This window comes from Salvelinus namaycush, chromosome 10 (assembly GCF_016432855.1).
Source record: "Salvelinus namaycush isolate Seneca chromosome 10, SaNama_1.0, whole genome shotgun sequence".
NCBI classification, from domain to species: domain Eukaryota; kingdom Metazoa; phylum Chordata; class Actinopteri; order Salmoniformes; family Salmonidae; genus Salvelinus; species Salvelinus namaycush.
In genome coordinates, this window is record NC_052316.1 from 11,908,402 (window position 1) to 12,016,767 (window position 108,366).

At 42.4% G+C, this 108,366-nt stretch overlaps 3 protein-coding genes, 1 long non-coding RNA gene and 1 pseudogene across 9 annotated transcripts; 2 read left to right on the plus strand and 3 right to left on the minus strand.

The window, feature by feature from the left end:
* Positions 1-27,843: 27,843 nt before the first annotated feature.
* On the minus strand, positions 27,844-36,558 carry LOC120054678 (arrestin domain-containing protein 2-like). 2 transcript variants are annotated; one of them, XM_039002211.1, is made up of 8 exons: positions 36,384-36,558; positions 35,920-36,179; positions 30,794-30,863; positions 30,389-30,639; positions 30,021-30,277; positions 29,680-29,842; positions 29,399-29,553; positions 27,844-29,292 (listed from the first exon to the last, which is right to left on the minus strand). In XM_039002211.1, the coding sequence occupies exons 2-8, from the start codon at positions 36,176-36,178 to the stop codon at positions 29,239-29,241; spliced, it is 1,209 nt and encodes a 402-aa protein (XP_038858139.1). In that variant the 5' UTR covers position 36,179; positions 36,384-36,558; the 3' UTR covers positions 27,844-29,238. The 2 variants fall into 2 exon arrangements, with proteins under 2 accessions (XP_038858139.1, XP_038858138.1); XM_039002210.1 differs by lacking the exons at positions 35,920-36,179; positions 36,384-36,558 and adding an exon at positions 31,521-31,956.
* A 274-nt stretch (positions 36,559-36,832) lies between these two features.
* Positions 36,833-45,781, minus strand: LOC120054422. The gene is made up of 3 exons (XR_005477609.1): positions 45,483-45,781; positions 38,603-38,923; positions 36,833-38,443 (listed from the first exon to the last, which is right to left on the minus strand). It is a non-coding gene; the product is annotated as an uncharacterized LOC120054422 (long non-coding RNA).
* Positions 45,782-48,565: 2,784 nt separating this feature from the next.
* On the plus strand, positions 48,566-51,246 carry LOC120054679 (ubiquitin-60S ribosomal protein L40-like). 2 transcript variants are annotated; one of them, XM_039002212.1, is made up of 5 exons: positions 48,566-48,660; positions 49,755-49,866; positions 50,009-50,095; positions 50,565-50,667; positions 51,081-51,246. In XM_039002212.1, exons 1-5 carry the CDS (start codon positions 48,628-48,630, stop codon positions 51,172-51,174), a joined length of 429 nt encoding a protein of 142 aa, XP_038858140.1. In that variant the 5' UTR covers positions 48,566-48,627; the 3' UTR covers positions 51,175-51,246. The 2 variants fall into 2 exon arrangements, with proteins under 2 accessions (XP_038858140.1, XP_038858142.1); XM_039002214.1 differs by lacking the exon at positions 48,566-48,660 and adding an exon at positions 49,163-49,293.
* A 3,465-nt stretch (positions 51,247-54,711) lies between these two features.
* homer3b (homer scaffold protein 3b) lies at positions 54,712-98,812 on the minus strand. 4 transcript variants are annotated; one of them, XM_039002216.1, is made up of 12 exons: positions 98,355-98,812; positions 97,361-97,393; positions 96,686-96,735; positions 80,773-80,929; positions 80,028-80,159; positions 79,815-79,922; positions 74,575-74,583; positions 69,525-69,661; positions 67,910-68,066; positions 59,193-59,306; positions 56,903-56,983; positions 54,712-56,530 (listed from the first exon to the last, which is right to left on the minus strand). In XM_039002216.1, exons 3-12 carry the CDS (start codon positions 96,706-96,708, stop codon positions 56,345-56,347), a joined length of 1,104 nt encoding a protein of 367 aa, XP_038858144.1. In that variant the 5' UTR covers positions 96,709-96,735; positions 97,361-97,393; positions 98,355-98,812; the 3' UTR covers positions 54,712-56,344. The 4 variants fall into 4 exon arrangements, with proteins under 4 accessions (XP_038858144.1, XP_038858143.1, XP_038858146.1 ...); XM_039002215.1 differs by lacking the exon at positions 97,361-97,393; XM_039002218.1 differs by lacking the exons at positions 96,686-96,735; positions 97,361-97,393.
* Positions 98,813-102,467: 3,655 nt separating this feature from the next.
* LOC120055167 lies at positions 102,468-103,695 on the plus strand (annotated as a pseudogene).
* Positions 103,696-108,366: the final 4,671 nt, after the last annotated feature.

Consider the following 108,366-nt stretch of genomic DNA (forward strand, 5'->3'; position numbering starts at 1 on the left):
GCGCAAACCAGGGACCCTCTGCACACATCAACAACAGTCACCCACAAAGCATCGTTACCCATTGCTCCACAAAAGCCGCGGCCTTTGCAGAGCAAGGGGAACCACTACTTCAAGGTCTCAGAGCAAGTGACGTCACCGATTGAAAGGCTATTAGCGCGCACCACCGCTAACTAGCTAGCCATTTCACATCCGTTACACTCACTCCCCTTTCGACCTCCTCCTTTTCCGCAGCAACCAGTGATCCGGGTCAACAGCATCAATGTAACAGTTCAACTATACGTCCGTCCCCTCGCCCCGACCCGGGCGCGAACCAGGGACCCTCTGCACACATCAACAACAGTCACCCACGATGCATCGTTACCCATCGCTCCACAAAAGCCGCGGCCCTTGCAGAGCAAGGGGAACCACTACTTCAAGGTCTCAGAGCAAGAGACGTCACCGATTGAAAGGCTATTAGCGCGCACCACCGCTAACTAGCTAGCCATTTCACATCCGTTACACTCACCCCCCTTTCGACCTCCTCCTTTTCCGCAGCAACCAGTGATCCGGGTCACGGCATCAATGTAACAGTATAACTTTACGTCCGTCCCCTCGCCCATACCCGGGCTCGAACCAGGGACCCTCTGCACACATCAACAACAGTCACCCACGAAGCATCGTTACCCATCGCTCCACAAAAGCCACAGCCCTTGCAGAGTAAGGGGAACCACTACTTCAAGGTCTCAGAGCAAGTGACGTCACCGATTGAAAGGCTATTAGCGCGCACCACCGCTAACTAGATAGCCATTTCACATCCGTTACAGCAGCATCATGTTGTGTCGGTGCTTTGCTGCAGGAGGGACTGGTGCACTTCACAAAATAGATCGCATCATGAGGAGGAAAATTATGTGGATATATTGAAGCAACATCTCAAGACATCAGTTAGGAAGTTAAAGCTTGGTCGCAAATGCGTCTTCCAAATGGACAATGACCCAAAGCATACTTCCAAAGTTGTGGCAAAATGGCTTAAGGACAACAAAGTCATGGTATTGGAGTGGCCATCACAAAGCCCTGACCTCAGTCCTATAGAAAATTTGTGTGGCAGAACAGAAAAAGCGTGTGCGAGAAAGGAGGCCTACAAACCTCACTCAGTTACACCAGCTCTATCAGGAGGAATAGGCCAAAATTCACCCAACTTATTGTGGGAAGCTTGTGGAAGGCTACTCGGAATGTTTGACCCAAGTTAAACAATTTAAAGGCAATGCTACCAAATACTAACTGAGTGTATGTAAACTTCTGACCCACTGGGATTGTGATGAAAGAAATAAAGCTTAAATAAATCATTCTCTCTACTATTATTCTGACATTTCACATTCTTAAAATAAAGTGGTGATCCTAACTGACCTAAGACAGGGGATTTTTACTAGGATTAAATGTCAGGAATTGTGAAAAACTGAGTTTAAATGTATTTGGCTAAGGTGTATGTAAACTTCCGACTTCAACTGTAGGTATTATTTTTGTCCAGAAGGGATAGGGCAGTATGCAGTGTGATGGCAATTGCATCATCTGTGGACCTGTTGGAGCGGTATGCAAACTGAAGTAGGTCTAGGTTGGCCGGTAAGGTGGAGGTGATATGATCCTTGACTAGCCTCTCAAAGCACTTCATGATGACAGAAGTGAGTGCTACGTGGCGGTAGTCACTTAGTTCTGTTATCTTTGCCTTCTTGGGTACAGGAAAATTGGTGGCCATCTTGAAGCATGTGGAAACAGTAGACTGGGATAGGGAGCGATTGAATATTTCCGTAAACACACCAGCCAGCTCGTCTGCGAATGCCCTGAGGTAGCGGCTAGGGATGCCGCCTGGACCAGCAGCCTTGCGAGGGTTAACAAGTTTTAACGTTTTACTCACGTCAGCCACCGGAGAAGGGGGGGGGGGGTGCAGTCTTTGTTAGCGAGCCATGACGGTGGCACTGTATTATCCTCAAAGCGGGCAAAGAAGGTGTTTATATCTGACCTAGTTTGGGGCCTTTCAGAAATAGACAACAAAAAGGCATTTACAGTATTTCCCAGGAGACCTATATTCTACTATCCATGAACTTTGCTAGCCTTATCTCTTTAAGTGGACATTTTAAGTATTTTATTACTTTGATGACTGGAAATGACTGTTTAAGTGGACCTCACTTTTCCTTACATCTCACTTCACACAGCTGCCATTCACAAAAATTCACCAAAAGGTTTTGGGGGAGGCAAACTGGGGAGTGGTTCACTTTCTCAGGTGACCTTTCACCTTGAATGCACCAGAAACAATCAGTGATGATTAATTGATATAGATCCATGTCCATTTACAATAATGCATCTCATCCCTGATTGATTGTTCCTTCAATTTGAATGTACTGAAATAACTCTCTGTTTCTGAAGATGTCAACGGTGTTTATTGAGAATATTGTAAATGTTCAACTAATTAGACTATGAGGACACTGAACATTGAAAATGTTCATCTTATTAGATGGGTGTTTACGAGGACACTGGCGACTGAACAACATGGCTTAGAAGTGCGTGTTGGGGATGGGAAGCTTTCGGGTAAGGAACATCATAACATCACTCCACTCAGACTGCAAACTGAATACCACCACTCCTCAATCCATGCCATAGACTACTAACAAAGTCTTCAAATAGTGGAGCGAACACCAGCACACATCTGATAAACCCAGTGCCCCTTGCTGATAATTAAACCACATTACACATTAAAAGTGAAGCTAAATTCATTCCACAGATGAGAAGTGAAAACCTGAAAATGAATGACAGAATTCAAGTTGTGAAAAAAAGTATATTTACATTGGAGCTAGGTTTACTGTTGCTTTAAAATAACAGACGTTTTCACATTCCTCCATAACTCCCATCATATACTACCATATATTTGTGTGCTCTGTTGTGAATATTATATACTATGTAGGTGATATTTTGATAGTTGTAGATGAAAAATCACAATTTGGCATATTGGTTATATTGGTGGTTGGGGTGGGATTAAATCAGATCCGTGTTAGATCCGAGTTATGCAATCTCTACGAATGTCGGGCAAAATGCCTTGAAGAGCAGCAGTGTTGGCTGTCTAGCACACTGCGCTATGAATTGAATCCTGGCCTAGAGGTATTCAGGTCAATGGTAAATGGCAAACTCTTGACATTATGATTAACTTTATGGCCCACTGGAGGAATACTCTGTCACTGGGTGAAAGTTCAGTGTTCGCCAGAGTCCAAGGGAAATTAATAGGGTGGAGTTCCTGGAGTTAAGGCCATTTTCCCTGTCACTTAGCCTGCTTGTTCACCCTCAGCAACAGTTATGAGGAACTTAACAATTGTCCACACTGGCAATCAGTTAGGAAAGGGAGGACTGACAACTTCCTCTTGACCCCAACCCCAACATATGTGCGTGAGCACGCACGCACGCACACACACACACACACACACACACACACACACACACACACACACACACACACACACACACACACACACACACTGTGAGAAGGGAAAAGTGTTTTCCTGTGTCCTTTAGCATTGGACTCATGTGACAGTTGAACTATGATAAAAACAGTAGACCTTTCCCACCTTCTCTGCCTTTCAGTTACAGGATGGATGGGGGAAAAAACAATTCTGCAATGTTGCATAAATAGAACAGCTGCAACGTTATCTGAAGAGTTAAATGAAGTAGTTGATAATTGCTCACCCTAATTAGACAATGTACAAAAACCATAATATCAATCCACATACTGTAAATGATGAGACTGCTCTTATGGATTTAAAGAGCTGTTTGTATTCCCATAGGAGAGAAGACCAACTTCCAAGGAAACAAATAGTTGCTCGATATAGGCACTGCTCTTACATATTGATTGATTTAAGCACTCCTTTTGATATTTGTACATTTTTGGAACACACTCCAAAAAGAAAAGGTTCCTGGAGTATCCTATAGAGGTTCTTCAAATTGAAACTGTGGGGGAACCCCTATAAGTTCTTTGAAGAACCCCTTTTAATGGATCCTCAAATGACCTTTTGAAGAACCTTTTGGGTTCATTTTTTTATCTACCCCCCCCTCCCTCCAATATTATTATTATTCATAATATGCATAACATTAACAACAATAACACAATATTTTAGTTGTCAGTTTTTTTAATTATTTAAATGGCAAAGCAGAATTTAAAAAACTAAATATGATGGCAACTCCCAGCAGAGCCCCAAGTCCAATGGGTTTATCCTCTGGTGTGTTGCTGTTAATGTGTTGATGTTCTCCGTATCCACAACCAGAATGATTTTGCAGTGCATGGTGATCAAACAGGTTTCCTATTATATTCATCAGAGGTGTACGGGGTGAAGTCTGTGAATTCAACATGTTCTCATAGCATACAGTACATATTCTTACCTCTTTGTTGGTTGATATCCACTGAATTGTGTCCATTTTCTGTTTTAGAAAGATTTGCACAAATATGAAAAGATAGATGGTATCCTCATAAAACAATATCAATTTAGATCATACAAGGGACAAACCTTACCTTAAATTGAGGAGATCTTTACATTTTTCAGTTAAGTGCCGGATCCTTGCTGTCCCTGAAATTCAAAATATTTTAGTTGGGCAGTTAGGTTCCTACAAGAACCCCCACCAATTAAGGAGGTTCCACGATGAACCCCACCTACTACGGGGTTCTTGGAAGAACCTTTTGGGGGCAATTTTCAGTGCCTAGAACTCTCTTAGAAGAACCCTTGTTGAACCCCTAATTTTTAGAGTGCATGTATTGTTATTTGGCATGGTATGAACATTTCTGTGAAAACATTGGTCGTTCCACCGGAGAGAATTAAGCAAAGATTTTTTTTAAGCTTGTTCGTTGAGCAAATAATGAAGAACATGATTTGATTAATGTGGACTATTCAAAGTAATACTCACATGATATTTCTTGTTGTATTTTAAATGGCATTTGCAATCTATTTCTTGAAATAGGAATTAGACATGACATTTCACAGTAAATTGCAGAAAACGCTTGCAACAGTCTTATGTCCAAAAATGGGTTTGATCATTATAGACAAATCAAATCTCTTTGTACTACTAGGGTTGTGGCGGTCACTACATTTTGTCAGCCGGTGATTGTCAAGCAAATAACTGTCGGTCTCACGGTAATTGACCTTTAATCTCCAGGCTTCCACATATAGCCTCAAGCCACTGATGCAGACCTTTGGAACATCTATATTTTAAAAAGTATAATAAATCCATGTAATATAGCCTACACCTTCACAATAAATTCATTATTTATTTTAGACAGGTCTAAAGAAGCATGCTATGAAGAAAATGTAGTCTATTTCAGAAGAACAGAATAGCATACTCTGAGTTGTCCTTATGTTAGGTCCTGATCAGGCTAAGCAAAATGGCTGTGGGTGTTTTATTAGGATCCCCATTAGCTGTTGCAAAAGCAGCAGCTACTCTTCCTGGGGTCCACATAAAACATGAAACATAATACAGAATGACATAATACAGAACATCATTAGACAAGAACAGAACTACATACATTTTTTAAAAGGCGCACGTAGCCTACCTATCAATGCATACACACAAACTATCTAGGTCAAATAGGGGAGAGGCGTTGTGCCACAAGGTGTTGCTTTATCTGTTTTTTTAAACCAGGTTTGCTGTTTATTTGAGCAATATGAGATGGAAGGAAGTTCCAGGCAATAAGGGCTCTATATAATACTGTACGTTTTCTTGAATTTGTTCTGGATTTGGGGACTATGAAAAGACCCCTGGTGGCATGTCTGGTGGAATAAGTGTGCGTGTCAGAGCTGTGTGTAAGTTGACTATGCAAACAATTTGGGATTTTCAACACATTAATGTTTCTTATAAAAAGAAGAAGTGATGCAGTCAGTCTTTCCTCAACTCTTAGCCAAGAGAGACTGGCATGCAGAGTATTTATATCAGCCCTCTGATTACAATTAAGAGCAAAACGTGCTGCTCTGTTCTGGGCCAGCTGCAGCTTAACTAGGTCTTTCCTTGCAATAATAATCAAGATTAGACAAAACTAGAGCCTGCAAAACTTGCTTTTTGGAGTATGGTGTCAAAAAATCTGAGCATCTCTTTACTACGGCTCGACCTCTCCCCATCTTTGTAACCATTGAATCTATGTTTTGACCATGACAGTTTACAATCTAAGGTAACGCCAAGTAATTTAGTCTCCTCAACTTGTTCAACAGCCACACCATTCATAACCAGATTCAGCTAAGGTCTAGCACTTAAGGAATTATTTGTACCAAATACAATGCTCTTAGTTTTAGAGATGTTCAGGACCAGTTTATTACTGGCCACCCATTCCAAAACAGACTGTAACTCTTTGTTCAGGGTTTCAGTGACTTCATTAGCTGTGGTTGCTGATGCGTATATGGTTGAATCATCAGCATACATGGACACACATGCTTTGTTGAATGCCAGTGGCAGGTCATTGGTAAAAATAGAAAAGAGTAGAGGGCCTAGAGAGCTGCCCTGCAGTACACCACACTTTACATGTTTGACATTAGAGACGCTTCCATTAAAGAAAACGCTTTGAGTTCTATTAGATAGATAGCTCTGAATCCACGATATGGAAGAGGTTGAAAAGCCATAGCACTTAAGATTTTTCAACAACAGGTTATGGTCAATAACATCAAAGGCTGCACTGAAATCTAACAGTATAGCTCCCACAATCTTCGTAATATACATTTCTTTCAACCAATCATCAGTCATTTGTGTCAGTGCAGTACATGTTGAGTGCCCTTCTCCATAAGCATTCTAAAAGTCCTGAGGACAAAGACTTTCCTCTAGGCTCAGATTAAAAATATGACAGATAGGAGTGGCTATAGCGTCAGCTTCCATCCTCAGTAGCTTTCCATCTAAGTTGTCAATGCCAGGAGGTTTGTCATTATTGATCGTTAACAATCATTTTTCCACCTCTCCCACACTAACTTTACAAAACTTGCACTGCTTTTCTTTCATTATTTGTTTTTTATGCATTGCTCACTGTTTGTCATAGGCATTTCCTGCCTAAGTTTGCGCACTTTGCCAATGAAAATAATTGGCAACATCAAATGGTTTTGTGATTAATAACCCATATGATTCGATGAAAGATGGAGTTGAATTTGTTTTTCTGCCCATAATTTCATTTAAAGTACTCCAAGGTTTTTTTCCACTTTATATCATTGATCTTGCTTTCATAATAAAGTTTATTCTTCTTTTTGTTGAGTTTAGTCACATAATTTCTCAATTTGCAGTAAGTAAGCCAGTCAGATGTACAGCCAGACTTATTAGCCACTCCGTTTGCCCCATCTCTTTCAAATATATACTATTTCAATTCCTCATCCATCCATGGAGCCTTAACAGTTCTAACAGTCAGTTTCTTAACAGGTGCATGTTTATCAATAATTGGAAGAAGCAATTTCATAAATTCATCAAGTGCAGCGTCTGGATGCTCCTCAATCACATTAGACCAGGAAATATTTTTAACATCATCCACATAAGAGTCACAGCAAAATCTTTTGTATGATCTCTTATACACTATTTTAGGCCCAGCTGGATATAGCCACTATATTGTGATCGCTGCATCCAATGGGTACGGATATAGCTTTAGAACAAAGATTTACAGCATTAGTAAAAATGTGATCGATACATGTGGATGATCTTGTTCCTGTAGTGTTTGTAAACACCCTGGTAGGTTGATTAATAACCTGAACCAGTTTACAGGCACTGGTTACAGTAAGAAGCTTCCTCTTGAGTGGACAGCTTGATGAAAACCAGTCAATATTCAGGTCCCCAAGAAAGTAGACCTCTTTTTACATCACATACACTATCAAGCATTTCACACATATTATTTAGATACTGACTGTTAGTACTTGGTGGCCTACAGCAATACCCCAAAAGAAAAGGCTTTAGATGTACCAAGTGAACCTGCAACCACAACACTTCAATAACACTTGACATAAGATCTTCTCTAAGCATTACAGGGATATGGCTCTGAATATATACAGCAACTCCTCCCCCATAAGCATTTCTGTCTCTTCTATAAATGTTATATCCTTGTATTGCTACTGATGTATCATCAAACAAATTATCTAAGTGAGTCTCAGAAATGGCTAATATATGAATGTTATCTGATATTAGCAAGTTAATGAAGGCTACATATATTTATATGGGCTATTTTCAGCCCTTTCCTGGATAGCTTATCAGAGATAGACATAATATTGGAAAGAGCAGACTAAGCAAGAGAAAAAAATATACATTCAGTAGTCCATTAATCAATTGGTGTGTGTGTGTGTGTGCTGTGGGGTTGAGGCTACACACCCATAGCCTTGGCTCTCTCATCCCTTCCAGGCTTCTGGGAGGGAGGGTGGATAATGAGCCTGTCGTAGCGGATGTACGTAATGTCCCCACGCACTCTGGCAGCTTTCATGGCTGGGATCAGTTCTTTCCTCTTCTGAAGCATAGCTTCAGGATAGTCCTCGTTGAGGAAGATATATACGTTTCTCTCAAGTTATTGGTTCTTTCCAGAACAGCTACCTTGTCCTTGAACCTCAGGAACTTGACCACTATTGGCCTGGGCCTATCACCTGGGCCGGTGGTGGGTTTTACAGTCCTGTGGGCGCGCTCCACCTCAATCTTCCTGTGGTCCATCTTCAATTTCTCAAAGATAATTTCCCTCACTTTGTCCTCAGACTCCATCCAGGTCTCATGTGGAGATTCTACAATTCCGTCCACAACCATGTTGTTTCGCCTTGATTGTCCCTCAAGATTTATCTGTCATTGTTATCATGGATTCACACACAGAACTGATGTCCTCTCTCAATGACTTACAGATTACTGTCATCAACTCGTCGAGCTGACCCTGGGAGAACTGCAAATTGTTCTTCAGGTCCTGGACCTCTCGGGTCAGGTCGTCCATTCTTTTATTAGTAGAATCCACAAGTATTTGGACAAAACACTTAAACTATTTTCTTGTTGTTGTAACAACTGCTTATACGTCTATTTTTGTTTGTTTAAAATATCCTTCACCTGTGATAGAGACACCACTGGCACTGTCCTCAATGGTACTCCCGCCGGCTTTGGTCTTTGTCATGGTAGCTAGCAACGTATGTTAGGCTGTTACTCCTCACAGTTCCAGACAGGGCAGGTCACGGGGAAAATTGGAAACAACAAACAGCAGGGATCTAGACAGCCACAAACCCTGGCCAATCCGTGGTCCCAGCCACAATGGCTAACTGTGTCGCGGGCTGTGTTCAAGAACCCTCGCTAGCTTGATGTCCAGCTAGCTAGCAGCTAGGCTAGCTGCGACGCCAAATAGCTCCTCAGACCCGTTCTTTGTCGGCAGCATTACTGGAAAGATACAAGTAGTCCCAGCAACTGATGCCAACTGCGTCGCGGGATCCAACATAAGAAGCTAGGTAGCTACCAAGAACTTTCTAATATACTTTTAAACAACACTAGTTAATTTAGCAGATTTGCTTAGAATTCCGTGGCATTATTATTTTATAGTTATTTTATAGTAGAAGAATACAATTGAACAAAGCTGAATAAAATATAAATATTTTCTGAGGGAGTGAAAACATGCGGATCATTCTGTGTTGAGCAGTTTAGTACTCTTATATGCTTAATTTAGATTTATTAATGTAACTTTAGTTGTTCTACAAATGTTGGGCTATATGTTTAGATTTTTAATACACTGTAAGGCTGCATGATGTGACTCCAATGATGATTTGAAAAAAGACGCTAGAAAGGCATGAGCTCTGCTTTGTTTTTTTGCGCAGGCTGTACACACTTCATTAGTCTCTCATTCACAATTTGACAAGCACTTAATAATGCCTCGATTTTCACGGCGGCATCCCCTTTGTGGCCGTAATGCACCCTAAAAAAATCCATGCCTTTTGTGGCCAGTGGCCATAGTGCCCTTGGCCCTGAGTGCTGCATTGTGTCTTTCTCCCTGAATGCTGTGCGCTCCTAAGCAACTCTCACTCACATGGCTCTCCATCACCTTATCTGGGTCTTTCTCACAGGCTACAAGTGAAGACGGACATATTAAGGGGAGAAACTGCGCTCGTCCTTATCCAATTCTGAGGTGCATATTGAAGATATTGGAGGAACTGTCTACATTTACTTTCGTCAGCCAACAAGTTGAGTAGGCCTAAAGAAACAGCAAAAGCACTAGCCTATGTCAGTCTACTATCCCCTATAGCACAAAAGTCAACATATTCTATTCTGTGCGAGAAATAAATATTCCATACATAGTCTGGGACAGCTGTGGGATGCAATCCCAAATTAATACAACCACTGGCATCAATAAAACTATTTTACGCAACGTGGCTGACGCAACAGATCAGAACATTTAGCTTAAATTGTTGATAAACTATTAGGCTATTTCTTCACATTATAAGCGTAGCAATGTGCACATGGCAGTAGGCCATAAGCGCCAATGTTCCATTAGCTGGAGAACACCATTATCAAAAGTGACCGCAAATGCGATTATGCATGTAATGCTTTTATTACAAAGGTGCATTTTTATAGGGGGAATTATCTTCCCCAAACTTGAAACTCAGGCAATGCTTATGTATGCCAGTTAGGCTCTAAACCCATTGGAAAGCGGATTAATGTGCTTAATTTTAAGAAGTTATTTGGCCACTTAAGTTGTGATACAAACCTTATCAAAACATATAGGCCTATGGGCTAGGCTACATGAGGTGCGCGACTACGATAAAAAAAAAAGGCTGTTTCTTATGCTGGGCATCATTCACAAGTGGTAATATATAATTCACAAGTTATAGACTAATATTGTCACCCATCAGACTATTCATGATTTATCTTGTCTTTACATACAGTGCCTTCGGAAAGTATTCAGACCACATTTTTTCCTCACAGTACCCCATAATGACAAAGCAAAAACAGGTTTTTAGAAATATCACAAAAATAGAAATATCACATTTACATAAATACGTATTCAGACCCTTTACTCAGTACTTTGTTGAAGCACCTTTGGCAGCAATTACAGCATTGAGACTTCTTACTTATGACGCTACACGCTTGGCACACATGTATTTGGGGAGTTTCTCCCATTCTTCTCTGCAGATCCTCTCAGGCTCTGTTAGGTTGGATGGGGAGCTTCCCTACACAGCTATTTTCCGGTCTCTCCAGAGTTTTGATCGCATTCGTTCATCTTTGCCTCAATCCTGACTAGTCTCCCAGTCCCTGCCACTGAAAAACATCCCCACAGCATTATGCTGCCACCACCATGCTTCACCGTAGGGATGGTGCCAGACATGGCACTTGGCATTCAGGCCAAAGAGTTCAATCTTGGTTTCATCAGACCAGAGAATCTTGTTTCTCATGGTCTGAGAGTCTTTAGGTGCCTTTTGGCAAACTCTAAGCGGGCTGTCATGTACCTTTTACTGAGGAGTGGCTTCCGTCTGGCCACTCTACCATAAATGCCTGATTGGTGTAGTGCTGCAGAGATGGTTGTCCTTCTGGAAGTTTCTCCCATCTCAACAGAGGAGCTCTAGAGCTCTGTCAGAGCGATCAAGGCCGTTCTCCTCTGATTGCTCAGTTTGGCCGGGCGGCCAGCTCTAGGAAGAGTCTTCGTGGGTTACAAACTTCTTCCATTTAAGAATGATGGAGACCACTGTGTTCTTGGGGACCTTCAATGCTGCAGGCATTTTTTGGTACCCTTCCCCAGATATGTGCTTCGACACAATCCTGTCTACGGACAATTCCTTCGACCTAAAGGCTTGGTTTTACTCTGACATGTATTGTCAACTGTGGGACCTTATCAAAGTCACAACTGTCTTGGTGTGTTTGGACCATATTAGTTTGTTGGTGATGTGGACGCCAAGGAACTTGAAGCTCTCAACCTGCTCCACTACAGCCCCATCGATGAGAATAGGGATGTGCTCGGTCCTCCTTTTCCTGTAGTCCACAATCAACTAATTTGTCTTGATCACATTGAGGGAGATGTTGTCCTTGAACCACACGGTCAGCACTCTGACCTCCTCCCTATAGGCTGTCTCATCATTGTCGGTGATCAGGCCTACCACTAAACTTAATGATGGTGCTGGAGTCGTGCCTGGCCATGCAGTCATGAGTGAACAGGGAGTACAGGAGGGGACTGAGCATGCACCCCTGAGGGGCCCCCGTGTTGAGGATCAGCGTGGCGGATGTGTTGTTACCTACCCTTACCACCTGGGGGCTGCCCATCAGGAAGTCCAGGGTCCAGTTGCAGAGGGAGGTGTTTAGTCCCAGGGTCCTTAGCTAAGTGATGAGCTTTTAGGGCACTATGATGTTGAATGCTGAGCTGTAGTCAATGAATAGCATTCTCACATAGGTGTTCCTTTTGTCCCGGTTTGAAATTATATATGCATCTGGACAAGCCTCTTTATACAGTGCGTGATTATTTTCAGTTAGTCTGCAAAAATATGAACATGCCTGTACGTTTGTGAGCAGTACTATACGTGTGGGTACATGGATATGTTTTTTGATACGTTCTCTGTATTGCCCTGATATCCCAGCACAATGGAAACTTGTTGAGTACTTTGGCCATGCTAGTCATTAATTGAAGTAACAATGTAAAGACATAAAAGTATGAGCCATCAAAGGTTGTTGAGTATGGAGTAATATCTTGCCCTTAGAAGTGAATGAGTCATAAGTGGCTACAGTGTGATGGATCTTTGTTATTTATCTATACAATTAAATGAAATTACGGATTGCCTCTTATCTGCTCGTCGTTCCCTTATGCCATAGTTTGTATAAAGGCACAGGGCGAGACCCAGATGCAGACACGGGGGCAGATGGTTTGAGTCTCTGATATTTATTATAATCCAAGGGGCAAGCAAGAGAATGGTCATGGACAGGCAAAAGATCATAACAAGGTCAGAGTCCAGGAGGTACAGAGTGGCAGGCAGGCTCGAGGTCAGGGCAGGCAGTATGGGCAGGCAGGTGGGTTCAGAGTCAAGGCAGGCAAGTGTCAAAACTGTGAGGACTAGCAAAAACAGAGAAAAGGGGGAAGAAAAAAAGAAAAAAACAGGAGCACGGAATAACACGCTAGTTGACTTGACAAAACAAGCCGAACTGGCAACAGATAAGCAGGGAACACAGGAATAAGTACTCAGGGACTAATGAGGAAAACAGGTGACACCTGGAGGTGGGTGGAAACAATCACAAAGACAGGTGAAACAGATCAGGGTGTGACAAGTTTGTACGTCTCAATTGTCAGTAAAAAACACATTTGTTTAAGCAAGTCAGCCATATCAGCTTTGTTTCAAAAAAAGGCAGTAAATGAGGCTGAATGAACTGTTTCGCTGCCAGACAAGGCTTCGCTGATAGCCAGGTGTAGCGGTGGTAAGGATTCACTCCATGGTGCTGAAAAGAAAGCTCTGCTGTTAGGACAGCTTTATGTAGACCCTAACAGTTTGTGGGCACATAGTAATAGAACTTAGAGAGATATAACACCACACCCCACATAAAAACAAAACATAGTCTAGATACGCCTTAAAACCTTGGTTCATAGTCAAATTAAACCAATTGGAATGCCAAGAGGCTGTTGATGTTTTGCTGATGAAATTTTAAATTAATATCAGTGTGTTTACATAAATGGCCTAAAGTAGCCTCCACTGATATAACTGTTTGAGTGTGCAGGTCTAACATCTGTTGGATTCCTGAGATGCTTCCCTGGGGAAAGCTACACCTCCCAATGCCCAGAGATGGTGGAATCGTTTATTCAGAGGCCGGGCATTAAACAAGGCTCCTGTTGCACAGGAGAGCAGTCACAGCCAGCCAGAGGGATCAGATTATATCTGGTTCCAGTCCGACACAATAGTGAGAGAACAATTAAGCTGTTCATGTCATTAGTATGTTTATTCACTGACACAAAACTGTATATTATAGTAGCTCTGATCGTTCAATATATTTGCTTGAATGGATATTCTCTACTGATCATTCTCCAGGCCTATATTTGCTTGGGTGGAAGCCAGCTTGCTTGACCCTACAGATATTTATGTGAATTTGCTTAATTGGATATCATTGGTTTTATTATATGTATGGTGGGCCAATGTGAACATGCAGCAATTGAGAACAAATGTCAAAGGATGTATTCAAAGCCGCAGGGCTACTTTTGAATTGCCTGTAATCTCATTATTAATCCCTTCACTTACATTTCAACGACATAACATTTCAGCATATGTTATGGTACAGTACACAATAGGATAAGAATCACGAGAATGTGTTGACGTTGTGGACTGGGTTTCATCTGGCTTGTTTTCATGGAACATGGTGTTCCTTTTCCTTGGAAGCATGTCTATTGAGCAATACATTTAAGTCAAAACTAACTTGTCTCATCAGCTTACCCGCCATTGTTTTCATTTTCCAGCGTGAGAAAACTATGTGCTAATCTTACTTTCATCCGAAGAAAATACATTCCTCTCTGCACTCCTTTCATGTGTTCGTCACATTATGTATTGAGCTTTGCAGTTCCCCTCTAGACCTGGCGTGCGGCGGAAAATAAACTTAGAGGAAAATAAACTTGAATATGCCTTTGAAATACAGTATATGGCTAAAATACATTGAAGCATTGACACATTGACATTGACTGATATATTTCATTATTGAAAGAAGCATTGCAAAATCATCTTACAATAACTGATACATTATGTAGTATGTAATATTATATAGTAGGCTAAAATGGTGCAATTTGGTACAGATGACCTGTACCTATACTCTTCAGCTGCTGTTAGAAATTAGAATTCATCATCTGACATCATCCTTCTGTTTGGAGGCTGTTTGTGGACCTTTCAGTGTCATGTAGAGCTGTGAACAAAGAGAACCGTAGTCACAGAAAACAATGGAAGACAGCAAGGGCAATAAACAACAAGCCTAATATGAGCAAATGCGCTGACATCTGTTGGGGGAGAGATGACCCCCTCAAAATACGCCAAGGGAAGAGAGCAAATATTGGCATAAACAAGGGTCCTAAAGGTGGTCCTGAATGTTGTTTTGCTGTACCCCCAGAGAATATTCTAGAAGACAGTTCAAAGAGTTGTGCACAGAACAGCACAGCACTGCAGCTATAATGAACTGCTTAGGACTCGCCCTCCTCTGAAGTTACATTGATATCCATGAAGCCCTTTGGGGGCACCCGGCGGAGTCAACAAAACACACACACTCCACGCACCTCATCCCTGGACATCACGCCGCCTTTGCTGAACAAAACCCGATGTCACGCCCTGACCATCGAGATATTTTTATTCTCTATGTTTGGTTGGTCAGGGTGTGACTCGGGTGGGACACTCTAGGTTCTTTGTTTCTATGTTTTGGCTGGGTATGGTTCTCAATCAGGGACAGCTGACTATCGTTGTCTCTGATTGGGAATCATACTTAGGCAGCCTTTTTTCCTATGGTATTTGTGGGTAGTTGTCTTTGTTAGTGGCATTATAGCCTAAGTAAGCTTCACGTTCGTTTCCTTGTTCTTTGTTTTGTTGGCGACATTTATCAATAAAATAAATGTATGCTCACCATGCTGCACCTTGGTCCGGTCATTTCCACGACGACAGCGATCATGACACCCGAGTGGCACCGGAGTGTCATACGGCGTGCTATCAGGGAGCTGCTTAAAACGTGTCTCTGGCAGGGTTGGGCACAATTCAGAATTTTGGAATTGACTCCTATTCCACTCAGTCATAGAAAATGAGAGTTTCATTGAATCTGATACCAGATACCAAAGAATGTATCACTTTTCTCTGGAAACAATGTTCATACTCTTTTAACCTTAGTGCTTAGCATAGCCAATTATATTTCCACCAATCATTTCATTTGTTTGGCTTCTTTTTGAAGGCCTCAACTTTAGGCTTAAACTAATGCATTCTGGGAAATGTAACATTTCCGCCATATTGAAAAAAAGTTAAGTGATTAATAACTTAGAATATTCGCATACAGGTTTTGTTTTCCTTGATCATTTATTTTAAGAGTTTGTCCTGAAAAACAATTATTTCAACAATATTTTATATGCATCTTTATAACAACATGTTCGATATTTTATGTTTATATTTGTATAGACTACACCTAATATAGAATAGAAGTATCACGGCTCAGGCTAATACCCAGATGCAGACACAGGAGGCGGATAGTACGAGTCTCAGAGTTTATTATAGTACAAGGGGCAGGCAAAAGGTAAGTCAAAGCAGGCAAAGAGTCGTAATCCAAATCAGAGTCAGGAAACAGGAGACAAAGGGCAGTGGGACAGGGGTTTAATTCTAGATACATGGAAAGTGGGATGTATGCGGAGGGTGCGCGGCAACAGAAGGCGGACAGCAGAGGGGCTAAGAACCTTAGAGATGGGGAATGGGGCCAAGAAAATGGGGGGGGGGAAGTTTGCGAGGCTCCACCCGTAGGGCCAGATCCCGAGTGGAATGCCATACCCTCTAAGACGGTAGTGGGGAGCAGGGGTCCAGTGGTGGTACGCTTGTCGTCTATACCTGGAAGTAATCTTGAGAAGAGCGACCCGGGCTCTCTTCCAGGTATGGTGGCAGCGACGGACAAACATATGGGCAGAAGGAATGCTGACCTCTTGCTCCGAGAAGAGCGGGGGCTGATATCACAGGAAACACTAAAAAGGCGAGAGACTCGTAGCAGAACAGGGAAAGGTGTTGCGGGCATATTACACCCACACGAGTTGCTGGCTCCAGGTGGTGGGATTGGTGGAGACGAGGCAACGAAGAGTCATCTCCAGGTCCTGATTGGCTCGCTCCGACTGGCCGTTAGACTAGGGATGAAAACCAGAGGACAGGCTGGCCGACGACTCAGTTAGGATGCAGAACACCTGCCAAAACCGGGATGAGAACTGAGGACCGCGATCGGAGACCATGTCAACCGGAAGTCCATGGATCTGGAAGATGTGCTGCACCATGAGCTGGGCCGTCTCCTTAGCTGAGGGCAACTTAGGAATGGGGATAAAATGGGTGGCTTTTCCGTAAGGGTGGTGGTGTGGATACCCGTGACGAAGTCCAAGGATATATGGGACCAGGGGCGATGAGAAACAGGGAGTGGTTGAAGGAGGCCAGCTGGAGCTTGCCGCTGAGTCTTGTTCTGTGCACACACAGTGCAGGCGGCAACAAACGCAGAGACATCAGGAACCATGGTGGGTCGCCAAAAACGTTGTCGGACAAAAGCCGAGGTCAGGATGACATGTGAGCCTCAAGGAATGTGCCCATTCCAGAACCAGTACACGGGCAGAGTTCAGGACTAACATCCGGTTGGTCTTGGGGTCCAATGGTGTAGTAGCGGGGCTGTACAGACGTGAGAGTGCATCAAGCTTCCCCTTCTTGGACCCCGGGCAGTAGGAGATAGTGAAATGGAAATGAGTGAATTACAGGGCCCATCTTGCCGGCCTGGAGTTGAGCCGCTTTGCAATGCAGAGATATTCCAGGTTCTTATGGTCCATCCACACCAAGAATGAATGTTCCGCCCCTTCTAACCAATGCCTCCACTCCTCCAACACCATCTTAACAGTGAGTAATTCTTGATTTCCCACATCATAGTTCCTCTCAGTAGAGGTTAAGACGATGGGAAAGGAAGGCGCAGGGATGCAGCTTCTGGTCCTGGGCGGAATGCTGGGACAGCCCCCACTCCGACGTCTGAGGCATCGACCTCCACCATGAACTGACGGGAACGGACAGATGGATTAAGATGGGAATGTAGTGATTTGCTGCTTGAGGTCTGAGAATGCCCAGTCAGCTGCTGGAGACCATATGAATGGAACCTTGGGAGAGGTGAGTGCAGAGAGTGGGGAAGCAAGGTTCCTGTAGTCGAAACAACGGTAGAAATGAGCAAAGCCCAGGAAGCGTTGCAGCTGCAGTCTGGATGTGGGTTGAGGTCAACCCACCACCGCTCTCACCTTGTCAGGGTTCATCTGAAGATCCCTGTAGCAATGACGTATCCTAGGAAGTAGATGGTGGAGCTCACATTTCTCCACCTTCACGAAAAGCTGGTTCTCCAGGAGACACTGGAGGACATGGAGGACGTGCTCTTGAGCTGACCGGGAATAAATGAGGATGTCGTCCAGGTCGACAAACAAAAATCGGTTCAACATGTCACGTAGCACATCATTGACCAGGTCCTGGAACACAGTCCGAACGGCATCACCAGGTACTCATAGAGCCCGTTAGCCGTGTTAAAGGCTGATTTCCACTCGTCACCTTCCCGTATCTGAACCAGATGGTAAGCGTTCCAAAGGTCCAACTTGGAGAAGATGACCGCCCTCTGGAGAAGCTCAAAAGCTGAGGATATGAGTGGTAGCGGGTAACGGTTTTTAAACATAATGTCATTAAGACCCCGGTAGTCGATACACGGACGCAGGGTCTTGTCCTTCTTCTCTGCAAAGAAGAACCCTGTGCCGGCGGGGGAGGAAGATGGACGCATAATCCCTGCAGCAAGAAAGTCCTCAAAATACCCTTCCATCGCTTTGGTCTCCGGACCCGACAGGGAATAAAGTCGCCCCCGAGGTGGTGCGATGCCCGGGAGAAGGTCGATAGCACAGTCGTAGGGCCGATGCTGAGGAAGAGATGTGGCGTGGGCAGAGTTGAAAACCTCCCGTAAATCATGGTACTCTGCGAATAGATCCAAGGCTTTACCCAAGCCAGCAGACATCACGGGGCAGGCTGTGCCTACTTCAGACAATGTGCATGGCAAAACTGACTCCAACCAAGGATGGAACCCGTAGCCAAGTCGATTAGGGGATTGTGCCTCTGGAGCCATGAAACCCCCAAAACCATGGGCACATAAGGAGACTCCAGGAGCAGAAACTCCATAGACTGATGCCTGACACTCACAGATGTATAGGAACCGTATTGTGGGTGACTCTGCCAAAATGGCGCCCATCCAGCGCTCTGACGTCCATCGGGATGGAAAGGAGTTGAGTGGAGATACCCAGTTCCGACACCAGGGTACTGTCCATAAAGCTCTCGTCGGCCCCAGAGTCAATGATGGATTTGGACTCCCCACATCAGGGTAGCATAGAAGGGGTTACAATTGAAAACTCTCCGTACGGCTCACCAGTGTACTCATACTTACTGATGAGCCTGGTTTTTTAATGTACAGGTAGATAAGAAATGTCCCATAGCTCCACAATACAGATAGCTCTTGGTGTTTAGTCTGCACTCAGCAGGAGACAATCTAGTCCTAACCAGTTGCATGTGCTCCGGAGGAGACGAGTTGACAGCCCTCTGTGATTTCCGAGAGAACTCCGGTGACATCGGATTCACTCAGAAATGTAGACTCCTGGGATTTCCGGGATTCCTCAGAGGCGAGGTGGAAATCGAGGACAAGCGAGGGCAATAGAGACTCCCTGTCCCTCCTACATTCCCATAGCCGCCCATTGATCCGGATGGTCAAGGCTGTGAGGGAGTTGAGGTCCATGGGCAACTCCCGGGCTGCGAGCTCGCCTTTAATCACCTACGATAATCCGTGATGGAACGTGTCAGACAGGGCTGACGGGTTCCAGGCACTCTCAGTCGTCAACGTGTGAAAATACATTGCATAGTCTGCCACACTATGGGAGTCTTGACGTAGTTTGAGCAGCTTACGAGCAGCCTCTCTCCCGGACAACGGAGAATCGAACACTTCACGTACCTCTGCCACAAACTCCTCCAGACTGAGGAAAACGTTGGACTGTTGCTGTCACACCGCCGTAGCCCAGGCAAGTGCCCTCCTATCAAATACGCTATCTACGAGTGGTCCGAGGGGAACATAAAAGGCTGCAGCTCGAAGATGAGGGAGCACTGGGAGAGAAACGCCCGGCTGGTTCCAGAATCTCCAGCGGAATGCTCCGGAGGAGTTAAGCGAGGTTCTCAGGACACTGGGGTAGACTGGGAAGAAGCGTCGCTGGTGGCGGGGTTCTGAGAGTCTGGGAGATTACTGTTGTGGCTTGCTGCCTAGTTGGGAATCCGCGGTATTGCACTATAGATAAAGGGGACAAATGGGAGTTGCCTGGTTAAATAAAAAAATGTATAAAATGATGACAAAGCAAAAACAGGAATTTATAAACAGGAATGTTTATAAAAAATTAACTGAAAGATCACATTTACGTTAGTATTCAGACCCTTTACAGTGATTACAGCCTCGAGTCTTCTTGGGTATGACGCTACAAGCTTGGCACACCTGCATTTTGGGACTTTCTCCCATTCTTCTCTGCAGATCCTCTCAAGCTCTGTCAGTTAGGATGGGGAGCGTCGTAGCACAGCTATTTTCAGGTCTCTCCAGAGATGTTCAATCGGGATCAAGTTCGGGCTCTGGCTGGGCCACACAAGGACATTCAGAGACTTGTTCCGAAGCCACTCCTGCGTTGTCTTGGCTGTGTGCTTAGGGTCGCTGTACTGATAAAAGGTGAAACTTCGCCCCAGTCTGAGGTCCTGAGCGCTCTGGATCAGGTTTTCATTAAGGATCTCTCTGTTCTTTGCTCCGTTCATCTTTCCCTCAATTCTGACTAGTCTCACAGTCCCTGCTGCTGATAAACATCCCCACAGCATAATGCTCCAAGCAAGCTGTCATGTACCTTTTACTGAGTGGCTTCCGTCTGTTCACTCTACCATAAAGGCCTGATTGGTGGAGTGCTGCAGAGATGGTTGTCCTTCTGAAAGGTTCTCCCATCTCCACAGAGGAACACTGAAGCTCTGTCAGAGTGACCATCGGGTTCTTGTTCACCTCCCTGACCATGGCCCTTCTCCCCCGATTGCTCAGTTTGTCCGGGCGGTTCTTGGTGGTTTCAAACTTCTTCCATTTCAGAATGATGGAGGCCACTGTGTTATTGGGGACCTTCAATGTAGCAGAAATGTTTTGGTACCCTTTCCCAGATCTGTGCCTCGACACAATTCTGTCTCGAAGTTCTACGGAGCTCAATTCCTTTTACCTCAAGTCTTGGTTTTTGCTCTGACAACCGTGAGACCTTAAATACACAGGTGGGTTAACCCTCACAAGGCTGCCGGCCCAGACTGCATCCCTAGCCGTGTCCTCAGAGTATGCGCAGACCAGTGTTTTCGGACATATTCAATCTTTCCCTATCCCAGTCAGCTGTCCCCACATGCTTCAAGATGGCCACCATTGTTCCTGTACCCAAAAAAGAAAAGGTAACTGAACTAAATAACTATCTCTGCACAGCACTCACTTCTGTCATCATGAAGTGCTTTGAGAGACTAGTCAAGGGTCATATCACCTCTACCTTACCCGACACCCTAGACCCACTTCAATTTGCTTACCGCCCCAATAGATCCACAGACGATGCAATTGCCATTGCACCGCACACTGCCCTATCCCATCTGGGCAAGAGGAATACCTATGTAAGAATGCTGTTCATTGACTACAGCTCAGCATTCAACACCATAGCACCTTCTAAGCTCATCATTAAGCTTGAGGCCCTGGGTCTGAACCCCGCCTTGTGCAACTGGGTCCTGGACTTCCTGACGGGCTGCCCCAGGTGGTGAAGGTAGGAAACAACACCTCCATCCTCAACACTGAGGCCCCACAAGAGTGTGTGCTCAGCCCCATCCTGTACTCCATGTTCACCCACGATTGCATGGCCACACACGCCTCCAACTCAATCATCAAGTTTGCAGACGACACAACGGCAGTAGGCCTAATTACCAACAATGACGAGACAGCCTACAGGGGGGAAGTGAGGGCCATGGGAGTGTGGTGCCAGGAAAATAACCTCTCACTCAATGTCAACAAAACAAAGGAGCTGATCATGGACTTCAGGAAAACAGCAGAGGGAGCACCCCCCTATCCAAATCGATGGGATCGCAGTGGAGAAGGTGGAAAGCTTCAAGTTCCTCGGCGTACAGATCAATGACAAACTGAAATGGTTCAGCCACGCAGACAGTGTGGTAAACAAGGCGCAACGGCGCCTCTTCAACCTCAGGACGCTGAAGAAATTTGGCTTGGCACCTAAAACCCTCAGAAACGTTTACAGATGCACAATTGAGAGCATCCTGTCGGTCTGTATCGCCACCTGGTACTGCAACTGCACCCCCCGCAACCGCAGGGATCTCCAGAGGGTGGTCTGCCCAACGCATCACCGGGGGCAAACTACCTGCCCTCCAGGACACCTACAGCACCCAATATCACAGGAAGGCCAAAAAGATCATCAAGGACAACAATCACCTGAGCCACTGCCTGTTCACCCCGCTATCATCCAGAAGGCGAGGTCAGTACAGGTGCATCAAAGCTGGGACAGAGAAACTGAAAACAGCTTTTATCTCAAGGCCATCAGACTATTAAATAGCCATCACTAGAACATTAGAGGCTGCTGGCCTATATACTTGAAATCATTGGCCACTTTATTAATGGAAAACTAATCACTTTAATAATATTGAAATATTTTGCATTCCTCATCTCATATTTAATGGAAAACGAATCACTTTAATAATATTTAAATATTTTGCATTCCTCATCTCATATGTATACACTGTATTCTATTCTATTCTACTGTATCTTAGTCTATGCCGCTCTGACATTGCTCGTCCAAATATTTATATATTCTTAATACCATTCCTTTACTTAGATTTGTGTGTATTGTTGTGAAATTGTTAGATATTTCTTGTAAGATATTACTGCACTGTTGGAGCTAGAAACACAAGCATGTCGCTCCACCCACAATAGCATCTGCTGAACATGTGTATGTGACAAATAAAATGTGATTTGATTTGATTTGTGTGCCTTTCCAAATCTTGTTGTAGAAAAATAACATAACAAAATGTGGAAAATGTCAAGGGGTCTGAATACTTTCTGAATGCACTGTATATTAAGGACATTGAGAAAATGAAAAGCTTGATATTTTGATATTGTCAGTTCCCTATTTTGAGTCTATAGTCCAATTGAAAGTCCTTCAACAGTCTTTTCTCTTTGTTACAATACTGAATAAGTCTCCATTACTGCCTTATGTACGTCTAATGAAGACAGCTAGTCTGCTATGTACTGTGCATTCGGAAAGTATTCAGACCCCTTGACTTTTTCCACATTTTGTTACGTTACAGCCTTATTCTAAAATGTATTACGTTTTTAGTTTTTTAGCAAATGTATTCAAAAAATGGAAATTGAAATATCACATTTACACGAGTATTCAGACCCTTTACTCAGTACTTTGTTGAAGCACATTTGGCAGCCTTGAGGCTTCTTGGGTATGACCCTTCTGTCTCTGAGCTCTATGTACAATTCCTTCAACCTTGAGGCTTGGCTTTTGCTCTGACATGCACTGTCAACTGTGGGACCTTATATAGACAGGTGTGTGTTTTTCCAAATCATGTCCAATCAATTGAATTTACCACAGGTGGACTCCAATCAAGTTGTAGAAAAATCTTGAGGATGATCAATGAAAAAAGGATGCACCTCAGCTCAATTTTGAGTCTCATAGAAAAGGGTCTGAATACTTATGTAAATAAGATATTTATATTTTAAATTTTTAGTACATTTGCAAAAATGTCTAAAATAAAATATTTTATCCATTTTAGAATAAGGCTGTAACATGACAGAATGTGGAAAAAGTGAAGGGGTCTGAATAATTTCTGAATGCACTGCATGTCATCCTGTGTGTGGTTACAATTGAGAACATAATTTGCTACAAAATACAGGCTTTGCATGTCTGCTGAACTGCCCCAGTGCCCTTTAAATGTAAAAGTCATTCATTCATACTTCTTTGTATCCAGTAGGCTACATATTGCTCTCTTGCATACAACGCAAATGTTGAGATGCACACAAACACACTAAGCAGATACAGATACTCCGTATTGGAAAGGAATGTCAAGCTCTCTTGCTTGAGACAAAACATTTCGCGACCGTGGACGTTTCTATCTGCACACAAATTGCCTGACATTCCCAATGAGGTACAACGACAACAACAATGGCGATGCTATGTCTTCCAATGCCACTGTCGAACTTCCAGAGACAAATGTTTTGCAACCTGGCAGTCTACAATTCTGAGATGTTGTTGTGATCGCCTGGAAGCCAGCCAACGTGGAATATGATAGGTTAAATACACAACACAGGGAAAGCAACTTCCTCCCGGCAACCTTGACAACCTGGCCTGGCGACATCTCTCATGTGTACGTGCCACTCTGCTACGTTTCCTGATTGGCCCTGTTGGCTTCCTGTCTCTCATGTAGAGCAGATAAAGACAGAGGGCAGGGAAGTAATAACACTTTGTTACTTCATTTTGACGCTACAGTGTACCAACACAATGCTACATTGGATGCCTGAAAGGTGTTTATTTGGACCAAAACCTTGACCATGAGGTTGAGTTTGTTTGTCTGTCTGTGTCTGCCGTGCATAATCAGCCATGACTTTGGGCTTGTTGGCTGGTTGTTTACAATATCCCTGGCAGTTACATGAAATCCACATGATAATTAAAGCAATACACACACACACTCACACAGAATGCTGTCAGGCTGCCACTACACTATGACTAGCCAATATAACAGTTGAGAAAACACACTCGGACAGACACTATAGAAAACCCCAGGACAGTGACGAGAAGAAAAGTCCGTCTTTACAGGAAGCCCCAACATGTTCCTTTAATGGGAAATGAAAGACTCCTGCTGTACATTCCCCTCTTCCTCTTTGTTCTGCTAAACACTCATTGCAGATCCCATTATGTGAGGATGAGCTGACATGAAGACACACAAGGCAGTCCAGTGTGCTGCCAATGTTCCGAATCCCAGGCTCCATTCCTAATTGCTCCATGAGGAATTTGTCTAACAGCATCATTCCAATGGGAGAATCCCCCTTCTCTTCTCTTGACACACTGGTCAGACAGACACCAAGTAAGAGGAGTCAATGCCCTGTTTGTTGATGATACAGTTGAAGTCGGAAGTTTACATACACCTTAGCCAAATACATTTAAACTCAGTTTTTCACAATTCTTGACATTTAATCCTAGTACAAATTCCCTGTCTTAGGTCAGTTAGGATCACCACTTCAGTTTAAGAATGTGAAATGTCAGAATAATAGTAGAGAAAATTATTTATTTCAGCTTTATTTCTTTCATCACATTCCCAGTGGGTCAGAAGTTCACATACACTCAATTAGTATTTGGTAGCATTGCATATAAATTGTTTAACTTGGGTCAAACGTTTCGGGTAGCCTTCCACAAGATTCCCACAATAAGTTGGGTGAATTTTGGTCCATTCCTACTGACAGAGCTGGTGTAACTGAGTCAGGTTTGTAGGCCTCCTTGCTCGCACACGCTTTTTCAGTTCTGCCCACACATTTTCTATAGGATTGAGGTCAGGGCTTTGTGATGACTTTGTTGCCCTTAAGCCATTTTGCCACGACTTTGGAAGTATGCTTGGGGTCACTGCCCATTTGGAAGACCCATTTGCAACCAAGCTTTAACTTCCTGACTGATGTCTTGAGATGTTGCTTCAATATTTCCACATACTTGTCCTGCCTCATGATGCCATCTATTTTGTGAAGTTCACCAGTCCCTCCTGCAGCAAAGCACCCCTGTGCTTCACGGTTGGGATGGTGTTCTTTAGCTTGCAAGCCTCCCCCTTTTTCCTCCAAACATAATGATGGTCATTATGGCCAAACATTTCTATTTTTGTTTCATCAGACATGAGACATTTCTCCAAAAAGTACAATCTTTGTCCCCATGTGCAGTTACAAACCGTAGTCTGACTTTTTATGGCGGTTTTGAAGCAGTGGCTTCTTCCATTGTCACGGCCGTCAAAAGGAGGAGACCAAGGTGCAGCGTTGTATGCGTACACTCTTCTTTATTTGAAGAATGAACACTGAACAAAACAACAAAACGTGAAGCTATACAAATGAGTGCGAACAGGCAACTACACATAGAAAAGAACACACAAATACTCAAGGGAAAATGGCTACCTAAATATGGTCCCCAATCAGAGACAACGATAAACAGCTGCCTCTGATTGGGAACCATATCAGGCCACCATAGACATATATATACCTAGACCTACAAAACCCCTAGATATACAAAAGCCCTAGACAAGACAAAACTAGCATACCCACCCTAGTCACACCCTGACCTAACCAAAATAATAAAGAAAACATAGATAACTAAGGTCAGGGCGTGACATCCATGCTGAGCGGCCTTTCAGGTTATGTCGATATAGGACTCGTTTTACTGTGGATATAGATACTTTTGTACCCGTTTCATCCAGCATATTCACAAGGTCCTTTTCTGTTGTTCTGGGATTGATTGACACTTTTCGCACCAAAGTACGTTCATCTCTAGTAGACAGGACGCGTCTCCTTCCTGAGAGGTATGACGGCTGCATGGTCCCATGGTGTTTATACTTGCGTACTATTGTTTGTACAGATGAACGTGGTACCTTCAGGCATTTGGAAATTGCTCCCAAGGATGAACCAGACTTGTGGAGGTTGGCTGATTTATTTTGATTTTCCCATGATGTCAAGCAAAGAGGCACTGAGTTTGAAGGTAGGCCTTCAAATACATCCACAGGTACACCTCCAATTGACTCAAATGATATAAATTAGCCTATCAGAAGCTTCTAAAGCTATGACATAATTTTCTGGAATTTTCCAAGCTGTTTAAAGGCACAGTCAACTTAGTGTATGTAAACTTCTGACCCACTGGAATTGTGATACAGTGAATTATAAGGGAAAGAATCTGTCTGTAAACAATTGTTGGAAAAATTACTTGTGTCATGCACAAAGTAGATGTCCTAATCGACTTGCCAAAACTATAGTTTGTTAACAAGAAATTTGTGGAGTGGTTGAAACAAGTTTTAATGACTCCAAACTAAGTGTATGTAAACTTTCGACTTCAACTGTATGTGCCATAACCGCCTATTGCAATTTGTCAAGACAACATATATCAAATGTTTTGCCTTGCGTGCCAAGCCACCAACTCACCACCGGCACCAGCCAAGGCCTGTCCCAATAGGTTTGGTGAGAGATGGAAACGTCTATTTTGGTCAGGTTTTGAAACTGACTGTTTTTTATGAATTTGTTATCCTTGATGGCCTGTCTAATTAATAACACCATCTTAGTATTCTGTTTCCTCTTTCACTGCAGATTGCAGGCCTACTAGGTCACATATGCTCTGTTTCCTGTGAAGGAGTTTATAATGCATCTACCACACAGCCACCTCACACAAGATATTGAAGGTTTGGTTACGTAAACCAGTCACAGATGGAGTTTTGATAAGACAAAAAATGACAAGAAATCAAGTCAGAAACTCTGTAACAGGCCACTGTTATCCTTTCATCCTGTTCTTGTATGTATTAAACAATTGTAAGACCCCAACATCTGCCAAAGGCTGCAGGAATAGCCGGAAAAGCAAAATTATGTAACTGTACAATGTAAAAAATATACACCCACTACCACTTCACAATTATTGTTTTCATGGCCTGCTGCCTCTGAGTAAGAGAAGTGTTCTTCAGATGAACCATGCCCGCAGTGCTGCCTCGGCTCACATTAAAACTGCTGTACATGATGTTCCAAAAAAAGACAGTAGAATGTAGCAGAACAAAAAAATAATGAGGTTTCAGGTTACATGAACCTAAGTTTGGTCAAAGAAATTCAATTCCCATTATGGTTCAAATGTGTGGATGTTAAAAAAAAGTTAAACGTGACAATTACTTTTCACCAGAATTCCCCTGCCCAGTCATGTTTCTTAAGCATGTCAACGAGTAGCTGTTGAAAAGGAAGCTGTAATATCCTCTTCTTTGAGATGGCACTCAATCATCTATTCAAGGAGAACAAGTTGTATTGAACCTCTAGTCAAATCTAACCAACGAAACTTTCTGGGAAATAGAATGAGGTAAATTAAGAAAAGAATTGACAGAAAACACAAAAATCTGTCAGTGTTTTTATTACAAACAAGAATTACAAAAACTTTGGCTAGTCATGTGAATCAACAATGGCATTTGTATAAAATACATTCCGTTTAAGGTGTGCTGCACTGAGCATGACACCAAAGCTGCGTTGCTGACCTGAAGCCACAATTCTCGCCACTATTTGGAAATGAGGTAAAAGTCCTCAGTAATTTCTTGGAATGTTCTTCAGTACACTTCAAAGTGACATCTCCAACGTAAGGCTTAATGTGACGCTGAACAAATGTTCTGCAGACATTTCTAAACTGTTCAGAAACATCAAGGCACAGGCATCTGGTGTGAGACAAACGCACAAACCACATGGCTCAGACATTTCCTCTTTAGCTGCTTCTAAAACTAATCATTTGAGCCTGAAGCAGCTTCAAAACAGACTCACACGTTTCTTCCTCTTATCATTGTTGTGAACGGTCATAATAAATCAGTACTAGTCTCTATTTGAGGAGACACTATGCATAGGTTTGTGCTAAAGAACTAGCTTTTACGCAACCCCAATTCCTCTTGAATTCATCCACATACCAAGAAATTCACTTAGTTTCTTCATCCAGTACTGTTACATTAACATTCAGAATACATTGAACAGCTCCAGAGGATAGCTGCTGCATCAGAATCGCTCAGGCAATCGTTTCAGTTCATTTGCAGATACTGCAGGCTTTCCCTTTTGCATAGCATTACCTGTGTACATCGGCTTAATATCTAAACCTGCTGACTCAACTCCTCTTCACCAAACCATGACTTCTCAGAAAAAAGTGCTTACTTGAAACTCATTTACTTGACTATTAGTAGAAATAGTCATGGGAACATCATGATTGAGTCATAATACATAACGCAGGTTGACATTTAGGCTATATGTTACAAGGCAAAGGGGAGTTGGGTATTACAGATGCCTCAGCATTAAGCCAGCTGATAACTTCTTCATATCACATCGCATTCTTTAAGGCTTAGGTATCATCTGCAACTCCAACTCTCCCCCTTACAAAAATCAAGTGATTCTCCCCCAATATTTCCCCAAATTCAGTAAATAACACAAAACATTTATTGTGTGGGAATCATTGATTGGCAGGAGGGGCTCCGTTTCCTCATCCAGAGCCAAAATCACTTTGGAGGACAGGAACCATGGGACAAGTTATTTCCTTTCCTTGCGCAACGTAACATGTCCATTTTTCTTTTAAAAAAAGGGCTTCCTCCACAACCAGGTCCTGTCGTCTCCATCTCCTCTTCTCAGCGGTACTCTTAGTCCCTACCAACAACAGAGGCCACATCTTGGGACTGGGTAGCCAGTTTCGGATAGTAATCCAGGAGAAGACAAATCACTTTGCGTAATTAAGTCGGGTCATCGCGTGACGCTCAAGTGGTTGGTTCAACATGTCATGCAGCGACGTCTCATGTTGAGGGGCTGAGGGTTTGGGTCGACCTGCAGGCGCAAAACACAAAGGTATACGTTTCAATAAGGCACATTGGGCCATGAAGTGTAGAGAGTTCTGTTAAATCACAGAGTATTCTAAGTGGTGCTAGCTCACCTCGCAGTACACCGGAGGGGGTCGGAAGCGGAACTCCTGGACAAAGGCCCTAAGTGGGTGCTCCATGATCCCACTGAGGTCCTCCTCAGGACGGTGGGCCATAGTGTTCTGCTCAGCCTCCTCATCAGTCACCACAGAGCTGTAGTCAGGAGGAGCTGTATGGGGGAGGGAAAGAGGGGACAGATGAGTAAACCATTTTTCAGGTTGGAGATTTTCAGGGGGTTTGGCTTTTAGCTTTGGGGAACATGTTATGTCTTGTTTACAATGAGACAGACACTTACGCTCAGGCTGCTCAGGGATGGCCATGCGGAGCCATTCCAGGTTGACACTGTACTGGCTGCTGACGCTAGAGGTGCGGCTGCCGAAGGGATGCAGGGGGATGGTGCCCATCACCAGCGGCAGCTCTAGGCACAACTTAGAGGTCCCAGGAACATCCACACATACCTAAGTGGTGGAGTGGGGAGAAAGCTTTTAGAACTACAGTAACATGGACTCTTCAGTAGGGGTAAAACCACTAACCTCTAATTAGCTTTTCATTATCAATAAGACATATACTCAACAAGGAAAACCTAGTAAACGTGCATTAAGTGCTTTCCATTCTCTGTCTAGGGAGTGAACTCACCCTGAGCATGTATTCCACTTTGATGATGCGGCACTGCAGGATGGAGGGCCCGACGGGTGGGATCTTGATGGCGCGGCCATGCCAGGTCTCCCTACGCTGGGCCCCCACCACGTCGCCACTAAGCGTGGCCACCACCGCCTGCTTCTGCTTCATGGTGCCCCGAGCGAGGAACGTCTGCGTCTGTGTGATGTAGGCCTTGGGCACCACACAGCGTGACGTGGCATTGTCAAACTCAGCAAAGACAGGAATCACCTCACCTGGAAGATGGAGAATAGAGGCTGTGACATTACATTTGGTTTAGCTAAAAACAGTTATAACTATTTGTTAAGTTCAGGCCACTAGGGTTAAAGGATATGGTTGGTTCTTACCTGGTGTGTAACCTTTACGGTCGATCTTGGCAGTTATCGACACCTGTCCAAAGTTGTGGTACCAAACCCGTGCCATCTTGTCTTTACTGCCAGCTTGGGGGGCCAATAAGGCTGGTGTGTTGATGTCAATGGCCTCAATGACTGTGAACTCCTTCTTGATCTTCCTCACTGTAGCCCAGGGCCTATGCAGCTTCACCTTCACCCAGTAGCGGACGCTGCCATGCTTGCCTTCGAAAGATGTTACCAGTGTCCTGTTGGAGTAAAACACATCAATTGATTAGACCTTCGTTGTTCTTTAATAAGATGTGATGATATCATAGGCCCAAATCAAATGCAATCAACACAGGTGCATTACTGTATGCTAATACTGAACCGAAACCATTCATGCCAGAAAGGGATACTTACTCGTCAGGCAACTGGAAACTAAATGGAAATTCATGTCTTCCAGCAGGGAGGAGGGTGAGCTCGCCATTATCTGAAAAGAAATGAATAAAACAAGCATTAATGTTTTGTGACAATTTCTGATACATTCATTGATTACTGAAAGAGTGCATTTTGCTTTCCAATGCTATGTACTACCTAAAATAAATATTGGATAAGTCACCGAGTTCAATTTTTCATTACAATGAACTGCAACTGAAGTTACTCTTTTCTCATCAAACAAGAGCACCATATTTATCCAATATTAAAACGTTAGACGTGATATGTAGCACCTTTCTCTATACTACTTGCAAGGGGTGGTTCCTTCTCACTGTCCCGAGAACAGATATTTGTCAAACCTGGTGCTCTTGAATGGGTATTTTCAGGCCCTTGATTTGTGGGTTATTTTGTTCAATTTTATATTATTTATGGCAGCACTTGACAGAGTCCCCTTTTATAGTTATTGCTTTAAGAATTAATCTAACTTGCATTGACAACACTTGAACCTTTAAAAAAAAAAAAGACAGAATAATTCAAAGCTAATAAATTATAACAAAATGCAACCTCATGAGATAAACCCCCCACAAAACGCAGTTGTGTACAATAAAAAAAAATTCTCTTGAGTGAAATTTGCTCGAGATGGTTTGTCCGGAGAGTGTCATAACATGGAACATGATTGCTTACATTCACCGAGAAAGAGTGAATGACTAACCTGCTTGCAAAAGCACTTCTCTTCGGTTGAGATATTCCACTTCGTCGCTGTAGTTTTGAGTATAAGCAGTACTAGACCCAGCCGAACGTGACTCGGTCCAATACACTTTAGCAAAACCTTCGGCGTGCAACTTCAACGACTCCACTTTACATTCCCCTGCAAGGTCCAAAACAACTTTTCCAGACACCACGTCCCCACTGCTGAAGACTGGAGGAGAGTCGATTTCTGGAGAGTCAAAGACGATGTCAAACTTTTTCAATTTGCCGAAAATCATCTTGAGGCGTGTTAATTCCAAAGGGAATACTTTTGCTAAAATGTTCTTGCGCTCTTATTCAAGTTGTCAAAAAACGTAGAACGTTTCAGTTATCTCTCTGGCTTGTCGCTACACAAAACTGATGCAGCAGAGACGGCCACAGTTCCTTTTTGCACGATGTGAAAGGGGGCGGGATCTCCGAATATATTACATAAGGTGCCATGCATAGATTGTAGCAGGCTAATAAACATCTTCCCTGGGCGTGGTGTTCAGAGCGAACGGAGAAAACAGTGCCTGGTGATTGATGGTTACAGGTTCTTAGACAAAAACAGACTTAACTGAGCATGCCTGAAGACTGCAAAGATCCTCCCATTTGACAAAATAGTTTCACATTGTACTATTGTGCAAAGGTATTTATTTTCGCTTTAGCTCGTGTCCATTTTTAACATTCTGTACATGCGGTCTATGCATTAGTTCCAAGAAACAGAACATGCACAGTTTGCAAAATTGATTTTCTTAGAGAGCAAACATGATGATGATTAGAAAAGTCTCTAAAGCCCTGTATGAACTATCATGAAACAGTTTTTTTACTATTTCATATAGGCTACCACTTCAATAAAAAGCAATAATGATAAAGGGAATGCGCATAAACATGAAAAGTACATTTAAGTACATCTGCTTGCAATACAAATACATCGATCATATCTTACAGAACATTTAGTTCCAGGCCCTCTAGATTGCAAAATCAGGGGTGAAATGTTGTCCCAAAAAACAAAGTTGTTTACTTATTTGTTTCCTGAAAGTATGTGAGGGTTATATACTGCCTCCTGTGGTGTGAACGACACATGCAACAGCTGGGCTTTGTCATGGAATACAGTACGGTGCAAATTTATGATATCAACCGCCTCCTGGTGGCTATTTGAGAACTTAAAAAGTGTGTAATCGACTTCAGTGAGCTCTGACCTTAGACATCCTGTAATTGCTGGGCCGATGAGATAAAAACCATGTATGCCTGCACGAAGAATGATTTTGGACTTATACACCCATGTTGTATCAAATAATGAATGGTCTGCAGACTCATCACACTAACAAAGTTAATAACATGTACATATGTGTTCAGAACAGATGATATTCAAAACAAAGACCTATCTTAGTAGAGTGCCAAGTTATGTATAGAAGGCTATAGCTATGTTTTTCGGGGGTCCGGCTTAAGGCACACAAACAGCAGGACTTAAGCCAGAGTGTATTCACACAAAGAATACATGAAAAACACAGTCTAGTTTATTGCAATGAACATGGACGGCATCATTACACATGTATCAGACGACCAAAGACAGCTGCAGTATCAGTATCAACATGAAATGTCTCAAAACCAAATCAACCAAACTAATGTCATGAAGGGAGTAAAACTAATCTGCAATTCTATCAGACCATGGGAAAAAGGCTACGTTTATATGACATATGAAATGAGATAAGAGGTCCACAGAATATGTTTGCTCACATTGCTTTTATAATGAAATAGGACTGCACTCCATAAGCTATTTCCCAACTGACTTACCATGATTAAAGATTTATTTGACAAGTGCCTGCACCCTGAAGTCCCAGCCATTTAGCAATTATTAGTCAGACTCGAGGCAAATAACAAAGGACTGTTGGAGTGTATTTCAACATCTTCCTGTAGAGGTTGTTAATCTAGTTGCTCCCACATGTTTTTCCCTTGTTACCTGAGAGACAGAGGCAGCATTTTTTTAAACCCCCCACACCTTTTCAGGCCAGCAGCCGTCTTCGGCCTCTGCCTCTTCTTGGGCTTCTCCACTCACTCTTTCTTTCACTTTAGTTTATACATTCCAAAACCACTATTTACAGTCTAACAGTCATAATGAAAGAGAAAGTGTCAAAAACCCAAGAGCGAGACTCAGAAAGTAAATGGCCATGCTCCTTTTCTGATTAGACCTACAATAATCAAAGCAAGTCCACAATCAAACCAAAATGTAGACATTTACTTTGACTCTGTGAAGGAAAATATGAAGTTCTGTGAGATACCTGACTTGATGAAATCAAAATACGTCAACGTTTATCAGTATGATCAGCACTTGACTTGGGCAGGAGTTCATCAGAGATCAATATCCGGCACCTCAAATTTTCACTGCTTGAGTTCCTGCACCTCTTATAGAATATTATCTCAAAAGTATTGTGGAGTTCCTGCACCTAAATATAAACAGTACTGGCACCTATTTTAGTCCAAGTCAAGCACTGAGTATGACATGTAAATTATGTTTTGAACACCATCCAATAAATAATTTCCTGTTATTCTTTGGGAAATGTATCATAATTAGCCTATCCACATATAAAAACTGGCCAACACTTTTATATTAAGCTGCCCCTCTGCTATACTAACTTTATGTAACCATGCAATTACTCAGCTGTACATGGTAGTTAATGTGTTATAACATTAGCTAAATCCACTTTAATTTAACCTTGAGGTTAGAGAAGGTGGCCTGTCAAGAGGTCAGCAGCATGTACAGTACCAGGCAAAAGAATGGACACACCTACTCATTGCAGGGTTTTTCTTTAATTGTACTAATTTCTACATTGTAGAATAATAGTGAAGACATCCAAACTCAGAGACCTGGTCAGAGACCTGGCCATGTGGTGCCAGGATAACAACCTCTCCCTCAGCGTGATCAAGACAAAGGAGATGATTGTGGACTACAGGAAAAGGAGGACCGAGCACACTCCCATTCTCATCGACGGGGCTGTAGTGGAGCAGGTTGAGAACTTCAAGTTAAGGTGTCCACATCACCAACAAACTGGTGGTCCAAACACACCAAGACAGTCGTACACAGGGCACGACAAAGCCTATTCCCCCTCAGGAGACTGAAAAGATTTTGCATGGGTCCTCCGATCCTCAAAAAGTTATACAGCTGCACCATTGAGAGCATCTTGACTGGTTGCATCACTGCCTGGTATGGCAACTGCTCGGCCTCCGACCGCAAGGCACTACAGAGGGTAGTGCGTACGACCCAGTACATCACTGGGGCCAAGCTTTCTGCTATCCAGGACCTCTATACCATTTGGTGTCAGAGGAAGGCCCTAAAAATTGTCAAAGACTCCAGCCACCCTAGTCATAGACTGTTCTCTCTGCTACCGCACGGCAAGCTGTACCGGAACGCCAAGTCTAGGTCCAAAAGGCTTCTTAATAGCTTCTACCCCCAAGCCATAAGACTCCTGAACAGCTAATGAAATGGCTACCCTGACTATTTGCATTGCCCCCCCTCCCCCAACCCCTCTTTTACGCTGCTGCAAATCTGTTAATTATCTATGCATAGTCACTTTAACTCTACCTTTAACTCTACCTAAGCTGTGACCCCGCACATTGACTCTGTACCGGTACCCCCTGTATATAGCCTCGTGCTGTTATTTTACTACTGCTCTTTAATTATTAATTTTTTTAATTTTTAATTATTTGTTATTTTATCTATTTTTACTTAGCACTTATTTTTCTTAAAACTGCATTGTTGGTTAAGGTCTTGTAAGTAAGCATTTCACTGTAAGGTCTACTACACCTGTTGTATTCAGCGCATGTGACAAATACAATTTGATTTGATTGTCAAGGCAAGTCATGCATGACAGCTGACTTTCTAGTGAAACATTAACTCCACCAGTCCTGCATTTATTTACCTGCCAGTCTGATGGCCTAGATCCAATCCCTATAAGTATGTTGCTGCTACACGTGAGCTTCATTCACACGCGACAGAATTGTACATATTAAGTTCATGCTGTCAACTATTTTCCAGTCTCGTGTTATTCTACTGTGCCTCTAAGAATGTCATTTTCTAATAGATTTGTGTTTTATGTTTTATAACCAAAAGTAGGGCCTGTGTCTTCAGTGTTTCCATATTTACTGTGTCCTACAGTAGGCTTGGTCAAATCCAAGGTGCACTACTTTTAGAGATGCATGCTTTTTACCATGCAATTAATTAGTTCCAATCATGGGCTCAAAATTTGAATTTTAGTTTGGATAATTGCATTAATAGGAAATCAATAGATACTAACCCTTTTGAACATTTCAACATGGTTCAGATATTAAAACATATCCGGTGACAAATAACCAGTGTGATCTTTCCAGAAATGCAGAAGAATTACCTCGGATGAGATGTTGTCTCTTCCTAAAGTAGGTGATCTTGGAGGTGTAGTCGTTGTAAACTGCATTCATGCCCACACTGTGATCCTCAAGCCAGTGGGCAGTGGCAACCCCTCTTCCAATGACCTTCATGGAGTGCACTTTCGTCTCCCTGTTGAGCTCTAAAACGACCTGTCCTGAAACTATCTCGCCGCTGGCATACACAGCATCGTCCGGCTCGTCCAACTCCAGTTTAAAACGTTTAATTGTCTTGAAAGTCATTCTTTGGAGGGAACATTTATGAATTATACCACAAGAAAATGTTGCCTGTGACACAAATACCTGATGGTGCCGTGTTGTTTGTGAAAAGAAAACATGAATTATGCATAAACACACGGACCTGCCTAAACTACATTTAACCGTTTTTGAATTAAATATTTCACACCAGCAGACCAACGTTCTGTCAAAGAACACAAACCAAACCTACCTTCAAAAAATGGGATGGTGGATTTGAGTTCTTCACTGTAATATTTAAATTGTTACAATGTTTCTACCACATAATTTATATGCTCAAGTACGAATGGGTTTCTTTAACATACACAAATTAGAAAAAAAAGCACATGCGAGTCACGCCGTCCACTCGTGTTTACGAGTGTGGCCAGAAAGCGACCACTGTTTTCAGAGCCTGAAAGTTCATTGGTTTACGAGATGATTCGCTACAGAGATTACTCTCCCCTCCCTCCCGGCTACATGAGTGCACTAACTTCTGTGTCTAATGTTTTCATGACTTCTCAGCCTTTTGGGTATGCATCGATAAGATATAATGCATAGGATGCGTAAGATATCAATGCATGGAATAAATCAAATACAATATATTTAATAGTTGCAGGTATATATTTAAGAAAATATGGTGTGAACATTGAATATTTTCCCATATTCTATCGGATAGTAATTGTGCATTCACTAAAACTGTTCAATGATCAGGGCTATCGGATTCACATGCACTAAAACACAGGATCAGAAAGCTTACTTTACACACACATAAACACCTAATGTCAATATTAGAGGTTAATTATGGGTAACCACATGGATGCAAAGTGTTGTTAAACAAAGATTGAAATGAAACTGATGCTGATGCTGATGCTGAAATACTGATAGTCATAGGCTTGCACTTCATTGAATACAAGGCCAGGACCAGGCATACCCAGCGTCCGCTTCACGTCATAAATTACAACACGCAAAGCCATGCCCCTCGTTCAGGGGACACGTTCCGGTTCGTCCCATAGACCGTCATTCAAAGTTGGCTTCTTTCAGCGGTACTTTTGAAGCTGTCTGTCAAATAACGAGAACATGCCCAAAAGTACAGTCAGTCAGTGTATATCTCTGACAACTCCTCATCAACTGCATTAGCTATTTACACCCACACACTTTATTTTGTATACTTTTTAACTTAAATGACTTACTATTGCGTATTATGTGTATGTACTACAACTAGACTATGGGTAAATTGTTCTGTCCATATTCTGTCTGTATATTTAGTCTGTGTTGTATACACTGTAGCACCATTTCACCAGGTCAAATGTATGTACATGGCGATTAGAGGTGATTGCTATTCTATAGAGAGGGTGATCGGTGTCCTGAAGGGAAGATTCCATATACTCCATGGGTCACATCCACTTTGCTTCTTGAAGAACCCTTAGGGATGAAGTTGACAAGCGAGAAGAGACGATGGTTGACAACATACTACACGTATGTGCTGCTATGGTGAACATGTCTGATAGTGTTGTTTACAAGAATACAAATGAATGTGACAGCCAAAGTGATGCCTAAAAAGGGTCCTGAAGTGCCAATCTAAATACAGTTAATTTATAATTTATTTTCACCAGACCGATTACATTATTCAGGGTTGAGTCCTTCGACTGAACTACTGTATTCCTAACTTTTCTTCATGTACCAGTGTCTCATTCTTCCTCTCTGCACTGTATTCCACCCTGGACTGTCTGTAGACTGGAGTCTGTCTCCTAAGAAGGAAACGCATCACCGTCAATTGTTTTTGGTTGTTGTTTTTTACAGCCAGCGTGGAACCAGATATAAGGCTGTATTCAATCCGTATCGCGGAAGATCCGTATTAAAATGCAAAGGTCATTTCCGATTGAGCCGACATATGCAGCGTTTAACGCGAATGCAGTCTCCGCGAACACGGGAACATGGCCTTTAAATTTCAGACGAGCTAATAAAAGGTGGATCTTCCTCGACACGGATTGAATTCAGCCCATAGTCTTGGTTTTCTTAACTTATTCCCAATCTCTTATTATATCAGTTACAGGATATGAAATGAATATACAGTAGACCTATATCACAACCTAGAGTTTGTACCTTGTCTATGGGCTGTGCCAACCATTTTGTTGTAGATATACTTGGCCCAGAATCGGTTTATTGTGTCCAGAGCCTTGGTGAGGAAGTCATCATCTCACGTGACACGGACAATTATACATTGTTTGGGGGTCCACGTGATGAAATCAGTTCTTGTTTTACAAACATCTGCACCTGTGTTGAACAAAACATAGTGAAAACTGACTCAGCACGTAGCAGTCTATGCTCCTATGAACTTTTTGATGTCAGACAACATTTAGGTCAACTATGAAATATGTTGATATGTATTTTCCCTTATAACTGCAATATAATTCAGTGTAAATGTTCACCAACCTGAGTGTTGGAGAAGTGGTTCTTCCTCAAAGAAGTTGCACTTGCCAGATGCCCTCTCTTGTTCTGTAGCCAGTCGTCCAGAGTGCTGTTGTCTTGTGCCCAATTGAAAGGACACTTGACCTCCAGGACTCTGTGTACAGCCACCCATGTCTGATGTGATTCCTCCGTCACCCTCCACAATGGTTTGACTTGAGCCTTCATGATGGTGGGGTCGGACGCCCCAGGTTTGTGATGATAAATCACTTGAACCCATCCACTTTCAAATAAGGTATTGGGCTTCCAAGGAATGGTAACTGTTCATATTACGTGCAGTGTAGATACCTTGTAAGATAAAGGGCAAAACACATAAGAAAAATGTACTGAATGCACAACTCATGGAGACATCAGATTATGTTTTTTTTAGGGGAAGAGGTTGGCACTGGGCAGGAAGGTGCTGCCAGTAAGCCTAATGTTATCACTCTATCCTAATGCCAGGACTGGAAATGTAGTCGTTTTTATATAGTACATTGCTATAATACTTTTGACTATTGTTTTTGACACAAAGTAGGACTGACAGGTGTCTAATAAGCTAAAGTTTTGAACTGCAATTTAATGTAGGTTAAAATATGGAGAGAAGGCTATTATTACAGCTTCAGATCTTGGAATATGGGTCATGCAGCCTATGGGTCAGACAGCCTAATGGTCAGCCAGCTCATTAGTAATTTATAAGGGATATTATTAAGAATAAATAGCTGACTTGAAATGATGAAACTCAGCCGCGAAGTGGTAGGCCACACAAGCTCACAGAACGGGATCGCCAAGTGCTAAAGCGCATAGTGCTTAAAAATCCTCTGTCCTCGGTTGCGACACTCACTACCGAGTTCCAAACTGCCTCTGGAAGCAATGTCAGCACAAGAACTGTTCTTCAGGAGCTTAATGAAATGGGTTTCCATGGCAAAGCAGCCACACACAAGCCTAAGATCACCATGCGCAATGCCAAGCGTCGGCTGGAGTGGTATAAAGCTCGCAGCCATTGGACTCTGGAGCAGTGGAAATGCGTTCTCTGGAGTGATGAATCACGCAGTCCGACTGATGAATATGGGTTTGGCGGATGCCAGGAGAATGCTACCTGCCCCAATGCATAGTGCCAACTGTAAAGTTTGGTTGGAGGAGGGATAATTGTCTGGGGCTGTTTTTCATGGTTCATGCTAGGCCCCTTAGTTCCAGTGAAGGGAAATCTTAATGCTACAGCATACAATTACATTCTAGATGATTCAGTGCTTCCAACTTTGTGGCAACAGTTTGGGGAAGGCCCTTTCCTGTTTCAGCATGACAATGGCCCCGTACACAAAGCGAGGTCCATACAGAAATTGTTTTTTCGAGATCGGTTTGGAAGAACTTGAACACATTTGGGATGAGTTGGAACACCGACTCCGAGCCAGGCCTAATCGCCCAACATCAGTGCACGACCTCACTAATGCTCTTGTGGCTGAATGGAAGTCCCCGCAGCAATGTTCCAACATCTAGTGGAAAGCCTTCCCAGAAGAGTGGAGGCTGTTATAGCAGCAAAGGGGGACCAACTCCATATTAATGCCCATGATTTTGGTCATGTAGTGTATATACTTTCTATACCCTATAGGGATAATTGACAATTAATACATATTAATGGGGCCTTCCAAGTGGCGCAGCGGTCTAAGGCACTCCATTGCAGTGCTAGAGGCATCACTACAGACGCGGGTTCGATCCCTGGCCAGGGGGGATTTTCTTGGCTCATCGCGCTCTAGTGACTCCTTGTGGTGGGCCAGGTGCCTGCAGGCTGACCCCGGTTGTCAGTTGAACAGTGTTTCCTCCGACACATTGGTGCGACTGGCTTCTGGGTTAAGCGGCGGGTGTTAAGAAGTGTGGTTTGGTGGGTCATGTTTCGGAGGATGCATGACTTGACTTTTGCCTGTTGAGGAGTTGCAACGACGAGACAAGATCGAAATTGGGGAGAAAACGTTTTTATGATCTTGCCAGACTTGTTGGGGTTGTTCGTCGGGGTGAATCTGATGGGGCAGCAGTTTCCTGCTGCTGCCCCATCAGATTCACCCCGACGAACAACGCCAACAAGTCTGGCAAGATCATAAAAACGCCCCACAATATCCTTAAAAAAGAAAAGATTTTACACCGCTCCTCGGCAGGCTGGACGAATAGTTGGACGAAGGCTGGACGAATAGTTTCTGGAAATTTTTTGATTAATATAATGTATGAATCACTTAAATAAGTAGTTCAAGTAGTTCAAATAGCAAGATACTTTTCCCTCAGTTTTGCAATGAGCGCCAATGGGTAACCAAGGATTGCGGCAGGTCCTGTGTCCACCAAATAGTAGGTGGAGTCTCCAACCAAGGGGTAAGGCCAACACGTGATCGCCCCTAAAACGACATAAACAGTCACTTAGGGTGCCCAGGGCCCTGACCTCCAAGGGGCCCCCTATTGATTTTGTTGGTCAATCTCACTCAGATATCATTCAAATGGCATGTCTTGATAAAATGTGTAGAATTGCAGGAAATGTGCTTTAAAACGGCAAAAATTGCTCCCCAACCCATCGCTAAATGCGTAGAATTGCAGGAAATTAGCTGTAAAACAAAACAAATTCTCTCTGTCATCAAAACGGGGGCCACTAAAAGGCTAGGGCCGGCCCTGGGTGACCTAATCTAGTGTATACCTATAGTACACCACCTGTTTCTTGTCTGACTAGTGCAAAAAGTTGCTATATTTATTTCCTCCTTCAAAAAGACGTGTTGATGAAATAATGACCTTGGGCTATGTTTCCTCATGATAACTGGGTCATTGCCCTTTCAGGTGGGTGAAATCAGCTGTAAAATATTTACGTCTACCCGCAAACTCACTGTTTTGCTCAACAAAGCAGCTCCCAAAACATGGCAATTAGCATATTGGTTTTAAGGTTATGTTGCTGTTTCATCATTAATCTATTTCTTTTTTACACAGATCATAGTTAATCACTTGTAAAAAAATATATAATATTTTTTTTTTAAAGGGAGTAAATCCTAAAACTAAACCTGTCATTGGCCAAACAGACACTAACCGCAACTAACTTCGGTAGCACAGGTATAATATAGGTATAAGGGTGTCATACAAACTCATTACAAGTCTTACAATGTTTTCAGTGGCGACACCTGTTTTGAGCCCCACATTTTTAGCCAAATCACATTTTTTGGGGGGGGGGGGTTACCTGTTTTGTGTGTTATTTTGACATTTCTACGTGTCACATATCAGTTTGCAGACAATGTAAAAAATATATATATATCGTTGATAAAACATATCGGTGCTTATTGGCGATTGGACATAAACTTTACATAACAAGTTGGAAATTGCAAATTCAACAATGAGTTGTTTGGAAGAAATCATTGGCTAACTGCAAGCATTGCAAAGCAATCATTAGCCTGCTATTCAGTGGAGTGGCTGTGTGGTCCCAAGTATAATCTTAAGTGGCTCTTTTCCTAGTTTAAAATTATAAACATTCAACATTGGCCATGCTGTCAATTAAGCATGATTTGTGCCATGCTCAAAACAACTGTTAACTTGGAACTACAAAATCTGGCTAGTGAGTTCAAGGCAACTGGGAACTCGAGAAAAACCAGCTACGACTGGGAAAACGTTTTGAACTTTCATCCAACTCGGAATTGTAAATCGCGAACTCGGGCCTCTTTCAACAGCTACGACCTGAAGATCACTGACAACTTTTTTTTCGAGTTCCAAGTTGTCTTGAAAGCACCATACATCCAGAGAATGCTAGACTTTGATGACAAAGTTTTATGACAACATTTTCCAACAATGGACCGCCGCGCCACCTTCCTGTTCAAGTGAGCACAGCACAACAAGGTGAGGCAAAAATGTTTTGTATGTTGCTGCATAAATAATGTAATATGCCAGGGAGATATACAGTTTCTTGTTAACGAACTATAGTTTTGGCAAGTCGGTTAGGATATCTACTTTGTGCATGACACAAGTAATTTTTCCTACAATTGTTTACAGACAGATTATTTCACGTAAAATTCACTGTATCATAATTCCAGTGGGTCAAAAGTTTACATACACTAAATTGACTGTGCCTTTAAACAGCTTGGAAAATTCCAGAAAATGTCATGACTTTAGAAGCTTCTGATAGGCTAATTGACATCATTTGAGTCAATTGGAGGTGTACCTGTGGATGTATTTCAAGGCCTACCTTCAAACTTGGGGCCTCTTTCCTTGACACCATGCGAAAATCAAAAGAAATCAGCCAAGACCTCAGAAAAAAATTGTCGACCTCCACAAGTTTGGTTCATCATTGGGAGCAATTTCCAAACGCCTGAAGGTACCACGTTCATCTGTACAAACAATACTACGCAAGTATAAACACCATGGGACCACACAGCCGTCATACCGCTCCGGAAGGAGACGCGTTCTGTCTCCTAGAGATGAACGTACTTTGGTGTGAAAAGTTCAAATCAATCCCAGAATAACAGCAAAGGACCTTGTGAAGATGCTGGAGGAAACATGTACAAAAGTATCTGTATCCATAGTAAAACGAGTCGTATATCGACATAACCTGAAAGGCCGCTCAGCAAGGAAGAAGCCACTGCTCCAAAACCGCCATAAAAAAGCCAGACTACGGTTTGCAACTGCACATGGGAACAAAGATCGTACTTTTTTGAGAAATGTCCTCTGGTCTGATGAAACAAAAATAGAACTGTTTGGCCATAATGACCATCGTTATGTTTGGAGGAAAAAGGGGGAGGCTTGCAAGCTAAAGAACACCATCCCAACCGTGAAGCACGGGGGTGGCAGCATCATGTTGTGGGGGTGCTTTGCTGCAGGAGGGACTGGTGCACTTCACAAAATAGATGGCATCATGAGGCAGGACAATTATGTGGATTTATTGAAGCAACATCTCAAGACATCAGTCAGGAAGTTAAAGCTTGGTCGCAAATGGGTCTTCCAAATGGGCAATGACCCCAAGCATACTTCCAAAGTTGTGGCAAAATTGCTTAAGGACAACAAAGTCATCACAAAGCCCTGACCTCAATTCTATAAAATATTTGTGGGCAGAACTGAAAAGGTGTGTGCGAGCAAGGAGGCCTACAAACCTGACTCGGTTACACCAGCTCTGTAAAGAGGAATGGGCCAAAATTCACCCAAATTTTTTGGGGAAGCTTGTGGAAGGCTACCCAAAACATTTGACCCAAGTTAAACAATTTAAAGGCAATGCTACCAAATACTAATTGAGTGTATGTGAACTTCTGAGCCACTGGGAATGTGATGAAATAAATAAAAGCTGAAATAAATAATTCTCTCTATTATTCAGACATTTCACATTCTTAAAATAAAGTGGTGATCCTAACTGATCTAAAACAGGGAATTTTTACTAGGATTAAATGTCAGGAATTGTGAAAAACTGAGTTTAAATGTATTTGCCTAACATGCTGACCAGACCGGACATGTTGTGTGCGCTGCAAAATACATTTAGAAATCCATGTTATTCAATTATTGCACCCACACTGCTCGCGCGCGCCAACGAGCATCTGCGTTGCCAAGGGCTAAAATAGAAGTCATTCCTATTTCTGACGCAGATCGCGCTGCAAGTCCTGCCTCTCCCATCTCCTCATTGGTTTATAGAAGCAGGTACCCACGTGCCATCTCCTCATTGGTTATACCCACATGGGTGATTGAAAGACGAACTGTTGCCGGCTGTCATGGTATTACTATGAAAGTGTAGATGCCAATCACCATATAAGTTCAAAGATGAAAAGCCTGGAAGTAGGAGAGATGACTAGAAACGATTCGGTTGACCGTTTTATATGTGGATTCATTGTCGGAGTAGAGGACCTTGTGCATTTCAGGTAAAATAACAACCTAACTAGCTAAATTAACCTAACTAGCTAAATTGCCATACATGTTTAATGCTTTTCGACTCGTCCCCAAATTAATGTCAAATTAATGTCATTGGTTCAGAGTTTGTTTTGATATTTTAACCTGCGTGTCGTGATTGCGTTTGGTGTAGGGGGACAAAATTAATTTATGCACGATGGCGCACGCGCGCAGCCGGTTTGGGTTCCGTGTAAGGTGTATGTATACTGTAGCTAAGAAAGTAATATTAAGTGTATGTTGTGTGGTAAGCTGTTAGTAGCCCATTCACCTTAACAATTTGGTCTATTTTCTCCTCTTAATTTCGCCTACTGTTCTGACTTGGTGGTACACATGTAGCCTATAACCTGTTTTTGAGAAATGTAATCATCGAAAATTGTAAGAACTTTCATTGTCTGCTTATATGTACCCTTTATTTATCCTACGGTTCTGACTTGGTGTGCAGGGAGAACACTGTAAGAACGGCCCATGTTCTGAATTCTGTCGCTGTACATTTCAAAAGTGCTGAACAAATAGTTATATTGACTACGTCCGTCCTAGCTCGCTCATGGATTGCCTCTTATCCGCTTGTCGTAACCTTATGCCATAGTTTGTACATCTCAATTGTCAGTAGAAACCACATTTGTTTGAGCAAGTCAGCCATATCAGCTATGTTATTTTAAAAGGGAGTAAATTAGTCTGAATGAACTGTTTTGCTGCCAGACAAGGCTCCGCTGATAGCCAGGTGTAACAGTGGTAAGGTGTTGGGACTGCCTTTGGGACTCTGCTGTTGGGACAGCTTTATGTAGGCCCTAACAGTTTGTGGGCACGGTTCGTCACTGTTCTAGTGCAATTAATGTGTTGTAGTGGCTTTGCTGGCATGCATCCCTAATTTATTTTTGCCCTACAAAGATGTGCATGCTAAAATCGCCAACGAATGTTTTTTAAAGGCAGTTACCCTTATCAACAGCCAAAGTTTTCAATGTTAACAAAGTAGGAAGGTGAGTAAGCTTACCAATGCAAAAGTGTGCAGCAATGTGTAGCATTGCTCTACATTATCCAGAGGCCCTGGTTTGTGTTTAAACCGCCTAACTGCTTCGATACTTCACACTCGACGTGCACGGTCCGCAAACTTCTGAGTCAAGGTTTTTATCTTATCATGTCAGTGCGATTATCAGGCTTCTTGCACGGTTCCTCTCTAGGCATGCAAGTCACTGGAGGTGATGTGACAGCCAACACGCCAAAGCTTAGCCTGGTCCCAGATCTAAATTACGGTGTATAGCCAACTCCTATGGTCATTGTCATGCCTAAGACGTGAAAGATATGACCGATTTGGGACCAGGTTTCCAAATTGTGCAGCATGGGTTTTTATTTCCACATTTATTTGATCATGTGTAGGCAGTCAAGTGTACAAGTTCAGCCAATAGAGGCAAGCAGTTGCTCCATTTGCTCAATAAACAAACAAAGCATTGAATAAAGCATGCATTTCAAGAGGAGTAGGCCTATTAGTTTTTTTTAAAACAACGTCGTTTTGTGCCAGAGCTTTTTCCTTGCAAATCGCCAAAATGTCACAAAATGATATACACCGAGTGTACAAACCATTAGGAACACTTTCCTAATATTGAGTTGCACCCCCTTTTGTCCTCAGAACAGCCTCAGTTTGTCAGGTCATGAACTCCACAAGGTTTTGAAAGCGTTCCACAGGGATGCTGGCCCATGTTGACTCCAATGCTTCCCACAATTGTGTTAAGTTGGCTGGATGTCCTTGACACACTTAAACCGGTGCGCCTGGCACGTACTACCATACCCCGTTCAAAGGCACTTAAATATTTTGTCTGGCACATTCACCCTCTGAATGGCATACATACACAATCCATGTCTCAATTGTCTCAAGGCTTAAAAATTCTTCTTTAACCTGTCTCCTCCCCTTCTTCTAAACTGATTTGAAGTGGATTTAACAAGTGAAATCAATAAGGGATCATTGCTTTCACCTGGATTCGCCTGGTCAGTCTACGTCATGGAAAGAGAAGGTTTTGCTAATGTTTTGTTTACTCAGTGTAGAGTAAATGCACATGGCTAATGTGGGTCGTCCAGGCAGGTCCTGGAGAGAGGCTTGGCCACAAAAGCCTTCATATGGGTCGTGCTGAAGTGTTGCTCATTGTAGGGAGCGGTGATGTGGCTGAATTTACTAAACACAAAAACTGGTTCTTGGAGCACAAAAAACCATACCCTTACGTCATTCCCCAAAACACACACACATTTCCCATAGTTGTAAACACTATTCACCTGTTTCCATACATGTTTCAATATTCTAAACTCTCTGCAAAACCTTACACAAGTGGCCAAATAAATCCTTCATTGCACTATATATTCATTCAGCAAACACATGCTCTCAATATAATTAACTCAAGTCATCACAACCTAAACTCAAAGAGCACACCTTTCACCAGATGCAAACACTAAGCCTCAAAATTGTTAACACACCAATCAGAATTGCAGGATCAATAAATAGGGCCTAGAGGCGTGTCCAAGTGCTTTGGAACAATGGATCCTAACAATGCCAAAGTTGCAAGACAACAGAGAGGAAGAGGACGACGACAAGTAATCTCGGTTGAAATCCGTGCCACCCTAGTTCATCATGTGCTCCTACATGGGAGGACTATGCGAGAAGCTGGACAGCTTGTGCAACCCAATTTTTTTTTTACACCTTTATGTTAAGAACAAATTCTTATTTTCAACCTAAGCCGTTACACGGTTGCATCCATTGTCCGTACTTTCAGAAGGGAAAATAGGTATTTTGCCTTGTTACTGTGATACATGTAATGTTGTAGTGCATATAGTCTAAATCTCCACTTTTGTTCTCAGTGTAGTTTTTACTACGGTAATGGATGACCATAGGTCAGTAATGGTCAAATTCATTTTTGCAGAACTGATAGGCGGCTGTCTATTGGAGGTAGGCGGATACTTCTCACAGACGAGTAGGAGACTGCCCTGGTGAATATGGTGATTGCCAATAATGCCATCCGTTTGAGGGAAATTCAAACCCCAATAGTTGAAGACCAGCTAGTCTTCCAAGAAATTGACAGCATCAGCGTTTCCATCATTGACCAGAGCAGTGTTTTGAATGAATCCCTCCAGTGTGTAACAAACAGATATGTAGTCTGTGTTTTTTATTTCACCTTTATTTAACCAGGTAGGCCAGTTGAGAACAAGTTCTCATTTACAACTGCGACCTGGCCAAGATAAAGCAAAGCAGTGTGACAAAAACTACAACACAGAGTTACACATGGGATAAACAAACGTGCAGTCAATAACACAATAGAAAATCTGTAAACAGTGTGTGCAAATGCAGAGTATTAAAGTACATTTACACTGAACAAAAATATGTATTTATTTAACCCTAATTGTACCAGGTAAGTTGACTGAGAACATAATCTCATTTACAGCAATGAGGGGATGATTTAATTGTATGAGGGCCAGATTGGGAATTTAGCCAGAACACCGGGGTTAATACTCCTACTCTTATGATAAGTGCCATGGAATCTTTAGTGACCACAGAGAGTCAGGACACCTGTTTAACATCCCATCCGAAAGACAGCGCCCTACATAGGGCAATGTCCCAATCACTGACTTGGGGCATTTGGATATTGTCTCCTACTGGCCCTCCACTTCCAGCAGCATCTGGTCTCCCATCCAGGGACCAACCAGGACCAAACCTGCTTAGCTTCAAAGGCAAGCTAGCATTGGGATGCAGTGTGGAATGCTGCTGGCAATATATAAATACAACATGCAACAATTTCAACAACTTTACTGAGTTACAGTTTATAAATCAGTCAATTGAAATAAATTCATTAGGCCCTAATCTATGGATTTCACATTTATTTAACTAGGCAAGTCAGTTAAGAACAAATTCTTATTTTCAATGGCAGCCTGGGTTAACTGCCTTGTTCAGGGGCAGAATGACATATTTTTACCTTGTCGGCTCTTCAGCTGACTTTGATCTCTAGCTGGACGGTGTTTCCTCCGACACATTGGTGCAGCTGGCTTCTGGGATAAGCAAGCAGTGTGTCAAGAAGCAGTGCGGCTTGGCAGGGTTGTGTTTCAGCGGATGCTTGGCTCTTAACTTTTGCCTCTCCTGAGTCCATAGGGGAGTTGCAGTGATGGGACAAGACTGTAACAAGGCAAGCAGCCGGGTGGGTTCAATTGGATATCATAAAAAATTTGTATTTTATTCATAATAGCATTTCTGTGGATAACCTTACAATATAAATTTGCCTTGCCTCACGTTCACGTACAGTATCAACGCTGTTTGCATGGCAATTAGGAAGATGTTGTTTTGAAACTTAAGAGTTGCTGTGAGAGCATCTTAAATGGAGTTAATGTGGCATATTTTCATCCATTACCGTGAACCTGTCTTCCCTATTTCTCCCACCACTGATAAATTCATACATACTGTACATTATATAGTCAAATAAATGATTAAATAATGCACACTTGAGACAGGTATGGTAATATAAATGACCTCATCAGAGAAGTTTACTCAGTCACACCAGAGGGTGGCAGTAAAATGTAATTATCTAACACCTGTTCCAAGCGACTGGTCGTTTGTGTTCGTTTGAGGATACAATTTAGTGATACCGGTAGTATATTGCAACTTTATATGATCCTGAAGCTAACTTTCCCCACATTTTGCTGTTAGTAGAGTCAGGATTAATCAAACAGATTTGTGCAAATTAAAAAAGCTGGTGCGAAGCAGAAGAGGATGTGATGTAATATAACTTCCGCCTTGTACAGACTCTTTTCGTTGAGGCTCAGCAAGCAGCCGGGTGGGTTCACATTTTTGTCCATAACCATTTTTGGGAAATTGACTAGAATACGCATTTATAATGTTATAGAAATACACCAGTGTCTGCCCGTTACCATATACGTGTCTCAGTAGCCATTTGGTTATCTCATGTTAGATGTGTAAATATGAGTTTTGAAATACGAGCTCCAGCATGTGGCAGAGGCCTTATTAGAAGCACTGGCTGGACCGCAGTTGATGGCTAGCTAATACGTTAGCGAGGTGGTTGGATACTCATTCTTATTGCCGATGGTATAGCCAGCGTGTTCACTATTGTCCTCCAAAGAGATTAATACTCGTTAATGACTGAGTTGTGGACTTCCATAGCATTGTTTGTGGATTTCCATTCTTGGTGCCAGGGAGTAGCAGACTCCGCTAGTTAACAAGCTTCTAAAATAAATCCGCTAACTTGCCACCAACTCGCACCAATTTCTCTCCCAACAGCCTGCCAAGATGCAGATCTTTGTGAAGACGTTGACGGGGAAAACCATCACCCTTGAGGTTGAGCCCAGCGATACTATTGAAAATGTCAAGGCCAAGATCCAGGATAAGGAAGGTATTTTAAGTTTAATTGTAGCTCATTTGTCATACTGTATGGCTGTTTTATTTACATAGGGGAGGTGGATTTTACACTTTGATACTAGCACTGTGCATGAGTGATTTCATTAGTGGGTCATCAATGTGCTTTCTATTCTCAGGTATTCCTCCTGACCAGCAGCGTCTGATCTTCGCTGGAAAACAGCTTGAAGATGGTCGCACCTTGTCAGACTACAACATCCAGAAAGGTAAGAGAATGAGTTAATGAGAGCATGTAATGCTGCTCAAAGTTATGAGTTAGCCCTATGTGAAAAGGTACAGGTGCTTTTAAAGACATACTTTGGGGCTATACTTTTTAAAAACCTGCTTCAGGCTGGATGTGTCAATGTGTAGTTCATACATGCATTATCTATGAGCAGAATTACTGTTTTACCTAAGATAGCTACAAAGTTTTTTCTGGAAGCTTTGTGTGCTATTTTCTCCCACTTGGGTCAGCCCCCTAAATTATTTTCAGCCAATGAGCTTCAGCCTCTTGCCATTTGAGTGACAGCTAGCAAGATGCATGCACAGCAGAAGGAGAGGGCGTACAATGTGGTGCACATATCAGTACATGTGATGTAGTACAACATTTTTGGGGACCACTTTTGACTTGTGCATGCTAGTTTCGGAACTACTGGCTAAGAAGTGTACAAAAGTACTATTTTTGTTCCCCTCCAGAGTCCACCCTGCATCTTGTGCTGCGTCTGCGTGGAGGCATCATTGAGCCATCTCTGAGACAGCTGGCCCAGAAGTACAACTGCGACAAAATGATCTGCCGCAAGTAAGTAAACTTAATGCCGGTAATGACAACTGTTTTTACAAAATAGTTAAGGTTGGAGCGTTTCTTTAAACTCACCCTTTATTTTTAGTGTCAATTTACCATTAAGAAACCTAAATGCACATTTGAGATTGAGGTGATGGAAATGCAACTGCAGTAATGTTGCTCTGTTAAAGGAAAACTTAATTCCCCTTGATGTGAGTGTCCCCTTGAATGGATGACTGGACAATGGACCTGTTAATTCTGTTTCACGTCAACCATATCCCACACATTCAGATTTCATAAGTCTGAAAAGACTGGGTAGCTAATCAGTATAATGTATTAGTTCAAATTAACCCATTTGGAGCGCTAGCTGGCAGTGGTTTACACCGCTGGACTACAGACTTTGGACAGTTCTGAGCCTTTTTGTGCTGCAGGTGCTACGCTCGCCTCCATCCTCGTGCTGTTAACTGCCGCAAGAAGAAGTGTGGACACACCAGCAACCTGCGCCCCAAGAAGAAGCTGAAGTAAACTGTTTGCTTGGTGCTTTCTGTGGGACATATGCAGAACTGTTATGTAAAATAAACATTTTTTTTAAATGGCTGTCTGAATTCACATACATGTGTTTGAATTATTATTATTTTTTACAATTTAGTGTGATTTAAATGCCAGTTTAAAATGTCACTAATTTTGGCTTTTAATCTACACAGACAAAAATAAACAATTTCAATAGGGCATAATTTATCGTTTTCACGACTGGGAATAGGCCTACACACTTGGGAGACTGGCTCAGCCAATCAAAATTAGTTTTTCTCCACAAGGGGTTTATTACAAACACTGTTTCATCAGCTGTCCGGGTGGTTGGTCTCAAACAATCCCGCAGGTGAAGAAGCTGGGTGTGGAGGTCTGGGGCTGGCGTGGTTACACGTGGTCTGCGGTTGAGGCAGATCGGACGTACTGCCAAATTCTTTAAAACAACGGAGGTGGCTTATGGTAGAGAAATTAACATTAAATGCTCTGGATATTATTGCAGTCAGAACACTCCAACTTGGGATATCTGTGTTGTGACAAGTTCTCATTTTAGTGGCATTTTTGGGACCAACACTTTACATGTTGCGTTTGTGTTCAGTATTTGTTGCACACTTGAAAAAAATTGTTGTTCGACAACAGCTGATCGTTCATTATGAGGGAATGCACTAAAGGTGGGAATCAACGCAATTCGCTCATTAGTTGACACATTCTCAGTAGGCTGATATTTGTTTTTACTGAACAGTATGCAAGCAAGATTTCTGATAAGGCCAACATGTTTGTGCTTGATGCACTTGTACACAACCAACAAATAATTTACAAGATAAAGTCATGTAAAAGAGGTGAATAGGAAAGTGCAGTACACAGGATTTTATGGCATTGTAAAGTAGAGCTTGTGTTAAAAAAAAATTGAAAAGAAAGTGCTGGCAAGTGAAATACTGAGACCCCAAAGCGAAGGAAAATTCATACATCTTAATGACTGATGTGCCTCAGTGTCAGTCAACATTTTAAAGAGAGCTCTGTAGTTAACTGGCTACTACAATTCATCAAATGCATTGAAAAATAAATGTTTTAGCTAAGTTTAATGTTGAATTGTATACAAATACTTGCACTACAATTAGTTCCTCATATATTGAAACTTCCATTATTATAAACATGGGTTCCTCCTATGCAGAAAGTAAAGTCAAATCAGGCAAGTGTGATTAAGGCCCTGTTTTAATACTGGAAAAATGTATCCTTGTTAAGATAGGCAAATGCAACAAATATAAACCACCTGTCCAATAATGTGATTACAAGGATAATCATAGTATTTGGAAGTGCTTAAACACTGACTTGGAGTTCAAAGCAGGTCGCTGAGGTATTTTAAATATTAGTGGTCGTCAATGAGTTACTTGTGTCAAGTGTATTAAGAGTATGAGAACACTATATTTTAATTACAGAATAATTCCACAGGCATTCCAAGACAATTCTTTTCCATTATAGAAATGTATTGTCCAGTCAGTACAGATTGTGCTTCATCCAGTTATGTGGGTAAGAAAAGTGCATCTTTGGTACTGCATTTTGTATCCTTACTCCAGTTGGATGATCACATTTTGTCAACAGTCTTCTCCTTAAGGTTGTAGATAGGCTAGGAAAACAACCATGTTGATATGACCATGTCCCCCCCCCAAAAAATAATATAGGCATCAAGAAGTACACAGAGCAGGTTGCACTTCCTGATTAATTCTTGGATGACAGTCACACTTTTAGGTAGGAACAGCAGAGACCACGTTTACATGCATACCAATATCCCGTTATTTTCGGGATACTCAAGTATTCTGTTTTTGAGTTGACACATATATAAAACTTATCCTGTTTACAATAACCCAAAAAATCTTGTATCCCGGTTTTGAGAAACCCGTTTATTTAACTAGGCAAGTCCGTTAAGAACAAATTATTATTTACAATGACGGCCAAATCCTAACCCAGACGACGCTGGGCCAATTGTGGGACTCCCAATCACGGCCGGTTGTGACACCGCCTAGAATCGAACCAGGGTCTGTAGTGACACCTCTAGCACAGAGATGCTGCACCACTCGGGAGCCTGGGATATGCTGATCTTAGACAAGATACTGTGGCATGTAAACATCTTATCACGTTTAGGCCCACTGTTGTTTTTCGAGTTCTGCGCAGGTTCAGTTTCGCATATCATGGGTGTTGTGATGTTTTCCTCTGATTCTCAAACAAATCACTTCAAAAAGTTGGCTACATGCGCAGTTCCATCCACCATAATAATTTGTTTTTCTGATCCTCTGTAGGCTACTGGACTGTATAGCCTACTGGCTTAGGATACTTTCACCCCTAATTTAGATATGTTTCTGCTTATAATTTCCAACATTTGGAAGACCATTTGTTTGTCAACTATAGTTCGATACAGTGCATTCGGAAAGTATTCAGACCTTCCCCTTTGTTACGTTACGGTCTTATTCTAAAATGGATTCAATTATTTCCCCCCCCCCCTCAATCTACACACACAATACCCCATAATGACAAAGCAAAAACATGTTTTTAGATATTTTTTGCAAATTTATACAAAAATACCTTATTTACATAAGTATTCAGACCCTTTGCTATGAAACTTAAATTGAGCTCAGGTGCATCCTGTTTCCATTGATCATCCTTGAAATGTTTCTACAACTTGGAGTCCACCTGGGGAAAGGTACTAAGAAATGTCTGCAGCGTTGAAAGTCCAAGAACACCGTAACCTCCATCATTCTTAAATGGAAGAAGTTTGGAACCACCAAGACCCTTAGAGCTGGCCACTCAGCCTAACTGAGCAATCAGGGGAGAAAGAGAAATCAGTGATGTGACCAAGAACCCAATTGTCACTGACAGAGCTACTCTCTGGGGATGGGAGCGCCTTCCAGAAGGACAACCATTTCTGCAGCCCTCCACCAATCAGACCTTTATGGTAGAGTGGCCAGACAGAAGCCACTGCTCAGTAAAAAGGCACATGACAGCCCACTTGGAATTTTCCAAAAGGTAGCTAAAGGACTCAGACCATGAGAAACAAGATTCTCTGGTTTGATGAACTGGGACTGGGAGACTAGTCAGGATAGAGTGAAAGATGAACAGAGCAAAGTACAGAGAGAGCCTTGATGAAAACCTTCTCTAGAGTGCTCAGGACCTGAGACTGAGGCGAAGGTTCACCTTCCAACAGGACAACGACCCTAAGCACACAGCCAAGACAGCGTAAGAGTGGCTTCGGGACAAGTCTCAATGTCCTTGAGTGGCCCGGACTTGAAACCAATCTAACATCACTGGAGAAACCTGAAAATAGCTGTGCAGCGACACTCCCCATCCAACCTGACAGAGCTTGAGAGGATCTGCAGAGTAGAATGGGAGAAACTCCCCAAATACAGGTGTGCCACGCTTGTAGCGTCATACCCAAGAAGACTCGATGCTGTAGTCAATACGAAAGGTGTTTCAGCAAAGTACTGAGTACAGGGTCTGAATACTGTACAATGTGATAGCCATTTTTTATTTGTAATAAATTCCCCCCCCCCCCAAAAATTGTTTTTGCTTTGTCATTATGGGGTATTGTGTAGAATAATTTTATCAATTTGAGAATAATGTAACAAAATGTGGAGAAAGTCAAGGGGTCTGAATACTTTCCGAATGCACTGTACATGCAGCTTCTCTTTTGTCATAACTTGATGCCCTAGAAGACTAAATAAAGTAATGTTTACCAGATGAATGCATTAGTAATCTAGTTACCAGTAAAGTTGTCTGTTTCGTTTTGGGACCTGGGAGAAAACACAGTAACTCCAAATCAGTGGGAAAATTGTTCCTGTGGAAAATGTCATCAATTTGACTGGTTAAGGTTAAATGAAAAGCTGTGAAAACACTTCTGATGAGACTTCAGTTTGTCTCAGGTGCATATTTTGTGTGGTTGAACTACTCTCTGCTTGCATAACAGTGTCAAATATAACATGTTACACACATATTCACATTTTCTCAAGAGATGCTGAAAGAAAAAAAATGATATTTCTCCACTCCTGTTCCCGAGACAAAATTAACATTTGTTGTATCATTTTACAGTAAGAAATGCATTATTCTGCAGGAGTTCATATTATATTATTCTACGTGTGAGAGGTTATAGGCCTACAGTCAGTGTCCACATTTCAGTTACTATTCCATTTAACCCATATGAACTTAAATTAGGAATATTCTATTTAGTCACATGGATACTTGTGAGCGGGATGTCAAAGGTGCATGTAAACAGCTTATCCCGAATAAGACCTTAAGCAGGATATGAGCTACTATCCGAAATGCATGTAAATGTGGTCATTGTTCAACAGAATTGCAGTTTGTCTACATGAACAAGGTGAGATTACATTACCTACAGATTACTTGTCAAAAAACTGTATTGCTAATTCAACACTGATTTAACCTTATTTGTACCTATATAATACCAAGAAAAAATGCCTCAATGCCTAGGTCAGAAGAGAATCTCGATGGTGTGCATGAGTGAAAGTAAAGATACCAGGTTAGCTTTGCATTGAATCAAGTACAGTACATCTTTACTAATAACACTACTTGTGCTTTTAAATCTATTTGTAAAAGGTTGCACATTGGGTAATGCGCATAACTCACATTACTTTACTTGGCAAGGTTCTTCACTGTACTCAATGACAAAACTTAATGAGCTCCCTTGGTGATAAACCCTCCGCAGCAACATTTCTGTAGGATTACCAAATAATTATTATGTAAACTGTTAATGTAATACAATACATAAAACAACAGAAGTAAATCTATTATTAATTGTTAATACTGACAAACGGAAACAATAATTTGGCAACTACATTTTTAAGTACAAGTCCAGATTCATTTAAACTTCTTTTAAAAGTTCAAGATAACCTCTATAATAGCAGGTTGACTGAATCATAACCCAACAAAACATTTAGATAAATGGTGTAAACGTCGACTTAACAATTCTCACAGCGACGAAGAAAAAAAATTAGACTGCTCCTATCCATCACCTTGAAAATAACAATGTACCGCTGCAACGGGTGGATCCACGGTTCTACTCTTAACCGCTGTAATAATGTGCTTGAGCAAACATTGTTCCAAAAGAGCTAGCTTCCTTTCCGTCCTTGTTCATCGCCCTCTACAATCCTGTCATCGCGTTGCGCTATTTGTCGATGAGCTTGGCCAAGCTCTGTCGCAGGTCATTCAGGTCGTAGATCTTGACATCCAGGACGTCGATGACCCGCTGAACCTCACTCTCCGCCCTATCCCGCTCCTCCAGAGAGGAAGCCAGAGTCTGCTCGGCTCTCTCCACCCGTTGCTCAAGTTCTGCATTCCGTGTCTCCAGATCCTAGAAGGTCCACAAGGTGACAGAGGACTTCTTTAACATGAATTGATCTGATCTCAATTGCATACTCCTCGCATACTTTCTACTCGTCTCCTTATCAAAACTCATTGAATGAGAATGCCAGAGGTCCCTCCACTCTGACCATCTCCAATGGATTTTGAGGAGGAGGCCAGTAGAGAGGATGCGAGGAGGAGTATGTAATTGAGATTCTCCCACTGTCATATCTTTAGATATTCCCCCTGCATTTTTTCAGACCCTTTGAAAACTCTCAGAGACCCCCAAGCGGTGCCCGACCCCCTGGCTGAGAATCACTCGTCTTCAGTATAGTTTGGAAAAGCCAAAAATGCATGTTCTGCCCCAATTCCTAAAACTCACCTGAAGTCTCTGAACCGCCTCTTCCCTCTCTTTCTCTAAATCACGAATATCTGAATTCTTGCTCTGTAGATTGTGGATTTCCTAAAAAAGACAAAGTATATTGAAAGCGTGTGGTTCCTGAGCAATTCCCAAGCAATTAACATCCCGTCATGTATAAAAATGCTGGGTAGGCCCAGTTGACCATTATTTTGGCTACCACAGGACTACAATGCCCCCCATCGACAGGGCACGAATGGTTTTATGCTCATAAAACCAATGTAAACCATATGACATGGCAGTCTCAGTCACCAGATCTCAACCCAATTTAACACTTATGGGAGAGTTTGGAGCGACGCCTGAGACAGTTTTCCACCACCATCAACAAAATACCAAATTATGGAATTTCTTGTAAAAGAATGGTGTCACATCCCTCCAATAGTTCCAGACACTCATATAATCTATACCAAGGACTATTAATAAAGTGGCCCAATGCCCTATTAAGACACTTCATGTTGATGTTTCCTTTATTTCGGCAGTTACCTGTAGATATGCAATACCAGTCAAAAGTTTGGCCACACCTACTCATTCAAGGGTTTCTTTATTTTTACTATTTTCTATAGTGAAGACATCAACACTATGAAATAACACATATGGAATCATGTAGTATTCAAAAAAGTGTTAAATCAAAATATATATTTTAGATTCTTCAAAGTAGCCACCCTTTGCCTCGATGAAAGCTTTGCACACTCTTGGCATTCTCTCAACCAGCTTCACCTGGAATGCTTTTCCAACACTCTTGGAGTTCCCACATATGCTTAACACTTGTTGGCTGCTTTTCCTTCACTCTGCGGTCCAACTCATCCCAAACCATCTAATTTGGGTTGTGGTCAGGGGATTGTGGAGGCCAGGTCATCTGATGCAGCAATCCATCACTCTCCTTCTCTATCAAATAGCCCTTACACAGCCTGGAGGTGTGTTGGGTCATTCATCCTGTTGAAAAACAAATGATAGTCCCACTAAGCCCAAACCAGATGGGATGGCGTATCGCTGCAGAATGCTGTGGTAGCCATGCTGGTTAAGTGTGCCTTGAATTCTAAATAAAATCACAGACAGTGTCACCAGCAAAGCACCATCACACCTCCTCCATGCTTCACGGTCGGAACCACACATAGGGATATCATCTGTTCACCTACTCTGCGTCTCACAAGGACAAGGAGGTTGGAACCAAACATTTCAAATTTGGACTTCAGACCAAAGGACAGATTTCCACCCATCTAATGTCTATTGCTCGTGTTTCTTGGCCCAAGCAAGTATCTTCTTCTTCTTAGTTTATTTTTATTGGTGTCCTTTAGTAGTGGTTTCTTTGCAGCAATTTGACCATGAAGGCCTGATTCACGCAGTCTCCTCTAAACAGTTGATGTTGAGATGTGTCTGTTACTTGAACTTTGTGAAGCATTTATTTGGGCTGCAATCTGAGTTGCAGTTAACTCTAACTTATCTTCTGCAGCAGAGGTAACTCTGGGTCTTCCATGCCTGTGGCGGTCCTCATGAGAGCCAGTTTCATCATAGCTCTTGATGGTTTTTGCGACTGCACTTGAAGAAACTTTCAAAGTTCTTTACATTTTCCAGATTGACTGACCTTCATGTATTAAAGTAATGATGGACTGTCATTTCTCTTTGCTTATTTGAGCTGTTCTTGCGATAATATGGACTTGGTCTTTTACCAAATAGGGCTATCTTCTGTATACCACCCCTACCTTGTCACAACACAACTGATTGTCTCAATTCCACAAATTAACTTTTAACAAGGCACACCTGTTAATTGAAATGCATTCCAGGTGACTACCTCATGAAGCTGGTTGAGAGAATGCCAAGAGTGTGCAAAGCTGTCATCAAGGCAAAGGGTGGCTACTTTGAAGAACCTCAAATATAAGATATTTTGATTTGTTTAACACTTTTGGTTACTACATGATTCCATGTGTTATTTCATAGTTATGATGTCTTCACTATTATTCTACAATGTAGAAAATAGTAAAAAAATAAAGAAAAACCCTTGAATGAGTAGGTGTGTCCAAACATTTGACTGGTACTGTACGTAAAGCAATTTCCTTTGAACAAGAGGTGGAATTCAGAGTATGCAAAGCACAGGAAGTGCTCGAAAAATCGGTTTCTTGAGATTCTCAAGTGAAAACCTCAGCTTGTACCTCACCAGTTTCTTTCAACGGTGCTATCTAGACAGCCTAGAAGACTGGCATCTTGAGGCTAGCAGTACCTGGCTGCCTGGAAAGTGTGTCTGAGCCCCGGGTCTCACCTCGTCTTTAGCTTTGAGCAAGGCTTCCAACTCCTCTAACGTCTGGGTCAGCTCATCCCTCGTCTCAGATTCACTGGGATCAGGCCGCCCGCTCTGAGCCTCCAGCTCTGCCACCTGCCAACACACAACACCGGAGAGAATAACAAGTAAGGACTTTTTAAATCGTAGTGTACATGCTATTACAGGATTTGTTTTTTTCCATTTATATTTGGACTTTGGCACGTGGAGCGCACAGATTCGCGTCACTTTGTTAGTCAGTATGTGTTACAACTGTGCTGGTTTGTCATCTTGTTTGTGGGAGGGTGTTTCACCTGGGCTGGTAATATTTAAGAGTGGCTTGCCCAGTGCTCCAGTTGTCTTGAGAGATGTGGAGGGTTAACACCTTTAGTTGGCACTCCTCATTTGATTTCTGAAAGAACAATCCTTTATCTGATCTTACCGGTTTTTGTTTTGCTCCACTTTTTGGTTTGCGGACTGTCTTTAATTTTATTTGCCTGTTCTTGGGCAAATTTAGTGGGTGCTCATGGTGGGTGTCTTTAGGTCCCAGTTGTTGTTGCTAGTCAACTTTCAGTAAACACCCCCATGAGTGTCTTTCAGTACCCCTCCTAAAACCCCCACCTGTTTTGTTTTGGTTGTTGTCAGTGACTCTTTGTTAGTGCGACAATTTTTTTCTTGCTGGGGAATGTAACAAAATGGGGGCTTGTCTGGGATCTTGTTTCCCATGTGTATGGTAGTCGCTCTAATCACCTACTCAGAAGCTCTGCTGTGCCCAGATATTTGAATGTTCAAAATACACTTTTGTCATAGTTTCTGTCACTGACATCCACCCTGAGACTGTTGGAATCATTTTGAAAGTTGCATAAACACACAGGCTTATAAAATAAAATAAAACATGGACTTTAAGCATTTGTGAAAAACCCTACATGGGAGATGCTAGATAAATGTAAAAAGGCAAATCTGCTCGTCATCGCAAAGCATTATGACATCAAAGTTGCACATGCCGATTCGAGAGTGGTAGTCAAAGGGTTAGTCTACAGTGTATTGATTTGGTGGGAGGAGAAAATTCTTCCTGGGAGGGAGGATGATGAATAGGGTCCTACGGGTGGTAGAGTACACCCCATAGACATGCAAAACTGTGAGAGGTAGAACTAAAGGCAAAATGAAAACAACAGAAATTAGAGTTTGAGCACAAGGAAAGACAAGATGGGTGTGCAGCCAAACAACAAGAACATGAACATGCAGCCAGATAACAAGAACATGAACATGCCATTCAACAGAGATATATAGATCTGGAAACACTCGATCCAGTCAGGCCATCCAGCACCCTCAACAGAGTTTGGTCTTGGACGGAACAGCCTGCTTGTCCACATCACTGACAATCTGAAATGGTCCACCCACACACACAGTGTGGTGAAAAAGGCAACCTCAGCAGGCTGAAGAAATTAGTCTTGGCACCTAAGACCCTCACAAACTTTTACAGATGCACAATTGAGAGCATCCTGTCGGGCTGTATCACCGCCTGGTATGGCAACTGCACCGCCCACAACCGCAGGGCTCTCCAGAGGGTAGTGGCCCAACACATCACCGGGGGCACACTGCCTGCCCTCCCCAACACATACAGCACCAGATGTCACAGGAAGGCCAAAAAGATCATCAAGGACATCAACCCCGCGAGCCATGGCCTGTTCACCCCGCTATCATCCAGAAGGCAAGGTCAGTACAGGTGCAGCAAAGCTGGGACCAAGAGACTTAAAAACATCTATCTCAAAGCCATCAGACAGTTAAATAGCCATCACTAGCCGGCTACCACCCGGCTACTCAACCCTGCAACTTAGAGGCTGTTGCCCTATGTACATAGATATTTGGTCACTTCCCCTCCAAAGTGTTCTTGTGGGAAAAGCCTAGAAAGAGTACACTGCTTTATCTCTTGATCAGAGTTCAGATTATTACACTGTTAAAGCTGCTGTCCTTCGGGTTTATGAGTTGGTCCCAGAGGCATACAGACAACAGTTCTGTAAATTACAAAAGACAGAATAACAAAGGCATGTTGAGTTCGCAAGGGAACAAGCATGTCTTTTTGATCGGTGGTGTGGTTCTCAAGAGGTCAAGGACTTGAGGATTTAAAGACTCATACTTAGAGCAGTTTAAGAATTGCCTTCACGAAAGGGTTGTTACCTACATTTATGAGCATAAGGATCTCACTCGAGAAAGCTGCAGTTTTTGCAGATGTGTTTGTGTTGACACATAAAACTACCTTCATTAACAAAGCACCCAGTAGTTATCTCTAAGCAAAAAGCAATCTAGAAGTCACCTCCTACTGCAAGGTTTCATTAAATTTCTACAGTGCCCAAAGATAAAGATCGGCAGATATGAAAAAGCAGTTATCATAAAGGCCGTGAGAAAGGACACATTGTCTCTCAGTGTCCGAAGTTGAAACAGAAAAATGAGAGAAAAAGCAGTTCTCTTGTGGGAGCACTCCAGCCGATTAAGTCTCTGGTATCTCCTAAACAAGAGTTGGATCAGATGTGTATGAACCCTTTGTTTCAGACGGGTTTGTGTCTCTGCAGAGTGGCGATGCTGTTAAGCACCCAGTGAAAATACTGCGAGACACTGTGGCAGCCCAGTACTTCATTTGGGAGAGTAGTTTGCCTTTGACACTTCAACAACTGATTACAGTGTGTTAGTACAAGGCGTGGAGATGGGTTGCATCGAAGTTCCTCTGTATAATGTTGAACTCGAGTCTGACCTTATTTCTGGTTCCGTTGTCATTGGAGTGAGGCTTAGCCTACCGGTGAAGGAGGTCTCATTCATTTTTGGGAAATGTAGAGTCAAACAAAGGCAAAACACGCTCCAAAATGAAGGACTGGGCTGCCCCAGCGTCTCGCAGTATCATCACGTTTATCCTGATCCTGATTTAGGCAAACCTCCTGAGTTAACCTCTCCTTTGAAAACCCCAGAGGTGAGCATGTTTATAGGACCGCTGAAGGAAGAGATGGTTCCTACACTTCGATGTCTAGGAAGCAGCTGATTGCTTAACAGACAGAGTAAAGATGTTTCACTCTCCCCTCTTTTTGCTGAGATACATCCAGAGGAGTTTGATGAAGTTTGTGTGGGTTACTTTGACAGAGATGGTGTTCTAATGAGGAAATGGCATTCTCGCGCCACTTCTGGGCAGGACAAATGGCCCAGTGCAACTCAAATTGTCCTTCCAGTTGCACTTGGACAAGAGATACTGAGGTTGGCTCATGAAAACTAACAGGTCTGTGAGAGCCGGAATTCTTACTGGTTGGTAGGTGATCAAATACTTATGTCATGCAATAAAATGCAAATTAATTACTTAAAAATCATACAATGTGATTTTCTGGATTTTTGTTTTAGATTCCGTCTCTCACAGTTGAAGTGTACCTGTGATAAAAATTACAGACCTCTACATGCTTTGTAAGTAGGAAAACCTGCAAAATCGGCAGTGTATCAAATACTTGTTCTCCCCACTGTATATCTATCTGTTGATATCACATACATTATCAAGCTCTTTGAAATCCAGTTTCAACTGTTCAGAGCTGCCCTTCATAATGTCATTAAAAACCACATGGACTACGATTGAGTCGATATCCATGTCCTGGCGTAGTACATTCGGGAGCAGCTTAGTAATGTAATTTACTCGAGCTCCGGGATAGGATATTGTTCCTGGTGCAAAAACAGTCACATTTCTTATCATGGAGCTGCCCAAAATCATGGCTGGCGAGAAGGACGATGAAATCCACCAACTCCTACTCTTCACAGGGTGGCGCAGATCTCCGACAGATGGAAAAGCCCCGCTCGATCCAGAGCAGGGACGGAAGGTTGCCGACGTCAACTTTGAAATCGTAGGGGAAGGAGTAGGAGTAGGCACAGCGGCCGCAGAAACATTGGTATCCCCAGCAACGAAGGTGCAGGAAAATCAGGCTCCAGGGCAGCGAAACTATTCGTTGTTTGTATCCGCTCCGGGCCTCTCGTTGGGAGTGAAGACTGCTTTGCGGGAGGCCGCTGTCTTGGGCTTCCACGGCTCGTGACATGCGACAATCATTGTTTCCGATGCTCCTCTTGCTGTGCTCCTTTGACTCCGCTGTGCTCCTTCGACTCCGCCAGTAGGATAACGACAAGACGGAGATGCATCCAATATGCGCGATTGCCACCCAGCCACAGGCGTAGAAAAGGTAAACATTCCACACTGCGTTTTCCCCAGTTTCTTACATAGACTGGCGACCTGCGTGATCAAGGAAGCCACCTCAAGCCAATAATCTTTAGCAAGCAAACAATTGCCGCATTGGAACTGAGTCATCCAGATTGTCCCGAAACAAAGCATAGTAGATACAGCTCCTACAGCGCTGGAACCGTTCATTTACTTCTCCAGACAAAGAGGGGCTCCATTGGAAAACTCTGGGACTAACTTCGTTAGCTTAATGGCTAACGTTAGCAGCTTAGCGGCTCTTTCAAGTAGACTTTAACCTGTCATTTAAGCAGGAATCCCGGAACAAGAAATAGCGGTCCTAGCTGTTTAAAGCTAACCTCGTCACGAAACCCATGCAAAAACAAGATTGGTATTTATGTTTAACAAAGATTGGTTATGTTTTACTTAAAATAACAAACTGAGTGTTTCCAGCCTATTTGTGTTGGTCCTTTGCCCAAAGCAAAGAGTGATAATCAGTTTCTCTTGACCATCATGTGCACTGCTATTTGTTTCCTTGAAGCCATTCCACTGAGGAAAATCACGAGAGAAAAGTTACAACAGATATTACAGGAATTTCCCTTTGAAATCAGACATGTCCGTGGTAAGGACAACTTGGTTGCTGATTGTCTTTCAAGGGTGGGCAGTCAATTTATTATGACTGCACGTTTTTCCATATTGGAGATGAGTTTTGTTTTGGTTGTGCTCCTTTCAAGGAGATGAGAGTTATAGAAACGTACGTCTTGTCCTTCCCTGTTTCTTAAAACGTGAGAGTTTCAGGCAACTACAGAAAGAAAAAGAAAATATATTTAAAAAAGATTGTAAAAGTAATATCTATCTTTATATATATATATATATACAGTTGAAGTAGGAAGTTTACATACACTTAGGTTGGAGTCATTAAAACTTGTTTTTCAACCGCTCCACAAATTTCTTGTTAACAAACTATAGTTTTGGCAAGTCACTTAGGACAAACCACTAGGCTAAACTTCTGATAGGCTAATTGACATCATTTGAGTCAATTGGAGGTGTACCTCGATGTATTTCAAGGCCTACCTTCAAACTTGGGGCCTCTTTGCTTGACATCTTGGGAAAATAAAAAATAAATCAGCCAAGACCTCAGAAAAAGAATTGTAGACCTCCACAAGTCTGGTTCATCCTTGGGAGCAATTTCCAAACGCCTGAAGGTACCACGTTCATCTGTACAAACAATAGTACGTAAGTATAAACACCATGGGACCACGCAGTTGTCATACTGCTCAGGAAGGAGACGCGTTCGGTCTCCTAGAGATGAACGTACTTTGGTGCAAAAAGTGCAAATCAATCCCAGAACAACAGCAAAGGAGTGAGGATGCTGGAGGAAACAGGTACAAAAGTATCTATATCCACAGTAAAACAAGTCCTATATCGACATAACCTGAAAGGCTGCTCAGCAAGGAAGTAGCCACTGCTCCAAAACCGCCATAAAAAAGCCAGACTACGGTTTGCAACTGCACATGCGGACAAAGATTGTACTTTTTGGAGAAATGTCCTCTGGTCTGATGAAAGAAAAATAGAATTGTTTGGCCATAATGAACATCTTATGTTTGGAGGAAAAAGGGAGAGGCTTGCAAGCCTTAGACCACCATCCCAACCGTGAAGCACGGGGGTGGCAGCATCATGTTGTGGGGGTGCTTTGCTGCAGGAGGGACTGGTGCACTTCACAAAATAGATGGCATCATGAGGAGGGGAAATTATGTGGATATATTGAAGCAACATCTCAAGACACTTGCTTAGGCCAAGGCTTTGGTTTTTCCATGTACAGTATATTTTGAGGTTGGACATTAGCACGCGGGGCGCACAGATTGGCATCACCTCGTTAGACTATATGTTTTACACCTGTGCTAGTTTGTCATCTTGTTTGTGTGAAGGTGTTTCACCTGGGCTGGCCAGTAGTGGCAGCTCGCCTCTCGAGTGGCGCAGCGGTCTAAAGCGCTGCATTGCAGTGCTAGAGGTGTCACTACAGACCCGGGTTCGATTCCGGGCTGTATCCCAACCGGCCGTGATCGGGAGTCCCATAGGGCGGCGCACAGTTGTCATCCGGGTTAGGGGAGGGTTTGGCCGGGGGATTTTACTTGGCTCATTGCGCTCTAGCGACTCCTTGTGGCGGGCCAGGCGCCTGCAGGCTGACCTCAGTTGTCAGTTTAATGGTGTTTCCGCCAACACATTTGTGCGGCTGGCTTCCGGTTTAAGCGGTTGGGTGTTAAGAAGCGCAGAACTAAAAACAAACAAAATATAACTATTGTAAAATAGATTGTGTCTGTAAAATATATATAGTATGTATAATCTGGAAGTAGAAGCCTAAGTGTTATTGTTTATTAGTTAACTCCAATTAGGGGAGGGGTGGTAGGGTTTGTGGGAAATAATAAAGGAAAATATATAAAACAATAAATGAATTGGTTGTTGTCAGTGACCCTTCTTGGTTGTCTTGCTGGGGAACATAATGCAATGACAGTGGATGGTTAAATATCATCTCATCTCGGCGGTCAGCTATGAAGTGTTAAAGAACCACAATAACGCAGAATACCATGGAGACCAGGTAGCCTAGTGGTTAGAGCATTGGGGCCAGTAACCGAAAGGTTGCTGGATTGAATCCCCAAGCTGACAAGGTAAAAATCTGTCATTCTGCCACTGAGCAAGGCAGTTAACCCACTGTTCCCCGGGCGCGGAAGACGTGGATGTCGATTATGGCAGCCCCCCCACCTCTCTGATTCAGAGGGGTTGGGTTAAATGCGGAAGACATTTCAGTTATACAACTGACTAGGTATCCCCTTTCCTTTTATTAATTGCCGGAGGGATTTAGTCAGATTTATTTGACCTACTTTTACAAATAAATTGTGACTCATAGTTTTGAATTCCACATATGCTCATGTGGGGAGTGACAGTGATTAAAAGAGAGAAACTATTTATCCCTTGAAATCAAAACTTTTTTTTACTTTTCGCCAATTATCTTCACTTTAACACCAGACAGGAACATGGTGAGAATTGTATAACAAAACAGACTTGTTTATTGAAAACTGAAGTTTGCATGGGTTTGTGCTGAGCCTTCGCAATTACCATCTCTCCCTTTATATCTCCTCCACATCTTCAGAGTGAATTTCAAAGTGGCCCTTTAAGATTCCATGTCATGCCATCCAGCGGCGCTTGAGAAAGCTGCTCTAAGGGTATCTAGCATTCCGATAGGACCCAACCCCATCCTGTCAAATCCATGTGACAGCAAGTCCCCGGGGGAATGATGGTACTGCTTGCTCACAACAGCCCTTTCACACCACCGCTGACAACATGGACAACAGTATTACTGATGAGACCTGAAGCCAATCTAACCTCAACATACAAGTACATGAAAATAGTCCTTTCTGAAATTCTCATTTCATCTCTAAAACAGTTATCAAATTGCCTTGCAGGAAAATGAATAGGAGCCCAAGTCGAATACATTATGGTGAAATTAGCTGAAAATAGCTTGTATGAACAATGTTAGCATTTTGAGAAAACCAACAAATGGGATTTTAAAACAGTGTGCACTCTACTATCCCTTGGTATAGTTTGTATTTAAAAAGGACTTCCTCGCTTCGCTCCTACCGCATCTCAGCTACTGTCTACAGAAGTGCAAGGCAAGACATGAGAGAGTAGGCTGGGAACCAGAGCATCTCTGCAGTGTCAGAGATACCCCCGAAAATAAACCGACCCCTTCAGTAAAGCGTGTCTACCGCTTGGAGAGCCTGGAGAGGAAAGGGCTTACTTTGAATGGTGGCTTGGTAGAAAATCCTAGCCAATGTCTTGCCTGCTCTCCCTCTGGGTGATTTGTCACTTCCTCCCTAACTAGGGCAGGGGGAAATAGGGTGTCCTGTCCTCAAACTGCTTTACCGCTCCGCCAAGCCCTGGAGACATGGTCTACTTCCAACCACCTGGTTGACTTTGTTGCAGAAGTGGATAACCTTAGCTTGTTTTCGGACTGAGATGGATGTTGTTCCCCTCAGTGCCTGAAGCTAAAATAGGACTGTTGACAGCCAATTTCTTCCAGAAGATGTTCCGGTGGTACTTTAATCTGTCACATGAAAGAACCTCATTAAGCTTGACCAAGGACACATCTCTTTTTCCAATTAAGTTCAAGTTAAGCAAAACACATTTCTCCCTCTGATTATCGAGGCACGTCAACAGTGATACATAAAAAATGTTATCAAACCGGTGGTACCTGCAGCACTGAATGTGCAGCATTTACCAAATGTCAGCACGGTCCTTTGACATAACCCAGGTGTAACTACCATGTGACCACTGATCTTCAGTAGATCTTCATATGCTGTTGCTTTGAGAATGGTCTCTCTCATGGGCACGATCCCACTTTGACCACCAAAGTGGCAAAGTCTAAGGGTTACCCCCTGTTTAAACCTAATAATCTGCCATTATGGATCCAGACCAGTTAAGTGGGATGCAAGCAACTGGAATAGCAGTGGTCTGTCACCATAGCTCTTACCTGATCTCGGAGCCTGCCAGTCTCCTCCTGATACTCAGCCAGCTGTTTCTTCCACTCCTCCACGCCAGTGTTAGCCTCGTGAAGCGCCGCCACTAGCTTAGCGTTGCTATCCTGCAGGGTGAACAGCTCTGCCTCCAGGTTAATCTCACATATGGACCTGGAGGGAAAAACCAAATCAGAAGATAAGTGCACCATGATTAGACTAACCAGAGGTCATAGTCAGGTGCAAAGTACTGCTCACTGAGTGATATACAGTACAGCTATTAAGGGGTTTTTAGAATCCCTGTCATGCCAGAATGTGGGACCATTAGAGTCATTATATTGAATGAACAAGAGCTTTCAAATAATTTGAGGGAGATGGGAAAATTACACCAGTCTTCTAAGACCAGCATCTTCTAAAGTACTGAGGCCTCAGGCAAAAAACAGCCTCCATGCCGTTTCTAACTGTCTGCCAACTACCAACCAACTCACCATAGCAACAGGCACTAAAAAAAACATACAACCCTCGTTACATGCAAGAAAAGAACAAGGAGGGGTTGTCAGAGAACATTTGAAAATTGTATTTTGTGTGCATGGGTGGGATGGAAGGCAGACTGGTGTCTGAATGGCTCTGTTGTAGAGCCTCATTAATGACCATGTTTTAACTACACATGACTCAGCCTCATACAGGTCAGTGGCCACCTGTCATTGGGCTCAACCTCCCACTCACAACAACCTCCACAATAGGAGAAACCATACCGCCTAGAGCCATGGCTTGATTATGCTAGTACATTTCCACAGCTAAAACACGTCCCATACACTCTATATAGGAGTTATTATCTAATGGTTTGCTTTAAGCACTGGTCTGCTTTCCTCTCGCCAAGCACGCTCCTCCCTAACGTAGTGGTGAGTTAAATCGTGTGCGACAGTCTCCGGGTCACATCATCCTATTAAGTGAGCTCAGCGTCCGTGTGGCGTTCCATTCACTTAGGCACCATATATCCCATGTTCTAAAAAGGCTTCACCTCTGCCATTGTGATCACATTTATGCTTTCGCACCACAAGCCCACTGAACCTTTATCATCATTTGGCACGTTAGCGCAAACTCTGCCCCAGAAATCAGATGACGGGGAACACACACTATGCCTGGCGACACGTGATAGCTGCTCAGTGACTCACTAGGTAACCCAACAGTTGCATGACAACACCAGATAGTGGGAGACAATAGGCTACATTTACATTTTACATTTAAAATGTCACACTATGCTACCACAATTAAAATAAAATGTCACAATCTGGTGCGAGCTAATTTGAAAGGTTATTTGAAGACATTGGTGTGACTTCACACCAATGGGGTGGCACATTATTACCATTTGGAGAAAAATAGTGTGCACTGTATGCTTTACATTTTATACATGGTCTACAGTATTTTAATTTAACCTTCATTTAACCAGGAAGTCACACTGAGGTCAGAATACCGCTTTCCCAAGGGAGACCTAGCCACTGTAAACAATGACCATGGTGGCACAATGGAAGTCGACTTTTTTGGATCTCATTGTGTAACTACAAGGTGTGTGTTTTGCGAACTGCAGTGTGCGGGGGGGGGGGGGGGGGGGGGGCTGTTCCATAACATTACCCTTCAGACAGCATCTTCTTAATGCGCTCCTTCTCCGACGTCAGCTGCTCCATGTCGGCGCTCTTGCTGCGGAACAGCTTGTCCTCGGGTCCGTTGACAGTCAGCAGCGGCGGCGAGTGGCGGTCCTCTGATAAGTCCTGGGGGACCACAGGGACATGATTAGTGACAGGACGGATATCATGGAAATGAGTTACCCGGACACCCCCAATGCTACTGTATGTCCAACTCTTCCATCGCTGTCGGAGCTCAATGAAGCTGACCACAACTACTCTACATTATGAAGGGAAGGGGTGGCCAACCAGTCTCCTGCAGAGCTACTGGGTATGCAGGTTTTTGCTCAAGCCCTGCTCTAACACACCTGATTCTACTAATTAGCTGCTCAGTAAGACTTTGATATGCTTAAATTAGGTGTGTTACAGCATAAGGTGTTCCAAAAGCCAGCATACCCCAGTGGCTCTCCAGGAGATGAGTTGGCCAAATCTGACATAGGCCTGTTAACTCTATGACGGCCTAAGGATTGGTTTAGACAAACCAGGGCTCACTTCAATACGTTTTTAATACAAATGTTAGCTCTTGGTTAGAAATCGTGGATGAATAAGTGATGTGTCCATCTCATGTGTCTTTCTGAACTAACAGACCACACATAGGGATCTCTCTCTGATATCTCTGTCTGTATCTGAATTTGGTGTGCTTGTTACGGGAATTAAAGGGATACTTCGGGATTTCGGTAATGAGGCCTTTTATCAACTTCCCTAGTCAGATGAACTCGTGGATACCATTTTTATGTCTGTGTGCAGTTTGAAGGAAGTTACTATCTAGCGCAATTGCTAACTAACATTAGTGCAATGACTGGAAGTCTATGGGTATATGTGTTAGCATGGTAGCAGATACCCATAGACTTCGTCATTGCGCTAATGCTAGTTTGCATTGGCTCGCGAAACTACCTCTAACTTCCTTCATACTTGACACAGAGACATACAAATGGTATCCACGAGTTCATCCGACTCAAGGGAAGTAGATAAAACACAAAGTATCCCTTTAAGAAAACATGAACGCTGAAAATAAGGACTGAGCATATCCTACAGTGTTCCCATTAAATTAGAATCATTTGTTTTGATCTGAAAAGGGAGCGGAATGACTATTCATTTCACACGGCATATTTCTATTTGTCATAGCTATTCCCCTGCCAGTTAGAGCATTGACATTCAGGGGCTGTACAATGAGACAGAAACAGGGCAGCTCAGCATTTGTGATGTGAGTAGATATTTATTGTTCGAGGGACATTCAAACAGTTTTTTTTTAAATTCTGTATTAGTATTGTACCGTTTCTGTTACCTGACAAAGATAAATGGTTGAAACATTAGCCCTCGTTAGTACAATAAAATGACAGGAAGAAGATGACAAGCTGTCGCTATACATTCAGACACCTCATCCAAAACAACAGGTTGCCAAAAGTAATTAGGTCATTTATCAACCACCATACTGATGTAGGATCGTAATTTGAGCCACTTTGCTAAATAATCCTACAGCAACAGGAAATGTGAATTATTATGGGGCTTATAATTATTGGACATTTTTGTAGGGGTTGATACGTTTTCCATAAGGGAAAATCAAGTCTGACATTTCAAAGTGAAAATTACAAACTTCAGAAGCCTTGCAGGAAATTCTCCTGCAACAGGGTGATCAAATGAAGATCCTACATCTGTATCCGCGACACAGGTTCAAAGTTGAACAAGCAACCATGGGGAGCCACACAGCTGCTAAACGCATTACTTTGTAGAGCATGAAGCAGCATATGGCTCTTTCCTTTTAAAATGACTTAAATTCGAAGGAACATTGCCCGAGTTGCAATGCTTCCTTTCATTTGTATGCCAGTGGATACTGAAAGACAATTCTCTGTATTGTACAGTGCATTCGGAAAGTATTCAGACCCATTGACTTTTAGCACATTTTGTTAAGTTACAGCCTTATTATAAAACGGATTAGATAAATGTGTTCCCTCAATCTACACACAATACCCTATAATGACAAGTGAAAACCGGGTTTTATACGTTTTTGAAAATGTATTTAAAATAAAAAACAGAAATGCCTTATTTACATAAGTATTCAGACCCTTTGCTATGAGACTTGAAATTGAGTTCAGGCACATCCTGTTTCCATTGATCATCCTTGAGCTGTTTCTACAACTTGACTGTCCACTTGTGGTAAATTCAATTGATTGGACATGATTTGGAAAGGCACACACCTGTATATTTAAGGTCCCACAGTTGACAGTGCATGTCAGAGCAAAAACCAAGCCACGAGGTCGAAGGGATTGTCCGTAGAGCTCCGAGACAGGATTGTGTCGAGGCGCAGATCTGTGGAAGGGTACCAAATAATGTCTGCAGCATTGAAGGTCCCCAAAAACACAGTGGCCTCCATTTTTCTTAAATGGAAGAAGTTTGGAACCACCAAGACTCTCCCTAGAGCTGGCCGCCCGGCCAAACTGAGCACAGAGTTCCTCTGTGGAGATGGGAGAACCTTCCAGAAGCACTCCACCAAACAGGCCTTTATGGTAGATTGGCCAGAAGGAAGCCACTCCTCAGTAAAAGGCACGACAGCCCGCTTGGAGTTCGCCAAAAGTTACCTAAAGGACTCTCAGACCATGAAAAACAAGATTCTCTAGTCTAATGAAACCAAGATTGAACTCTTTGGCCTGAATGCCATGTGTCACGTTTGGAGGAAACCTGGCACCATCCCTACGGTGAAGCATGGTGGTGGCAGCGTCATGCTGTTGGAATGTTTTTCAGCTGCAGGGACTGGGTGACTAGTCAGGATCCAGGGAAAGATGAACAGAGCAAAGTACAGAGAGATCCTTGATGAAAACCTACTCCAGAGTGCTTAGGACCTCAGACTGGTGTGAAGATTCACCTTCCACAGGACAGTGACCCTATGCACAGAGCCAAGACAATGCAGGAGTGGCTTTGGGACAAGTCTCTGAATGTCATCGAGTGGCCAAGCCAGAGCCCGGACTTGAACCCGATCGAACAAAAATAGCTGCGCAGCGACGCTCCCCATCCAACCTGACAGATCTTGAGAGGATCTGCAGAGAAGAATGGGAGACACTCCCCAAATACAGGTGTGCCAGGCTCGAGGTGTCATACCCAAGAAGACTTGAGGCTGTAATCACTGCCAAAGGTGCTTCAACAAAGTACTGAGTAAAGGGTCTGAATACTTATGTAATTGTGATATATATATATATTTTTTTTTTTATAAATTAGCAAAAAATTCTAAAAACCTGTTTTTGCTTTGTCATTATGGGGTTGCGGGTAAAAAGCAAATTATTTTTTTTATATATATTTTTTTACCCCCTTTTTCTCCCCAATTTCGTAGTATCCAATTGTTAGTAGTTACTGTCTTGTCTCATCGCTACAACTCCCGTACGAGCTCGGGAGAGGCGAAGGTCGAGAGCCATGCGTCCTCCGAAACACAACCCAACCAAGCCGCACTGCTTCTTAACACAGCGCGCATCCAACCCAGAAGCCAGCCGCACCAATGTGTCGGAGGAAACACTGTACACCTAGCGACCTGGTCAGTGTGCACTGCGCCCGGCCCGCCACAGGAGTCGCTATTGCGCGATGAGACAAGGATATCCCTGCCGGCCTAACCCGTACGACGCTAGGCCAATTGTGCGGCGCCCCATGGACCTCCTGGTCGCGGTCGGCTGCGACAGAGCCTGGGCCCGAACCCAGAGTCTCTGCATCGCAGCTAGCACTGCGATGCAGTGCGTTAGACCACTGCGTCATCCGGGAGGCCCCGGGAAAAAGCAATTTAATCAATTTTAGAATAACGTAACAAAATGTGGAGGCTTGTTAGCCTTTTTTCATTTCGGTCACGTAAGCCATTTTACTTATTTGCTATAGCCAGGCCAAATAATTAGAGGAATAACTGTTTGTGATTAGGAAACTTATGAGAACCATACAAACGTTAGCACACAACGTCCAGGGGGTGAGCAGGCTCTACCACTACGGGGCAGTTTAGTTGACGCAAAGTAAGACATTCTCGTGTTCCAATTGTTTGTTTTAGTAGCGTGAATCGTTCCTGTTCACACAGAGGTGAAGTGCGGAATAATTGAAGGAATGAATCCGAGCCTCACGCTTATCACCTGTGGAAGGCGGGGCTTCCAGTGAGGCCCGGATTTCATTGGCCTTGTCAGGAGTGATTGTAGATCCTTCAACCGAAGTCGTGAGAGTTCGACACTCCATAGTATGTTGTACCAAAGTTGACTGACTGAAAGGGAACTAAACTTGAGCTCGACAAGCGCCGAGTGCATCCGTGAGGCATTACACCCCTGCACTCAGAAAATTTTGTATTATTAATTTGTCTCAGAGTCAGCCTGTGTGTATTCCCCCAAGGAAGTTGTTTCTACGACCTAGCTACTCCCTCACTATACTTAAAAAACGTGGATAAAAAATGCACAGGGCCAGCATTCAAACAGAGCTAGCGCTAGCTAGGTCCAAAAGTGAAGAGCAAGAAATCAAAGCTAAGACAACTCCACACACCAAAGTCAATGGCTAGGGACCACAGTTCTCTACATTATTCATAATGTGGATCATGTTTAAGTAATAATGGATTACAAATTTCCAACAGTTTCCCCTCATCGTTGACTAGTGCATTCCAATTGGAGCAAGTGCAAATATACAACAGTACTACATCCTAATGAGTGGAATAGCTCATTAGGGTTGTAGTTCAAATGATCATATCTCAAGTGGAATCTTTTCCCTTAAAATGTAGAGACAGATTGTATTTGATCATGGGATGATATGCTTTTTTCCTGTTTCCCGCTCTCCAAATCTACCCTCATCATACTGTTACTGCATTATTGAGAACAATGGCTCATGGAAACACTAGGGGGTCTTCTAGGAACTCCCAAGTCCCATTGAAAATGCATCATGAAGTAGGCCATCTGGGATGTGATGGGGAGAATGACTTTGGAATAACGTGCAGGGAGTGCGCTCTCTGTGCCAGTCGGCAGCAGAGAGAAAAGAGGTGTAATAGACATGACACTAACCTGAGAGAGCTGTGAGATGAGCAAGCAGATGGTGCATCAGTGGCAGCGAGGCAGAGGGCACCCACGTGGGGGGAAAAGAGAATGGGTGAGAAGAGAAAGAAGAGAGAGATAAGTGTGTTTTCATGAACAGAGCTTAAAAAAAGAGCAATAATCAGCAATATTTCAGTGTCATACTGTCTGCTCCATTGCACACCATTTTATGCAAAAAAATAAAACAAAGATAGTCGCTGGTTATGCTTTATTTCAGTCAGCTATTCCCTTCATATTTTGTAATTACCTTGTATAATGATAATTACATGCTAATTTCCTTTTGGATTCTGTGAAATTTGGTTCTAGGTAATTACTAATTGTGTAGAATTAAGTACCCATTGTTACAACAATTTCTCTAGGAAAATATCATATGTAGTAGGGCTATAGAATAAAGCTCTACTGAGTTTCATGACCATAAAAGGAAGAGGATGAGATGATTAAAAACTATACATTTTAATTTCAAACAGCTATAAAATATTAAACCAAAGTTATAACCCTGTGCCACCGCAAACCAAGTACATCACCACTGTTGACTTATTTATCGGAGTCTTTGTCAAACCTATTTTCCTTGCTTTATACCTTTCCTTTACACTTGGTTTCCTTGAGACCCTGAACCAGCGTTATTAATTAATAAGCCCTTGCATCAGAGGCATATTTCGGTACATGCCGGCTCTCTTTGTGGGTTTTTAACGGTGAGGTCATATTAAATATAGACAACCCTCGTACTCGAGCGCAACCATCTGCCCTTTTCATATGGCTGCCATCATGTATAGCCCCGGTTCACAGGGAAGTTCCTGTCATGAATGACCATGATGCGCCTACAGCACGACTGACGCCTGAATGCAGACTTCACATCTCAGTAGACTAACGTGGCCTGCTGATCTCCTTTCCGTCATCTGCTCTGACAAAATATGTGAAAGGTGAAAGCTAATTCCCAATAGACATCAAGCATATTGCATTCACCTATCAGATACGAAGCCGAGGATGAAAGTAATATACTTTAGACTGTTGAGATGCACCCTAACCACATAGCTCTGCATCAGTGGGAGTGTACTGCTGCCTTGGAGGCAGTGAAAGAAGTGGGTGTACCCATGCTATTTGTCAGTGGCCAGGGCTTGTAAGGTTTGGAGTGTGGTGAATTAATACAATGGGAGAGGAACCAAAACCTGGAGCATCAACAACGCTTCTTTTGTAGCTGTCCCTCCAGCTACAAAATAAAGTCACTAATAAGCTTTACAACACTAAAATGCAGGACCTCCAGACAAAGCTTTTACAGTTATATCATAGACGTGACAACACATCTGCCATAACCATAATGACTTAAGTCAATTACAATAATTATTTCATGAAGTGGTGTCATATTAGGACCGCCGTGTGTATGCTAAATGTCAGCATATATTTCATACATGAAACTGCACCACTTGTGTTTAATTCACAGAACACAAATCGATACGTTTGACTTATCTTATCTACAAGTCAAACAGAAAGCCAAAGCCAGCCTGTGTGTGTGTGTGTGTGTGTGTGTGTGTGTGTGTGTGTGTGTGTGTGTGTGTGTGTGTGTGTGTGTGTGTGTGTGTGTGTGTGTGTGTGTGTGTGTGTCTGAAAGTACAGGGATGAGTGCACTCTAGATGGAGGAGAGGAATGAGTCAGTGAACTGTACAAAGAAATGCGCTGTGCTCCAGCCAGTTTCCTAGGTGACCCCATTGCAATTACATTATACATTCCCACAGTAGCCAAAGGAATGTTTCCGCCTGGTGTCAACGGGCACGGGGGCATAGTTTGTGGAACTAATGTGATAAAACAGAGTGAAATCAGATCACATCAAAATAAGCCCAGCTGTAAGATGTGCCTTGTAAAACATGACTCGAGAATATCACAAACCAGGAAAGCTATGAAGAAGAATGTACCGTTGTTTCTGCTGTATTGTTGGAGTTATGTCACATTTATGAATACCCAAACAATGACTTCCCGGGGTATCTACTCTATACTGCCCATTGTTCATAGTCGTGCATAATAGGAATTCATGCCAGTAGAATGCCGCCTAACGCCTGTTTATCCAATATGCTAAACAGCGAGGCTATTGTACAGTTACACAAAGGCTCTGGTTGGCTGTAGACAGTATGGAAAACTGCTTCCCCCGTGACTAGCGCTATTCTGAAAAAAACATGTTTGCCTTATACTGTTGGCAGCTACTCATGTTCAATGGCTTCTTGTTAGTGGTTTGCAGCACACACACAGCTCTCATTCAATGCATGTTGGTACAAAAACAAATAACCAAAATGGCCCTAGCACTTATCAAGCAATGGATTCCAATTACTTTGCTGAAATAGCCATTCAAATGAATTGGACGAGCCATCGATTCAGGTTGGCTCTGTAACAACGAGCTGTATAACAATGTGATTTCCAAACGCAATTAGTTTGTATTTACATAGTTTGTGCGGTGTATAAATTGTGTCTCCCGCCCACATTGGCTCAAGCTGTCATTATTTATACAGCAAATCCTTCAAACGTAACCCAGTGATTATATATCCCATATTAATTCCCAAGAAACAAACAACCATAATTCCTTTCAGCACACAACATGGTACAAGAGAATCTTTGGAGGAATAGCCATGGGAAGTAGTTTGGGGTGGGGGTGTTGCGTTTTTTTAGCAGACAGGAGGGATGCAGAAAGAAATGATTGCCCGCACTGAAGACGTCTATATCAGTCCACTAATACAGGACTAACCCAGTGCAAAAATGTTTTTACAAAAATGTATTTGAGTGTTTACCAGCTTTTGTAATTGATAATTATCTGTACAAAAACGTTAATCTGATAATACTTATGGAATATAAAAATACTTGCTTGATATAGCTTATGTTTTCTAGTTTCTTAAAATACTTATTTCTATGTGAAAACTGAAATGGTCTATTCATTCCTTTTCCTTTTTAGTAGATGCTCTTATTCAGAGCAACTTACAGTAGTGAGTGCATAAATTCACATACTTTTTCGTACTGGTCCCCCGTGGGAATCAAACCCACAACCCTAGCATTGCAATCACCATGATCTACCAACAACCACATCACCACAAACTAGCTGATGTCTCAATGTACTCAATTACTGTATTGTGCATTGTTTTTCTTCATGGTGAGGGAAAGTCTACAGGTACAAACCTAGATGACCAGCCTATTTACAACACAGTAATGTACATTTACATGAAGTGGTTTGTAAGGACGGTAAATTAATACTGCACAAAAATTGGTTGTTTTCCATGTTATTTGATCAAGAAAATATACAAATTTGATGTGGATGTTTTGTGTCTTTGCCCATTACTTTGCACCTTTTTTTGTATTTTTGTATTTTTTTTTGTATTTAACACCCATTTTCATGATATCCAATTGTGATCTTGTCTCATCGCTGCAACTCCCCAACGGTCTTGGGAGAAGAAAAGGTCTAGTCATGCGTTCTTCGAAACATGACCCGCCAAACCGCACTTCTTAACACCCGCCCGTTTAACCCAGAAGCCAGCCGCACACAGTTCAACTTGACAACCGAAGTCAGCCTGCAGGCGCCCGACCCGCCACAAGGAGTCGCTAGAATGCGATGAGCCAAGTAAAGCCCCTAACCCGGATGACGCTGGGCCAATTGTGCACCGTCCTATGGGACTCCCGGTCGTGGCCACTTGTGACACAGCCTGGGATCGAACCCGGGTCTGTAGTGATGCCTCAAGCACTGCGCCACTCGGGGAGGCCCCAACTTTGCACCTTCTGATGTAAATGTTTGAACAGTAAAAAAAAGTATATATTAACAAAAATAAAGAATAAATTGAAAAAAATATTGTTTAACAAATTTAGTACACTGGGCTTTGAAAGTTTCTAAAAGTGCAGTCGCAAAAACCATCAAGCGCTATAATGAAACTGGCTCTCATGAGGACCGCCACAGGAAAGGAAGACCCAGGGTTACCTCTGCTGCGGAGGATAAGTTAATTAGAGTTACCAGCCTCAGATATTGCAGCCCAAATAAATACTTAACAGAGTTCAAGAAACAGACATCTCAACATCAACTGTTCAGAGGAGACCGCGTGAAATCAGGCCTTCATGGTCGAATTACTGCAAAGAAACCACTACTAAAGGACACCAATAAGAAGAAGAGACTGGCTTGGGCCAAGAAAGACGAGCAATGGACATTAGACCGGTGGAAATCTGTCCTTTGATCTGGAGTCCAAATTTGAGATTTTTGGTTCCAACCACCATGTCTTTGTGAGACGGAGTAGGTGAACGGATGATCTCCGCATGTGTGGTTCCCACCATGAAGCATGGAGGAGGAGGTGTGATGGTGTGGGGGTGCTTTGCTGGTGACACTGTCTGTGATTTATTTAGAATTCAAGGCACACTTAACCAGCATGGCTACCACAGCATTCTGCAGCGATACGCCATCCCATCTGGTATGCGCTTAGTGGGACTATCATTTGTTTTTCAACAGGAGAATGACCCAAAACACACCTCCAGGCTGTGGAAGGGCTATTTGACCAAGGAGAGTGATGGAGTGCCTTATCAGATGACCTGGCCTCCACAATGTCCCGACTTCAACCAAATTGAGATGGTTTGGGATGAGTTGGACTGCAGAGTGAAGGAAAAGCAGCCAACAAGTGCTCAGCATATGTAGGAACTCCTTCAAGACAGTTGGAAAAGCATTCCAGGTGAAGCTGGTTGAGAAAATGCCAAGAATGTGCAAAGCTGTCATCAAGGCAAAGGGTGGCTACTTTGAAGAACCTCAAATCTAACATATTTTGATTTGTTTAACACTTTTTTGGTTACTACATGATTCCATATGTGTTATTTCATAGTTTTGATGTCTTCACTATTATTTATCGATGCAGAAAATAGTAAAAAAATATAATAATATTTTGTATGTATGTATGTGTATATATATATATATATATATATATATATATATATATATATATATATATATATACATATATATACATACACACACACACACACACACACACACACACACACACACACACACACACACACATACACATACACATACACATACACATACACATACACACGGTCCTGAGGGTAGCACTGCTAAGCCATGTGCTTATCTGTCATATACACACACGATCCTGAGGGTAGCACTGCTAAGCCATGTGCTTATCTGTCATGCCTCAGCAGTTAACTTATGGGGCTAATCGAACAGCTGCAATTCCAGGCCTCACCTGTGGGGCGGCGATATTCAGCGCGGGGTTGGTCAGTTCAAATTTCTCCTGTGATTTCTCCCTTGCAAGACGTGCTGCTTCTTTCACTTCCTTGAACTGGTCTGAAAACTATGGAAGAAAAAGTTAAATGTAAGTATCAGAGTAATTAGTCAACCAGTGTCCATTAGAAATGTGTTTCTTCTGAATTTGAGACAGTCTATAGTGGTGACTAACCTGCTGAAGCTGTTGCTCGGTGGCAAAGCCCAGGCCATACACGGTGTTGGCGCGGCTGTCAGCCCACTGGCCAAACTTCTGGGAGGTTTTGGTGAAGGTCATGTTGGGGGTGATGGTGCTGTTGATGATGGCCTGTGATGGATGGCAGAGGCCGTGGAATAAATCAACCGCTTATTTCTAATCAACAAAGCAACAAAGGAAAACTTCACACATCACTGCTTGATTCTGCCACCTTGCCTGAGGCCTACTGATAATAAATTCACAGAGAAAAACAACATTACCAACACATCAGACAAAGGCATTATTGTACAAAATGTACTAAATTGCAGACGTGTCTAAAGTTCACCATTTCCCTTTTTAATCCATCAACCCATGCAGTGAGCGAGAGCATTAACATTCTCATTGAGTAAGGACATCCACTCACTCTAGTACTGACAAAAACCTAAGCAAAATAATAATATGTCTGCTGACTACCTTTGAAGCACCCTTTGTAGGACAGGTATAGGGAGGCAGGACTAGAAAATGTTACATGCTCATTAGTCAAGAGCAGGCCAGGTCCCCTATAATGTGTGTTGGGAAGCAGCCAAGGGTACATCTAACTACCCTCTACCAGACATGACACAGCAGGTCCTTACTAATGGTGTTACTCAAAGGGGACTCTGCTGTTCAATCATACTGCATCAAAGGCAATCTGGACAATGAGGACCATGTTGGTAAGAGAGAACCAGCGGGGTTCACATCTCACCGTGGTGCCCCCCACACTGATGATGCGGTACACACTCCGATTGGCATCGTAGAAGAAGGAGACGGTGACGGCATGCTTGCTGGCAGGAAGCCAGTTCCTCTTGGTGGCCGGGTCTATCTGGAAGACGTGCGCTCTGGCACTGAAGATGGGTTGTTCCCTTCAGGGGAGAAACACACAAGGTTATTTAGCAATGCAGCCCTGTCACTCACTGCCATTCTCTTCTAAGACAAGGAGGTGAAATGGAGGACGTATGCATGTTACTTTTACATGATTCCATTGCTGCCACTCAAGCTGTGGGAGGGGAGCCCCTTTTTGAGATTCACACTCGGATTCATTTTGAGCGCTGGAAATGGCTCTCTTTCAAATGAGCCACCACAACGCATTAACAACTTAAAGGCCAAACAAACAAAATAGTTCTGAAAAGAAAATGTTCTGCAGAGGCACATATTGCTCAGACATTCCCATCTTTTAAATGGATGGCATTTCATTATTTCTATAGCCTGTCGGTATTGTTGTGGGTTTAGGTTAGGAATGACCTAATGTAGCAGGCATAAAATAAATGCCTGAAGCTAGATCTTCTACCTACTGGTAAATAACTACCGGGGGCAGGTTCTCTACTGCACTGTTCAACCAATCCAGTAAATGTGGAGGAGTTAAGATGGAGTGTCGCCTTGTTTACGTCCAAAAGTTGCGGAAGTTGCGCCACAGGCTCACTTTCCTTTTCCTCTGAAAACCGGGAACATCTGGTTGTTGGGTACTCGACAGAGGCTAGGTTAGAAGGAAAGGCCAGGGTTTTTTCTGCCATTTAAATCCTTGTGTAGTGCCGCCTAAGCATTTTTTTAAAAGTCCAAACAGTGGAGAAAAAACAGTGGGAGAATATGTAAGGCTTGAAAAGCGCTTTCAGTGTAAACTTAAACGACTAAAACCAGATATAGAGTATGTAGAAGAGATAATGGACGTACACACTCAGTGGCCAGTTTTTTCGCTCCAACATACAGTGAGTCGCAGGCAGACAGGCATTCAGTTACTGTTTGATTGAATGTTAGAATGGGCAAAACGAGTGACCTAAGTGACTTTGAGCATGGTTTGAGCGTCCATGCCAGGCGCACCGGTTCCAGTATCTCAGAAACGTCCAGCCTCCTGAGCTTTTCACGTATGTTTTTTGGTTTTGCGCACTGTTCTCGGTAAACCCTAGACACTCTAGGGTTTACCGAGAACAGTGCGTAAAACCAAAAAACATCCAGTCAGTGGTAGTCCTGTAGGTGAAAACAGCTCGTTGAAGTAGAATGGCACAACAGTGGTGTGCAGAACGGCATCTCAGAACGCACAACCCGTTGATAATTATCATGGATCGGCTATTGAAGCAGATGACCACACCGGATTCTACTCCGATCAGCTAAAAACAAGAAGAAGCGGCTGCAGTGGGCATGTGATCACCAACACTGGACAATTGAGGAGTGGAAAAACATTGCCTGGTCCGATGAATACCGGTTCCTGTTGTGTTATGCCTAAGTAGTATGAATCCATGGACCCATCCTGCCTGGTGTCAACGGTACAGGCTGGTGGCGGTGGTGTGGGGATTGTTTTCCTGGCATCGCTAGGTTCTTTGATACCAATTGATCAATGTTTCCATTCCCCAAAGAATTCAAGATGTTATGGATGCAAAGGGGGTGGTCTGAGCCGGTACTAGATGGGTGTACCTAATGTTGTTTTTTTAATCATATAATCTTTGAGAACTAACAAATCACCAAAATAAAAGCTAAACAGGGAGAATTTAAAATTCTCAAAACAATGAATTTAGCAGTATAGATTTTGTTATTATGTTTGATCAAAATAACACGGCATTAGCCATGGCAAAATGCATACAATTGCAGGAAATTAGCTTGAAAACTGAAAACAACTCTTAGCTCCATTGTAGAATTGCAGGAAATTGGCTTAAAAATGCAAACATTTCTCTACACCACCAAGATGGGGGCAGACCGTGCCACCCTGTTACGGCCCCTGCCACGCCCACCGCCTAAGCCACTTTTGGATCCAGAAAAAACCCTGGAGGCTATCTGTTAAATGAACCTATATCAATGGATAGTGATTTGATATTTCCAGAAGCCAACTCATCCTCTAATTCAGGGTTTCTCAAACTCGGTCTTGGGGCCCCCCCTGGATGCACACTTTGGTTTTTGCCTCAGCGCTACACAGTTGATTAGCACTACACACACACACTACGCAGCTCATCAAACTTTCATTATTTGAATCAGCTGTGTAGTGCTAGGGCAAAGACCAAAATGTGCACCCGGGGAGGGGGGGGGCCCAGGACCGAGTTTGGGAAACCTTGCTGGATTTGATGTTCGCTAAGCCCTGCCCCAGAATTTTGGGCAATCAATCTGTGCTCCAATGGATAGCAACACATGAAAGCCAGTGAGTAAAAAAATATATAGTTTAAATAATTGACCAGTGCACCAGTGGTACTGAAGTACATTCATTTCCAATGGAACGCTGCGTTTGCCTTGCAGCATTGCGTTGCAGAGGCAGTTTCAGGGCGTTCTGTGTGTTGCATATGTTGGATTTATCAAAAGTATGCGTAATGCCTCGATTACACCTTCAGCGTAATTGCGCAAAATGGTACGCAGCAGCATCTACATGTGTGCAACAAAAGTTCAACATTCACCTTTTGCTACCATAATTTGATGCATATGTTCCATGTTTGATAAATCCAACTTATTCACCACACAGAACGCACTGCAACTGCCTCTGCAACACAACGCTGCAAGGCAAACGCAGCGTTCCATTGGAAATGAACGTTTTGGCGTACCAAAATGCAATGACACTGTTGGTGTGATCGAGGCGTAAGTCACTTATGACTTATCAAAATCTCCTAAGGAACGTTTGGATGATGCCCGTGGTTTCTTCCCGTCACAATTGTGTGGCCTGTACAGGTATTAAAAAGTCCAACACCTTCAGATCGTTCATTACAAATAAAGAATACACCATCAATAGATTAATTGCCTGTGGATCTAACAATGTAGTGTATCTACTGTCTTGTCCATGCGGCTTGCAATACACTGGTATTCATTTTGCTCCTCCCTTCCTGTAGGCAGAAACTCAAAAAGGATGAACCCGTGCTAAGGACTATTCAACGCTGGTCTGATCAATCTAAATCCAAGCTTCAAGATTGTTTTGATCATGCAGACTGGGATATGTTCCGGGTAGCTTCCGAGAATAATATTGACGAATATACTGACTGAGTTTTTCAGGAAGTGTATAGGAGATGTTGTACCCACTGTGACTATTAAAACATTCCCTAACCAGAAACCGTGGATAGATGGCAGCATTCGCGCGAAAAACTGAAAGTGCGAACCACTGCATTTAACCATTGTCAAGGTGACTGGGAATATAGCAGAATACAAACAGTGTAGTTATTCCTGCCGCAAGGCAATCCAACAGGCAAAACATCAATATAGAGACAAAGTGGAGTCACAATTCAACGGCTCAGACATGAACGTATGTGGCAGGGTCTACAGACAATCACGGACTACAAAAGGAAAACCAGCTACGTCGCGGACACCGACATCTTGCTTCCGGACAAGCTAAACACCTTCTTCACCCACTTTGAGGATAACACAGTGCCACCGACGCGGCCCGCTATGAAGGACTCTGGGCTCTCCTTCTCCGTGGCCGTGAGTAAGACATTTAAGCGTGTTAACCCTCGCAAGGCTGCCGGCCTAGACGGCATCCCTAGCCGCGTCCTCAGAGCATGCACAGACCAGCTGGCTGGTGTGTTTACGGACATATTCAAACTCTCCCTATCCCAGTCAGCTGTCCCCACATGCTTCAAGATGGCCACCATTGTTCCTGTACCCAAGAAAGCTAAGGGAACTGAACTAAATGACTACCGCCCCATAGCACTCACTTCTGTCATCATGAAGTGCTTTGAGAGACTAGTCAAGGATCATATCACCTCTACCTTACCTGTCACCCCAGACCCACTTCAATTTGCTTACCGCCCCAATAGATCCACAGACGGTGCAATCGCCATCGCACTGCACACTGTCCTATCCCATCTGGACAAGAGGAATACTTATGTAAGAATGCTGTTCATTGATTATAGCTCAGCATTCAACACCATAGCACCCTCCAAGCTCATCATTAAGCTCAAGGCCCTGGGTCTGAACCCCACCCTGTGCAACTGGGTCATGGACTTCCTGACCGGCCGCCCCCAGGTGGTGAAGGTAGGAAACAACACCTCTACTTCACTGATCCTCAACACTAGGGCCCCACAAGGGTGTGTGCTCGGCCCCCTCCTGTACTCCCTGTTCACCACCCATGATTGTGTGGCCAAGCAGGCCTCCAACTCAATCATCAAGTTTGCAGACATGACAACAGTAGTAGGCTTGATTACCGACAATGACGAGACAGCCTACAGGGAGGAGGTGAGGGCTCTGGGAGTGTGATGCCAAGAAAATAACCTCTCACTCAATGTCAATAAAACAAAGGAGATGATTGTGGACTGCAGTGGAGAAGGTGGAAAGCTTAAATTTCCTCGGCGTACACATAACTGACAAACTGAAATGGTCCACCCACACAGACAGTGTGGTGAAGACGGCGCAACAGCGCCTTAAAACCCTAAAACATTTAAAAATGCACAATTGAGAGCATCCTGTCGGGCTGTATCACCGCCTGGTACGGCAACTGCACCGCCCGCAACCGCAGGTCTCTCAAGAGGGTAGTGGCCCAACACATCATCAGGGGCACACTTCCTTACCTCCAGCACACCTACAGCACCCGGTGTCACAGGAAGGCCAAAAAGATCATCAAGGACAACAACCACCCAAGCCACTGCCTGTTCAACCTGCTATCATCCAGAAGGCAAGGTCAGTACAGGTGCATCAAAACTGGGACCAAGAGACTGAAAAACAGCTTCTCTCTCCAGGCCATCAGACTGTTAAATAGACATCACTAGCACAGAGGCTGCTGCCTATATACATAGACTTTCACTGGCCACTTAAATAAGTGGAACACTAGTCACTTTAACAATGTTTGCATATCTTGCATTACTCATCTCATATGTATATGCTGTATTCCATTCTACTGTATCTTAGTCTATGCCACTCTGACATTGCCCGTCCATATATTTATATATTGTTAATTCCATTCCTTTACTTAGATTTGTGTGTATTAGGTTTATGTTGTGAAATTTTTAGATATTACTGCACTGTCGGAGCTAGAAACACAAGCATTTCGCTACACCCGCAATAACATCTGCTAAACACATGTATGTGACCAATAACATTTTATTTATTTGGATTTATTACACGTAGGCAACTGCGGTTACGCAATAATAAGCATCGCAGTGCCATCTGAAGAAATGACCTAAAATCACCAGTGGCCAGACATTTTTATGAGGCTAATCATGCTGTGAATGATCTTAAGTTCTGTGCCATTGACCGTGTTCTCTCAAACTGCAGATGCAATATAGGATGAGCGCCTTCTCCAATGCTAAGCCCGATGGATCTTGTACTTAATAAAAACTCTACACCCCCAAGGGCCTAATGAGGAATTGGACCTTGTATGTTTCTTGTAGTGTTGTCTACACGCACTAACAGTCCCCGTCCCCCCTCTGAACTTTTTAGCCTACTCGAGTATTTCATATCTTTTGCTTCTGATATTGTTATGTACCCCAGACTGTTGTCTCTTTCCAATTATGTGGCATTTGAATTATCGATTTTTGATACTCTTCTATATATTCCTTGTTAATATGCATTGACTCCCGATTCGCCAGTCTCGAATGAACTATCTGCTTGCTCCTGTTGCACTTGTTACACACAGCAGGTCTTAAGTAGGTGTCTTCTTAATTTGTGTGTACAGCACTGATAAAAGCATAAGGCCGAAACGTATGTCCAGTACATTTTTTTATTAGCACCTTTCACTTTTTGTAGTATATTATTTTTGCATCTCAGCCTCCTTGGGTTACTCCTGTTCATGGTTTTGAGTGCAAGTACTTTTTACACTCTACAAATATTCTCTCTCCCACGCACTGGCCACCGTTCATTCTAGCCTGAGCGCTAACCCTCATACTGGCTTTCTAGCTAGCCATGTTATGAACACAACCCCCATCTACTGTCGACATCAGGATACAATGAAAGCACTAGCTAGTTAGCTTAAAGTGGTTAATAGCTTTGACTGCATGCTGACAGTGAATTCAGAGACAGTTAGTGGCTATCCACACTACAAACAATTTGACCAGGTTTCCGTGAAGCAATTGTAATTACAGTCCACCACAACATACCCAAGCATTTCCTGATTAGCAAGGGATAGTGTGTTTAATTTCATTGTGTATTAAAAACAAAGTTTGAGATCATTGTGAGGGGATTTTGACAGTGGTTCTTATTAGAAACTGTTGTCCGAGGTTACAACAGTAGAGAAGGGTCAATTGTATCTCTCTTAGAAGAAAATAAAAGCAGAAAGTCAAGGACATCCATTACCAGATGTTGTAGGGAGATTCAAACACATTACAAGATAATGCAACATTACATCTATGCAATGTAGGGGAGAACCAGGACGAAAGTAACATGTCCGATTTTCTCAGATAACAAGGAAGCTAGAATGATGTAATGAAGTCGGGCACGTTACTAATTCAGAGGACAACCTCCCTGCAAAACAACAGCCCAGTCTGACCATGTTTCGCCAAGTTACCAACAAAAAGTTGGTAACTTGGCGACTAATTGTCAGCATAAGTATCAAGTATCATGCTTGGGTGTTAGCTAATCTTGGGTGTTAGCTAATCTTGGGTGTTAGCCTGGGAGAAGTTACAAGAAAGACAGGTGGGACGGAAGTAACAATGCGATCTGATGATCTGGAATAAAAGAAAATAAACGTTTAAGCAGAGGCCATTGTCTCCTCTAGTTCATATTGCTTTTATAAATGTTTGCAAAATAGCAACACGCGACAATGTTTGAAAATTAAATATGCCATTAGAATTATGCCTTAATCAATTGACTTGATGGATCAGCTCCAGGACAGCTGGAGCCTAGTGGTTAGAGCGTTGGACTAGTAACTGAAAGGTTGCAAGATCGAATCCCCGAGCTGACAAGGTAAAAATCAGCCGTTCTGCCCCTGAACAAGGCAGTTACCCCACTGTTCCTAGGCCGTCATTGAAAATAAGAATTTGTTCTGAACTGACTTGCCTAGTTAAATCAAAAAAGTATCCCTTTTAGCCAATCTCTCCGGAGTGCAACGTGTATCAGTCAAGTTGCTTCAGGTTGAGACTTCAAATAAAATACAATTGTATTTGTCACATGCGCCGAATACACCTTACCGTGAAATGTTTACTTACAAGCCCTTAACCAACAATGCAGTTAAGAAAAATAAGAATTAAGAAAATATTTAGTAAATAAACTAAAGTTGAAAAAAGTTACACAATAAAAAAAACAGTAACCAGGCTATATATACACACATACACACAGTGGGTAATAGTTAATGTGTTGGGGTACAGGTTAGTCCAGGTAATTGAGGTAATATGTACTTGTAGGTAGGGGTAAAGTGACTATGCCTAGACAATAAACAGACTTGATGATACGTATAGATTAACATGGATTCAAATCCTCCTGAAGATCAGTCCTGCAGCATAAATACAGTACATATTCATTCCCATTAGAGGATCAGATCTAGGTTCTACAGGAGCCCAGGAGAGCTTGGTTATAAAGAAGCCATGTCTCACGCTGTGAAGCCTCATGTCTGAGTGCAAGAGTGGGCAGAGAGAGAGAGAGAGAAAATGGGGCCTTGAGCCCTCCCCCTGGCCGGGAGGGAGTGGGTTGGAAGCCAAAAGCGAGGCCTCAGAAGGGAAACCAAAGAGCCGTGGAGAGGAGGCAGGGGGGTGGAGGAGGGATGACCGTGACACACATTTTTGGGACACAGGCCTTTGTCTGGCCAGCTGGCACATTCCACGCTGCCTTGCAGGATCAAGGAGGAGGGGGGGGGGGGGCCTCACCGAACAGTCAATTCAACGCTCCGCCAACGTTCTACCAACATGCTTCAATGCACTACTAGCCTCTACGCAGCCATGTCAAACCACCCTTACAGTGTTGTGCAAGGTATCCTAGAGATGCGGGAAATATGGCAGTGACATTTTCAATTCAACATGGCACTGCTCTGCAAAGGTCTTAATAAAGTCAGGGTTGTCCGGATAGATTATTGTAAACCTATTCCAGGTCATATTCAGCCCCCCTCCCTGCCTCTCTACACACATGCATACCCACACTCATGCATGAACTGAATTACATTTGTGTACATTATTACATGAAACTGATTCATGGAAAAACAAGTGTGTACTACTGTATAGCTACATGTAACACATTCCAGGAGCGTGTTGGCATTGACTAGCCTATATATACACTGTAGTCGATTACCATGAAACGTACAAGGAATCATTGAAACAAACAAGTTGGAGCTGTATGATCAGAGGGGACGGTGAGCAGCGGATGGCTAGCGAGGTGAGTGGGACAGCAGCTGCTGGGCTGGCAGCCAGCAGGATGAGAGGGAGGGAACTGAAGGAAAAGACTACTACTCTCCCCACGTATCTATATTTCATAACCTTTCCCGTGCTGTACGCACGCCCATATATTATAAATTAATCTAAACGTTTCACAACAATGAATTAGTCATGGGCGGTGGTGACGGGCGTTTCTGTATCTGGTCAAATCACTTCTGTAGGAATCTGCATTTTTAGGGCAAATAGAAAAACGTGCTGGCATCAGGCCAGTCCATCAGTTTTGAGTCAGTAGTACTTGACAACAGAATGTAAAATTCTGGCCAAACAAACACCCTCTCAGCGAAAAATAAGTGCACAAAAGAAAGTCCATTGTGGTAAAATGATCCGACTCTCAATCAACATTACTCCTCATCACACTGACTTCAAATGTAAGTCAGTAAAAAAAAGTCTAACTCTGAACCTTTCACAGTGAAGGCAGGTGATATTGATTGGTTCTTTCTGAAATCAGTAACTGCATTTACAGTGAAACAGCATTAGACATTAGCTCCTTGCTCATGTTCCGAGTTAAACTCTAAAACTCACTTTCCCAGTGACCCGTGGGTGTGTGGGTTCACCCAGAGTCAGTGTCATCACTGGCTAATCCCCCTCACTTGGATCTTCATCTCATGCTTAAGCTCCCTCAGTAATTCATCTTCCAAAGTCACTGATCTGTAAAATGGCCCCCCTATTCCAATCAGCTGCCTGAAAATATCTATGAGTTATTCTGTGGTCTATGAAAGCATCAAAATAAGTTATCTGGAAGCAATAGCTCAGAAATATAATTCCAAGCTGTTCCAAACTACACGTGGTATGTTACAAAGGACACATCTTCAATGGGGAAACAGATGGCAGAATACCACAGGTAAACTCTGATACTGAAAAATAATTTGATAAAAGATTCTAAATGACCTACTTCATGCAGAAGTTCTGGGGTGTAAATATCCCCCATATAATACCTCTGATTATTTGAAAAGATCTGATGATATAAAAAAAAAAGCTAGGACTCCACAACTGTGAAATCAATTAGGCTATTGTAATCTTGTGCCATATTTGCATGTAGGTAATAGAATAATGCGAGTTGTTTCGCAATGTTTTCCGCCGACAACTATATAAATGGCCCCTGAGGTAAAAAAACTAAGTTGTTACCCCTGCTGTAAGCATTACGGGGATGACACTCAGGGGACTATTGTCAATTCCATGTAAAAGGACCCATGTGCACCAACGTGTGAAGTTCATAGGAGCATGACAAAGTGGGTGTCAAATGAAAGCTACGAGTCTATATTTTGAGAGATTAAGGCATATATACATTTTTGAACCATTTCCAATCTAAAAATTAGGAATAAAACAAAGGCTTTGATTTCTTGTCCAACTGATGGAAAAGGAGTCTTAGAAAACATTTACCAGAAAGTCTTAACCTCAAAACAATGCTGAAGTAAAGACGGCCAACTAATATCAACACTTACAGTGCATTCAGAAAATATTAAGACCGCTTGACATTTTCCAAATTTTCTTACGTTACAGCCTTATTCTAAAATGGATTCAATTGGGTTTTCCTCCATTTTTAGCAAATGTATAAAAAAATATATAAATATTACATAAGTATTCAGACCATTTACTTAGTACTTTGTTGAACACCTTTGGCAGCGATTACAGCCTCGAGTCTTCTTGGGTATGACGCTACAAGCTTGGCACATCTGTTTTTGGGGAGTTTCTCACATTTTTTTCTGCAGATCCTCTCAAGCTCTGTCAGGTTGGATGGGGAGCATCGCTGCACAGCTATTTTCAGGTCTCTCCAGAGATGTTCGATCGGGTTCAAGTCCGGGCTCTGGCTAGGCCACTCAAGGACATTCAGAGACTTGTCCTGAAGCCACTCCTGAGTTGTCTTGGCTGTGAGCTTAGAGTCGTTGTCCTCTTGGAAAGGTGAACCTTCGCCCCAGTCTGAGGTCCTGAGTGCTCTGCAGCAGGTTTTCATCAAGAATCTCTCTGTACTTTGCTCCGAGTCCTTTAGGTGCCTTTTGGCAAACTCCAAGAGGGCTGTCATGTGCCATTTACTGAGGAGTGGCTTCCGTCTGGCCACTCTAACATAAAGGCTTGATTGGTGGAGTGCTGCAGAGATGGGGGAACCTTACAGAAAGACAACCATCTCCACAGAGGAACTCTGGAGCCCTGTCAAAGTGACCATCGGGTTCTTGATCACCTCCCTGACAAAGGCCCTTCTCCCCCGATTGCTCGGTTTGGCCGGGCAGCCAGCTCTAGGAAGAGTCTTGGTGGTTCGAAACTTCTTCAATTTAAGAATGATGGAGGCCACTGTGTTTTGGGGGATCTTCAACGCTGCAGACATTTTTTGGTACCATTCCCCAGATCTGTACCTCGACACAATCTTGTCTCGGAGTGTAGATTTATGAGGGAAAAAATGATTTAATCCATTTTGGAATAAGGCTGCAATGTAACAAAATGTAGAAAAAGTCAAGGGGTCTGAATACTTTCTGAATGCACAGTATATTTAGTTGACATTTTTTTCTTGCTTCTTTAAGTTTAAGAATGCCCGATGCCTTCAAATTCCGTTACCAAAAACCCACACATCTTTAAGATATTTTCTAATTTCTCTCCCTCATGAGGGGGGATAACAAAAGTTCACAGAAGTAAGAAGTAAAGGTAGACCTACCAATTAGTTAGTGTTTTTACTGATACCAATTTAGTTTAAGAATTCTTAAGTGATTCAAATGGAAAATTCTGTTACCAAATCGGTAATTTGGTCAGTCTGCCCTAGCCTTGATTTCAATGTCCACAGACGTCTGGACCGGCCTTCATTTAGCCCAAACATAGACGTCCATGATTGGTTCAGATTTGGTCCGGATCAGACATCTATGTTTTACAAGTTTGGACAGCACAGCACAGTACAGTAGAGCACAGTACAGTAAAGAAAAGTAGAGTATAGTTCAGTACAGTCATGTACAGTAGAATTGAGTAGAGTTCAGTACAGTACACAGTAGAGCATACTAGAGTTGAGTACACTAATGTACTGTACTAAACTATACTCTCCTGAACTATACTGTACTCTATTGTGCTGTACTGTGCTCTACTTTGATGTCCAAACTTGTGGAACATAGACGTCTATGATTGGTTCAGACTTGGTCCTGTCTGGACCGACGTAATTTGGTTGTTTGGTGGCCGAGCTCTTTAAAACGAATAGCCAGTGTGTAGAATAATACCCAAATACGCAAAGGAGGATATTGCATATTTCTGCCTTTGTGTACCTATTTAGGATACATCACCATGAACTGAATTACACTCATAACCATAAATATGCATTTCTGTGTGGTAGCCACTTTAAACAATGCCACTTAATATAATGTATATGTATATACTGTACTCTATATCATCTATGGCATCTTGCCATCTTTATGTAATACATGTATCACTAGCCACTTTAAACTATGCCACTTTTATGTTTACATACCCTACATTACTCATCTCATATGTATATACTGTACTCGATACCATCTACTGCATCTTGCCTATGCCGTTCTGTACCATCACTTATTCATATATCTTTATGTACATATTCTTTATCCCTTTACACTTGTGTGTATAAGGTAGTAGTTGTGGAATTGTTAGGATAGATTACTCGTTGGTTATTACTGCATTGTCAGAACTAGAAGCACAAGCATTTCGCTACACTCGCATTAACATCTGCTAACCATGTGTATGTGACAAGTAAAATTTGATTTGATTTGATTTACAGATCAGGGTCCAATGATGAAATTCCGTAACCACAATTCTGTTACCGGATGTAAATCCACTTCACCTACAGTAGTTCAATAACGAAAAAAATATATAATAAATCAAACTCATGGTGTCATGTCATAGCTGATACCCCATTCATTCTGCAGACATCTTGAATCGTCATCACATAAATTGTACCAAAATTCTGATCCTAAACTTTGCACCTGCACAGTTCTTCCAGTAAATGTGTTTTTGTAAAATGTTCAGTGTAAATTGTTAAAAGTAGTCCTTGTGAACAGAGTTATTTGGTTTGTTAAACTTTAAAATCAATGTTTTTTGTTTGGCATACATTTTAAGTGAAAACCTGAGTCTCAGTGCAATTCTGTTACTGTGGAATTGCCCCTATTCCTTTCCAGAAACCTAGATTATTGTTTTGTATAGAGAATAAAATGTGAGAGAAAAACACATTTTGACTGTAGTACTCCTTTAAGGGTTTCATTCCTATGACCCCCCTGAGAGTCGAGTGAGCCTCACGTCAACATTCCTGAGCCAGCGAAAGTGTCCGGCCATTTCAGCAACATGACACTGCACAACTAAATACCAAAATAGCACGGTGGAAACGCTAACTCACTACTACTCAACAACAAGTAGACATCTCAGCTCACATATGGTCTTCTATCAAGGTGCTAAGGTGTTTCATTCTTTAATCCACACATTCCTCTCCAGGGGCCAAATTATGTTCTCATCAAATGGAATTCTCAACAATTTAAGAATGTTAACGATACAACATTGCCTTTTGCTAAATAATCTGGAAACTTGTCAAAACCTTCTTAGCATCATATTCACTTGTATTATGAAGTGCAGGCTCTTAACTTGGTCAGTAGGCTCTTGCATATGTCTGACTGATAAAATGCTGTAGTCAAGAAATTAAAATGAATGGGAGAGAGAATATTACATGCATAAGCAATAGCAAAGATCCCAAAAACAGCAATTAGCAAGCACTTCCTCAACCTCAGAATTCTCATTGAGCAATAACCTATAGGCCACAAAAGACCATTTCATGGCATATATAATTTGTCTAATTTTACTCAAGCTTGCACAACGCAAAACAAATCCTGTTCTGGTTTAGGCACAATGTCTTTGACACAATGCAATAATTTATGAGGACAATTTCAGGGTAAATGCATCTCAGTGCAGAAACCAAATATCCAAAAAGTTCTGGGACACTAAAGTCCATGGAGAATAAGAGCACCTCCTCCCAGCTGCGCACTGCACTGAGCCTAGGAAACACTGTCACCACCAATAAATCCACGATAATTGAGATTTTCAATAAGCATTTTTCTATGGCTGGCCGTGCTTTCCACCAGGCTACCCCTATCCCGGTCAACAGCCCTCAGCAACTTGCCCAAGCCTCCACCATTTCTCCTTCACTCAAATCCAGATATCCGATGTTCTGAAAGAGCTGCAAAATCTGGACCCCTACAAATCAGCCGGACTAGACAATCTGGACCATCTCTTTCTAAAATTATCCGCCGCAATTGTTGCAACCCCTATTACTAGCCTGTTCAACCTATCTTTCGTATCGTCCGAGATCCCCAAAGATTGGAAAGCTGCCGCGGTCATACCCCTCCTCAAAGGAGACACTCTAGACCCAAACTGTCACAGACCTATATCTATCCCACCCTGCCTTTCTAAGGTCTTCGAAAGCCAAGTTAACAAACAGATCACCGACCATTTCGAATCCCACCGTACCTTCTCCACTATGCAATCTGGTTTCCGAGCTGGTCATGGGTGCACCTTACCCACGCTCAAGGTCCTAAACGATATCATAACCGCCATCGATAAGAGACAATACTGTGCAGCTGTATTCATCGACCTGGCCAAGGCTTTCGACTCTGTCAATCACCACATTCTTATCGGCAGACTCAACAGCCTTGGTTTCTCAAATGACTGCCTCGCCTGGTTCACCAACTACTTCTCTGATAGAGTTCAGTGTGTCAAATCGGAGGGCCTGTTGTCCGGACCTCTGGCAGTATCTATGGGGGTGCCACAGGGTTCAATTCTCGGGCCGACTCTTTTCTCTGTATACATCAATGATGTCGCTCTTGCAGCTGGTGATTCCCTGATCCCCCTCTACGCAGACGACACCATTCTGTATACTTCTGGCCCTTCTTCTGGCCCTCCAACTGCTCTTAAATGCAAGTAAAACTAAATGCATGCTCTTCAACCGATCGCCGCCCGCACCTGCCCGCCCATCAAGCATCACTACTCTGGACGGTTCTGACTTAGAATATGTGGACAACTACAAATACCTAGGTGTCTGGTTAGATTGTAAACACTCCTTCCAGACTCACATTAAGCATCTCCAATCCAAAATTAAATCTAGAATCGGCTTCCTATTTCGCAACAAAGCATCCTTCACTCATGCTGCCAAACATACCCTCGTAAAACTGACTATCCTACCGATCCTTGACTTCGGCGATGTCATTTACAAAATAGCCTCCAACACTCTACTCAGCAAATTGGATGCAGTCTATCACAGTGCCATTCATTTTGTCACCAAAGCTCCATATACTACCCACCACTGCGACCTGTATGCTCTCGTTGGCTGGCCCTCGCTTCATATTTGTCGCCAAACCCACTGGCTCTCGGTCATCTATAAGTCTTGGCTAAGTAAAGCCCAGCCTAATCTCAGCTCACTGGTCACCATAGCAGCACGCGCTCCAGCAGATATTTCACTCGTCACCCCCAAAGCCAATTCCTCCTTTGGCCGCCTTTTTTTCCAGTTCTCTGCTGCCAATGACTGGAACGAATTGCAAAAATCACTGAAGCTGGAGACTCATATCTCCCTCTCTATCTTTAAGCACCAGCTGTCAGAGCAGCTCACAGATCACTGCACCTGTACATAGCCCATCTGTAAATAGCCCATCTAACTACCTCATCCCCATACTGTTATTTTTTTATTCTCCTTTGCACCCCAGTATCTCTACTTCCACATTCATCTTCTGCACATCTATCACTCCAGTGTTTAATTGCTAAATTGTAATTATTTTGCCATTATGGCCTATTTATTGCCTTACCTCCCTTATCTTACCTCATTTGCACACACTGTATATTAACTTTTCTATTGGTGTTATTGACTGTATGTTTGTTTATTTCATGTGTAACTCTGTGTTGTTGTTTGTGTCGCACTGCTTTGCTTTATCTTGGCCAGGTCGCAGTTGTAAATGAGAACTTGTTCTCAACTGGCCTACCTGGTTAAATAAAAATTAAATAAAAAAGATGAGGCATGAAAAATCCAGTTTGGACTTCTGTCCCAGTTTAATTTTACCTTTATTTAGCTAGGAAAGTCAGTTAAGAACTAATTCTTATTTTCAATGACAGCCTAGGAACAGTGGGTTAACTGCCTTGTTCAGGGTCAGAACAGGGATTCGATCTTGCAACCTTTCGGTTACTAGTCCAATGCTCTAACCACTAGGCTACCTGCCGCTCGTACTGTAGGTGCTCTAATTTTTATCCCTGGATTAGAATATGATAAGAGCATACATGACGTGACAAGATGGGGCAATTGGGAGGGGAGACTTGTAGATGAGGGCACATTTTTGGGGACAGGGAAAATGGACAATGAATTAGCACAACACATATGACATGTGTCAATAATACCTTTCTCTGTGTGATGGATACATGTTTACAGCTCAGGGAAGGCTCCTTTTCTGTGATGGAAAAAGAATGTAACACTTCAAATTAGACTTTAAAAAAAAAAGTGGAATAAACTTCAAAAATCACTGAGGTTTTTCAAGGTCAAATGAAAACAGCATGAGGTTAGACTAGTTCTTCTTCTTTCCCAACCTTTTGTCTGTGGTGGAGAACTATGGGAACTAAAGACAGCACTAGTTTCTCTGAAGCTGAGCTGACTGCATCCTTACCCAGACATACTTACAATACACTAAATCCCCCCCCCCCCCCCCCCCCCCCATTGGTTTCCAAGGCCCTTCTTAAATATCATTAGTTAAATAATTCAAAGAGACAACATAAATCTTTCAACTAATGATTTCACCATCAATGGAGCCTTTAACCCATTCATAGACGCCAACTACCTTCAGCTCCTATTGGCAATAGTATCCTCTGGCTGGGGAAGTTTCGTTAACAGCCCCGACGCTCGTTCTGAACACTTGTGGTATGTTTTTGGAAACATAAGGAACGTATTGTTCTTATCAGCGAGAAATACTAATACGTTTAAAACATTTTAAATGTATTACACCTTTATAGGCTTCCCACACAGCCATATTTCCATGTTACAGCGCTTGTGTACGAACAACAGACAGAGGCATAGCCTACCTGTGCTAATTAGCTATCTGCGTCTCCAAACACCTGTGTGTAAACGGAAGACAGATGGCACAAAAGTGTTGTCACTGAAAAATACTGTGTGCTGCAACTGTGTTAAAACAGTGTACAGTGAGTGTATATTTTGCATTTGTGAAAATATTTTGATGTGATATGAAAGTAGAGGTCTTTATGTTTCTAGATCCGTACCACTATTGAGAATCGATTCACATTTAGATGGAGTATTTGGCTGCCAGAGCCAATTCGCCTCTAAAAAGAACATGTAAGGCCCTTGAACTATAAAGGAGTAACTTCAGGCTCCTTTAGTCCATTATTGAGCTATGGAGCCTTGAGCACAGCTTGACTATCAAATTATGGGGTGGCTTCAAAAGCTGTCTGTTACCATGGTAAACATGAGTAAATATTAATTGGAGAAAAGGGCTAAGAATTAGAGTAAATTCTGTAATGCTAGGCTATTGCACCACACAATACAACCAAGGCCATCAACATTTCTGTGTATGTGAACTGTGGCATTTTAATCTGATTATTTCAACACATCAGTATGATATGTTCGACAGTGTGGAACAATGTAGCCATAGTCAAGGTGAACATTCATACAGTAGACTGAGGGCATCAACCATGCTGCTTAAAAGCTGATGGCGCTGAAATTAGGTCAGTTGAAAAAGAAGATTAAACCCTTCTTTCAAATAAGATCATTAAGAAAAGATTAAGACTTATGGACAAAACATTTAAGAATTCACAGAAACATTTTTTTGGGGGGGGGGGGGGGGGGGGGGGTCAATGCATGCATACATTACACCCATACATTAGGGCGATAACATGCCAAATCTTAAAGAATATTTCCAATCAAATTCATACAACAACATGGGCAATTTATACATACCACCCTGAACTCATCCCAAACTTCACTTTTTGTCTTTGCCTTTTCAAGAGATTGTAGAGAAAGCGCAACTTGATTTGAGAAACTATAAAGCTGCAGTGCACTCACCCCATATTGTTGAACGCTTTCGGTGTCCTTGCAGAATATAAATTCCAGTCTTACCTCAAGCGATAGGTAATGTCTTGCTCTTTGTCTCCGAATAGATGGTTAACAAATTGTCTCGAATGTCACTGTAAAGTGAATTCCTTTATAATTGTACAGTACGTTGCATTACATTTCTGTAACAGGAATACCGCAAACGTTCAGTGGGGGGGGGGGGGGGGGATACTTGAAAACATGTAATGTTTTCCCAATTGTAGTAGTTCTGTTGTTTGAAATCAGTTAAAACAGCTTTCCTTTGTCCGTCGAATCCCGTTCTTTGTCGCTCTTCCTTTGTGGTGGCACACTAATCTTGTGATTTAACGCCTCTCAAAAACACGAGGGAACTATGTTCTACAAAAGTATAAATGCGTTCTGCCCCTGCTGAGTGTCAGCGCACGGTAATGAGATCCTTCTGCAGTTTGTTGTTCCCCCTGCTCTGCCCATTCCGGTATCCCATTCAAGAATTGTCCTTGCTCAATGGAGACAGAGACACTAAGTCTAACACCACCTGCTGGCTGCTGTTTGACGAATCAAATTACATTGCCTCTAACATAACCCACTTTACACCATTTGAAATGTGAAATATAATATTCCAATGGCTTGCACGTTGTCTTGAAAGCACTCTCCCCACTTGTAATGAGGTTTGATTGACATAATGGGATTAAAATAAGTATATTTCCAGCGATTGATGGCTGAAATGAGGAATACATTCACATTATGGGTGTAAAAGTACATTGTAATTGCTGTTTGGAATAAAAATGCTCTGTCTATTAAGGTAAACCTAAATTATAAATGTTTTAATTGCTGTACGTTTTTTTCTCTCCTGTAGTTCCAAAAACTCCCCCTGAGCTGTTCTTGAAAGGTCGGTGTAAATGTCTCTGAAGCATTTTATTTTGTCTTCCTTCAATCTCTAAGCTTTTGTGACATGTAGGTGCTCAAAATATGCTTGAAACAAAAAGGTGTTCATATTATATTGGTGTGTATTTGGCATCATGTTGAAAACCTCCCCAAGGCATTAATACAATATAGAAATACATATTGTAAATCATGTGCGTCAAACTCATTCCACCGTTTTCTTTTCAATTAAGACCTAGACAACCAGGTGAGGGGAGTTGCTTCTTCTTCGATGAGGTTTAATGGCAGTTGGCATCCAATAAATGTTGCATTACCGCCACCTACTAGACTGGAGTATAACTCCCTTATACTTGGCTTATTTATTTTTTAAATCAACAAAAACATTTAATACTACAACAAATACCCTACCATCTAACACTACACTCACAAAAAAAGTATAAATACCATACTCCACTATTTAAATCGATTTAGTCCTACAGCCTGAAAGGATGGGCCACCACCACTTAACACACCCTGTAACTCTTCTGATGGAAAGTCTCTTACACCCAAATACCTCTCTGCAGCTTCCACCACAACCTCTATTTTTTACAACTTATGTTCCATATCTGCAGTACAGTTGATAACCATTACTATAAATGCCAAAAATCCAATCTTACTGAAACATACACTACCGGTCAAAAGTTTTAGAACACCTACTCATTCAAGGGTTTTTCTTTATTTTTACTATTTTCTACATTGTAGAATAATAGTGAAGACATCAAAACTATGAAATAACACGTATGGAATCATGCAGTAAACAAAAAAGTGTTAGATTCTTCAAATAGCCACCCTTTGCCTTGATGACAGCTTTGCACACTCTTGGCATTCTCTCAACCAGGCTACACTATTCCAGCACCATTTTAAATTCAACAAATCACCTCTGCTTAGCCTAATACAGTGACAACTAAAAGATACCAAAAACAATTTAGTCCAATCAAAGTACGCTAAATATGTGGCTGTCCATGGTTCTGATTTCTGTGTGTGTGCGCATGTTCCTGCAAGTAGAATAACATGTTGACTCAACTTACTTGTAAAGAAAACGCCAATGCCATCTTCCTCTCTTTCATGTTGAGGAAACAGTCTATCACTCTGTCATACAGTACACACTTTTATTTTGTTATCCTAGGCTACCTGGCTAAGATGCTTGCTCGCTAGCCTAACTTCCATTCATAGGCAACATTAGCTAGTTAACATTAGCCTTCTACATCTAGCTACATATTAAATGTCCATCCTCTCAGGCCAGGGGCACAACAATGTATGAATTAATAGTTGGATCAGAACTCCATTATAATCATTGGCCAGTACAGATACTCGTTTGGACCAGACAGCATCAGATAGATGGCCTACACTTAGAGAAACAGAGGGGCGCTGTTTTGCTCACTCGGATGCTTTCTCCTGTGACATCCATCAGGCCTCTTGCGAATTAAAGAAAATTATGAAACACAAAAAGGACGAAAGATTTTTTATTGGTCAATTTTTTGGGGAAGCCTGGCTTCCCTTGGCATCCATGAATACACGCCACTGCCCAAAGGACTTCCAGCCAACTTGACACAACTGTTGGAAGCATTGGCGTTTACATGGGACAGCGTCCATGTGGGACGCTTTCCACACGTTCTAGAGTCCATGCCCAGACGAAAACATAACCTGTGTACAATTAATTGGTTAGAGAGAGGTCTCATATCACTTTCATTTGTATCCCCTGTAGCTTTAGAATCATGGCAAACTTGGTTCCTGTGTGGTGATACTGATGATTTGTCGCCACAGATAGTTTGTTTACATAGGATAATTAACGTCGCAGGTTAGAACTAACCGCATCAGGTTAGGTTAATTAACATAGCCTATCAGATGGCAAGACAGGGATCGATTTGGGATTTGGTCTACATGTCCTTTGACGACCTGGTTTTTGTCAAATTCATGCAGTGGACATGTAGGCGCAAATTTGAAAATATTAATCCCCCATAATGCAACACACTTTGAAAGGCGGTGACCACTTGACAAAAGTGATTCGCTGGAATGTCCCTATAGACAATTGAGTAGGGCAAAAGCACAAACAGATTAGATCTGGGACCAGGCTAGAATGAATGGGCGAGTTCGAGCGTATCCAACGACCAATCCCGTCATCCATTGAAGAAGCATAGTGACGTCAACAAAATGCGCCAATTGTCCGATACCAAGAGTATGATTTTCTGGCAGTTCAGATGATAATTCTGAACACAAAATAAAGTATATTCTATATATTGTCATCTGTAACTTTGTAAAATGTTGGATTTCTCTTCTCGGGCTGTCAGATTGTTGAATCAACCAATGTAAACCAATGGGGATCAGTAAACGAATTTAAGTCCTGGAAAACTGTATGCCACCTATTCTGGAATGTAACAGTTTTGCTAGCTAGCAAGCAATTTCATTATTCCTTGTTACGTTGTTTATGTTTTACATTTATTTACCCAGGTAACAGTTTAATAAAACACACGACCTATAAAATAACGGCCTGACCAAGACAGAGTAGGCTAACTATCTAGCTAGTTTTCAATATCATAGCCTTTTGATGCAATATAATTCCCCCCCCCCCGTCGTCTAGGTCGGGATTGCATGGGTTGGGCCAAGACTGGCTGTGTAAAGACTGCTGTCTTTATGTTACCAGTGCTACAGAAATTATCTGATGACCCATATGGCATCTTCTGTTTGGTGCTCACACCTACCATGTTGGGCATCTTCGGATAATTTAAGTATAAATTCTCGAGCAATAATTGACCAAAATGTAATTTAAAAGGCATATCTTCTGGAAAACAACAATGTAATATAATGGTCAATGTTGTGTAATGTTTAAACTTGTGTCCTTTGTAGGGAATTGGTCTACCAGATTGCCAAACAGTTCAGAGTCCTGGCAAAACCAATGGGCTTGCGGGACCGCATCATTGTTGGTGGAATGAGTAATCTTGATTACCAATGACACTGCCTCTTATTGCATTGTTATTAATTTGTCCAGCATGTTCTAATGTTCAGGTGATGTTCCATACACATATGATCACATAGGCCTTGGAGCTCTCCATGAAGCCCCACGTCGTTGTAGCCACTCCAGGAAGACCACATTCGGAGCTCCAACACATTCAGCATCAAGAAGATCCAGTTTCTGGTAAAACAAAGATTTAAAAGATATTGTTTCTTCCACAAAGGCTATGTTTGAGGATGTCTAGGTGAGGATTTCACTGTCAACCAAAACAGTGTGTCATGAACAACCTTTATTTCCTCAGGTGCTCAGCAGACCCCCCCCCCCCCCCCCCCCCCCCCCCCAATTAGGTTTTTTTTTTTTTTATTGCCTTCTAATAGGAATTCAAACCAATTTAGTTACATTTCTTCTGCTAAACGTGACAAGCCGTTCAAAACAGGACGTTTGTCTTGGTGCAACATACTTAAATTGTAAATATTTTTTCTCATAGGGTCCACACAGTAGAGGAGTTGGATCAAAAGGTACATCCTGACGCCAGAGAAAGATGCCTACCTGGTGCATCTGATCCAGAAGTTAAGACGAGCACGACGACTGGTCCATCATGATCTTCACCAAGACCTGCAAGTAAGGACTCCTTCACTCGGAGATGACGGAAGAACCTAGAACAATGACTATGTGGATTATAATAGAACCAATAGAACATGCTGCTGTAGGGCCTTCAGACACATCAATATAGAATGATGGTTAGACATTGAACCATTAATGCATTGCATCCTTCCTACAGGAATGGCCGAATCCTCACAATGATGCGGCAGAAATTCAACTTTCCTACCATCTCCTTGCATTCAATGATGACGCGGGTAAACAACCCGAGCTCAGACTGTAGCTTTGTATTCATTAATGGGTTACAGGACAAGTTAAAAGCACATTTAACACGCGTCATAATAAGTAACGTTAATTTGGACAATGTACACAGAATTAAGACACTAGTTACTTTTTCACAGAAACAACGTTTTGCCAACCTCGCAAAGTTCAAGTCCAGTGTCTTCAAAATCCTGATTGCAACTGATGTAGCTTCCAGGTAAGAAAGCTCAGTGTTCAACGGTAGTGTGTATAATCAGACCAAAAAACATTTCTCAATATATGGAAAGGTTACAAACCATTGTGAATCTCATGATGTTCATGTCCTTACTGTCAGGGGCCTGGATATCCCAACAGTCCAGGTTGTCATCAACCACAATACGCCAGGTCTGCCCAAGATCTACATTCACAGAGTCGGCCGAACTGCCAGAGCAGGTAATATTCCTCCTTCAGTATCTGTCTGTTATCACACAGGCCGTTACTGTAGACTTAAAACACAATCCACTTTTCTCTGATATGTCTACAGAAAGGCATGGTGTCTCGATCACACTGGTGACACAGTATGACATACACTTGGTTCATTCCATCGAGGGGAAGGTCAGTTAAGTGTAAATTTACTACATGGAAAAGTATAAATTGCACATAGTTGATTTAGTATTGCTTGCTACCCTTTTCAATTCAGACATCCCCATTAGCGCAGTATCACCACTTAGGATATGATCTTGGGGCAGAAAGCTATATTATTATTTGTTTTGCTTTCTCGTTTGTCCAGAGGCCAAACTGAAGGAGTATCCTGTTGAAAATCCTGACTCAAGTCAACGTGGCCAGACGCTAGTGTGAAATTGTATGAACACTTATTCTGTTTATATAGATATTTCCCATCGTGAACATGTGGCTGTTGGATAACATGGGCTCATATTACAGCTGTGACTTCTCACCATTCCTTTCGTGTTGCAGAAACCTGAGTCAACAGATCAACTAGAGAATATGATTGGAGGGGAAAGTAAGTATACACACTCACCATGAGCCACAACACCATGGATAGACTTACATTTTTTGCTGTGATTAGGGTTTTAGCCGATTTTTCCCGACATTCCAACTACTATCCTGTCAGAGGATCCTGGAAAGAAAGGCTGAACTGGATAAGATAAGGGGTGAGAAGAAGTTGTTCAGGGAGAAGATACATGAAACCATTCAGAAGACGCAACATGGGATTCAGAAAAATAAACTGATGAAGCAAAAACACATTCAAAAGAAAAGAAGGCAGAGAGGTCCATATAATGCAACACTGTACATTAACGAATTGTGTATACAGTACATACACCTTAGCCAAATACATTTAAACTCCGTTTTTCACAATTCCTGACATTTAATCCTAGTAAAAATGCTCGGTCTTGGGTCAGTTAGGATCACCACTTTATTTTAAGAATGTGAAATATCAGAATAATAGTAGAGATAATGATTTATTTCAGCTTTTATTTCTTTCATCACATTCCCAGTCGGTCAGAAGTTTACATACACTCAATTAGTATTTGGTAGCATTTAACTTGGGTCAAACGTTTCGGGTAGCCATCCACAAGCTTCTCATAATAAGTTGGGCGAATTTTGGCCCATTCCTCCTGACAGAGCTGGTGTAACGGAGTCTGGTTTGTAGCCCTCCTTGCTTTTTCAGTTATGCCCACAAAGTTTCTATGGGATTGAGGTCAGGGCTTTTTGATGGCAGCTCCAATACATTTACTTTGTTGTCCTTAAGCCATTTTGCCACAACTTTGGAAGTATGCTTGGGGTTATTGTCTATTTGAAAGACCCATTTATGTCCAAGCTTTAACTTCCTGACTGATGTCTTGAGATGTTGCTTCGATATATCCACATCATTTTCTATTCTCATGATGCCATCTATTTTGTGAAGTGCACCAGCCCCTCCTGCAGCAAAGCATGCCCACAACATGAAGCTGCCACCCCCGTGCTTCACGGTTGGGATGGTGGTCTTCGGCTTGCAAGCCTCCCCCTTTTTCCTCCAAACATAATGGTCATTATGGCCAAACAGTTCTATTTTTCTTTCATCAGACCAGAGGACATTTCTCCAAAAAGTACAATCTTTGTCCCCATGTGCAGTTGCAAACCGTAGTCTGGCTTTTTTAAAGGCGGTTTTGGAGCAGTGGCTTCTACCTTGCTGAGTGGCTTTCAGGTTATTTCGATATAGAACTCATTTTACTGTGGTTATAGATACTTTTATACCCGTTTCCTCCAGCGTCTTCACAAGGTCCTTTGCTGTTGTTCTGGGATTGATTTGCACTTTTCACACCAAAGTACTTTCATCTCTAGGAGACAGAACGTGTCTCCTTCCTGAGCGGTATGACGGCTGTGTGGTCCCATAGTGTTTATACTTGCGCACTCTTGTTTGTACAGATGAACGTGGTACCTTCAGGCATTTGGAAATTGCTCCCAATGATGAACCAGACTTGTGGAGGTCTACAATTTGGCTGATTCCTTTTGATTTTCCCATGATGTCAAGCAAAGAGGCACTGAGTTTGAAGGTAGGCTTTGAAATACAGCCACAGGTACACCTCCAATTGACTGAAATGATGTCAATTAGCCTATGAGAAGCTTCTAAAGCCAAGACATCATTTTCTGGAAATTTACAAGCTGTTTAAAGGCACAGTCAATTTAGTGTATGTAAACTTCTGACCCACTGGAATTGTGATACAGTGAATTATAAGTGAAATAATCTGTCTGTAAACAATTGTTGGAAGAATTACTTGTGTCATGCACAAAGTAGATGTCCTAACCGACTTGCCAAAACTATAGTTTGTTAACAAGAAATTTGTGGAGTGGTTGAAAAATGAGTTTTAATGACTCCAACCTAAGTGTATGTAAACTTCCGATTTCAACTGTATAACAAGACCAGTTGCCCATTATTGAGCCGAGTTCAGGTGCAACATGTTTCATAATCTGTAAATGCCAAATAAATGTCTAAATCACTTTCTCATTGCTCAAACCCTTTGACATATAAGCAACCTTTGTTTCAGTTTCACAAGAAAGGAATCATCAGGCGAAATGTCTTGATTAATCTTCACTGCAACTAAAATACTAATTCTTGCAAATCCAGTGCAGTTTTTCCATAGTGAGAATCCAAATGCTGGGAAGAAGGAAGGCATACATTACCGTATTACCATTACGGTAAAAAATGTCTGTTCTTATCCATTGATTCCTGCAGTATAGTTTGGTAATATACTTTTAATACATTTCTAGTTAGCAGTGCTGGCCATGTAACAGATGACAAACTATGATAGCAGGATTGCTGTATTTCATTTCAACATAAGTATAATGTCACCATCTTAGTAAAATGTATAAGGAGCAATGCTATATTCCCTGCTGGAATTCTTGTATTTCTTGATGTGAAATACAGTAACATAATCAACATGGAAAAAAATGCATAATGTTGATCAAAAAAGACAATTTGTAAGTATTTTTTCTACCATGACTAGCTATTTGACAGCAAGATTGTCATACAATGTGTTTTGGATTGACATATTCAAAGTCAGGTGACGACAAAGAAAAAGAAAAATGAATGGACATCAGAGGACAAAGCAGGTGGTGAGCTAAAATGAAATCATTCTCAATTTGATGCTCTAAGCATCCAAATAACATTCCTAAAAACTGATAGAGGACTCCTCAAATAGACAAGGATTCCTCAATATAAAACAGTCCCATGTACAGTTTATTTAAATGATTGATTTAAAACTTTTAAAAAACAAAAACATTATTTAATCCCCCTTTGTCATCAGATAACAAATTAAACCATATAGTGTGGTTTAAGTCTCATTTTGCTGTTCACAACCTCGCCCCTTCAAAAAATGGCAGGCAAATCATGCAAAAAAGGAAATACTGGGGGGCTGATTACATTACAATTCACAGAGGAGTAAGAATGGAGGGTTTGGGAGCCATAGGAATTTGGAGCAAACAGATGGGCGAACTATAGGGAAGCCAAAAATGTAAAACACTCATAAAATAGAAGTTACAAAAGGAAGGCCATTTAGTGGCAACTCCTAAGAGAAGGAAGGTGGCTTAAACCAGTTCGTACATTCAGTAACCATTCAGAAACACTGACTCAGGTTCAAGTTAGGACTCTGGTTTCAATGTCACAACATACTGGTCACATTCAGTGATTCTTTCTATGAAGTTGGTATATGCTGGCATAGGTTGCTTTCACCTTCATTCATGTTTGTGCTGCTTTATACCTGCAAATAACCAAAAGGAAGTTACGGGTACTGATTCGGATGCATTCATTCTTTTTATGTGAGAAATCACTGTCACCTTGTATGAAAATCAGTACCAGTGGTAATTTTACTGATTGTGTGTAACTGGTGTGAAATGGTTTCAAATACTTTGGATTTGACAACTTAATTCTAGTCATGTAGCTAACATTCTATACGCACGACTGCATTTCACAGGGGAAGAATCACATTCAAATTTGAACGCCAATTGACTCTCCATACTAAATAACCAGATTCGGAGGATGCATCTTCAAGGAGTTCACAAGCCTTATCCTTCTTCCAGCCACCATCCTAGTCTATTCCTTAACTGTTACACTACATGACCAAAAGTTTGTGGACACCTGCACATCGAACATCTCATTCCAAAATCATGGGCAATAATATGGAGTCAGCTCCCCTTTGCTGCTATAACAGCACTAGATGTTGGAACATTGCTGCGGGGACTTGCTTTACATTCAGCCACAAGAGCATTAGTGAGGTCGGACAACTAGGCCTGGCTCGCAGTTGGCGTTCCAATTCATCCCAAAAGACAAACCATTTCTGTATGGACCTCACTTTGTGCATGGGGGCATTGGCATGCTGAAACAGGAAAGATCATTCCCCAAACTTTTGCCACAATGTTGGAAGCACAGAAATCGTCTAGAATGTCATTTTATGCTGTAGCATTAAGTTTTCCCTTCATTGGAACTAAGGGGCCTAGCCCGAACCATGAAAAATAGCCCCAGACAATTATTCCTCCTCCACCAAACTTTAAAGTTGGCACTATGCATTCGGGGCAGGTAGTGTTCTCCTGGCATCAACCAAACTCAGATTTGTTCGTCAACGGCCAGATGATGAAGCGTGATTTATCACTGCAGAGAACGCGTTTCCATTGCTCCAGAGTCCAATGGTGACAAGCTTTACACCACTCCAACCGACGCTTGACATTGCGCATGGTGATCTTCGGCTTGTGTGTAGCTGCTCGGCCAAGGAAAGCCATTTCATGAAGCTCCCGATGAAC

Bases quoted from the DNA above. Each gene is read 5' to 3' on its own strand.
- LOC120054678 (XM_039002210.1), bottom strand. From the start codon at position 31,794: ATGATTTTCGGCAAATTGAAAAAGTTTGACATCGTCTTTGACTCTCCA. The intron at 30,864-31,520 runs GTTAGTCATTCA...ATTTCTTTTCAG, and splicing joins AGAAGTGCTTTTGCAAGCAG to ATAATGGCGAGCTCACCCTC. The intron at 29,554-29,679 runs GTAAGTGTCTGT...TCCCCCATACAG, and splicing joins CATCCCTGAGCAGCCTGAGC to CTCCTCCTGACTACAGCTCT.
- LOC120054679 (XM_039002212.1), top strand. From the start codon at position 48,628: ATGGGACAAGACTGTAACAAGGCAAGCAGCCGG. The intron at 49,867-50,008 runs GTATTTTAAGTT...TTCTATTCTCAG, and splicing joins CAAGATCCAGGATAAGGAAG to GTATTCCTCCTGACCAGCAG. The intron at 50,668-51,080 runs GTAAGTAAACTT...TTTGTGCTGCAG, and splicing joins GACAAAATGATCTGCCGCAA to GTGCTACGCTCGCCTCCATC.
- homer3b (XM_039002215.1), bottom strand. From the start codon at position 96,708: ATGTATCCATCACACAGAGAAAG. The intron at 80,930-96,685 runs GTATTATTGACA...TCTCCCCTGAAG, and splicing joins TATCCATCACACAGAGAAAG to GGAACAACCCATCTTCAGTG. The intron at 68,067-69,524 runs GTAATGTTATGG...TTTTCCCTCCAG, and splicing joins AAGAAGATGCTGTCTGAAGG to GTCCATATGTGAGATTAACC.